The 144,179-nt window shown below is 44.1% G+C and overlaps 1 long non-coding RNA gene across 1 annotated transcript; it reads right to left on the bottom strand.

Annotated features, from left to right (window-relative positions):
* Positions 1–117,387: 117,387 nt before the first annotated feature.
* Positions 117,388–120,582, bottom strand: LOC133804286 (uncharacterized). The gene is made up of 3 exons (XR_009878402.1): positions 120,488–120,582; positions 118,262–118,370; positions 117,388–117,943 (listed from the first exon to the last, which is right to left on the bottom strand). It is a non-coding gene; the product is annotated as an uncharacterized LOC133804286 (long non-coding RNA).
* Positions 120,583–144,179: the final 23,597 nt, after the last annotated feature.

Raw genomic sequence — 144,179 nt, 5'->3', positions numbered from 1 at the left:
ATAGATAAGCCCATATTTTCCAGCATAGACTGGAACAGTAGGTTTACCGAGCTCCCATTATCGACCAGTACTCTCCTAACCCTCCAGTTAGCGAGCTGAACGGCTACGACCAGAGGGTCGTTATGAGGGAACTGGACATGGCTGGCATCTTCTTCAATGAATATGATTGGTTGCCTCTCCAATCGTTGCTGTTTGGGTAGGTGCTGCTCAGGGACGAACTCCACTCCATTATGAGCCTTAAGTTTGTTGACGTATCTCTTCTAGGCACCTCTTCTCGTGCCAGCCGGATGGGGGCCACCAGATATCGTGGAGATCTCTCCTCCTGTCACAGGAGGAGGGACGTGCTGATCTACCCGAGACCCGAGCTCGCTTATCGGAACTTCCAGAGCTGGGTGGCTGGCGGGAACTCTATTCCGCGCATATTGAGCCAAGGGTCCGTCTTTGATGAGAGTTTTGATCTCATCCTTCAGGTGCCTACAATCATCGGTGTTGTGGCCAATGTCGTTGTGGAACCGACAAAACTTGGAAGGGTCTCGCTTACCCTTCTGGTGCTTCAACGGTTCCGGCTTCTTCCAGGCGAGGCGAGCAGAGTTTGCTAGGAAAATGTTCTCCCTAGTGTGTGTGAGCTCGGTATAAGTCGCGTAGGCCGGCTTAAATTTTTCTACGGACTTGTTCTTCTTTGAGTCGTGCTGGCCGCCCTCGCTGCTCCCTTTTCTCTTACCTCCACCAAACTGGTTATTCTGTGTAACGGTTTGCGTCGCTGTCACGACGTCCGTTCCCACTCCAACGGGCTGCTCAGGGGCCTGGCTGGTTCCCGTGGCTGATGCTCGCGCCTCCTCCAGGTTGATCCATCCTTGGGCCCTATTTAGGAATTCGTTTACAGTGCTGACTCCCTTTCTCTGTATCTCTTCCCAAAGTCCGCCTCCGACGAGGATCCCAGTCCTCAAGGCCATGAGCTTGGAGCTGTCGTCTGCGTCCCTGGCTCGAGCAGCGACGTTCGCGAATTTGCTCGGGTAAGCCTTCAGAGGCTCATCGGGTTGCTGCCTTACGTTCGCCAGGGTGTCGGCTTTGACGCGGGCAGCTTGAGAAGCTCAGAATGCTCTCTTGAAGTCGGCAGAGAAGGTTTTCCATGAGCTGATGGATTGCTTTTTACTCTACTTGAACCATTGCCTGGCCGGCCCAGTCAAGGTGGAAGGAAATATTAAACATCTCAGCTCGGGACCGATGTTGTGGGCCATCATCAAGGTGTTGAACATACCAAGATGATCTGACGGGTCCCCTGAATCATACGGAAACCAGGTGGATACGCTGTTGCTACTATGATGGGGGCGAAGAGCTCGAGTTCGTCCCCTGAATCATACGCATCTTTTTCTTTTTTCGACAAGAGCTTCCTTATCAGCTCCTCCATCTGAGCCAGACGCTCAAGGGTTTGGCCCTAACTTCCTTGGTTGTTCCGGGGCTGTTCAACAGCTCCGGTTCCATGGTACGTGTTAGGCGGGTTATTGTCCCTCCTATCTTGAGATAGGTTACATGGGACGTTCCCACTGTCACGTACTTCAGACAGGCCTTCCCCTTGGCGAACGCGACTGCCATTTCCAACTGGGTCTCCTCTCTGAGAGTTTAAACGATCTCGGAGGTCGCCCCTCGAGACGGCCTGAGGGCTTTGAGCCGAGCTCAAACGATGGCGCAGGTCTCCGCCAGACATGTCACTTCGATGACTTCCGGTCCAATAACTTCCATTTGAAAAGCTCGGAGCCCGCCGCTGGGGGTGAGGATCTGGGACTTCTCTGGGCGCCCGACTACGATGGGAAGGTCCAATAGAAGGAGGATTTCTCCTGCTGCTCCCATGAGCCGGAATGTCTTGGACTGGCCGGGGAGGAGATGGATATCTTATTGTTGAAGGAGGATGCCTGACCGGGGACGCGATCCTAGTTCCGTTAGGGCGGATCAAGCTAGAGCGGGGTGCAGGGCGGCTGACCGGGGCAGGCTGTCATCGTGAGCCCTCCCCGAATCTCCTTCGCGAGCTTCCTTGAGCCCTCCTGGGTGCGTTCGAGGGCAGAAGTGAGCTAGGAGTTGAGGTCCGGACCGATCGGCTGAACTGCTGCTCGGCCCTAGGATGTTCCTCAAATGTGTACTCCCGGTGGTGCGACGTGGGAGTAGAATTTGATGTTGGGGGTCTGACCGACCGACTGGGCCTGGACCGGTTACCTCGGCAGGACCTATGAGTCTCGCCATGCCTCTTTCCGACGTTAGCGTCGGTTGTCAGAGGGGGTAATCGGGCCAAAACCTCTTGAATCTGCTGGTTTGCTTTCGCCAGCTGACTCCTCAACTGTGCATTCTCCATTTCTACCGCCGTGTGGAAATCTGGGTTCGGATTGGGCGGCCGGGGAGCTGAACTTCCAATGTCGTCTTGGCCCAGTGGCTGCTTGCCCGGCCGCTGCTGAACCTCAGGGTTCTGATCATCTGACATGGCGGCATGTTGGCCTGCCTCGTTACCATGTCTTGAGCGAGTAACTACCATTGTTGGGTATTTGCGATAGCACTAATCTAATAGCTCTCTATGAAAGCACCAAACTGTTGACGTGGTTCTTTGGCAACAGATAATTATATGAATAAGGAGAGGGATTAATGTTAAATGATGAACCGTAATAGATGAATGATCTCAAAGGAAGATTATAACTCGAATACTTTTTTTAGGTGGTTCAAAGGTTAAAATCCTTCTAGTCCACCAGCCAATATTATTGATATATCTCTGATATTCCTTACAGGGTATTCCTTTACCAATTAGGAACCAACCCTTTGCAACTCCGAGAGACTCCATATTTATAAGGAGAGGGCACCTGGGTGTTGGCAAAGGAGGTCATCCCGTGACCTTCTTACCCTTCATGTCACTTATGTGACATTCATGATTAATTCCTAAAACCTGACAATGAAGTGTGGTCTAATCAATAGGTAAGGGGGATAATGGGCCGCATGGCCCAACCCAGTCGTGGGTGCCTGAACACACACGTTTATGCTACGTGTCCGAGAATTCAGGAATGCAGTAGACACGTGATGTCTAATATGTGCACGTTTACATTGTGTGGTTGACTTTATAAAAGGTCAGAGGTGTCAACTCCAGCTCGTGGTGTCCACACTGCTGACCCGATGCCTTAGTACTCAATAAACCTTTGGTTATCTCGAGCTAAAGAGGTGTGGAGCGTATTAACAGCAGCTCCGGGTAGGTGGCTTCCACGTGGTTGATATAATTACGCCCTTTTCCAGCTCACTAATAACCCGTGGATATTTAGGGCGTACAAGGCTCATGAGGCTTGGGAAATCTTTCTCACATTAGGGGCGCACCTTGGCGCTTAGGCGAGGCCTTTGTCACTCTGGGGCATGATGCATGTGGCTGCGGGAGCATGTCTTGGCGCCTGTGCAGCGAGGCCATTATCCTTTTGGGGTACGCAGCTTGTGGCTGCGAGAGCAGGCCTTGGCACCTTTGCATGTCAAGCCTTGCTATGGGAAGCCCTTATCCCTTCGAGGTATGCACCATGTGGTCGCAGGGGCGTGGTGTCTGGGAAATTTAGGCCTCACATAGTGAGGCCCTTGTGCATATGGGACTTGGGTGCACGTAGATGAGGCCTAGCGAGGCCCTTCTTCCTTCAAGGCAAGTGGCACGTGGCCATGGGGACGTATGCCGTGTCTAGGCACATTAGGCCTAACATGCATTTGGGACTTAGGCGCGCATGGCGGAGGCCAAGCGAGGCCCTTAGTTCCTTGACTACACATAGGCGCGGGTGCCTTGTGCACCTAGCCTTGTATAGAGAGGCCCTTAGTAAAGGGCACCTTGCACTTGGCCTCGCATACGAGGCCTTTTGTTGGGGGTGCCTTGTGCACCCAGCCTCATATGGTGAAGCCCTTGGGCATCGCGAGGCCAAACTTTGCAACTTGATGTGGGATGTTTTAAGGGATAATTTTCTATATTCACAATGGCCCTTGAGTCTATGAGCACACTTTCAAGTGTGTTTGTAGACTCTTTCATATGTTCTCGTGTTATATGTATGGCGCTCATGCTTCGTCTTCCTTGAAGGGGCATGGAAGGCTCACCTTTTGAGTGATATCTTGTGGTGAATGAAGAAACACAACATGCACCTTGGTGGCGTGTCTCTTTGTAGTTTACAAAGAAACACAAAACCATCTAGCTAAGGTGGTGATCCAAGTACAACCTTTAGATTGAATGAGACCAAACCATTTCCAAGCGTGGATCCAAAAGTTGCCAATGCTTTTGATTTCCACCATTCACTTAAAATTTGATCCAACGGCTAGGGAGCGTTGACTCTTCCTGTAAATATCCAAGGTTTGGACTTGTCTCCTCACACTAAAAATTACATAGCCTAGTGGTAATTTTTTGAAGTCACTTCAAAGAGCTCCAAGGTTCCATCTTCCATAGAAGCATTTTATGAGGTAATTTTTGCCCCTTTGATCTTTCTCTCTCTCTCTCTCTCTCTCTCTCTCTCTCTTTAACTATATGTTTTCATTGTAGGGAGTATGAGGTGCTTTCACTTAGGAGGTCATCCTCGCATCTCCAAATGTCCATCTCACGCATATCCAAGGGCCTGTTTCCACACACTCTAGGGCCTTCCCTCATATACCCAAGGTCTCATTCATACGCATCCAGGTATGCTTCCTTTTGCCAATGGTACATGCATTTCTTTCTTATTTTTTATATGAGGGTAGTGTTAGGAGTATGTCCTAAAAGCATGTAAAAGACATTTATTATTTCGATGAATATATAAATACAATGGTCTATTATTGTTATATTTAGATTATTAAATTATTGTTTGAATAATTTTGTAAATATCAGAAAAATTCCATATTCATTATTGAGGATGTGATCTTGTATTACTACGAGAGAATTAAGATCACATGAAAGAATAAAAATAGTAAACAACAACAAATTGAAGTTATGGAATTCTTTAATTGGGGTTGTAAGTACGGTTTGCTGAGTATCATGTTGATACAAATAATCTACATTCGGATTATTGATGTGGTAAGACATCTCGGTAAAGGTGCTTTATATAATATGATTATATATGACATGGACCGATATGAATAAAAGTCTTTATCCAAAAACCATTTAATAATAAAGACTTGTAATTCATATCATAACTGATGATCATTTATAGATCAACCTAAATCCTGAGTGTTCATGAACTCCTGTTCATGTTTATAAAATCTTTTGATTCATTCGTTAAAGTCTCTTCAAGAATAAGGATAATAAATTTTGTTTTGGAGATTTAATATCATGGATGGCTGGGAACATGTATCAACAATACAGAATCTAATCTTTCCTAACGGGTCGTATATTGGTTCCCTTAAGGGTTAATTCTAGAACTGAATGATTTTACCTCTCATACAAAGGTTCCCACCTGTAACGCCCTACTTCCTTAGAGTCGTTACCAAGTGAGTTTTAAGACAAAACAGTGTGCAAAGACTCGCTAACCGACATTTTTTTAAAACGAAAGTGTGACTAATTAAAAGATAAGGCTGTAATCCTAAAAAAAATGCGTTGTTTCATTAAAAACTTCTAGCATTAAACGTTTGGGATCCCAAAATAAGGTTTGAAAACTATTTACATCTTGAAATAAGTTTACAGTTGATCAGTTATAAAAATCATAGATTATTACAGCCATTTCTCGAATAAACCCCCAACCAAAGCAGTCGGGCAGGCCAAACATGTACGCGTCGCTTCACGCTCTCCATACTCATGGCTGGTTGACTCAAATTATGCCCTTACCTGCAACACAGAGCACCCGTGAGCCGAAGCCCAGCAAGAAAACTCATGCAGCACATAACATATGCAAATTATACAGTTAATCATACCAGATAGTCCACAGATAAACAGGTCAACCATTAGACTAAGCAAACACGGCCGTGCCGCCCCCGAAACCTTACCAAAGCCTGGGGTCTCGGTCCTCACCGTAAGGATATCACATTTATCCACTGGGTCCTACCCTGACTATAAGCATCCCAGGTGCTAAGGGTTACTTCCGGCACCACTGCCGTTCTCAGCTCCATTGCCGTTCTCGGCCTTGCCGCTCTCGGCCTTAGCCGTTCATTGCACTATAATCACACATATATTACATTTCGAAATAATCATTCAACATATAATAATTCATTTAAGGTTATACATTAGCACACAATACAATCTAGGGCCATGCCCTGTAATAACACTATGGGCCCATGCCCTATTCTCGGGTGCTACAGTTTTCTTACCTGTATCCCGAGCTTCACAATGCACCAAAGTCACGAGTACGGTCATCTAGCACGAGCCTCTCCAATAGCCTAGTCACAACACACATAAAACATCCTTTAATACTAATCAATTCAAAACCACTTCCCGGGACCAATCCCACACTCTCGGGACTCCTAAATTCCTAAAACAAATCATTGGAAACATCCCCCGAACCCCCGGAGCAAAAGCTCAAAAATGCAAAATTTCAAGTCCTGAAAATGGCCTAGCGCCGCGGCGCTACCCAAGACGGCCGCGGCGCTCAAGAACAGGGCCGCGGCGCTCCTACACGAAACCCAGATTTCTGGGTTTCTCCCTGCATTTTCCCCGAGTTAACACCACTCCAAGTCGTCCCAAGCAGGTACCCAAGCCCCAAAATCAAATCAAAACCCCACATAGACCATCTAACAACTCAGAAACATCATCAAAGAAACCCAAACACACAATCAAATCCCCAAAAATCCACATCTTTGATTTCAACTTCATAAAATAAAATAAACCCAGAACTCAAACTTAAACCATGCTTAAATTCCTCAAACCATAACAGAAACAAGCCTTAAATTACATAGAACCCTTACCTTGAATGAAGAATCCAACCCTAAGCTTCCTTCATCTCCTAAGTCTCCAATTTCAGCTCCTCCACTCATTTCTTCTTCTTCTTGCCCTAGCTTTTCCTCTAGCTTTTCTTCTCTCTATTCTTTAACAAAACCAAAATATGACCAAGCCCCAAACCGTGTACCCCTTATTACCCAGCTGCAACATATCTAATTCCCAGCCAAATGACCATTTTACCCCTTCATCAAAACCCTTTGCTAACTAAACCTCAAGGGCACTCTAGTCCTTTCTCCTATATTGCAATTCTACCATTTCTTTCACCTAAACTTGTTACTCTCAGCAGTAACTAATGGTTACCCAGGTTACTAAATCACCAATAACCATTAGCCGCTAATTCTCTACTTAACCACAAAATTCCCAAAGTACCCCTAGGCTCCTCCCGAGCCGGGTATAAAATCCCGTTGTGACTTTTAAGTTAACTTGCTCTCTAGGACCGTCTCGGCACGTGCATCACAATAAAAACGCCACACTCACGTGGTACAAATCTCATAATACAATTATCACATATATGCCCTCAGCGGGCTAAAATTACCAATTTACCCCTATCACACAAACGGGGTCCCCATGCATATTTATTTTACCTAAACATGCATACTAACCACATAGTCATGCATCTCAAATAATCAAATAGTCATATAACACGATCTAAATCATAACCATGCATTTAACTCATAAAATCACACATAAATCCCATCATGCCCTCCTGGCACGCTAATCAAGGCCCTTAAGCCTTATTAGCGAATTTGGGTCGTTACAACTATCCCCTTCTCATAAAAATTTCGTCCTCGAAATTTATCCAAACACATCAGTCAGTAAACCCGCAACTCTGACCATGATTTCCAAGGTCCACCGCCTTTTCTTTACTTCCCAACAACACTCTTTCAGGCGTAACAATCTTGCCCCACAAGATCTTGTCTAATATCCATACTCTCGTTATCCCCTTGTTTACACCGCAACCCTGCTGAAGCCTCAGGGTCTGCCTAGATTACAATGACCAATTCATTGTCTTATTCCTGATTCTAGAGATACGCAAAAGTCATCACCTCTACCAGGTGGGATCAACTTGTAGGCCCCGCTGGCCTAACCCTTAGTACAACTTCAGGATTTTATGTTGAATCAAGAGTCAGAACTCTCCCTTCTTTCTCTGAACACCATACAAATCTTTCCTTCCGGAACTTTATTTTCCCAAAATTTAACAATTTACAAGTTGTTTATTCTTTCAAATAGGCAGACACTCCTGCCTTAAGAATTCCAACAACCTCTTTGGCTTTCTCTCTGAACCAATGCCAAATCGTAGGATTCACTATCCTTCACCTCTTACCATGCCCTATGTCGTGTTACATTAACAAGACACCAGCAACTGCCACCACGACTAACTCATCAGGGATTACACTTCCCTTAATACCTCAAGTATTCGCCTACTCAGCGCTCAATTCTTTAAGATATCTGATAAACTTTCAGACTACCATTTCACTTGCAATCAACTGATAATCCCAGATTCCCACTCTATTCTTTTCGTTCCCTAGATCCATTCCAAAATTTAAAATACTATAGGGTCTCAATTCATTATCATCGACGTTCTACCCTGAAACCAGTTCACTTGACCCAACTACATTACTCGATCAACAGAGTTAAAACTTTTCATGTCTGGATACCTTACTTAAGGTCTATTGTGGTCTATTCCCACAATACACCACCATATCACCTAACCCCTCAGGGTCCAAAGGAAAACACTAGATTCTGTCACCCGCTCCACCCTCCCGGTACGACGTACCCTAGGAGGTGGAATGATATCCATTCAGAATTCTCATTCATAAACCAAATCTAATTGGATCTTTCATCCAATCCTGGTATCTTAACTTGTACCACCTTGGCAGGGTTCCTCCCTGCTTCAACCAAAGCCAACACTTCAAATTCCATAGTTCAGTGACACTCACCAGCTAACCATTACCTACTAACGCATGCCGAACTCAGGCGTTGCCTTGTCCACTCCATTACAATCTATGGCGTTATTCCCTGACTGACACACGCCTCACAGTTAGGAGTTCCGCCTCCAATTAAATTTCCCCTCGCTCAATCGAGGATTTCAAGCACTGATCATCCGTCTGTTACTTTTCACCGCATCTGGGTCTTAACGTTATCTCTCTTACTAATACCCAATACTCAAGCATCTTATGATATCCATAACTGTCAACTTAACGCTCCCAGTATATCAACCGTGTTCATTCTTTCGTCTCCCGCAAGGTTCGCTCCATCCTCGCGTCAATTTATTCCTGGGCGTGCCCAAATCGTGATACACTCCCCCATTTCCATATCCTTACCATAGATCAGGTCCTTTATGCCATCACTCTATACTTAATCATAACACACACATATTCCAGCATCGACAGATACCAATCAATTCTTACCTTGTCTTCTGAATTTCTTTCTGATTTGACACCACTCATTCCGTCTAACCTCAAGTTTTACTGTTCTCCTCATCTCTGATGTAGTTGTCTCCGGAGATACTTATGCAGTAGATGATGCGCTTATCAATCCTGTTATGCTTTCTATTCTTCAGATATTCATCATTAGCTTCTTTGTGGCTTCAGATCAAATCTCCTCATGCCTGTCCTTTCTTCTTGTAGCTCTATACTGAGTACTCCTAATGACACCCAAACTAATACTCCGTAGAACCTTACCTGTGACTCTGCCTTCTGGGTACAACGGCTTCGTCATAATCATTGTTCACCATTTCCGTCTGGGAGTAATCCACATGCACTGCTCGTGAGCTTGAAGGGGACTTGTCCATACCGTACATGCATTCTCTGCCTAAAGAACTTACATGTGCTGCTGTAGCTTGAACCATTCCAGAATCTTTGTTACCAACTCCTCACACCCTACCCGGTGCAAACTAGACAATTCATGAAATGTCTCTATCCTTGGTTTCCAACTGGTAATAACTAGGTCATAGATCAACTCTTGGAGACATCATCCCATCTTGTATCCAACATTGTACTTTTCGTTCTAACCTGACGATGCTAACAATCCCCGCAGTATAACACTCTGGCTACTCCAGGGTCAAATTCCTTCGATTTCTTCAATAGATTTTTCTGTTAGCCAAAAGCCATCTTTTACAACATTCCTTATACCAATCCTATCTGTAGTCTGACCTTGAAGTATCCCTGAATCTTTCTTTACATACCCACATAATTTTCCACTGGTCAGCTCAGTTTCCACTCGGTCTCATTTACATAATCCAGATGATATCCTCTACAATCCAAGGTTATTTCTTAACTGCTTAGCTCTCTCACTGTGACCCATGCTAAGGCTCCCTTAAGACAAACTCTGTCGTATACTATGCACTTCTTGATCACTTGCATCCCAATCCATCTGCCAGAGTTTCAAATTTCTTCTCAATAAGTGTTACTATCATCAGCCTCTCGAATAACACCTTTGAGGCAACCTCTCTATGTCCATCTCCCTCTCGGAACATTCTCAACACTGAGTTCTTCCACTTCGTTACATGACCAAAGCATAAACCAGTCAGTTAAATACTCATCCTTGACGAATCATCCTCGAACTTTGAATGTATCGATGCATTCTAGTTCTCCTTTCCCTCACCTTGGGAAATCCATCCTAACATATCAAGTCATTCTATGTAGAAGTCATGCCCTTACCTGACCTCCTCTCAGGTGGCATCCTCTCCCTCATGTGCATACCAAATAACCTCCCTGGTTCCTGTCACCATCTTGATAACACCCTTTTCAATCAGGCTTCTTTCCGATCTCAAACTAGGTGCCCAAGCACTGTCTGGGGTCCTTCTACCTCAAAAATTGAGAATCTATCCTTGTTGCATTCTATCAATAAAAGTATCATCTTATCAATCAGACTTTTTCCCCTTTCTGGCCAAACCAGAAGCCACAGAACTATCCGGGGTTCTTTTAACTTGATTATCACGAATCTATCTTTACTAATTCCATCAAAGGAAGCACTGCCATTGCAGCTCTAGCACCCATGCTCTATACATCAACCATCAGTTCCTCGAACAACATGGCCCTCTCCGCCATCCACACACAGACGATAAGTCCTTACATCAGAGCGGCCCAAATACCTTAGACCATTCCAGATCTCATATCCTTAAATGGGACGCCATCAATTCCAGATACATCCATCAGCACAAATTTCTGAAATGAATTACCCAATTCACCAAACCCATTGATTTACACTGTTGTTACCCTATCAGTCCAAACCAACTTATGAGCCCACCAGTCTCCACAGTTCTAACCATGTCTTTATAACCTCTTCTATCAATCACCATCTAGGTTCTTTCCAGCCCAATAAGCCAGTACCTCAGCCCGAGTATCATTTCCAGGCATCTCTATGCCTCAACATTTAACACAACCCTCTAATCGGGATCTCCCATCCTCTTAACCAAGGGTGGAATTAACTCTGCCCATCTATTGATGAATTCCTCGTCAGCCCGAACTCTTCTCAAAACCAGAGGATAACACCCTTTAAGCCTTTCATATAATACCCTTATCTATCCATACCCTCACAGTAAACCAACACTGGTAACCTTACTGTTAAAACATCAAAATCAGCTATTTCCCAGAGAAATCCGCTGTTCTTTTGTTCCATCTCAACTAATAAACTCCGCAGCTTACTCACACACTACTGACCCTCTGCTGCTGCTATCAGGGATATCTGGAGATCTCAACTCCAACTTATATCTAGAATCCCCATTTCAACGCAATATCAGGTCCACAAAACCCTTCTAGGAACAAACAACACGAGTTCATCTGTCAAAACTGACCAAACTCCAGAACTCTGTGGTTCATACCCTGAACCAAACCACAACTAGATCCAAATAACCACAGTTATCATGCACAAACAAAGCATATATAGGCCAAATCCACAATGATATACATTTAGCTACCAGATTTTAACATCGCCAAGTATACCCAGGTCTCAACATGCTTCATACAAGCAAATAAACGGATATTACATACGAATTCAATTTAAACAATTAACCACATAAACTCAATTTGTAAACCATTATGCCAATATTCATCCATATGCATAATAATGTTATTCAGCACGCATCAATCTCAACATGCAATAGTCAAGGGCCCAGCCCCAACAATATCTCCTGCATATGTCAACTCATTTCTCATGCTGCATATAAATAAGCAGGCAAATAGGGCATTCAAACATATGTTCAAACATGTCAATCATTCATACCAACCAACCCTGAGTCGAGTTGTCACTGACAGCGAGAGTACATGTTCGATCGATCTCCAGAACCAATAAACCTTGGCTCGCTCTGATACCAAGTTGTAACGCCCTACTTCCTTCGAGCCATTACCAAGTGAGTTTTAAGACAAAACAGTGTTCAAAGACTCGCTAACTGAGGTTTTTTTAAAACGAAAGTGTGACTAATTAAAAGATATGGCTGTAATCCTAAAAAAAATGCGTTGTTTCATTAAAAACTACTAGCACTAAACGTTTGGGATCCCAAAATAAGGTTTGAAAACTATTTACATCTTGAAATAAGTTTACAGTTGATCAGTTATAAAAATCATAGATTATTACAGCCATTTCTCGAATAAACCTCCAACCAAAGCAGTCGGGCAGGCCAAACATGTACGCGTCGCTTCACGCTCTCCGTACTCATGGCTGGTTGACTCAAATTATGCCCTTACCTGCAACACAGAGAACCCGTGAGCCGAAGCCCAGCAAGAAAACTCATGCAGCACATAACATATGCAAATTATACAGTTAATCATTCCAGATAGTCCACAGATAAACAGGTCAACCATTAGACTAAGCAAACACGGCCGTGCCGCCCCCGAAACCTTACCAAAGCCTGGGGTCTCGGTCCTCACCGTAAGGATATCACATTTATCCACTGGGTCCTACCCTGACTATAAGCATCCCATGTGCTAAGTGTTACTTCTGGCCCCACTGCCGTTCTCGGCACCATTGCCGTTCTCGGCCTTAGCCGTTCATTGCACTATAATCACACATATATTACATTTCGAAATAATCATTCAACATATAATAATTCATTTAAGGTTATACATTAGCACACAATACAATCTAGGGCCATGCCCTGTAATAACACTATGGGCCCATGCCCTATTCTCGGGTGCTACAGTTTTCTTACCTGTATCCCGAGCTTCACAATGCACCAAAGTCACGAGCACGGTCCTCTAGCACGAGCCTCTCCAATAGCCTAGTCACAACACACATAAAACATCCTTTAATACTAATCAATTCAAAACCACTTCCCGGGACCAATCCCACACTCTCGGGACTCCCAAATTCCTAAAACAAATCATTGGAAACATCCCCCGAACCCCCGGAGCAAAAGCTCAAAAATGCAAATTTTCAAATCCTGAAAATGGCCTAGCGCCGCGGCGCTACCCAAGACGGCCGCGGCGCCCAAGAACAGGGCCGCGGCGCTCCTTCTCCCTGCATTTTCCCCGAGTTAACACCACTCCAAGTCATCCCAAGCAGGTACCCAAGCCCCAAAACCAAATCAAAACCCCACATAGACCATCTAACAACTCAGAAACATCATCAAAGAAACCCAAACACACAATCAAATCCCCAAAAATCCACATCTTTGATTTCAACTTCAGAAAATAAAATAAACCCAGAACTCAAACTTAAACCATGCTTAAATTCCTCAAACCATAACAGAAACAAGCCTTAAATTACATAGAACCCTTACCTTGAATGAAGAATCCAACCCTAAGCTTCCTTCATCTCCTAAGTCTCCAATTTCAGCTCCTCCACTCATCTTCTTCTTCTTCTTGCCCTAGCTTTTCCTCTAGCTTTTCTTCTCTCTATTCTTTAACAAAACCAAAATATGACCAAGCCCCAAACCGTGTACCCCTTATTACCCAGCTGCAACATATCTAATTCCCAGCCAAATGACCATTTTACCCCTTCATCAAAACCCTTTGCTAACTAAACCTCAAGGGCACTCTAGTCCTTTCTCCTATATTGCAATTCTATCATTTCTTTCACCTAAACTTGTTACTCTCAGCAGTAACTAATGGTTACCCAGGTTACTAAATCACCAATAACCATTAGCCGCTAATTCTCTACTTAACCACAAAATTCCCAAAGTACCCCTAGGCTCCTCCCGAGCCGGGTATAAAATCCCGTTGTGACTTTTAAGTTAACTTGCTCTCTAGGACCGTCTCGGCACGTGCATCACAATAAAAACGCCACACTCACGTGGTACAAATCACATAATACAATTATCACATATATGCCCTCAGCGGGCTAAAATTACCAATTTACCCCTATCACACAAACGGGGTCCCCATGCATATTTATTTTACCTAAACATGCATACTAACCACATAGTCATGCATCTCAAATAATCAAATAGTCATATAACACGATCTAAATCATAACCATGCATTTAACTCATAAAATCACACATAAATCCCGTCATGCCCTCCTGGCACGCTAATCAAGGCCCTTAAGCCTTATTAGCGAATTTGGGTCGTTACACCACCTATTCTCCACAACAGGCTGAACTGGCACTAGCGCCATAGCCTGCTAAACTGACAACCCAGTGGCCTGAGGAGGGGCCTGCTGCCTCAAGTGTAAAAGTTCTTCCTCTGTTTGATACAGTCTAGCTTCCATTTCGACAAACATCTGTTGCAAATTCTGTGGGGCAGGTGGAGTGTCCTGACCCTGGTTGTCATCCTTGGCCCTACTATCGCAAAGTGTAGATGATTGTTGAGGCATCTCAACAATATGGCTGCAATCAAGGACGCCGATCATCAGGCATGATAACAACATCCAAAACCACCTACCAATTCATATCACCCAACCATAATATCAATCCACAAAGCATAAATAGCATACAACATTCAACGAGCCATGCCCTAGCATCATGCATATGTTAACTCATTCATCATGCTCTATATAAAAATAATCAGGCATACAGGGCATTTAAACACATAATCAAACATAAAATTCAATCTTTACCAACTGTTTACCGAGTTTTTCGGAAACGAATAACTAACAGAATAATAAAAAGATGAGAACTGTAGAAATACTGAAATGTAACTAAACAAACAGTGTTTTTACGTGGTTCAGGCGTTAACAAGCCCTAGTCCACGAGTCGATGTTATTATACTTGGAAAAGATTACAGTAAGATGGTTGGTGCATAAGAACTTCACACGCTCACAATGTTTCTCTCGGGTTCTCTTGAAGAAGATGAAGCTAGAGAAATTTTAGTAGAGTGTTTGCTATATCATTTCTCCGTCCCTCCTCTTGTAAAATGAAGGGGTCTTTATAGCTAGGGTTTTGGATTAGGGTTTTTCTCTACGTACATGAGTTTTAATTACACCAGCCATAAATAGGGATACAATTACTATAGTAGCATGGCTACAAGACTCTATGTGGGTATATTTACGTGAAAGTATGGGGAACACACAAAGTCAGCCGTCTTTTCCAAGTTGTCAGCGGAACAGTAGGCGAAAAGGTACCCTTAGGCGTGCTGGGATGTGTGCGGCTTTGACCTGACGGGCGTGTCAGGCGGGATCCTGTGTCAGGCGGATATCATTCCAAATATGCCTCCTCCAGGACTCGACCGTTTGGCTTTGTTCCGTGCGAGGCACGGAACTGCTTCCGCGGAGACCTCTCGAAGAGCTTCTCCTGGAAGGAGCTTCCCCGATGGATACTCCTTCGGGAGCTCCGGGAGAGTTGACGAGTTTCCGTATGGTGTTTGCTTGGAAGAGTAATCCGGACACCAAGCGGGAGAGGTGAAGCCTTTCTGTATATCCGCGAGCTCTGGTCACCTATCGTGAAGGACATCGATAATTCTGTTTCCCCGAGGCCATCAATCTAAACGCTATCCGGAAATCTGGATAACATTTACCCCCCAAGGTCACGGAGCTTTGAGGGATCCGGGAGCTTGTACAATCGGTTTCTTAGATTAGGCGAGGGGGCACCTTCTGTGTTCCCGGAAGGGTTCCTTTTTCCCGCCTGAGTGTTAGTATGGAAAAGAAGGAGAATTTCTTCTGTTTGAGATCAAGTACTCAAGTGCGGCAAGGACCACGTGTCATTCTGGGAATGGTTCTGCGACCAAGACGTGTGCGTGAGGCGACTGGTTGAGTATGCGTGCGTCAGTCATCTAACTAATGATTTGACGGTTTTTAATGGTACTCCGGGCCCGAGGTGGTGTAATGATGGGAAATAAATACTTTATTCCCATCCGAGGAGTCATAAATAGGATCGTCGCTTCCTCTCCAGCCGTTGGATCTGATGCACACGGAATGGGAAGATCGGGACCGTCCACTTGAGGAATTCGAAACGGCCTCTTCCCTGCTATAAAAACGAGGGAAAGGACCTTTCTTCCTCTTTACGCTTTTAGATTCTCCATCTTTAGGATTTTCAGATTTCCAAACCTTCGAACTCTCAGGCTTCCCAGCTTACGTTCCCCCGAACTTGCCATTTCTTTTGGTAAGTATCTGGAAACTTTTCTTTTTGATTTGGCAGTGGGTTTACTCCGAAGTTCCTGGTTTGAATCGCCGTTCGTCTTTGCAGCTTTTACTTCTCGCGATCGTGCTGTGCAGTGATCCAGTTACTCCCTCAACCTCCAACTACCCGAACATCAGTAAGTATTTCTACTTTGCTCTTTCCTCCCAAACCTTAGGTTGTTGGTAGTTGTTAGAGTAGAGGTTTCTGCCATTATTGCTTATGTGCATTTGTGAATAGGGCTTTGGTAGGCATGTGATTGATTGTGAGTCGATAAGTAGCCTTTTCTGCATGTTTTGGCGATTTGCGTTTGGAAAGTCGTCCCGTGTTTTGCTGTTTTAGGGCATAAGCATGAACGCCTTTAGGGTGTCTTTCTCTGGAAAAACACTTCTTTTGGTGGGCTTAGGCTCGGGGTCTGAGTCTGGTTCCTTGCTGTCCTTCGGGTGGCATGGTGCCAACCCCTCGGTAAGCTCGGTGGGAGCCTCTCCAAGCAGTTTTCGAGGAGGGTCTCCCCGACGCCTTTGATACCACTAGGGTATGACAAGGGTGCTGACTGCTTAGAGTGTTTTCTTCTTTCTTTTCTTTTGTCCAGTGACGAACATCTCGAAGGAACAACTCCTTGCTGCGGGGGAGGCTGATTCTGCCCAAGAGAAAGGCTCTCCTGTCGCGGGTGGAAAGGGGAAAGGAAAAGCGAAAGCGGTCGCGGCTAGCCCACCAACCTCCAATAGTTCCATCTGGGAGATGGACCAAAAACCGAACCTTTTCAGGAATTATGGCATGCTAGAGCTGTATTCCTCTGAGGCAGGCCTGAAGAACATCCCAGGTCTGATGTGGCACCGTCTGTCGGTGCTGGGCGAGTCAGCTAGCCAGAGCCACGAAGGCTTTGGTGCCTGGAGTTGGGCACACATAGTGTGCGGAGCGCACTTGCCCCTAAGGAGTTACTTCGCCAATTTCTGTGTGAAGGCGGGGATTGCCCCCTTCCAGTTAATTCCTCCCAGTTACAAGCTCTTAGCGGGGTGGTTCATCTTTTGCAAGTCCCGGAGGCTGGAAGCTCCTACCCCGGAGGAGGTGCTGTACTTTTATGGGTTGAAGTCTCAGCCTATGAGGGGTCATTCAGACAAGGTGGGGTTTTATAGGCTAGAAAGGTACCCGGATGTGATGTGCCCCACTTGTCATACCGCGAGGGTTCCAGACCTCCGGGAATACTGGTTCCTGACGACTGGCTTCCCGCTGAAGAGGGTGCCAGCTCTATCTTTGGATTTCAAAATCCCTGGTAAGTGTTTCCTCTTTTCCTTTTCAACTTTGTTTCTTTGTGTTTGATTTGCCTTTTGGGAGGATCTCTAACGCTTGTATTTGATTTTTGCAGAAGTCGTTCCGCGGACACCTCGCTGCGCGGAGATGATAAGGAGGTCCAAGTTCTACGAAGGGCTTTCCGAGGAAGAGTTGAGAGTGGAGGGACTTGTGACCTCCGAATCGTTGAGGGAGTATGGGTTACTCGCCTCCTTCCAGAATATTGAGCCAGTAAGTGGTAGGGGGCAGACTCAGGTGTCGGCTGACATCCGGGAGCAGATTGCCCTGGAGCTGTCTAAGGTGATCACCCAAGCCGCTCGGGACGAAAATACTCTATCTCCTAGTTGGGAGGAGAGGTTCCCCGACCCCCAGCCGGAGGGAGAGGAGATCGAGGCTCGCCACGCCGCGGCTTACCCTAACGAAGGGGCTCCGGGGGCTAGTTCCTCCGGGAGAGGTAAGACTAGTTTTCGATTGATCCACACCCCCAGCCTGTCTGAAGTTTCCCAAACCTCTCAGATGGGGTTTGATCCTCGTTTCCTTAGGCTAGATCCGCGTAGGATACCTTTCGACAGGTACTGTGATAGGGTAGATGAGCTCCTCTGGTGTCTGAGTGATGGTAGTCTGCCAGAAGGTGTCATCATGGTTGACCCTTCTTCTCTCAGCATGTTCTTCCCGGACTTCAAGGAGTACGGGAGCTTCCTGGAGCAGGAAGCGATGTTTTGTTTTGCTCGGGGAAGGCCATCCACGTTTCTCGTGCATGGTCGTCCCTTTCAAACTTTTCTTTTTCTTGTTTCTTGTTCCCTGCTGGCGGGCTTGCTTGTACTTTTGTGTTGCTGATTGTCTTGTCTTCCGCTTATCTTCTTTCTCATTTCTTGTTGGTTCGCTAACCTTGCTTTGTACGTTTCTTGCAGAGTATCCCGAAGCCAAGATGTTGGGGAGGGTTACTTTGCTTATTAAGAAGGCTGCCACCAGCCAGGACCCGCCCACGGGGAAAGGACGGAAGACCAAGGCTGGTAGGGGAGGTAAGGCTGCCTCCCCCAAGAAGACAAGTGGCGAGGCGCAAGCGTCCCCGAGGGTAGAGAAGTCCCCTGCTGAAGGGCCTTCCGAGACTATGATGGTCTCGAGTAGCAGTAGCGACGGGGAAGGGCTTGTGTTCCCCGTGAGGACAACTGGGGTGAGCAAGCGTCCCGGAGGAGATGCTGAGGGTGCTAAGAACAAACGCCTTAGACACTCTTCTCCCGGTCGAAGGCAACAACAACAGCAACGACAGCAATCACAACTACAACAACAGCAGCAACAGGAACAAGAGAGACAATCACCAACGCCGCAGCAGCAGCAACAGCAACATCCAAACCAGCAGCAGCAACAAGGGCAATTACTTCTGCTACCGCAGCAGCAAAAGCAACAGACCGGGGCCTTAATATCCCGGCTGCCTCCTCCTCCAGTCCAAAGGGGGTCCACCCTTCCGGGGTCTCCGTCTTCTCAGACAACCAATCTTCCCCTGCCTGGCCTGAAGTTCCACTTTCCGCGGAAGCCGACCAGTTTTCCCGCTGCCCTCCTGGAGGGTGTAAGACGGGCCGATAGTTTTTTGAAGAGGCGGCTAGAGGCGGAGAAGGCCGTTACTCAGGGAAGGGCAGATAACTTGTCTGCCGTGAAGAGGGCTGAGCTGGCCGAGGGGGTGAGGTCTCCTCACCCGGCCGGAGCGGTTCTGGATGGTCCAGCCTTGGAGAAGAGGCTGGTGCCTAGGCTTGGACGTGCATTGGCGCCGTTCGGAGCTGAGATGATGGAGGACATGGCCTTGAGCTTATGCGAGCTCAATTCTGAGAAATGGGCCATCAGTAGCAGCAAGGATCCGCTGTTACTGACACACGCTGTGAAGCAGCAACTGTCCGGGGTAAGCCGTCGGTTGTTATTTTTTTTTTTTTTTATTTTTTTTTTTTTTTGGGATCACCTCTCTTTTGGTCCGGCTTTAGCTCATTCGGTTGTCTTTCCTTGCAGGCCTCTATGATCGCGGAACGCTCGTTCCGGGAGGTTGGTGCAGCTCTGGTTCAGCTGGAGGAGAGCCAGCTGGCTCGCCAGGCCTTGGAGGCGGAGAAACAGAAGCTGACCCAACAGGCCTTGGGGGCTTCGGAGAAGATTGATCAGGCCCGGCGCACGGCTGAAGAAGAGGCGGAGAAGAAATATCTTGCCAAATATCAAGAGTACCGGGCCAAGGCAGAGAATGAGTTTAGACAGCGGTCGGATGGGATTAAGACCGAAAACTCCAAGCTCCGGGAAGAGCTGTCCCAAGCCAAGGTGGAGAAAGATACCCTGGAAGCCCGCTTGCAATCAAAGAACGATCTCCTCCTTAAGCGGCAAGAGGAATATTCCACTCTTCAGAGTAAGCTGCACGACGAGGAGCAACTCCATAAGAGGAGCAGGGATCTCGTGTCTATGCTTCAGTTGGGGCTCGCCGAGAAGGATAAAGAGATCGGGGCTTTGCAATTCACTGCCAGGGGGCATGTGACCGAGAAGCAATCCGTGCTGAACCAAAATAGGGAGCAGCGCAAGGCGATAGATTCTCTTAAGGGGGAGCGGGATGCCTCCAAGGCCGAAATGGAAAAATTGAGGGCCCAACTAACTGCCGCGGAAGCACAGCTGGCAACCTCCGAGGCGGAGCGGTTGAAGGAGAAGGAGGATGCTGAGGTGATACTGAACAGGACTATTAATATATCGCATGTGGTCCTCATGCATCAACTCTGGAAAGTGAACCCGGAGGTGTTAGGCTATCTGGGAGATGATGCCGAAGCCATGAGGGAGAAGCTACTCGTGTGGGATCAGGGCCCAGAGGCGTATGTCCAAACTTATAACATTGACGATCGTGCTGAAGCTCCTGAGGCGGGATATCCCGGAGAGGCGGGGACTTCTGAACCTTCTCATGACCAAATTCCTCCTTCCAATGAGCCGACTCCGCCAGCCTCAGCTGAAACAGATGCCCCCGAAGCTGCGGTCGTGGACGCTGTAGTTACCCCCAATGTTTGAAGGGGTTTTATCTTTACTTATTTTTCATTTTGAGTTTTTCATTGCGGACATTTTTACCATAATCATAGCATTCTCCTTTCTTTTCTGCCGAGTTCTTTATTTATCCTTGCGCTTAGGGTAGACATTTATACGGTAGAAACTGTTGTAGGGGCGTATGGGGTTTTGGTTCCAACGGCCAAAACCTATGCACCTCCCACTTGAAGCTTTAACGGATGATGTCTTGTTCCCATGTAGTTTCTAGGTTACGAAGGTTTCCTGGTTCCAACGGCCAGGCTCCTTTCACCGCACTTTATCTTTCCTGAGGCAAATAGTCAATCCAGGGACTTGTAGTTATACTGTTCGCTGGGATTGCTAAGGTGAGTCGTTCCATTGTTTGGAACGGGAGTTCTTTTGGTGAGCGTCGCTAGACTTAAGGTTAGATCTTTGCGAAGCAAAACTAACTGTTGTTGCGAACCTCATTGTGGCTGACTTCAGGGACCTGGCATGGAGCCCTGCGAGGCAAGGCTTATTGCTGTTGGGGAAATCGCCACGCCCACCAGGTGTGATCCTGGAGCAGGGGCTTTGCGAAGCAAAGCCGGCTGTGAGTGGGGGGATCAAGTATGTCTGCTTCTGGAGCTGAAACTTGCAATGGCCATGGAGCTTGCCATGCATTATTTTGTGAGATCCGGAGTTGGAGCCTGCGAAGCAAGGCTTACAACCGTCGCGGATCTTGCCATCTTTCGCCTCGCAGGACCCGGAGCTGGAGCTTGCGAAGCAACGCTCTACAGCGCTCGCGGATCTTGCCATCTTTCGCCTTGCGGGATCCGGAGCTGGAGCTTGCGAAGCAAAGCTCTACAGCGCTCGCGGATCTTGCCATCTTTCGCCTTGCGGGACCCGGAGCTGGAGCTTGCGAAGCAAAGCTCTACAGCGATCGCGGAGAATTCTGCAAAGGACTTGTCAGGGAGTTGGGGGTGTTTTGGCGTAGCTCTATGAACGTGCCTCGACCCCCAGTCCCGTCCATCGCTGGGCTACACAGGAGATAATACTTATGATACATAATGGCAGGCATTTCCACGGCAATTTTCACATAAGCACATATGACACGTAATGCAAGCATGTTCATGGCAACAAATAAACCTAAGCTCAACAATTTAAACATTTCAAACAATTTAAAAATTTCAAACACAATGCTAGCACATAAGTGGTGTTCTGTGTACGTTTTGTTCAAGGGGCGTATGGTTATGCCTTAGCCATGTATACCCCCCAAGTGAGCGTGGGGTCCGGACGTCTCCGGACCGCGTGGTCACTTGTTAAAACGCAGCTTTGAACGCAGGGATAAAAAGTGCAGTAAAAGCGGAGTGAATCTCTCCGTGTTTCATTGAATTAGCCTGCTAGGCGTGAGTTTTACAACAGGGAGGATTATTTCCACATTTTTCACTTTTGTTATTTTCACCAAGGACTTCCGACTGGATGGTCCGGGGCCTACTGGTAGTAACGGCGGAGGTGCTCCGCGTTCCAGGCGCGCGGGACTTTAGATCCGTCGAGTCTCTTTAAGTGATACGTCCCATGGCCCACTTTTTGTTGGACTTCGTAGGGGCCTTCCCAGTTGGGTCCGAGGACTCCTACTCCCGGGTCCTGCGTAGCAGGAAATACTCTCCGTAGGACAAGATCTCCAACTTCGAATGTACGGCTCTGGACTCTCGTGTTAAAGTGTCGGGCTATCTTGCCTTGGTACATTTTTAGTTGGACCTGCGACTGCTCCCGGAGCTCCTCGATCATGTCCAAGGACTCCTGGAGGAGGGCATGGTTCCGGGTAGGATCGTAGGTGTCTTGCCTGTGAGAGGGGATCATAGCTTCTACTGGGATGACGGCCTCGCAACCGAAGGTCATGGAATAAGGCGTGTGCCCCGTCGAAGTTCTCTCTGTTGTGCGATAAGCCCAAAGTACTCGCGGAAGTTCTTCCGGCCAGTGAGCCTTGCAGGCTTGGAGTTTTTTCTTCAACGTGGTCTTTAATATTTTGTTTACAGCTTCCACTTGTCCATTAGCCTGTGGTCTGGCGACTGCGGAAAAGCTTTTGATAATTCCATGCGAAGCACAGAAGTTCGTGAAGTGTTCACTGTCAAACTGCTTTCCGTTGTCGGACACAATTTTCCGTGGAAGCCCAAAACGACACACTATATTCCTGATGACAAAATCCAGTGCTTTTTTAGATGTGACCGTGTTCATAGGTTCAGCTTCAGCCCATTTGGTGAAGTAGTCTACCGCGACTATGGCGTACTTCACTCCACCCTTTCCAGTGGGGAGGGAACCTACTAGGTCAATGCCCCAAACGGCGAACGGCCAGGGGCTGGTCATTAGGGTAATTTCCGTAGGCGGCGCTCGCGGAACCTTGGCGTACCTCTGGCACTGCTCACACTTCCTGACATAATCCACACAATCCTTCTTCATGGTGGGCCAGAAGTATCCTTGTCGAAGGATTTTTTTGGAGAGGCTCAGCCCGGAGGTATGATCGCCACAGAAGCCTCCGTGAATCTCATGGATGATGGTGCTGACTTCGGTTCCGGCAACACACCTAAGGAAGGGTATGGACAACCCCCGGCGGTAAAGCTTTCCATCCATAACCACGTATCGGGGAGCTTGATACTGGAGCTTCCTTGCGTCCGCTTTATCGGTGGGGAGTTCTCCGGTGGTGAGAAATCTGAGGATGGGTCCTATCCAGGAGTGGGAATGGTCGATGATGGCGTTTATCCTTCGCGTCTCAGTACTGGGGGCTTCTAAGTGCCCGATGGGGACTAAGCCATACTGTTCAATCTCCGGGTCCGTTGCAAGCTTGGCCAGCGTGTCCGCAAGTGAGTTCTGGTCCCGGGGGACCTGGCGGATTTTGTAGCCTTTGAAATGCTGCAGTAGGCCGCGGGAGAGAGACACGTAGGCAGCCATCCTTTCGCCTTTCGTCTGGTATTCCCCGGATATTTGGTTTACCACAAGCAGGGAGTCGCTGTACACTTCGATTTTTTGGGCTCCGACTTCTCTGGCTAGCCGTAACCCAGCTAACATGGCTTCGTGTTCTGCCTCGTTGTTGGATGCTGGGAATGCGAAACGGAGGGCGCTCTGGAGCTGATGCCCTTGGGGAGATATTAGGATAACCCCCGCTCCAGCTCCTTTTTCATTTGAGGCTCCGTCTACGTAGACCTTCCAGGTGGGAAGTTCCGGGACAGGATCTTCTGGGAGGTCATTCATTCCCGAGCACTCCACAATAAAGTCCGCGAGAGCTTGACCTTTTATGGAAACACGCGGTTGGTAGTGGACGTCGAACTGGCTTAGTTCCATGGCCCACTTAAGCAATCTGCCAGAGGACTCGGGCTTCTGCAGGACTTGTCGGAGAGGGTGGTTGGTGAGTACTTTGATGGTGTGCGCCTGGAAATATGGCCTCAGCTTCCGTGAAGCGATCAGCAAGCAGAGGGAGAGTTTCTCGATCATCGAATATCTGGACTCAGCGCCCAATAACCTCTTGCTTACGTAATACACAGGGAGCTGGATACGGCCATCTTCCCGGACGAGAGCGGCACTTACTGCGTGCTCAGTCACAGCTAGGTACAAGAACAACGCCTCTCCTTCGACCGGTTTGGACAAAATGGGGGCTCGGGTTAAATGTTCTTTGAGGTGTTGGAAGGCCGCTTCGCATTCGGGGGTCCACTCGAACTTCTTGTTCCCTCGCAGAACATTGAAGAAAGGGATACACTTGTCGGTGGCCTTGGATACGAAGCGACTGAGAGCAGCTATCCTTCCGGTAACGCTCTGGACATCCTTATGTTTCCGGGGGGAAGGCGTATCTATGAACGCCTTTATTTTTTCAGGGTTGGCTTCCACGCCGCGGGAGCTGACAATAAAACCGAGGAACTTTCCAGACGAGACCCCGAACGTACATTTCTTTGGATTTAGCTTCATCCCGTACTTTCGGATCACGGCGAAAGCTTCCTCAAGGTCGTTACTGTGGTCCCCGGAGGTCTTGGACTTTACCAACATGTCGTCCACGTACACCTCCATGTTCCTCCCCAGTTGGTCCTTGAACATTCTGTTTACCAGACGCTGGTAAGTCGCCCCAGCATTCTTCAAACCGAAAGGCATGACCACGTAACAGTAGACACCCTTATCCGTGAGGAAGCTGGTGTGTTCCTGGTCCGCGACATGCATCTTGATCTGGTTGTATCCGGAGTACGCATCCATGAAGGATAAGAGTTCGTACCCGGAAGTAGCGTCCACCATCTGATCGATTCGCGGGAGAGGGAAACAATCTTTCGGGCAGGCCCTGTTTAGGTCCGTGAAGTCAATGCACATTCTCCAGGACCCATCGGGTTTCGGGACCAGAACTGGGTTGGCCAACCACACGGGATAGTGCGACTCCTGGAGAAAGCCTATGGACATCAATTTGTCCACTTCAGCTTTGACGGCTTCGGCTCTCACTGGGTCCAGCGGCCTCCTCTTTTGGCGAATTGGAGTTGCAGCTGGGTCTATGTTGAGTGCGTGGCACGCAACATTGGGATTAATCCCTGTCATATCAGCGTGGCACCATGCTAGGATATCCTGATTATCCTTCACAGTGGCCACGATCTTATCTCGAACGGCCGACGGCAGGTTTTTCCCCACCTGAATGACCTTGGTGGGTTCTTCCGGATTGAGGATCACCTCTTCGACTTCCTCCATCGGCTCTATTGCTTTCTCGATTCCCACTCTTGGGTCTAGTTCGTCAAAGTATGCCTCCTGAGCATCCCTAGTTCCTGGCAATACTTCCGCCAAAGGAATGGCAGCAAACGTCTCTCGGACCGTGTAGACGGCTCGGACGGAGACGTTATAACAGCTCCGTGCACTTCTCTGGTCTCCTCGGAGGGTGCCAATACGCCCATCGTCGCAGGGAAACTTCAAGCATAAGTGACGTATCGAGGTTATGGCCCCACAATCGATCAGGACCGGTCGGCCTAAGATGGCATTATACGCCGTGGGGCAGTCGACCACCACGAATGTGCTATGCTTGAAGGCACAAGCGTCACTTTCTCCTCTGAGGGTGACCGGAAGTTGAATTTTGCCTAATGGCATGAGTGCGTCCCCATTGAAACCTTGAAGCTGGATGGGGCATGGGGCCAGGTCCGTCTCGGTCAATCCGATCGCGTGGAAGGCCGCTTTGAAGAGGATGTTCACGGAGCTTCCGTTATCGATCAAGATCCGTGAGACCTTCTTATTGGCAATCTGGGCTTCCACTACGAGGGGATCGTTGTGGGGGAAGTGCACATGTCGAGCATCGTCCTCCGTGAAGGTGATGGGAAGATCCATCATTCGGGGACGTTGAGCAGGTGATTGGACCAAAGCGCACATCTCCTCGGCGTGCTCTAACTCCTTCAAGTACCTCTTCTGGGAGTTGCGGGTACTTCCGGCAAGGTGTGGTCCTCCGGAAATGGTGGCGACGTGTCCGTCAACGGGTGGCGGAGCAAGGCCGGGTGGATATGGGTTGCCTGGTCCTGGAGTCAACAAGGCAATGGGCGCCGGAGCGGGTGGAGCAGGAAGTGCTGGGAACTGAGACCCGGGAGCTTGGGGGTGACCGGCTCCAGGTGCGCTAGCAGCCCCCCTCTGTCCCGGGGAATATGCAGCTCCGTGAACCACCCCCTGTCCGGGATAGATTATGGGTATTCTCACCCACTGACCGAGGTGTCCCGCTCTTGCCAGGGACTCGATCTCATCCTTCAGCTGAAGGCACTCATTCGTGGTGTGCCCCACGTCTCCGTGGAACTCACACCTCTTATTGGAGTCTCGCGGACGCCTTCCTCCGTGAGACACTTTCGGGGGCTTCCTGTAGTTGACCATATTACAGGTCGCCCGATAGACATTCTCTCGCGAGTCTATTAAACTGGTATATTCCGTGAACTTGGGCTCATAATCCTTTCGGGGTTTCTTTGAATGGTCTCCCCGGTTGGAGTTTTTTCCGCTTCGTTTGCTCCGCGATTGGCTCAAACTTCGTTCCGGGGCTTCCGCTTACGGCTGCGGCATGCTAGGAGCGATACTACATCCGGTTTGTACCGCTCCATACCCAGAGAAATGTGTTTGACCCGGCGTCTGAACAGACGCGGAAGGCCCATACACACTCGGAGTGAATCGGGCTCCTGGAAGCGTGAGGACTGGTGCGGGAGCTTGCGAGGCAAAGCTCGGCGCAGTCACGGAAGGGGTTGGAGCCGGGGGAACTCCAAAGGCTTGCTGGTAGGCATCCTCAAGGTTGATGATTCCCTGAGCTTTTGACATGAATTCGGACAGGGTTTCTGCCCGTCTCCTTTGCATTTCCCCCCATAGCAGGGAGCCGACAGTAAGGCCCGATTGAAGGGCGATTAGCTTCATGTCATCGCTGACCTTGGTTTTTGCAGCAGCTTCCATCATTCTCTGAATGAAAGCTTTGAGGTTCTCAGTGGGTTGCTGTTTGATGTTGGTTAAGGAACCAACCTCCATGTCGTGGTCGCGGGCAGCAATAAACTGCCTCCTAAACGCGGACTGTAGCTCCTTCCAACTGTGGATTGATCCGGGAGCTAATCTTTTCCACCAGTCCTCCGCAGACTTGGTAAGGGTGAGTGAGAAGCACATGCATTTGGCGTCCTCACTGACGCGCGCCACTTGCATCATTTTATTGTATTTAGCTAGGTGGGTACGCGGGTCTGTCCTCCCATCATATAATTCTATGTGAGGCATTTTGAAGTTATCCGGGAGGGACGCTTCCGCGATCCTCCTAATACATGGTTCCGGGTCTTCCTCCTCAGAATCTGACAGGGCCCCACTTTGCTTCCGGACCAGCTTGGTCAAGGCAGCAATCTGTTCCTCGAGCCTCTTCGTATCACTTTCCGGGAGGTCACGTCCCCGGAGCTTTTCATTAATATGATTTCGGAGGTCATCTCCGCGAGGCCGGGCTTTTTCCCCTTTGGCCTTCTCATACTTGGCCTCCAACCTTCTTCTTAGGTCCACCGTGGACCAGCTATCTTCGGAGTGCGAGTTCGCAGCCCGACCGTCCTGATTGACGGAATCACTGGGGCGGTTGTTCCTTCCCCTAGGCCTGGGTGCCTTAGCACCGGGCCCTTTAGGCACAGAGTGCCCCCTTGGGGCTGAAGGGCGTCTGGGCTTAGGAGCGCCAGAGACCTTCTGCGCGCGGGGGGGGCAGTCGGCCTGGTGATTCACGCCTTTAGGAGGTGCAGGGGCGTCAGCGCGCACAGGCTCTCCCACTTTTTCTTTGCCCTTGTTAGGGGCGGCTTTGGATGGTCCAGCAGCGGCTGGATCCGGCATGGGGGCATCAGCACCACCTCGAACAGAGGTATCCTCGTCCGAGTCGCCTAGATCTCCGAACCTACTTTGGAGGCGTTCCATCATGCGTTGCATTCTTTCGGAGACGCGCTCCTGCTCAGCAAGCTTGGCCTTAGTGGCCACCAGTTCTTCGGCTACTTGGACCAGTTCTGGGTCCTTCTCATAGTAGCAGCCGTCCTTGTAATAACCGTCTTGGACATACTCTTCTTCGTCTTCTAAGTATGTTGTATCTTCGGTACTGACCTGATCCTGGCGGGATGTCGGGTCTTCACCTTGGTAGTCTAAGGGTTCGCTTTGCACCACATCTTCCATCACGGTATCGGGGTTGACCGTAGCATTTTTGTCAACAGCGGATTTTCTCGTAGTCACCATCTCTTTAGCACGAAGTGAATACAAAGAACGTACACAGAAAAAGAGCTGACTAACAACTTCCTACCGCTCTCAATGAAAGCACCAAAATGTTTACCGAGTTTTTCGGAAACGAATAACTAACAGAATAATAAAAAGATGAGAACTGTAGAAATACTGAAATGTAACTAAACAAACAGTGTTTTTACGTGGTTCAGGCGTTAACAAGCCCTAGTCCACGAGTCGATGTTATTATACTTGGAAAAGATTACAGTAAGATGGTTGGTGCATAAGAACTTCACACGCTCACAATGTTTCTCTCGGGTTCTCTTGAAGAAGATGAAGCTAGAGAAATTTTAGTAGAGTGTTTGCTATATCATTTCTCCGTCCCTCCTCTTGTAAAATGAAGGGGTCTTTATAGCTAGGGTTTTGGATTAGGGTTTTTCTCTACGTACATGAGTTTTAATTACACCAGCCATAAATAGGGATACAATTACTATAGTAGCATGGCTACAAGACTCTATGTGGGTATATTTACGTGAAAGTATGGGGAACACACAAAGTCAGCCGTCTTTTCCAAGTTGTCAGCGGAACAGTAGGCGAAAAGGTACCCTTAGGCGTGCTGGGATGTGTGCGGCTTTGACCTGACGGGCGTGTCAGGCGGGATCCTGTGTCAGGCGGATATCATTCCAAATATGCCTCCTCCAGGACTCGACCGTTTGGCTTTGTTCCGTGCGAGGCACGGAACTGCTTCCGCGGAGACCTCTCGAAGAGCTTCTCCTGGAAGGAGCTTCCCCGATGGATACTCCTTCGGGAGCTCCGGGAGAGTTGACGAGTTTCCGTATGGTGTTTGCTTGGAAGAGTAATCCGGACACCAAGCGGGAGAGGTGAAGCCTTTCTGTATATCCGCGAGCTCTGGTCACCTATCGTGAAGGACATCGATAATTCTGTTTCCCCGAGGCCATCAATCTAAACGCTATCCGGAAATCTGGATAACACCAACCAACCCTGAGTTGAGCTTGTCACTGACAGTGAGCATACATGTTCGGTCAATCCCCAGGAACCATAAACCTTGGCTTGCTCTGATACCAAGTTGTAACGCCCTACTGCCTTAGAGCCATTACTAAGTGAGTTTAAAACATGAAATTAACTCGCTAACCGAGGTTTTAGGTTAATAGTGTAGCTAAACTATAATAAAAGTCAAATAATTTGAAAATGTAGTTATTCACTGAAAATTATAAGTGTAACGACCTACTACCTTAGAGCCGTTACTTAGTGAGTTAAAAACAGAAATCGTGCTTTTGACTGACTCTTCGTGGTTTCTAAAACCAAAAGTGTGAATAAACCAGAATCTAAGGCTGTACTCTTTGAAAATGTTTAGTTTCATTGAAAACGTTAAGTATCAAACATCTGGGATCCCAAAATAAGGTTTACAAAATATTTACAACTCAAAAATAGATTTACACCAGGTTAACTATCAAAAGAATGAGTTAATATAGCCATATACAAAATGCCCCCAACCAAAGCAGTCAGGCAGGCCGAACATGTACGCGCCGCCCCCACGCTCTCCATACTCATGGCCGGTTGACTGACTCCTTGCTTTTACCTGCCACACAGAGCACTCGTGAGCCGAAGCCCATCCAGAAAACCCAAATAGTATATAACATATGCATAGTATATAGCTGACATAATCCACTGATAAATAGGAAAACCATCAGACTAAACAAGCACGGCCATGCCACCCCAGAGGCCTTACCAAAGCCTGGGGTCTCGGTCCTCACCGTCAGGATAACTCATGTATCCCTTGGGTCCCATCCTGGCTATAAGCACCCCATGTGCAGAGTGTTACTTCCGGCCCCAAGGCCGTACCCGGCCTTTGCCGCTCTCGGTCTTAGCCGTTCATTTCATTATAATCGCACGCGTAATACATTTCGAAATAATCATTCAAACATATAATAATTCATCCAAGGTCACACATTTGCAAGGAAAACCATCAAGGGCCATGCCCTGCAATAACACTGTGGGCCCATGCCCTAATCCCGGGTGTTACGGTTTTCTTACCTTTAAATTCGATGGCCTTGATCAACCTGACTCCTTGAGCACGATCCTATTCGAGTCCTAGTGCTTACCTAAGCAAAATCCATAAGTCAAAGTCATTACCAAACCTCGAGTCCAAAACCTAGCCTCGGGACCAATCCCGAGCCCTCGGGAAGTCCTAGATCCCCAAAACAAAGTGGTGGAATTGAGCCCCGAACCCTAGGCCAAAATCCCTCATCAAAATCCCAAAAATCCCCTTCTGTGAACAGTGCAGCGCTACAGTGCTCTAAAGAGGGCGCTGTAGCGCTACAAGCAGAACCACCCCATCAGAAACAGGGGCTAGCGCTACAGAGCCCCCTGACTAGCACTGTAGCGCTAGTTGCAGACCAGCCAAACCCAAAAATCGCTTCTTGCGATTTTCTTCTACCATTTCAACCCCAAACTTGCCCAAATCTTTCCCAAGACCAAAAACACACTTATCCACACCTCACACTCATCCCATGCATCCCAAGAACTCAACCCCAAGCTCAAGTAACCCAAAACTCAAAATCTATCATAATGAACCCAAAAACCAGAAATCCACTCAAACAACAAAGATAAGGTCTTAGAAATCATACCGTGGATGGAAATTCGACCTTGAGTTGAACCCTAGACCTCCTTAGCTTGCTCCTTCACAACCTTGACCTGATTTCCCCAAAAATCCCATCCATTTAGCTCAAAAACACAGTTCAAACCAGTCAAGCCCTAAAATAGAAATCCCCAAGAACTTACCTTAAATTTCTGATGTGATCTTGCTAACCCCTTTCCAATCCTCAAGTCTAGCTTAGGATCCTAGATGCTCAGCCTACCCTTGCTCTCCACTAAGCTTGACTCCAAGAAAAATGAAGGAAAATGGTTAGGAGAGCCACAAACCGATTCTTTGGACAAAACCCTTCAGCTTTTCTCTCTTTTTCTTTCTCTTCCTTCTTTCTTTCTTTTTTCAGCCTATAACTCTTTTTCTACAAAATCCACTAAGTATAAAGTCCCCCCTAAACTCATCTCTTACAAGCCTAAAGACCAAAATGCCCTCCCTTAGTAATTCTAAACCTTTATGCCCATAAAGGGACATTTTAGTCATATTACCCAAATTCCCAGTAATTCCTCAAGTGTTCCGAATAATTCCCGCTCGCTACCCAATACCTGATTAATCACCAATTATACATTCCTCATCATCAAGATTAACCTCAGTATATTTTCCAAATTCTCATTTAAACTCCCCAGGCTTAACCCAAGCCGGGTGTAGATTCCCGCTTTGACTTTTCCGCTAACCCGCTCATTCTAGGATCATCTCGAGTCACAGATCGCAGGTATCAACACAGTCATGCCCAAAATGGCCAAATTACAATTATGCTCAATCAGGTCTACATGCATACTAATTCACATAGTCATGCATCACAAATAATCAAATAGTCATATAATGTGCATTAAATCATAATCATGCATTAAACTCATAAAAGTCACACACAAAATTCCATTTTGCCCTCCAGGCACACTACTCAAGGCCCTTAAGCCTTAATAGCGAATTTGGGTCGTTACAATAAGCATTAAACATTTGGGATCCCAAAATACTGTTTTGAAATATTTACAACTCAAAAATATGATTAAAGTCGACTAAACGACAAAATTCAGACCAATACAAACATCTCCCCAAAATACCCCTAGCCGTGGCAGCCAGGCTGGCCAAACATGTACACGTCGCTTCACACTCTCCGTACCCATGGTTGGTTGACCTTCCCCTTGCCCTTACTTGCACCATAGAGCACTTGTGAGCTGAGGCCCAGCAAGAAAACTCCACACAAGCAATTACCATGTGCATATCTATCACTCAACATATATTAAAACTGCCAACAGGCTAAACACATAACAATCATGCCATCCCAAATGTTTTACTAGGGCCTGAGTTCACGGTCTACACCGTGAGGATATCCAAAGTATCGTATAGGGGTATCTCCCTGGCAACTCGCACTCCGCGTGCTTAATGCTTCTCCCCATCCCTTGCCGTAGTCGACCTTGTCGTTCTCGACCTGTGTCGTTCCTGGCCCTCGCCGTTCTCAGTCTCCACCATTCCCAGCCCTTGTCGTTCATTCACAAATATGCACACATAGCATAATTTAACAAATACTTAAACATAATCAATGGAGCTACGCCCTGTATCACAATCACATAGGGTCGTGCCCTGTAATACAAACTATAGGGCCACGCCTTGCTCTATGGGTACAATAGTTTTCTTACCTATGGCCCAAGCTTTTCGAGCATCGATGTCCCAAGAACATTCCCCTAGTCTGAGCCTCGCTGAAAAGCTATTCACAATGCATCAATAATATCCATCCATCAAGTTATATTCCATTAAATAACTTTGGGTTATAATTATAGTCTCCGGGACCTTGAATTCTATCAACCCGGGTGATAAAATCCATCCTGAGCCTTAACTTTTGGATTCCAGAGCCGAAAACCTCCTTGGGGTCCAAAAACCCACTAAGCGTCGCAGCCCCAAGATCCAATGCTGTAACGCCCTACATCCTTAGAGCCGTTACTAAGTGAGTTTTTAAGACGAAACAGTGTGCAATGAACTCGCTAACCGAGGTTTTGAGCAATAGTGTGACTAATTAAAAGTTAAGGCTGTAATCTTTGAAAATGCGTTGGCTCAATAAAAACTTCTAGTATTAGACAATAAGGATCCCAAAATAAGGTTTGAAAACTATTTACATCTTGAAATAAGTTCACAGTTGATCAGTTACAAAATCATAGATTATTACAGCCATTTTCAAATAAACCCCCAACCAAATCAGTCGGGCAGGCCAAACATGTACGCGTCGCTTCACGCTCTCCGTACTCATGGTTGGTTGACTCAGTCTTTGCCCTACCTGCAACACGGAGCACCCGTGAGCCGAAGCCCAGCAAGAAAACTCATGCAGAACATAACATATGCAAATATATATGGTTAATCATATCAGATAATCCACAAATAAACAAGTCAACCATTAGACTAAGCAAACACGGCCATGCCGCCCCAGAGCCTTACCGAAGCCTGGGGTATCGGTTCTCACCGCGAGGATAACTCATGTATCCCTTGGGTCCCACCCTGAATATAGCATAATACATGTATCCACCGGGCCCCGCCCTGACTATAGCATCCCATGTGCTAGGTGTTACTTTCGGCCCACGGCCGCCCCGGCCTACGCCGTACTCGGCCCTTGCCGTTCATTTCATCACAAACACACATATAGTACATTCGAAATGAACATTCACACACATCACGGTTCATTTAAGGTTAAGCATTTACACATAATACAATCCGGGGCCATGCCCTACAATCACACAGTGGGGCCATGCCCTATTATCGGGTGTTACGGTTTTCTTACCTTAATTCCAAATGCTTTAAATAGAAAAATGACGGCCCCCGAGCACGATCCACTTCCCGAGCACTAGCTTAACACCTAGTCACAACCAAGATAATGGATACCAATAAGATTAATCTCAAATGAGTTTCTAAACCAAGTTCTAGTGCCCGGAACGTTGAAATTCACCAAACATTGCAAAAGACTCAACCCCGAGCACCCTAGGTTAAATTCCCAAGCCCAAATTCTCAAAATCCCAAAATTCCTTAAGCGCCGCGGCATGGCCCCCAAACAGAGCCACAAAATTCCCAGAAACAGGACCATGCCGCGGCCCGCCCTCCATCCTCAGCACAACTTAGCCTTCAAGGGCCGCGGCCCTCCAAGAACCATGCCGCGGCCCGACCCTTCGAACCCAGAAAAACCCACCATTTTCAAGCTTAAAACCTCACCTTAAGCCATCCCAAAGCTCCCAAATCAAAACCAATTAATAATCACAACATTAGGATGGTTTAAACAACACAATTCCACCAAAAATCCAACCTAACACTCACCAAGATCCCAATTCCAAATTTCTGAAATTTCAAACCTAAAACTCAAAACCAACCATGGAAATTCTCAATTTCAACCATCAAACTTTAATTTAAACCTTACCTCAGTTGTAGAATCATTTCCCAAAGGATCCCATGACCTATCTTCAAAGTTTCAAGCCTCAAACTCCACCTTGAAGATAAAATCCATAAACATTCACAACCCAACAAAATCTCAGAATTTAACTTGAGAAAAAGAATTAATTGCATACCTTTACCCTGATTTGTTCTTGATTAACTCTTGAGCTAAACCTCCAAATCCCACCATCAATTTTCAGAAATTCAAGCTTGATTTCTCCTAAGATTTCTGTGGATTTCATGAAAGAAAGAGGAAAGAAAGAAGAAGAAGAAGAGAGGGTGGAGGCTGGGTCGGTTTCTCTAAGTCTCCAAATGGTTTATTTGTTTTGTTTTTATAACTTAAGCTGGTTACCTCAAGGTTCGGGGTACCAAGATATCCCCGAGGCAAAAATGGTGAAATCCCCCAGTATGCCCGCATAGACATCCTAACCTCAAATATATCTCCAATTATTTATTTTCATAACCCAATATCAAAAATACTCCTTGACTTGTCCAAAGTCAATCATAATGCCCCGTTGTGACTTTTCCCCGCTATCCAGCTCTAGGATCGCCTCGTGTCGAAAGTTACAAATCACGGATATACCCACATACCACTGTGGTCTCAACAATCATCACATATTAATACAGTTATGCCCAACATGGCCAAAATTACAATTATGCCCTTCTAACACAATCCGGGCCTACATGCATACTAATATACATAGTCATGCATCTCAAATAATCAAATAGTCACATAACACGCTTTAAATCATAAAATCACACATAAATCCCAACATGCCCTCCTGGCACACTAATCAAGGCCCTTAAGCCTTATTAGCGATTTTAGGTCGTTACAACTATCCCCTCCTCCTAAGAATTTCGTCCTCGAAATTTATCCAAACACATCAATCAGTAAACTCGCAACTCTGACCCTGAATCCCAAGGTCCACCGCCCTTACTTTAGTTTCCAACAACTCTCTTCCAGGCGCAACAATCTTGCCCCACAAGATCTTGTCTAACGGCCATACACTCGATAGCCTCTCGTTTACACCGCAACCCTGCTGAAGCCTCAGGGTCTGCCTAGATTACAATGACCAATTCATTGTCTTATTCCTGATTCCAGAGATACCCAAAAGTCATCACCTCTACCAGGTGGGATCAACTTGTAGGCCCCGCTGGCCTAACCCTTAGTACAAGTTCAGAATTTTATGTTGAATCAAGAGTCAGAACTCCCCCTTCTTTCTCTGAACACCTTACAGATCCTCGTCTGTTATTGTGCAGAGATGCAGCTCTTTCCTTCCGGAGCTTTGTTTCCTCATAATTTAACAATTTACCAGCTCTTATGCTTTCAAATAGGCAGACACTCCTGCCTTAAGAGTTCCAACAACCTTTTCGACGCTCTCTCTGAACCAATGCCAAATCGTAGTATTCACTATCCTTCACCTCTTACCATGTCCTATGTCGTGTTACTTTAACAAGACGCCAGCATTTTCCACCACGACCAACTCAACAGGGATTACACTTCCTTTAATACCTCAAGTATTCGCCTACTCAGCGCTTAATTCCTTAAGATATCCGATAAGCTTTCAGACTGCCACTTCACTTGCAATCAACTGACAATTCCAGGTTCCCACTCTGTTCTTTTCGTTCTCTAAATCCATTCCAAAATTTAAAATACTATAGGGTCTCAATTCGATATCATCGATGCTCCATCCTGAAACCAGTTCACTTGACCCAACCACATTAACTCCATCAACTGAGTTAAAACTTTTCATGCCCAAACACCTTACTCAAGGTCTAAAGTGGTCTATTCCCATCATACACTACCACATCACTTAACCCCTCAGGGTCCAAAGGAAAACACTAGATTCCGTCACCCGCTCGACCCTCCCGGTACAACGTACCCTAGGAGGTGGAATGTTATCCATTCAGAATTCTCGTTCATAAACCAAATCTAATTGGATCCTTCATCCATTCCTGGTATCCCAACTTGTACTACCTTAGCAGGGTCCTTCCCTGCTTCATCTCAAGCCAACACTTTGAATTCCATTGATCATTGACACTCACCAGCTAATCATACCTACTAGCGTTACGCCAAACTCAGTCGTCGCCTTGTCCACTCTATTACAGTCTATGGCGCTATCCCCTGACTGACACACGCCTCACAGCTAGGAGTTCCGTCTCCAATTATAACTCCCCTTGCTCAATCGAGGATTTCAAACACTGATCATCTGTCCGTTACTTTTCACCACCTCTGTGTCTTCAACGCTATCTTTCTTACTAATACCCAATACTCAAGCACCTCATGATATGCCTAACTGTCAACTTAACGTTCTAAGTGTATCAACCAGGTTCATACTTTCGTCTCCCGCAAGGTTCGATCCAACCTCGCGCCAGATGCGCCTGGGCGTGCCTAATCCGTGATGCACCCCTACAAGTCCATGTCCTCATCATAGATCAAGTCCTTTATGCCATCACTCTTTACTTAATCAAAACACACGCAAATTCCATCATCGTCCGTAACCAATCAAATCTTACCTTGTCTTCTGAATTTCTTTCTGATTTGACACCACTCAATCCGTCTAACCTCAAGTTTTACTGTTCTCCTCATCTTTGATGTAGAAATCACCGGAGGTGCTTATGCAGTAGATGACGCGCTTACCAGTCTTGTTGTGCTTTCTATTCTTCAGACGTTCTTCATTAGCTTCTTTGTGGCTTCAGATCAAATCTTCTCATACCTGTCCTCTCTTCTTGCAGCTGTAATCTGAGAACTCCTGACGACACCCGACTAACACTCCGTAGAACCTTACCTGAGACTCTGCCTTCTGGGTACTAACGTCTTCAGCATAATAATCAGTTGCTCACCATTTCCGTCTGGGAGTAATCCACATGCACTGCTCGTGAGCTTGAAGGGGACTTGCCCACACCGTTAATGCATTCTCTGTCTAAAGAACTTACCTGTGCCGCTGTAGCTTGAACCATTCCAGAATCTTTGTTACCAACTCCTCACACTCTAGCCGGCGCAACTAGACAGTCCACGAAATGTCTCTATCCTTGGTTTCCAACTGGCAATTACCAGGTCGTAGATCAACTCTTGGGGACATCGTCCCATCTTGTATCCAACATTGTACTTTTCGTCCTAACCCGACGATACTAGTAATCCTCGCAGTATAACACACTAGCTACACCAGGCTCAGATTCCTTCGATTGCTCCAATAGATTTTTTTTTGTCGGCCAAAACCGTCTTCTACAACATCCCTTATACCAATCCTATCTGTAGTCTGACCTTGAAGTATTCCCTAAATCTTTCTTTGCATACCCACATTACTTTCCCACTGGTCAGCTCTGCCTCCTTTACGTACTCCAGATGATATCCTCAACAATCCATCTGCCAGAGTTTCTAATTCCTTCTCAATAAGTATAACTGTCCTCGGCCTCTCAAATGGCACCTTTGAGGCAACTTCTCTATGTCCATCTCCCTCTCGGAACATTCTCAACACCGAGCCCTTCCAGTTCGTTACATGCCCAAAGCATAAGCTCGTCAGTTAAATACTCATCCTTGAGGACTCAACCTCGAACCTCAAATGTATCGATGCATTCCAGATCTCCGTTTCCCGCACCATGGGAAATCCATCCTAACATCTCGATAACTACCTTTTCGATCAGGCTTCTTTCCAATCTCAATCTAGGTGCCCAAGCACTGTTTGGAGTCCTTTCTACCTCAACAATTGAGAATCCAACCTTGCTGCGCTCTAGCAATAAAAGTACCATCTTATCAATCAGACCTTTCCGCCCTTCTTGGCGAATCCAGAGGCCACAACACTATCCGGGGTCCCTTCAACTCGATTATCACAATTCTCTTCACTAATTCCATCAAAGGAAACACTGCCCCTGCGGCTCTAGCACTCATGCTCTAATCATCAACCATCAGTTCCTCTAACAACATGGCTCTCTCTGCCATCCACATACAGACGATAACCTCATACCTCAGCGCAGCCCAAATACCTTAGACTATTCCCGATCTCAATTCCTTAAATGGGTCGCCATCAATTCCGGATACATCCGCCAGTAGAAATTCCCGAAATGAATTATCCAATTCACCGGACCCATTGATTTACACTGTCGTTACCCTCAACAGTCCAAACCAAACTTATTAGTCCACCCGTCTCCACAGTTCAAATCATGTCTTTAAAATCTCTTCTAACCATTCATCATCTAGGTTCTTTCCAACCCACTAAGCCAGTACCTCAGCCCGAGTACCAATTCCAGGCATCCCTCTGCCTCAACATTTAACATAACCCTCTAATCAGGATCTCTCATCCTCTTAACCATGGGTGGAATTAACTCTACTCATCTATTGATAAATTCCTTGTCAACTCGAACCTTCCTCAACACTAGAGGATAACACCCTATACCCCTTTCATATAGTACCCTTATCTGTCCATACCTCACAGTAAACCAACACCGGTAACCTTACTGTTAAAACCTCGAAATTAGCTATTTCCCCAGAGAAATCCGCTGATCACTTATCCCATCTCGACTAACGAACTCCACAGCTTACCCACACACTAGTGACCCTCTGCTGCTGCATCCAGGGATAACTGGAGATCTCCACTCCAACTTATATCTAGAACCCCCTTTTTAACACAATATCAGATCCCCAACCCTTCTAGGGACCAACAATTCGAGTTCATCTGCCAAAGCTGACCAAACTCCTGAACTCTGTGGTTCCTACTCTGAACCAAACCGCATCCAGATCCAAATATCCACAGATGTCATGCACACACAAGCATAATTAAGCCAAATCCACAATGTCACACATTTAGCTACCAGATCTAACATCACTAAGTATATCCAGGTCTCAACATGCTTCATACAAGCAAATAAACGGATATAACTTATGAATTTAATTTAGAAAATTAACCACATACACTCAATATGTAAACCATTATGCCAATATTCATCCATATGCATAATAGTATTATTCAGCATGCATCAATCTCAACATGCAATAATCAAGGGCTCAGCCCAACAGCATCTCCTGCATATGTCAACTCATTTCTCATGCTCCATATACATAAGAAGGCAAACAGGGCAATCAATAATATATTCAAGCATATTAATCATTCATACCAACCAACCCTGAGTCGAGCTTGTCACTGACAGCGAGCGTACATGTTCGGTCGATCTCCAGAACCAATAAACCTTGGCTCGCTCTAATACCAAGTTGTAACGCCCTACATCCTTAGAGCCGTTACTAAGTGAGTTTTTAAGACGAAACAGTGTGCAATGAACTCGCAAACCGAGGTTTTGAGCAATAGTGTGACTAATTAAAAGTTAAGGCTGTAATCTTTGAAAATGCGTTGACTCAATAAAAACTTCTAGTATTAGAAAATTGGGATCCCAAAATAAGGTTTGAAAACTATTTACATCTTGAAATAAGTTCACAGTTGATCAGTTACAAAATCATAGATTATTACAGCCATTTTCAAATAAACCCCCAACCAAAGCAGTCGGGCAGGCCAAATATGTACGCGTCGCTTCACGCTCTCCGTACTCATGGTTGGTTGACTCAGTCTTTGCCCTACCTGCAACACGGAGCACCCGTGAGCCGAAGCCCAGCAAGAAAACTCATGCAGAACATAACATATGCAAATATATATGGTTAATCATATCAGATAATCCACAAATAAACAAGTCAACCATTAGACTAAGCAAACACGGCCATGCCGCCCCAGAGCCTTACCGAAGCCTGGGGTATCGGTTCTCACCGCGAGGATAACTCATGTATCCCTTGGGTCCTACCCTGAATATAGCATAATACATGTATCCACCGGGCCCCGCCCTGACTATAGCATCCCATGTGCTAGGTGTTACTTTCGGCCCACGGCCGCCCCGGCCTACGCCGTACTCGGCCCTTGCCGTTCATTTCATCACAAACACACATATAGTACATTCGAAATGAACATTCACACACATCACGGTTCATTTAAGGTTAAACATTTACACATAATACAATCCGGGGCCATGCCCTACAATCATACAGTGGGGCCATGCCCTATTATCGGGTGTTACGGTTTTCTTACCTTAATTCCAAATGCTTTAAATAGAAAAATGACGGCCCCCGAGCACGATCCACTTCCCGAGCACTAGCTTAACACCTAGTCACAACCAAGATAATGGATACCAATAAGATTACTCTCAAATGAGTTTTTAAACCAAGTTCTAGTTCCCGGAACGTTGAAATTCACCAAACATTGCAAAAGACTCAACCCCGAGCACCCTAGGTTAAATTCCCAAGCCCAAATTCTCAAAATCCCAAAATTCCTTAAGCGCCGCGGCATGGCCCCCAAACAGAGCCACAAAATTCCCAGAAACAGGACCATGCCGCAGCCCGCCCTCCATCCTCAGCACAACTTAGCCTTCAAGGGCCGCGGCCCGACCCTTCGAACCCAGAAAAACCCACCATTTTCAAGCTTAAAACCTCACCTTAAGCCATCCCAAAGCTCCCAAATCCAAACCAATTAATAATCACAACATTAGGATGGTTTAAACAACACAATTCCACCAAAAATCCAACCTAACACTCACCAAGATCCCAATTCCAAATTTCTGAAATTTCAAACCTAAAACTCAAAACCAACCATGGAAATTCTCAATTTCAACCAGCAAACTTTAATTTAAACCTTACCTCAGTTGTAGAATCATTTCCCAAAGGATCCCATGACCTATCTTCAAAGTTTCAAGCCTCAAACTCCACCTTGAAGATCAAAATCCATAAACATTCACAACCCAACAAAATCTCAGAATTTAACTTGAGAAAAAGAATTAATTGCTTACCTTTACCCTGATTTGTTCTTGATTAACTCTTGAGCTAAACCTCCAAATCCCACCATCAATTTTCAGAAATTCAAGCTTGATTTCTCCTAAGATTTCTGTGGATTTCATGAAAGAAAGAGGAAAGAAAGAAGAAGAAGAAGAGAGGGTGGAGGCTGGGTCGGTTTCTCTAAGTCTCCAAATGGTTTATTTGTTTTGTTTTTATAACTTAAGCTGGTTACCTCAAGGTTCGGGGTACCAAGATATCCCCGAGGCAAAAATGGTGAAATCCCCCAGTATGCCCGCATAGACATCCTAACCTCAAATATATCTCCAATTATTTATTTTCATAACCCAATATCAAAAATACTCCTTGACTTGTCCAAAGTCAATCATAATGCCCCGTTGTGACTTTTCCCCGCTATCCAGCTCTAGGATCGCCTCGTGCCGAAAGTTACAAATCACGGATATACCCACATACCACTGTGGTCTCAACAATCATCACATATTAATACAGTTATGCCCAACATGGCCAAAATTACAATTATGCCCTTCTAACACAATCCGGGCCTACATGCATACTAATATACATAGTCATGCATCTCAAATAATCAAATAGTCACATAACACGCTTTAAATCATAAAATCACACATAAATCCCAACATGCCCTCCTGGCACACTAATCAAGGCCCTTAAACCTTATTAGCGATTTTGGGTCGTTACACATGCCGCAGCCCCCCTCAACCAGAGGCTCAGCCTCAAAATTCTGCCCATGCGCACCTCGGCCCAATCCTTGGTGTGCCGCGACCCGCCCTTCTTCCTAGCCTCCCAATTGTTCTAGAGAGCCGCGGCTCAGCAAGAACAATGTCACGGCTCGACCCTTCAAACCTCGTAAAATCCTCCATTTTCACCACAAAAAGCAAGCCAATTTACCCCAAAATCAATCCAACAACCCAACTTAATCACCACAGTAGCTCTACTATAGTCTCAGCAACAAAACCTAACAATAAGCTAGCTTAAAACTTCATCAAATCCCAAACTCAATCTTCAACCTCAAAGACTTAATAAAACTAAAACCCAGCCAATAACTTACAGAATTAAATGGTTAGAATCACAGTTTAAAGCTTACCTTAGCCTATGCTTGAATCCATAAGTTGAAACTAAGCTAATCCCAAAATTTACAGCTCCAATTCCTAGCTTAATCTCCAATGTTTCCCCTTGGTATGGTTTAGAGAAAAAGAGAGAGAGGAAAGTGTTTGGGTCGGTTTCCTAATTTCTGAACATATCCTTATTTTTGTTTACTTAACTTAGGTCTCTAAAGTTACCTCCAAGGCTCGGGGTACCAAAAACGTCCCCGAGGGCAAAATGGTAAATTTCCCTGATAATCCCTCCTAAACGTTCTAACTTCAAATATATCACCAAATATTTATTTTCATAACCCAATAATCCAATAAAATTTCTAATGCTCGAAATATCCCTCGACTCCTCGACTCACCCCGAGTCGGGTATTCGACCCCATTGTGACTTTCTAGCTAAACCGCTCCCTAGGACTGTCTCAGATCGTGCAACACAAATATATCACAATATTCACAATAATCACATGTATTGTATTTATGCCCTCAACGGGCTAAAATTACAAACATGCCTCTAATAACCAAACAGGGCCCACATGCATATTTAATTCACCTAAACATGCATTTCTAATCACATACTCAACAAATTCACCTATTAACATAATAAACCACTTATTGCCCTACGGGCACACTAATAAAGGCTTAAAGCCTTATTAGAGAATTTGGGATGCTACAGTTGTTGTTTTCTGAACCTTTCATAAAGAGGTTCCCATTTGCTTCCAACCTCTGACAGCTGCTCAACTGTTGTTTCCGCTGCAAGTGGTGCCTCGGGTAAAACGTTCCCTGCAGGAACCTATTTTTGTCTCAAGAGTCGGATTTCTTCTTCCTGCCACATAACTCTGACCTGTAAATCAGTAAACAGTTGCTACTAGTTATCAGGAGCTGGCTGAGGAATCTGATTCTGGTCATTTTCCTGACCCTGTCTATCATTTTCGACCCTGATCTTCCTGGCCAACTGATGAATCTATCTGCCTTGGAAGCATAATATCAACTTAAACCTTATTGCAATAGTCAATGAGGTTAGTTAGTGAGTAATAGCAAAACCTCTTGCCGCCTCACGGTCCAAGATCAAGTGAATATTCATCCATGTTTCATAATCATACAGATAAACATGTTGAGACATGATCATAACATTTAACATTTAGCAATTAATCATTATTAGTTAACAATGCAAATAAGCATCTTTCAGCAATATCAGTACTAATAAGCATGTTCTTGCTTTTGATGCAGCAGTCGAGGCCCAACCTTATTATTATGTCACATGTAGAAAGGTAAAGCATTTATATTCTATTTAAGCAGTTAAACACATAACCACATAAATAGTTACCAAACCATGAGTCGAGTTTGTCTTCAGTGGCGAGTGTACATGCCCAGCCAGTCTATAGGAACCCTAAAACCTGGCACACTCTGATACCAAGTTGTAACGCCCTGGTTACTCCAAGATCGTTATTGTGGACTTTAAATAGTGCTTAACTCGCTAAATGAGTCATTTGGCTAAAAACTTGCATCTAGGTGTTATTAATAGGCTAAGGTGAAAAATCTTGATCAAAAGAAATGGATATATTTTATTTAAAACATAAATGATGCATGGGCCCATAAAAGTGTTTACAAAGTTATTTACATACCAAAATGGTCATTACAGTGTAAAAATTACAACCCACCGACCTAAGCGGCAAAAATAGGGTTGACCCCTAATTCCTCTGAGAAGCATCTTGGCCGTGGTGGTCAAGCGGCTGCATATGTACACATCGCCACCTAAGCTCTCCACTAAAGGCTAGTTGAGCTTTTCTTTCCCTTTACCTGCACCACATAACACCTGTTAGCCAAGATTCAGCAAGAAAACTTATTACTACATGTATGTAATATCAATAAATGATTATGGTAATCATTCTGGGGCATGTAGCCCTAATCAGATAGTGAGTCGCACTTTGGGCTCTGCACCCTAATCAGATAAGTGACTATTAAGTAATACTCTGAATAGATGACTAATAAGTCTATCTTTGGATAGATGACTAATAAGTCTATCTCTAGATAGATGACTAATATGTCTATCTCTAGGGCTCTGCACCCTAAGCCATGTGACATTCAGTCACCTGAGCCTTTTGGCTCTAACTCTATGTAACTAGTCTTTCGACTAGACAAGCGCTTTTAGATTTCATCAAACTTAGGGTCGTTCAAGCATTTAATGCTCATGGTGATTAGATCTAATCATTTCGGCATGTGTTAAACACATTAATGTCATTCTTGACTCTTAAGCTAATACCTTACGACCAGTGCTCATATCACCGCTGAACTTGACTGATAAGTCACAGCTTCAAGATCAATACTAAACACCATTGCCATTCTCTGACTAATAAGTCATTTCCCTACATAGATAAGCAAAGATACTATTCATTTATTATGCAATCAATGTTAATATATAAAGCACCCAACATGCCTCATCAATAACCATGCATGTCACACACTGGTTGAAGTTTTCATACCTCTGGTTCGAGCGAGAAATAATAAAAGAACAACCTTTGAGAATGTAACGCCCTACTACCTTAGAGCCGTTACTAAGTGAGTTTAAAACAGAAATTGTGCATTTAATTGACTCAAAGTGGTTTCTAAAACCAAAAGTGTGATTAAACCAGAGTTTAAGGCTGTATTCTTTTAAAATGTTTAACTTCATTGAAAACGTTAGATATAAAACATCTGGGATCCCAAAATAAGGTTTACAAAATGTTTACAACACCAAAATAGATTTACACTTGATCAGCTATCAAAAGAATGGTTAAACACAGCCATATACAAAATGCCCCCAACCAAAGCAGTCGGGCAGGCTGAACATGTACGCGCCGCTCCCATGCTCTCCATACTCATGGCCGGTTGACTGACTCCTTGCTTTTACCTGCCACACGGAGCACCCGTGAGCCGAAGCCCAGCAAGAAAACCCAAATAACACATAACATATGCAGATAATATCACTGGCATAATTCACTGATAAATAGGAATTCATTAATTAAACAAGCACGGCCATGCCGCCCCAGAGGCCTTACCAAAGCTTGGGGGTCTCGGTCATTACCGTAGGATAACTCATGTATCCCTTGGGTCCCACCCTCGCTATAGCATCCCATCTGCTGAGCGTTACTTCCGGCCCCGCTGCCGTACCCGGCCTACGCCGCTCTCGGCCTTAGCCGTTCATTCCATTACAATCATACATATAACACATTCAAAAATAACCATTCAAACATACAATAATTTATCTAAGATTACACATTCGCACCCAACACAATCTAGGGCTGCGCCCCCGCAATCACACAGTGGGCCTATGCCCCATTCTCAGGTGTTACGGTTTTCTTACCTGTATTCCGTGCTTTCCGATGCACCACGATCACGAGCACGGTCCACTAGTACGAGCCTCACGAAATCCTAGTCACAACACACAAAAGACACTTTTAACAACCTTAAATGAGCTTCCAGGCCAAGCTCTAGTACTCGGAACGTTGAAATTCACCAAACATGGTAAAAGACTCAACCCCGAGCACCCTAGGTTAAATTCCCAAGCCTAAAATCTCAAAATCCCAAAATCCCTTAAGCGCCGCGGCATAGGCCACCCATGCCGCGGCATGCCCCCCAAACAGAACCCCCAAAGGCTCCAAAACAGGTAAGGGCCGCGGCATTGCTTGGGCCATGCCGCGGCCCGCCCTTCTCCATCAGCATACCACTTCTTCGAAGGGCCGCGGCTCACCAAGAACCATGCCGCGGCTCGACCCTTCGAACCCAGAAAAACCCACCATTTTACTCTCTAATCCTCACCTTAAACCATCCCAAACTCATATCTCAACCACAAAACTCCATTCCAAACTTTACATGAACAATCTAACACCCTATAAACACTAGAATCAATTCAAAACATCAACACACCCAAGATCCACCCCTATGATTTCAAATTTCAGCAACTAACCCCAAAACCTCACAATGTTTAGCTTAGGCATTTAAATTCCTTAAATCAAAACAAAAATCCATACTTAGATATGTATAAAACCTTTACCTCAAATGAAGAATCCACACAAGTCCTTGATCCCCTCCTAGACTCCCACTTCTCCTTCTCTTCTTCTTCTTCTTCTTGCTTGCCCTAGCCTTTCTCTCCTCTTCTTTTCCTTCTCTTCTAATTTTATCAAGACACTCAAATGCCCAATACTCCAAACCGTGCCCCCCTATATCCCAGCTGCCTTTTGTCTATCACCCTTGCCAAAAGACCATTTTACCCCTTCTTAATAATCCTTCCTAACTAAACCTTCAAGGGCACATAAGTCTTTACACTTCTATTTCAATTCTATCACTTTCCATCTTAAAACTTGTTACCCACCACAGTTACAAATGGTTACCCAAGTTACCCAATAACCAATAACCAACCACTCATTCTCAACTCAACTTATAAGATTCCCAAAGTACCCCTAGGCTCCTCCCGAGCCGGGTACAACATCCCGTTGTGACTTTTAAACTAATTGGCTCACTAGGACCGTCTCGATGCGTGCATCCTGATAAAAACACCACCTCACGTGGCACAATTCACATAGTACAATTATCACAGATATGCCCTAACATGGCCAAATTACAATCATGCTCATTATAAGACAATCAGGTCTACATGCATACTAATTCACATAGTCATGCATCTCAAATAATCAATTAGTCATATAACGTGCATTAAATGATAATCATGCATAAAACTCAATAGAAACACACACCAAATCCCATCATGCCCTCCAGGCACACTACTCCAGGCCCTTAAGCCTTAACACTGAATTTGGGTCGTTACAGAGAACGATTAGTCCTTAAGTTCCTTAGCAGTCACCTAGTCATAATCAAATATGAAATTCCATCAATAAAAATAAATAATAAAAGGTTCATAATCTAAAACCTCGCTCTCAAGGCCTCAAATCTTACTAAAATGATTAGTAGATTAGGTTCCGAACCTTGGGAAATGAAACCCCAAGCCTAAACCCTTGAAAAACTCCTCCCTGGCACAAAAGGAAGGGGCAGGTCGTGACTTGGCCTAGTGAGTCGTGGCGCGCCCCCAAGACATAGAGCAACCTGTCTGAGGTACCATGGACGAGTCGCGACTTGGCCTAGTGAGTCACGGCACCCCTACCTAACAAAGCCCAAGGGAGGCTCTGGTTTGGGTTCAAGTCGCAACTTACATGAACTTTGTCATGACTTGACCCAATGAACCCAACTCCCCTGCCCATTTTCTCAATCCAAACCAGCCAAAATCTTCACCAATTAAATCCCAAAATCACAGCCAAGCATTACCACAACATATTAATCATTCAACCAACAAAACCTAAACTTTAAACCATTCAAAACCACATCAAATAACCACTTCTAAGATCAAAACTCTCAAGCTCAAGAACTAACTCAAAAATAGAGGAAACCAAAAAACTATGGAAGTAATCTTCCCTTAAACACAAGTTTGAATCCCCTCCAATGGCTGATCACTAGCCTAAAACCTCAAGCTTTGATTACCAAACTTAAACCCTCAAGCTCACTTCAAAATTCTGACGTAGAAGAAGAAGAAGAAGAAGAAAGAATCTGGAGAGAGAAAGAGAAGAGTCTCTATTTTGGCTGCTGAAATCTTCTACAACCAGCGACTTAAGTCAACCCTGTAGCGTCCCAAATTTGCTAATAAGGCTTGGGCCTTAATTAGCGTGTCTGGAGGGCAATAAGTGATTTATTATATTAATATGTGAATTTGATGAGTATGTGATTAGAAATGCATGTTTAGGTGAATTAAATATGCATGTGGGCCCCATTTGGTTATTAGGGGCATGCTTGTAATTTTAGCTTGTTGAGGGTATAAATGCAATATTTGCGTATGTTGTGATTGACACCACGTGTGAGTGGTGATATATTTGTGATGCACGATCTGAGACAGTCCTAAGGAGCAGTTTAGCTAGAAAGTCACAACGGGGTCAAATATCCAGCTCGGAATTCATGGAATAATTTAGTAATCATTTAGACATGTCGGGGTTAAACGGGGATTTATAGGAACACTTGAGGATTAGCGGGACACGACAAATGACGGAATTGCCCTTGAGGTTAGTATAGGAATTTTATTAGAGGAAAGGGCAAAGGGGTAATTTTTCCTTAAGGGTGGATAGACTTGGCTGAGGGGAAGTCCTTCATGTTAGTTACTTGGGGCATATACTTGAATTTTTATTTTGAAAGCTCTAGAGGAAAACAGAAGCTAGGAAAAGAAGGAGAAGAAGAGCTGATCTTCTTTGGGGTCAAGGGAGGAATTCAAGGCTTGAGTTTGGGAGGCTAGTAGCTTGGAACTCAGGGGATTAATTCAGAGACTTATTTAGGTTCAAAGGTAAGCATTAAAACCTGAAGATCAAATTGAATTATGCTAAGTTTTGGTTAAATTATAAGTTTGTACATGTGAGCTAAATTGTGAATTACTCTTGGTTATTTGGGTGAGTTTTGGGATTAGTTTCTGCTGGGTATTGTTGTTAGGAACATAATAGAACTGTTGTGCTGATTGAACTATGTTATTGGGCTGGTTTTGAGTTAAATTGGCTGGGTTTTGGTTGTTGAAATGGGGATTTTCTGGGTTCGAAGGGGCCGGGCCGCGGCACTATTCTTGGTGAGTCGCAGCCCTCTAGAGTAGATGGGAGGCCAGGATGAAGGGCGGGCCGCAACACCCCTCTGGTTGGGCCGTGGCACGTGTCTGCTTAGTGGGGAGGCTGAGCCTCTTGTTGAGGCAGGCCGTGGCACAAAGCCAAGGGGCCACGACTCTTAGGGGGTTTTTGGACCTAGAGAAGGTTTTTGACTCGGAAACCCAAAAGTTAAAGCTCGGGATGGATTTTATCACCTGGATTGATAGAATTCAAGGTCTCGGAGACTAGAATTATATCCCAAAGTTATTTAATGGAGTAGAGCTTGATTGATGGATGTTGTTGTAACGTTGTGACTAGGTTTTCAGCGAGGCTCGGATTTGGGGACTGTGCTTAGAATATCGGTGCTCGAGAAGCTTGGGACACAGGTAAGAAAACTGTTGTACCCGTTGAGCAGGGCGTGGCCCTATAGTTTGTATTGCAGGGCACATCCCTATGTGATTGTGTTGCAGGGCGTAGCCCTATTGTTTATATTAGTATTTTTTTAAGTATTTGTTGATTATATGCTATGTATTACATATTTGTGAATGAATGACAAAGGATGAGAATGGCAGGTAGCCGAGTATAGCAAGGGGTCGAGAACAACGTAAAGTACGTGGAATGCAAGGTCGAGTACGGCAAGGGGTTGGGGGCAGAGTTGAGCATGCAGAGTGCAAGCCGCTAGGGTGAGACCCTTCTCGGATGCTAAAGTCATCCTCACGATGTAGACAGCGAACCCAGGGCTTGGTAAAGCACCTAGGACGGCACGGCCACTATTTGTTTAGCGTGTTGGTTGCCTTGTTATATGTTGACTGATAGTTATGCATAACTAAAAGTTAATGAAAGTATGGTTACCAGACAAGATCTTGTGGAACAAGATTGTACTCGCGTATGATTATTATTAATGATTAAGGGTAAAGGCATTGAACCTTGGGAATTATCATCAGGGGTATGAGGTATACAGCCCGATGTGTTCAAGTAAATTTCAAGGATGAAATTATATTAAGGAGGGGTTAGTACAAAGTCTTGCGAAGCAAGACCACCGCCTTGGTAAAATTGCTCTGGAGGAACAACGAGATTGTGGAGGCGACATGGGAACTTGAGACAGAGATGAGGGAGCGGTATCCCGAGTTGTTCAAGTAATTTCGAGGACGAAATTCCCGTAAGGAGGGGATAGTTGTAACGACCCGAATTTGCTAATCGGGCTTAGGGCCTTGATTAGTGTGCCTAGAGGGCAATAAATGATTTATTATGCTTTAATGTGTTAATGGGTGAATTAATGTGGATATATGATAGTGATGCATGTTTAATGAGTTAAATGTGCATGTGGGCCCCGTCTGGATATTAGGGGCATGAATATGATATATGTTGTATATATGTGAAATGTCTGTGCAGCACGATCCAAGACAGTCCTGGGAGCGGTTAGCCAGAGGGTCACAACGGGGTTGAAATTCTGACTCGGGGTGAGTCGAGGGGTAATTTGGGTACTAGGTGTGTTATGGGATTATCGGGACGTGAAAATAAATATTTGGAGATATATTTGAGGATAGAATGTCTAGGCGGGAATATTGGGGAAATTTACCATTTTGCCCTCGGGGACGTTTTGGTACCCCGAGCCTTGAGGTAACCCTTTAGACTTAAGTCAAATAAAACAAAAAGAGGAATTAATTAGAACCTTGTGGGAACCGACTTATACCTTCCCTCTTAGTTGAGATAGCTCTCATCTTCCTCACTCTTTCACTCTCTAATATAAACACAAGGAAAACTAAGGGAATCTACTTGAAGGTCTAGGGGAACTCAGCTGTGATACTATAGGAGCTTGAAGCTTAAGGCTTGAGGATCAACTACAGGATTGAATTCAGCAAGGTAAGCTTTGATTATTGAGATTATGTTGAGAATTGCTACGGGTTTGCTAGAGTGTGCATGCTAGTTAAGTTTGACATGTTCTTGAGTATCTTAGTTGGGTTTTGGAGTAGATTTTGATGGGGTTTTAATGTTGTTATTGAGCTGGAGTATATGTGTTTAATATCTGGGTTAGATAGGTGAGTTTTGGTGAGGATTGGCTTGAAGAAAAGGTGGGAAATTGATGAAGAATTCTGGGTTCGGTGAGGAGCGCCGCGGCCCTAGGAGGGGTGCGCTGCGGCCCGTGTGCGCGCGCGGCCATGGGAGGCAGAGAAGGTTCATGCGCGCCGCGGTGCTTGGTGGGCGCGCCGCGGCCCGTGTGGGGGTCAGTGTGGTGCTAGCCTCTATTTTGAGGCTAGCCGTGGCTCTTGAGGGTGGGACCGCGGCCCTTAGTGCCAGTTTGCATTTTTAAGGGTGTTTAGGCTTGGGAATTCATGGTTAAGGGTCGGGATGGATTTTATCACCCGGATTGATAGAATTCAAGGTTCTGGAGGTTAGGGTTATGGCTCAAAGTTATTCAATAGATTAGAACTTGATGACTTGATATTGGTAATGTGTTGTGAGTAGGGTTTTCGGCGAGGCTCCAGTTAGAGGACTGTGCTCGGGACATCGGTGCTCGGAAAGCTCGGAACTCAGGTAAGAGAACCCTTATTCCCATAGAGCTTGTATGCAGGGCTGAGCCCAATGTGTTTGAATGGACTGATATGCAGTGTAACGCCCTACTACCTTAGAGCCGTTACTAAGTGAGTTTAAAACAGAAATTGTGCATCTAATTGACTCAAGTGGTTTCTAAAACCAAAAGTGTGAATAGACCAGAGTTTAAGGCTGTACTCTTTGAAAATGTTTAGTTTCATTAAAAACGTTAATTATAAAACATCTGGGATCCCAAAATAAGGTTTACAAAATATTTACAACTCAAAATAGATTTACACTTGATCAGCTATCAAAAGAATGGTTAAATACAGCCATATACAAAATGCCCCCAACCAAAGCAGTCGGGCAGGCCGAACATGTACGCGCCGCCCCCACGCTCTCCATACTCATGGCCGGTTGACTGACTCCTTGCTTTTACCTGCCACACGGAGCACCCGTGAGCCGAAGCCCAGCAAGAAAACCCAAATAACACATAACATATGCAAAGTAAATAGCTGGCAATAATTCACTGATACATAGGAAAACCACCATAATAAACAAGTACGGCCATGCCGCTCCCAAGGCCTTACCAAAGCCTGGAGTTTCGGTTCTCACCGCGAGGATAACTCATGTATCCCTTGGGTCCCACCCTGAATATAAGCATCCCATGTGCTGTGTTACTTTCGGCCCACGGCCGCCCCGGCCTATGCCGTACCCGGCCTCTGCCGCTCGTTTCATCATAATAACACATATAGTGCATTCAAAATAAACATTCACACACATCATGGTTCATTTAAGTTTATGTATTTGCACGTAATACAATCCGGGGCCACGCCCTACAATCACACAGTGGGGCCATGCCCTAAACTCGGGTGTTACGGTTTTCTTACCTGTATCCCGTGCTTTCCAAAGTACCACGGTCACGAGCACGGTCCTTTAGCACGAGCCTCTCCGAAATCCTCAAGAGTAGAATCCACCCTAAAAGTTCCCTTGATCTCCTTCTAAGCTTCCCACTTCAGCCCTTTTCTACACCTCTTCTTCTTTCTTCTTCTTTGCCCTAGCCTTTCTCTCCTCTTCTTTTCCTTCTCTTCTAATTTATCAAAGCCACAAGTGACCCAAATGCCCAAACCGTACCCCCCTAAATCCCAGCTGCATAATGTCTATTTGCCTTGCCAAAAGACCAAATTACCCCTCCTTACTAATCCTTCTAAGCTAAACCTTCAAGGGTACTTAAGTCTTAACACTTTCATTTCAATTCTACCACTTCCTATCTTAAAACTTGTTACTCACAGCAGTTACAAATGGTTACCAAATTACCAATACTAATCACTCTTTCTAAACTCAACTTACAAGATTCCCGAAGTACCCCTGGGCTCCTCCCGAGCCGGGTACAACAACCCGTTGTGACTTTTAGACTAACTGGCTCACTAGGACCGTCCCGATGCGTGCATCCTGGTAAAACATCACACTCACATGGCACAATTCACATAGTATAATTATCACAGTTATGCCCTAACATGGCCAAGTTACAATCATGCTCATTTTAAGACAATCAGTTCTACATGCATACTGATTCACATAGTCATGCATCTCAAATAATCCAATAGTCATATAACGTGCAATAAATCATAATGATGCATTAAACTTAATAAAGTCACACACAAAATCCCATCATGCCCTCCAGGCACACTACTCCAGGCCCTTAAGCCTTAACACTGAATTTGGGTCGTTACAACTATCCCCTCCTCATGAGAATTTCGTCCTCGAAATTTACCTGAACAACTCGGGATGCCGCTCCCGCATATCTGATTCCAGTTCCCATGTCGCCTCTTCGACCTTGCTGTTTCTCCACAATACTTTAACCAAGGGGATGGTCTTGCTCCTCAAGACCTTGTCCTTCCTATCAAGGATCTGAATAGGCTTTTCTTCGTATGATAAGTCCCGATCCAACTCCAAGTTCTCATAGCTCAACACATGAGTAGAGTCCGAAACATACTTCCGGAGCATGGACACATGAAACACGTCATGAACTCCTGATAAAGCTGGAGGCATTGCTAACCTATAAGCCACCTCCCCAACTCGTTCTAGAACCTCAAATGGGCCAACAAACCTGGGACTCAGCTTGCCCCGAACGCCAAATCGTTTTACTCCTCTCAGGGGTGAAACCCTGAGGAATACATGATCACCAACCTGAAATTCTACGCTCCTGCGTTTCTGATCTGAATAACTCTTCTGGCGACTCTGGGAGGCGAGCATACGAGCTCTAATTTTCTCAAGTGCCTCATTGGTCCTCTGAACCATCTCAGGACCTAAATACCTTCTCTCACCTGTCTCATCCCAGTGAATCGGTGATCTGCATTTTCTACCATACAACATCTCATACGGAGCCACTCCGATAGTCGCCTGATAACTGTTATTGTACGAAAACTCAATCAGAGGGAGATACTTACTCCAAGATCCCTCAAAATCCAAGACACAAGCTCGTAACATGTCCTCCAGTATTTGAATTGTCCTCTCAGACTGTCCATCCGTCTGAGGATGATAAGCGGTACTAAACCGAAGCTGCGTGCCCATTGCCTTCTGCAGGCTCTTCCAAAACTTGGAAGTGAAAGTGGGGTCTCTGTCGGATACTATTGACCTCGGAGCCCCATGAAGTCGAACGATCTCCTTAACATAAAGCTCTGCATACTGCTCCACAGTATAAGTCGTCTTCACAGGTAAGAAGTGGGCGGACTTGGTATACCTGTCCACAATCACCCATACCGAGTCATGCTGACCCACGGTCTTTGGCAATCCTACCACAAAGTCCATGGCAATATCTTCCCATTTCCACTCGGGAATCCCAAGAGGCTGTAATAATCCTGCTGGCCTCTGGTGTTCCGCCTTAATCTGCTGACAGGTTAGGCATCTAGCCACATAGTCCACCACGTCCCTCTTCATGCCTGACCACCAATACAAAACCTTCAGGTCATGGTACATCTTCGTAGAACCTGGGTGCAAAGAGTAGGGAGTGGTATGAGACTCGTCCAAAATCTCTCGCCGAATGTCTGGATCAATCGGAACACAAATCCGTCCTTTGTACTTCAACAAACCCATCTCAGAAATAGAGAAGTCCTTAGCTGCTCCCGATAGGACGTTCTCTCTACGCTCAACTAACTGGGGGTCCTTTCCCTGTGCTTCCTTAATCCTCTCGAGGAGTGTTGACTGAAGAGTAATGTTGGCTAACCTCCCAACCACTAGCTCTATACCTGCTCTGGTCATCTCTCCTGCTAGTCTGTCAGATATCTGCCTCGAACTATACAACTGTCCTGGGCCCCTTCGGCTCAATGCGTCAGCCACCACATTAGCCTTCCCAGGATGGTATAGGATATCACAATCGTAATCCTTTACCAGCTCAAGCCACCGTCTCTGGCGCATGTTCAAGTCCTTCTGGGTAAAGAAATACTTTAGACTCTTGTGATCAGTGTATATCTCGCACCTCTCTCCATACAGATAGTGTCTCCAAATCTTAAGTGCGAATACCACTGCAGCTAATTCCAGGTCATGCGTGGGATACCTATGCTCGTACTCCTTTAATTGCCTTGATGCGTACGCTATCACTTTCCCAGCCTGCATCAACACGCATCCCAGACCCTGTCTGGAAGCGTCACAGTAGACCACAAACTTCTCATTATCTGTTGGCAGGCTCAGCACTGGTGCAGTAATCAACCGCCGCTTCAGCTCTTTGAAGCTATTCTCGCATCGATCTGTCCACACAAACTTGGTCTTCTTCCTTGTCAATTCTGTCAACGGAGTAGCAATTCTGGAGAACCCCTCTACAAACCGCCGGTAGTAACCTGCTAGTCCAAGGAAACTTCTAACTTCAGGAACATTGCTGGGTCTAGGCCAAACCCTCACTGCTTCCGTCTTACTTGGGTCGACCAGCAACCCATCCTTACTGATAATATGGCCCAAAAATGAAACTTGCGATAACCAGAACTCGCACTTACTAAACTTGGCATACAGCTTATGCCCTCTTAACCGCTGCAACACTAGACGCAGATGATGCTCATGCTCTGTCTCTGTCTGGGAGTATACTAGGATATCATCAATAAACACAATCACAAACTTATCCAAGTAATCCTTAAAAATTCTGTTCATCAAATCCATAAATGCCGCCGGGGCATTGGTTAATCCAAAGGACATAACCAGAAATTCATAATGCCCATACCGAGTCCGAAATGCAGTCTTTGGTATGTCCTCATCTCTGATCCTCAATTGATAGTAGCCTGATCGGAGATCAATCTTCGAAAACACTATACTCCCTTGAAGCTGATCAAATAAATCGTCGATCCTAGGCAATGGATATTTGTTCTTGATGGTCAGCTTATTCAACTCCCTGTAATCGATGCACATCCTGAGCGATCCATCCTTTTTCTTAACAAATAAAACTGGAGCACCCCACGGCGAGAAACTCGGTCTGACAAACCCCAAATCAAGTAGTTCCTGCAGTTGAATCTTCAATTCCTTTAATTCTGCTGGAGCCATTCTGTAAGGTGCTTTGGATACTGGCTCTGCTCCCGGAGCCAACTCAATGACGAACTCGATCTCCCGCTGTGGCGGCAACCCCGGCAGATCTGCTGGAAACAAGTCTGGAAACTCGCAGACGACTCTGGTTTCATTCGGTCCCACTGCCGCCACCTTAGAGGAATCCACTATACTTGCTAGGAATCCTATGCAACCCTCTTGCATCAGGTCTCTAGCCTTTAGTACCGAGATCACAGGTACCCGCGGTCCATCCACCGATCCCACGAACACAAAGGGTGCCTCGCCCTCCGGTTCAAAGGTCACCATTCGTCGCCTACAATCAATTGTTGCTCCATATCGCGTCAACCAATCCATCCCTAGTATTATGTCAAAATCGTCCATATCTAGTTCAATCAGGTCAACAAACAATTCTCTACCATCTACCACTACTGGTAAGGCTCTAACCCACCTCCTAGAGACTACCAGCTCTCCTGTAGGCAATACAGTCTGAAAACCCCTAGCATACAAAATACTAGGTCTACACAGCTGATCAATCACTCTAGCAGAAACAAATGAGTGCGTAGCACCAGAATCAATCAATGCAGTAAACAAGGATCCAGCGCTAAAAATCTGACCTGTGACCACTGATGGGCTGGCCTCTGCCTCAGTCTGAGTCAAGGTGAAGACCCTAGCAGGCGCGAGGCTGTCACCCTGCCTAGGCTCCTCCTTCTTAGCCTGCGGGCAATCTTTCTTCAAGTGGCTGGTGCTTCCACAAACAAAACATGCCCTGATGCCGGTACCCGCTCCAGAGGCGGACCGGCACTCGCCCTGATGCCGTCGCCTGCATCGAGGACACCATGGATAACTCCTCCAGTTGTCATTACCGCCCTGGCGGCCACCCACGGAACCGCGAACCCTCCTGTCGGAACCATAGGGAGTAAATGAGTCTGGTACTCTCCTCTTCTGCTCACTGGGGCCGCTGCCCCGACTAGGCCCAGAAGAAGAAGGCATTACCCTCCTGGTATCACGCCTAGCAGCGCTATCCTTCCAGATCTGATCCTCAGCCCTCTCAGCAGTGAGGGCCTTGTCTACCACTTGCGCATAGGTAGTCTCTGGAGCCATTGTAATACTCACGTCACGGGCGATCATTGCACCTAATCCTCGTACAAATCTGTCCCTTCTGGCCATATCAGTCGGCACAAGCTCTGGCGCAAACTTCGCCAATCTATCAAATACCAAGGCGTACTCAGTGACAGATAACCTGCCCTGAGTCAGACTGTTAAACTCATCCGCCTTCGCCGCTCGAACGGCTACGCTGTAATATTTCTCGTTGAAAAGGCTCTTGAATTCCTCCCAGGTCATAATAGCAGTATCCCTTCGCTGCCCCACCACCTCCCACCATATTCGTGCATCATGTCTAAGCATATAACTGGCACAATCAACCCTATCCCTTCCTTCAACCCTCATGAAGTCCAGGATTACCGACATTGTACTCATCCACTGCTCAGCCTGCAGTGGGTCTGCTCCCCCCTCAAAGGTAGGAGGTTGTTGTTTTCTGAATCTTTCATATAGAGGTTCCAACCTGTTCCCAGTCACAGGTTGAACCGGAGCCGGTACCACACTAGGCGGTGGTGGTATCACAGTGGCCGGTGGAGGAGCTGGTTGCCTGTACTGACTAAGCTCATCCTCTGTTTTCTTCAACCTAGCCTCCATCTCTGCTAAAATCTGTTGCCAGTTCTGAGGAGCAGGTGGAGGGTCCTGCCCCTGGTTATCATCCTCGGCCTGAATGCCGCGGAGTCTCGATGATTGGCGAGGCATTGCAACTAAATGCCTGCAATCAATGACACCGCTCATTAGGCATGATAACAAGGTCCAATTTCCACCTCTCAATCTCAACAACAACCAAGATCAATCGACCAAAGTGCCATACAAATATCATGCAGCATACAACGGGCCTTGCCCTGGCATCATGCATATGTTATTTCAATGATCATGCTCATAATAATTTAGGCAGGCACACAAAGCATTAAACACATATTCATGAATATATCAACCGATCATACCAAACTACCCTGAGTCGAGCTTTTCAATGGCAGCGTGCGTACATGTTCGGTCGATCTCCAGAACCAATAAACCTTGGCTCGCTCTGATACCAAGTTGTAACGCCCTACTACCTTAGAGCCGTTACTAAGTGAGTTTAAAACAGAAATTGTGCATCTAATTGACTCAAGTGGTTTCTAAAACCAAAAGTGTGAATAGACCAGAGTTTAAGGCTGTACTCTTTGAAAATGTTTAGTTTCATTAAAAACGTTAATTATAAAACATCTGGGATCCCAAAATAAGGTTTACAAAATATTTACAACTCAAAATAGATTTACACTTGATCAGCTATCAAAAGAATGGTTAAATACAGCCATATACAAAATGCCCCCAACCAAAGCAGTCGGGCAGGCCGAACATGTACGCGCCGCCCCCACGCTCTCCATACTCATGGCCGGTTGACTGACTCCTTGCTTTTACCTGCCACACGGAGCACCCGTGAGCCGAAGCCCAGCAAGAAAACCCAAATAACACATAACATATGCAAAGTAAATAGCTGGCAATAATTCACTGATACATAGGAAAACCACCATAATAAACAAGTACGGCCATGCCGCTCCCAAGGCCTTACCAAAGCCTGGAGTTTCGGTTCTCACCGCGAGGATAACTCATGTATCCCTTGGGTCCCACCCTGAATATAAGCATCCCATGTGCTGTGTTACTTTCGGCCCACGGCCGCCCCGGCCTATGCCGTACCCGGCCTCTGCCGCTCGTTTCATCATAATAACACATATAGTGCATTCAAAATAAACATTCACACACATCATGGTTCATTTAAGTTTATGTATTTGCACGTAATACAATCCGGGGCCACGCCCTACAATCACACAGTGGGGCCATGCCCTAAACTCGGGTGTTACGGTTTTCTTACCTGTATCCCGTGCTTTCCAAAGTACCACGGTCACGAGCACGGTCCTTTAGCACGAGCCTCTCCGAAATCCTCAAGAGTAGAATCCACCCTAAAAGTTCCCTTGATCTCCTTCTAAGCTTCCCACTTCAGCCCTTTTCTACACCTCTTCTTCTTTCTTCTTCTTTGCCCTAGCCTTTCTCTCCTCTTCTTTTCCTTCTCTTCTAATTTATCAAAGCCACAAGTGACCCAAATGCCCAAACCGTACCCCCCTAAATCCCAGCTGCATAATGTCTATTTGCCTTGCCAAAAGACCAAATTACCCCTCCTTACTAATCCTTCTAAGCTAAACCTTCAAGGGTACTTAAGTCTTAACACTTTCATTTCAATTCTACCACTTCCTATCTTAAAACTTGTTACTCACAGCAGTTACAAATGGTTACCAAATTACCAATACTAATCACTCTTTCTAAACTCAACTTACAAGATTCCCGAAGTACCCCTGGGCTCCTCCCGAGCCGGGTACAACAACCCGTTGTGACTTTTAGACTAACTGGCTCACTAGGACCGTCCCGATGCGTGCATCCTGGTAAAACATCACACTCACATGGCACAATTCACATAGTATAATTATCACAGTTATGCCCTAACATGGCCAAGTTACAATCATGCTCATTTTAAGACAATCAGTTCTACATGCATACTGATTCACATAGTCATGCATCTCAAATAATCCAATAGTCATATAACGTGCAATAAATCATAATGATGCATTAAACTTAATAAAGTCACACACAAAATCCCATCATGCCCTCCAGGCACACTACTCCAGGCCCTTAAGCCTTAACACTGAATTTGGGTCGTTACATGCAGGGCTGAGCCCAGGGCGTTTGAATGGTTTGATATGCAGGGCTGAGCCAAATATGTTAGAACTGCGGGGCATAGCCCTTTATCTGATTAAGCTAGGATTCTATACTTGCTTGTTATGCTGTGTATATTATGATGTGAATGGTCGGCTTGAGCCGGGAATGGTGTAGACCGAGAACGGCGAAGGGCTGGGAACGGCATTGGGCACGTGGAGTGCAAGGCTGGGAACGACAACGGGTCGGGAGCAGCGTTGAGCACGTGGAGTGCGAGTTGCTAGGGTGAGTCCATAAAAGGATACCTGGGATATCCTCACGGCATGGTCCGCGAACCCAGGGCTTAGTAAACGCCTGGGACGGCTAGGCCGTATGTGCTTAGCCATTGGTGGCCTTTTTATATGCTTGATATATGTATTGCATATGTTTTCTTTTTGTGGGTTCTCTTGTTGGGCTTCGGCTCACAGATGCTCTGTGGTGCAGGTAAGGGTAACGAGAGAGAAGATCAACCAACCATGAGTATAGCAGGCGTGGAGCGGCGTGTACATGTTTGGCCAGCCTGGTTCCCATGGCCAGAGGACTTTTGGGAGATGGTTGTAAATAAACTCTGATTTTGTCGTCTAGTCGACTTGGTTTAATTAATATGTTGTAAACATTTCTAAACTGTATTTTCGGATCGAAAGTGTAAACCTTTTATGATTTTCTATGGAAATTACTATTTCTAAGGTTTTTCCTCTGTTTATAGTTTAATTACATAGTTTGATTTAAAACCTCGATTAGTGAGATGAAAGAACGCTTTTAATCTGACTTGGTAACGACTCTAAGGAAGTAGGGCGTTACAACTTAGTATCAGAGCCAGGTTAGGTTATTGGTTCTGGAGATTGACCGAACATGTACACACGCTGTCAGCGACAGGCTTAACTCAGGGTTGGTTTGTAAGATTTGGTAATATGTCTGAATATGTATTTGAATGCCCTGTTGCCTGCCTATTTTATATATAAAGCATGGTGAATGAATTAAAATATGCGTGAGATACTGATAGGGCCTGGTCCTTGATTATTGCATGAAGGGATTGAAGTGTGCTGAATAGTGTTGCTAATGCATGTGGATGAATATTGGGATAAAGGTTTGCATACTGAGTGTGTGTGGTTAACTGCCTAAATTGAATCCATGTGCAATGTTTGTTTATTGGCCTGTAGGATGCATAGTGAAGCATGAGCATACTTAGTTGTGGTATAATTGGGTAGCTAAATGTTTGATATTGTGGATTTGGCTTAATATGCTTTATGTGTGTATGAATATTGTGATTTTTGGACCTGGATGTGGTGTGGTTCGGAGTATGAACCTCAAGGTGGAGAAGTTTAGTCAGCGGTGGCGGATGAACTCAGATGGTTCGCATCCGGGATGGTTAAGTAGACCTGGCATCATAAAACAGGAGAGTTGTAGATGATAGTTGGGGTTGGAAATTTCCATCTACCCTGAAAGTCCGGAGATGTCCGCTAGCATATGAGTAAATGGTATCGGTACAGTATAAGGATACAGACAAATAAGGAATAGTAACTGGAAGGCTTAAGAGGTGTTAACCTCTGGTTGGAGAGGAAAGTTTGGGTTGCCTAGGAATTGTTTAGTGAATGGACAAAGCTAACTTCATTCTTGGTTATATGGAGGTGAAAGGTCATAACTGAAGGATTATGCTAAGTACGTTTGATAGGAGGATACTAGAAAGTGGTGTTCAGGTTGAGATATTGGCGTGATGGGTTAGAGAGAACTCAAATGGGGATTCGATAAAAGAAGTTATAAGAACAAGGAGATTAATGAATCTATGAGCTTGATTTGAAATGATAAGACGATGACAACCTATGTTGGTGAGTGTCAGGAGTTGGATACCTCATTTTGGAGATTTATACAAGTGGTGGTGGTTGGAAATAATGACCCATGTAAGGATTAAATTCTGGAATGGTTCGGGGTGACGGGACCACTCCAGTGTATTAGATCTTCGGTGGTATTTGAGTAGCAGAGAGAGCTACGTTATTTGAGATTTGTGGAATAAGGTAAAGAGCATGAGTGCTACAGGGCAAGGGATGTGAAAGACAGTGCTTCTATTGATTGAACTCAGTAAGGAAAAATTCTCAGTTTTTGAAGTAAAAGGACCCCAGACAGTGCTAGGGTACCTGATTTGTGATTAGGAAGGAGCATTACTGGAAAGATAGGTATCAACATGGTGACAGGAACTAGGGAGGTTATCTGGTATGCACCTGAGGGAGAGGATGCCACCTGAGAGGATGTCGGGTGAGGGCACGACTTCTGAATGAGATAATTCAGTATGTTAGGATGGATTTTCCATAGTGAGGAAACGAGAGACTAGAATGCCTCGTTACACTCGAAGTTCGAGGCTGATTCCTCGACGATTAGTATTTAACTGGGTGTTTTATGTTTCAATCATGTAACGAGCTGGAGGAACTCGATGTTGAGAATGTTCCGAGAGGGAGTTAAATATAGAGAGTTTGCCTCAAGGGTGCTACGTGAGAAGCTGAGAATAAGAGCATTTATTGAGGGAGGAAGAATAAGGAACTTCTGGCAGATGAATTGGGATACAGGTAATTAAGAGGTTTATAGTGAGAACAATAGAGTTCGTCATAAGGAAGTCTCAACATGAGGCAGAGTGAAAGTGGATCTGTTAAGAGACAACCATGGATTATAAGGGATATCATTTCGGGTATTTTAATTAGACTGAATGGAAACTGAGCTAACCAGTGGGGAACTTGTATAGGTATATAAGGAACGATTGGGGTTATTACAAAGTCGGGCTACAGGTAGATTTGGTATCTGAGATGTTGTGGAAGATGGCAATGGCTGACAGAAAGAATTACCTGAAGCAATTAAAGAAATTTGACCTTGGATTAGTCAGAGCATCCTATGGTAAGAATTGTTGGCATCAATGGTTAAGAATGAAAAGTTTGATATTGGGTACAAGATGGGGCAATGTCTCCAGGAGTTGATCTACGACCTGGTTATTACCAACTGGAAATCAAGGAAAGAAGCATTTCAGGAGTTTTTATTTTGTACTGAATAAGGTGTAAGGAATTGGTAACAAAGATTCTAGAATGGTTCAAGCTACAGCAGCACAGGTAAGTTCTTAAGTAGAGAATATTGGAATGGTATGAGCACGTCTCCTTCAAGTTCACGAGCAGTATATATGGACTACCTCCAGACGAAAATGGAGAGCGAATGACTATTATGCTGAAGACGTTAGTACCAAGAAAGCAGGGTCACAGGTAAGGTTCTACGAAGTGTCAGTTTGGGTTCTGCTGGGAGTATTCAGAGTAGAGCTACAAGAAGAAAGGACAGGTATGAGAAGATTTGATCTGAAGTCACGAAAAAGCTAATGAAGAACGTCTGAAGAACAGAAGGTATAACAAGACTGGCAAGCGCGTCATCTATCGCATAAGTATCTCCGCAGAACTACATCAGAGATGGGAAGAACAGTAAAACTTGGGGTTAGACGGAATGAATGGTGTCAAATCAGAATTCAGAAGACAAGGCAAGAGCTGATTGGTATCTGGTGATGCAGGAATATGTGTGTGTTATGGTTAAGTATGGAGGATAGCATAAAGGACCTGATCTATGGTGAGAGTATGAAACCGTGGGGGTGCACCACAAATTGGGCACGGCCAGGCTCAGTTTGGCGCGAGGATGGGTTGAACCTCGCGGGAGGTGAAAGAATGGAACATGGTTGATATACTTGGAATGTTAAGTTGACAGTTATACTTAGCATAAGGTACTTGAGTATTGGGTTGTTAGTAAGAAAGATAATCTTGAGACTAAAACTTAGTGGAACGCAATAGATGGAAGGTTGATATTATAAGTCTTCGATTGTACGAGGAGGAGAATTAGTATGAGGTGGATCTCTTACTTGGAAGGTGTGTGTTAGTTAAAAGAGCGCCACAGGTTACAATGGAATGGACAAGATAATGACTAAAACTGGTATAGTGTTAGTGTGTGGTGATGAACACATATGTTTTCTTTGGATAATGGAATCCAAAGCTTGGGTTTTGTGGAAATAGGGAAGAACCCTACGAGTGTTATACAAGATAAGGTACAACCATCAGATAAATGGGCCAAAGAGAATTTGATGTGGAGATGGGAATTATAAGTGGCTGTTGTTTCACCTTCTAGGGTTTATGGTACTGGGAGGTTTTATGTAACACCCCAAGTTGCTAATAAGGTTTAAGACCTTGTTTAAGCATGCCTGGAGGGCAAGAAGTTAATTGACATGATATTATATGAATTTGATTGAATATGTGATTAGAATGCATGATTAGGGGTAAACTAGTAATTTTAGCCCGTTGAGGGCATAAATGTGATAATTGTATTATGTGATTTGTGCCATGTGAGTGTGGTGTTTTTATTGTGATGCACGCGTCGAAACGGTCCTAGCGAGCTATTTAGTCTAAAAGTCACAACGGGATTTTGTACCCGGCTCGGGAGGAGCCTAGGGGTACTTTAGGAATTTTGTAAGTTGAATTGAGAACTAAAGGTTATAGTTATTGGCAATTGAGTAACCTGTGTAACCGTTTGTAACTGCTTTGAGTAACAAGTGTTAGATGGAAGATGGTAGAATTAAAATAGAAGTGAAAGGGCAAGAGTGCCCTTGAAGGTTTAGTTAGGAAGGATTATTAGGAAGGGGTAAGATGGTCTTTTGGCAAGGGATTTAGGCAATTTTCAGCTGGGTTTTTGGGGTACACGGTTTGGGCATTGAGTCATTTGATGGCTTTGATAAAAATTGAAGAGAAGAAAAACTAGAAGAATGAAAAGCTAGGGCAAGAAGAAGAAAAAGAAGAAGAAAGGTAGAAGGGGCTGAAGTGGGAGTTTAGGAGGAGATCAAGGAAGCTTTTGGGTGAATTCTCCACATGAGGTAAGGATTTTATGCACATTTAAGTTTGGTTTCTATTTTGATTTGAGAAATCTAAAGCATGAGTTAAGCATTTTAAAGTTTTGGTTTGAGTTGTTGAAATTAGAAATCAAAGGGTGGATTTTGGGTGTGATGGTGTTTTGATCTTGATTCTAGTGTCTATAGGTTGTTAGATGGTTCATATGAAGTTTTAAATTGATCTTGGGGTTTAGGTATTTGTTAAGGATGATTTGGGGAGGTTGAAGCTCGGGAAAAACGCAAGAGAAAACCCAGAAATCTGGGTTCGCGAAGGAGCGCCGCGGCCCTGTTCTTGGGCGCCGCGGCGCGAGGATGCTTCAGGATGTGGCCTAGCCGCTGGGCGCCATGGCCCTTGAGGGGAGTGCCGCGGCCCTAGGCCATTTTGGCAGCCAAAAAGTTGGATTTTTATGGCTTTTGCCCGGGGACGCGGGGGATGGTTCCAATGTATTGTTTTAAGGAATTAGAGGTCCCAAGAGTACGGGATTGGTCCCGGGAAGTGGTTTTGGGTTTGGTTAGTATTAAAAGTGTTTTATGTGTGTTGTGACTAGGATTTCGGAAAGGCTCGTGCTAGAGGACCGTGCTTGTGACCTTGGTGCATCAGGAAAGCTCGGGATACATGTGAGAAAACGATAACACCCGAGAACAGGGCATGGGCCCACAGTGTTATTGCAGGGCATGGCCCTAGATTGTATTATGTGCAAATGTATAACCTTAAATGAATTGTTATATGTTTGAAGGATTATTTTGAAATGTACTATATGTATGATTATAATGAAATGAACGGCTAAGGCCGAGAGCGGTGAAGGCCGAGAACGGCCTTGGGGCCGGAAGTAACACTTAGCACATGGAGTGCTTATAGCCAGGGTGGGATCGAATGGATACATGAGTTATCCTTACGGTAAGGACCGAGACCCCAGGCTTTGGTAAGGCCTCTGGGGCGGCATGGAGTGCTTATAGTCTGATGGTTTTCCTATTTATCATTAGATTATATGTCAGCTATATTCTATCCATATGTTATATACTGTATGAGTTTTCTTGCTGGGCTTCGGCTCACGGGTGCTCTGTGTGGCAGGTAAAAGCAAGGAGTCAGTCAACCGGCCATGAGTATGGAGAGCGTGGGGGCGGCGCGTACATGTTCGGCCTGCCCGACTGCTTTGGTTGGGGGCATTTTGTATATGGCTGTATTAACCTATTCTTTTGATAGTTAACCAAGTGTAAATCTATTTTTGAGTTGTAAATACTTTGTAAACCTTATTTTGGGATCCTGAATGTTTGATACTTAACGTTTTCAATGAAACTAAACATTTTCAAAGAGTACAGCCTTAGATTCTGGTTTAGTCACGCTTTTGGTTTTAGAAACCTCGTAGAGTCAGTTAGTTGCACAATTCCCATTTTAAACTCACTTAGTAACGGCTCTAAGGTAGTAGGGCATTACATTTTAGCTGATGGCAGAACCTGAGATACTCGAATATTGAAAAGTAAATGATACGATGATGGATCATAAGAATGGATCACATTAGACTGTAGATAAGGTGTTGGATCAGGGGAGGAGCTGTAACTCAGATGAATGAGATAGCATACCCTGGTTTGTATAAATTGGTAATGAAATAGGGCATTGGTAATGATGAATTGAGACCCTATAGTTTTAAGGTTATGGAAAGGGACCTGAGATCAAAGAAAACAGAGTAGGAATATGGAATTACTGACTGATTGCAGAAAGGATATCAATGAGAGGGCTTAACAATTATGTTAAGGGTTCAAGCATTGAATGTGCAACTTTTAGAATATCAAAAGGGGTGTATTCCTTGATGAGACAGTCACGATATTGGATGCTGGAGTATAGCTAAGGTGACAAGGCATAAGACTTGGTAAGGTAAAAGCAAAGCGTTAAGAGTTAGTGGACACTGTGGTTCAGTAATAATTCAGAGGAAAAGCAAAGAGGATGTTGGAATTCTTAGGGCAGGGGATGTCTGCCTATTTGAAAGTATATAGGAACTTGTAAACTGTTAACTTTGAAGTACGGGGTTCCAGTATGGGAGTTGTATATTCCTCCGAGTTAACTAGCGAGAAAGAGTATGATAGTGAGGAAAGGAAAATGGAGTATGATTTTCGTTTCGACAAGCGTTCTAAAGTCGTATTAAGGATTTGGCCGCGGGCCTATAAGTTGATTTTATCCTGGTAAGGATGATGATTCATAAGTATTTTGACATTGAGAATAATCCACGAAGAGACTTATGTGAACTGAGCAGACACTGCAGTTCGGTAGACTTGATGTATAAGTAAAAGTTAATGAAAGTATGGTTACCAGACAAGATCTTGTGGAACAAGATTGTACTTGCGCATGAGTATTATTAATGATTAAGGATAAAGGCATTGAACCATGGGAATTATCATCAGGGGTATGAGGTATACAGCCTGATGTGTTCAAGTAATTTTCAAGGACGAAATTATATTAAGGAGGGGTTACTACAAAGTCTTGCGAAGTAAGACCACCGCCTTGGTAAAAATGCTCTGGAGGAACAGCGAGATTGTGGAGGCGACATGGGAACTTGAGACAGAGATGAGGGAGCGGTATCCCGAGATGTTCAAGTAATTTCGAGGACGAAATTCCTGTAAGGAGGGGATAGTTGTAACAACCCGAATTTGCTAATCGGGCTTAGGGCCTTGATTAGTGTGCCTGGAGGGCAATAAATGATTTATTATGCTTTAATGTGTTAATGGGTGAATTAATGTGGATATATGATAGTGATGCATGTTTAATGAGTTAAATGTGCATGTGGGCCCCGTCTGGATATTAGGGGCATGAATATGATATATGTTGTATATATGTGAAATGTCTGTGCAGCACGATCCGAGACAGTCCTGGGAGCGGTTAGCCAGAGGGTCACAACGGGGTTGAAATTCCAACTCGGGGTGAGTCGAGGGGTAATTTGGGTACTAGGTGTGTTATGGGATTATCGGGACGTGAAAATAAATATTTGGAGATATATTTGAGGATAGAATGTCTAGGCGGGAATATTGGGGAAATTTACCATTTTGCCCTCGGGGACATTTTGGTACCCCGAGCCTTGAGGTAACCCTTTAGACTTAAGTCAAATAAAACAAAAAGAGGAATTAATTAGAACCTTGTGGGAACCGATTTATACCTTCCCTCTTAGCTGAGATAGCTCTCATCTTCCTCACTCTTTCACTCTCGAAGATAAGCACAAGGAAAACTAAGGGAATCAACTTGAAGGTCTAGGGGAACTCAGTTGTGATACTATAGGAGCTTGAAGCTTAAGGCTTGAGGATTAACTACAGGATTGAATTTAGCAAGGTAAGCTTTGATTATTGAGATTATGTTGAGAATTGCTACTGTTTTGGTAGAGTTTGCATGCTAGTTAAGTTTGACATGTTCTTGAGTATCTTAGTTGGGTTTTAGAGTAGATTTTGATGGGGTTTTAATGTTGTTATTGAGCTGGAGTATATGTGTTTAATATCTGGGTTAGATAGGTGAGTTTTGGTGAGGATTGGCTTGAAGAAAAGGTAGGAAATTGATGAAGAATTTTGGGTTCGGTGAGGAGCGCCGCGGCCCTAGGAGGGGTGCGCCGCGGCCCGTGTGCGGGCGCGGCCATGGGAGGCCGAGAAGTTTCATGCACGCCGCGGCGCTTGGTGGGCGCACCGCGGCCCGTGTGGGGGTCAGTGTGGTGCTTGCCTCTGTTTTGAGGCTTGCTGCGGCTCTTGAGGGTGGGGCCGCAGCCCTTAGTGCCAGTTTGCATTTTTATGGGTGTTTAGGCTTGGGAATTCAATGGTTAAGGGTCGGGATGGATTTTATCACCCGGATTGATAGAATTCAAGGTTACGGAGGTTAGGTTTGTGGCTCGAAGTTATTCATTGGATTAGAACTTGATGATTGGATATTGGTAATGTGTTGTGACTAGGGTTTTCGGCGAGGCTCCAGTTAGAGGGCTGTGCTCGGGACATCGGTGCTCGGAAAGCTCGGAACTCAGGTAAGAGAACCCTTGTTCCCATAGAGCTTGTATGCAGGGCTGAGCCTAATGTGTTTGAATGGACTGATATCCAGGGCTGAGCCCAGTGCATTTGAATGGTTTGATATGCAGGGCTGAGCCCAATATGTTAGAACTGCGGTGCATAGCCCTTTATCTGATTAAGCTAGGATTCTATACTTGCTTGTTATGCTGTGCATATTATGATGTGAATGGTCGGCTTGAGCTGGGAAAGGTGTAGACCGAGAACGGCGAAGGGCCGGGAACGGCATTGGGCACGTTGAGTGCAAGGCCGGGAACGGTAAGGGGCCGGGAGCAGCGTTGAGCACGTGGAGTGCGAGTTGCCAGGGCGAGTCCCTAGAAGGATACCTGGGACATCCTCACGGCGTGGTCCGCGAACCCAGGGCTTGGTAAACGCCTGTGATGGCTAGGCCGTATGTGTTTAGCCATTGGTGGCCTTTTTATATGCTTGATATATGTGTTGCATATGTTATCTGTTTGTGGGTTCTCTTGCTGGGCTTCAGCTCACAGATGCTCTATGGTGCAGGTAAGTGTAACGAGAGAGAAGATCAACCAACCATCAGTATAGCAGGCGTGGAGCGGCGTGTATATGTTTGGCCAGCCTGGCTGCCACGGCCAGAGGAATTTTTGGAGATGCTTGTAAATAAACTCTGATTTTGTCGTCTAGTCGACTTGGTTTAATTAATATGTTGTAAACATTTCTAAACTGTATTTTGGGATCCCAAGTGTAAACCTTTTATGATTTTCTATGGAAATTACTATTTCTAAGGTTTTTCCTCTGTTTATAGTTTAATTACACAGTTTGATTTAAAACCTCGATTAGCGAGATGGAAGCACGTTTTTAAACTCACTTGGTAACAGCTCTAAGGAAGTAGGGCGTTACAAACGTCCTCCAATTTCCGTTATTCCCAATATTCTCAAATAATAATTAAATTATAACCCATTACCCATTCATTCACGGTAATGTACTAAGCATCAAATTACCCCCAGACTTACCCTGAGCCTGGAAATTAATCCATTTATGACCAAACTGCTAATTTACATTATATGATCGTCTCATGCCAAATTGCTCGAACAAATACACATTATAATGTGGTCTCATCCATAAATCATATACATGCACGTAAATATACAGATATGCAATTATCATCATATATTTCACATAGTAATGCATTTAATCACATAATGGCATAATAAATCAATTATGGCCCTCCTGGCCCCCTAATCCAAGCTTAAAGCACATTAGGGAATTTGGGACATTACTATAATGCCCTACTACCTTAGAGTCATTACCATGTGATTTTAAGACGTGTAATTAACTCGCTAATTGAGGTATTGAACCAAAAAGTGTGATTAATTAAATTAAAGACTCATTTATGTAATATTTTAGTATAAATGGTTGGAAATTCATTTAAATCATAAAAGTGTTACATTGGGATCCCAAAATATTTTTTAAAACATATTTACAACTCAAAAGTTACTTTACAATCGCCCTAGGCGACAGGATCAAACATTTACAACAAGTTCCTCAAAATACCCCAACCATGGCGGCTCGGTAGGCCAAACATATACGCACCGCTCTACGCCCTCCAACTCATGCTTGGTTGGTCTCTCCTTTGCCTTACCTGCACCATAAAGCACCTGTGTGTTGAGGTCTAGCAAGAAAACTTTACACCATAGCATATAATAATTTATTTCAACAAATGCATAATTCATTAAACACGACAAACAATCTACAAGTTCCTAGTAAAAATCACAACAGCGACCTATGCCAGTTAGGTTGTGCTACCAGTCACCAAGTTCATGGTCTTAACTAATCGATTGTGTACAGCACCCTTAGAGGGACCTGCTCTGGTGGCTTGCATTCAGCATTCTTAATGTCGATCCTGACCTTGGCCATTCCTGGCCTTTCCTGCTCTAGGCTGTAGTGTCCCAAATTTGCTAATAAGGCTTAGGGCCTTGATTAGTGTGACGGGAGGGCAATAATTGATTTAATTACGTTAATATATGAATTTGATGATTATGTGATTAGAAATGCATGTTTAGGTGAATTCAATTTGCATGTCTGTCCCATTTGGCTATTAGGGGCATATTTGTAATTTTAGCCCATTGAGGGCATAAATGTAATATTTGTCTATATTGTGAGTGATACCATGAGTGAGTGGTGATATATTTGTGATGCACGATCCGAGACGGTCCCAGGGAGCAGTTTAGCTAGAAAGTCACAACGGGGTCGAATACCCAGCTCAGGAGGAGCCTAGGGTTATTTTGGGAACGTAATATGTGTTCAGGATTTATCGAGTAACGGGTAGTAGTTTAGAAATTATTTGGACGTGTTAGGATTAAATGGGGATTTATAAGAACACTCGAGGAATTAGCGGGACATGGCAATTGACGAAACTGCCCTTGATGGCACTTGAGGATTAAGATAGACTGAAGGGGTATTTTAGATTTTTTTGGCTAAGGGATAGGCAGCTGAGATTCTAGGAGGGGTTAGAAGGAACAGAAGGAAGACTCCCTCTCTCTCTCTCTCTCATTTGAGTCTCTCTCCCTCCCTTAGACTTTGGGAAGCTGTGAAATTTGGGAGAAATCAAGCGTAGGAATTTTAAGCTAGTGGTTTGCTGAGCTTGACGAGAATTAAAGATTGTGGCAACTGGAATTTAGCTCAAGCCGAAGCTAACACAGAGGTAAGGGATTAAAGCATGTTTCTGTTTAACATTCTTTGTTTTGTTAGAGTTTTGGGAATTGGAACTTGTGTGATTGAATTTAGGCTTTGATGAGGCTTTCTGTTGGATTTCTGGATTGTTAGAGAGGGTATAGAGTTGGTGGTTGGTCAGTTAGCGAACATCACTCTTCAATCTACGCTCCTTGAAAGGATCAAGGAGGCACAGGGGGAGGATCCATAGTTGAGAGAGCACAAAGAGATTGTCTTAGTCGGAGCGGCTAAAGACTTCTCTCTTTCGGAGATGGGACTACTGAAGTACAAAGGCCAAATTTGTGTTCTGATGGATTCTGGTATCCGGCGAGAGATCTTGGATGAGTCTCATACCACTCCCTATTATTTACATCCGTGTACGATGATGATGTACCAATATTTGAGAACTTTGTATTGGTGGTCGAGGATGAAAAGGGATGTAATGGATTATGTGGCCAATTGTTTGACTTGTCAGCAGGTAAAGGCTAAACATCAGAGGCCAACAAGGTTGTTGCAGCATCTAGGGATTCTGGAGTGGAAATGGGATGATATAAACATGGACTTCGTGGTTGGATTACCAAAGATCATGGGACAACATGATTCAGTGTGGGTGATTGTGGATAGGTATACCATGTCCGCCCACTTTTTGCCTGTTAGGACAACTTATACTGTGGAGCAGTACACTGAATTATATGAAACTACATGGGGCTCTGAGGTCGATAGTATCCGACAGGGACCCCACCTTCACCTCCATATTTTGGGAGAGCCTTCAGAAGGCTATGGGTACACAGTTGCGGTTTAGCACGGCTTATCATCCTCAGACGGATGGACAGTCTGAGAATAGAATTCAGATGCTGGAAGATATGTTACGAGACTGTGTGCTGGATTTCAGGGGATCTTTGAGTAAGTATCTCCCTTTGATTGAGCTTTCATACAACAACAATTATTAAGTGACTATTGGAGTGGCTCTGTATGAGATGTTCTATGGGAGGAAGTGTAGATCACCCATCCATTGGGATGAGACGGGTGAGAGGAGATCTCTAGGTCTTGAGGATGTTTAGAGGACCAATGAGGCAGCTGAGAACATTAGAGCTTGAATGCTCGCCTCCTAGAGTCGGCAAAAGAGTTACTCAGACTTGAGGCGCAGGAGCATAGAGTTTCAAGTCAGTGACTAGGTGTTTCTCAGAGTTTCTCCCTTGAGAAGGGTGAAATGGTTTGGTGTACGAGGCAAGTTGAGCCCTAGGTTTGTTGGCCCCTTTGAAATTCTGGTACGGGTTGGAGAGGTAGCTTACAGATTGGTGATGCCTCCAGCTCTATCAGGGGTTCACAATGTGTTTCATGTATCCATGCTCCGAAAGTATGTGTCAGATTCTACGAATGTGATGAGTTATGAAAACATGGAGCTGGAACAGGATTTATCGTACGAAGAGAAGCCTGTTTAGATTCTCAACCGAAAGGATAAAGTCTTGCGGAGCAAGACCATCGCCTTAGTGAAAGTGTTGTGGAGGAACATCAAAGTGGGAGAGGCGACTTGGGAACTTGAGACAGATATGCGGGATCGATATCCCGAGTTATTCAGGTAATTTCGAGGAAAAAATTTCTGTAAGGAGGGGATAGTTGTAGCGTCCCAAATTTGCTAATAAGGCTTATGGCCTTGATTAGCATGTTGGGAGGGCAATAATTGATTTGATTATGTTAATATATGAATTTGATGATTATGTGATTAGAAATGCATGTTTAGGTGAATTAAATATGCATGTGGGTCCCATTTGGCTAATAGGTGCATATTTGTAATTTTAGCCCATTGAGGGCATAAATGTAATATTTTTGTATATTGTGAGTGATACCACGAGTGAGTGGTGATATATTTGTGATGCACAATCCGAGAAAGTCCTAGGGAGCAGTTTAGCTAGAATGTCACAACGGGGTCGAATACCTAGCTCGGGAGGAGCCTAGGGGTATTTTGGGAATGTAATATGTGTTTGGGATTTATCGAGTAATGGGTAGTATTTTAGTAATTATTTGGACATATCAAGATTAAATGGAGATTTACAGGAACACTCAAGGAATTAGCGGGACTTGGCAATTGACGAAACTACCCTTGGTGGCACTTGAGGATTAAGATAGACTTAAGGGGTATTTTAGACTTTTTGGCTAAGGGATAGGCTTATGTTTAGGAAGCTGAGATTCTAGGAAGGGTTAGAAGGAATAGAAGGAAGACTCTCTCTCTCTCATTCGACTCTCTCACTCCCTCCCTTAGACTTTGAGAAGCTGTGATATTTTGGAGAAATCAATGCCTAGGAATTTGAAGCTAGAGGTTTGCTGAGCTTGGGGAGAATTAAAGTTTGTGGCAACTAGAATTTAGCTCAAGCCGAAGCTAACACAGAGGTAAGGGATTAAAGCATGTTTCTGTTTAACTTTCTTTATTTTGTTAGATTTTTGGGAATTGGAACTTGGGTAATTGAATTTAGGCTATGATGAGGCTTTCTATTTGATTTCTGGATGTTAAAACTAGTTATGTTGTTTGGGTATGAATCCTATGAATAATTCTAGGATCAAGGCTCGAAATTAGTAATTTTCAAGGAGGTTAGCTCGTAAAAATGATTGGGAAATCTGGGTTTAGAGGCTCGAGTCGCGGCCCTGTTCTTCAGGCACAGTAGCCCGTGTCCTGGAGGAGGCTGGAAGGCCTCTGAATCGCTAGGCGCGCCGTAGCTTAGGGTTTGGAGCATCGGAGGCTAGAATTATATTTCGAAGTTATTTACTAGTTTAGAATTTGATGGATGGCTATTATGAATATGTTGTGACTAGGTTCTCAACGAGGCTCGGGTTAGAGGACTGCGCTCGGGATTGCAGTGCTCCGATAGCTTAGGACACAGGTAAGAAAACTGTTGTACCCGTAGAGCAAGGCCTGGCCCTATTGTTTGTATTGCGAGGCGTAGCCCTATTGTTTGTATTGCAGGGAATCGCCCTATTGATTGAATTGTAGGGCGTAGCCTTATTGTTTATGTTTAGTATATGTTTAAATATTTGTTGATATTATGCTATGGGATGCATATTTGTGAGTGAACGACGAAGGCCGGAAACGGCAAAGGCCGGGAACAAAGAAGGCCGAGAATGGCAAGAAGGTGAGTACGGCAAAGGGCTGGGATTGACATTGAGCATGCAGAGTGCAGGCTGTTAGGGTGAGACTCTCCTACGGTGCTGGAGTCATCCCTTCGGTGAAGACCTAGAACCCAGGGTCTGGTAAAGCTCCTGGGACGGCGTTGGTCATTATATGTTTAACCTGTTGGTTATCTTGCCGTATATCGTTGACTGTTGTGCATATGTTATATGTTATATGTGAGTTTTCTTGCTAGGCTTCGACTCTCGGGTGCTCTCACGTTAGGGCAAAGGAAAGGTCAACCAACCATGAGTACGGAGAGCGTGGAACAATGGGTACATGTTCGACCTACCTGGCTGTCACGGCCAGGGTTATTTTTGGGGAGATGTAATGTATTCGTAGATTTTTTGGGTAAGACGACCTTAAATGTATTTTGAGATGTAAAGCACTTTCGAAACAATATTATAGGAACCCAAATGTATAACTCTTGATGTTTTTAATGAATGACCACATTTTTATATTAAAAGCCTTTAAACAACTTTTATTACAGTTTTGCTACAATTTTAACCTAAGAGCGAGCTAATGGCACGTTTTTAACTTACTTAGTAATAGCTCTAAGGAAGTAGGGCGTCACACCAGCCCTTGCCGTTCTCGGCCTTTGCCGCTCCCAGTCTTTTTTGTTCCCGACATTTGTCGATCCTAACCTTTGTCGTTTTTTCACAAACACATGCATGACGTAATAGTTACAAACAATACACATAACACTAAGCACAATATAGCTTCACGGGCACAGACATTTTTCTTACCTGAGTCCTAAGCTGACAACAATTATGCAAGCAAGCATGACTTTTGAGAATGATCCCCTCCCGAGCCCTATTTATAACTGTTGACGCGGTTCTTCGTCAATAGGTAATTAAGAAATGAAGAGGAAGGGATTAGTGCTAAATGTGAACCGAAACAGATGCAAGATCTTAGAAAAGGAAAGAGGTGACACAAGACACATGTGGATGCCGAAAATCCACCAAATAAGAAAAACACACAAAAGAAGTTTCTAGTCCCTTAAAGAAGTAAATAGCTAAGGGGCACCAAGGGCGCCAAGTACGCAATGAAGGCAGAAGGTAATTATAGGCCATCGAAGTGTTAGACACTCGCAGAGCCCTAGGCCTCATGAGGTCATTCCAGGCCTCCAAGCTGCATCACCTTGTTAGACGTGTTTGTCAAGCACACATGGCCCTTATCCGTGCCCCTCGAAGTTAAGGCCCCAGCCTCGCGAACACCACTCCAGCATCACCCCGCGCATGCCAACACCTCATGCGCCTAGCCTTGCCCCGAGGTGTCCCACACAAAGGACCTCACTCCAAGAAGACGTTTCGCACCTAGGATGTATCCCATGTCTCATCAAGGCATGCGCCTCGCGCCCCGCGCGCACCAGGGGCCTCGCGCCCATGCGCCTCGCGCCCCGCGCGCACCAGGGGCCTCGCGCCCGCGCGCATCAGGGGCCTCGCGCCCCACGCGCACCAGGGGCCTCGCGCCCGCGCATGCGCCTCGCGCTCCGCGCGCACCAGGGGCCTCGCGCCCCGCGCGCCCATGCGCCTCGCGCCCCACGCGCACCAGGGGCCTCGCGCCCCGCGCGCCTATGCGCCTCGCGCGCCCATGCGCCTCGCGCCCGCGCGCATCAGGGGCCTCGCGCCCCGCGCGTACCAGGGGCCTCGCGCCCCGCGCGCACCAGGGGCCTCGCGCCCCGCGCGCACCAAGGGCCTCGCGCCCCGCGCGCACCAGGGGTCTCGCGGCCGCGCATGCGCCCCGCGCGCACCAGGGGCCTCGCGCCCCGCGCCCATGCGCCTCGCGCCCCACGCGCACCAGGGGCCTCGCGCCCCGCGCGCCCATGCGCCTCGCGCCCCGCGCGCACCAGGGGCCTCGCGCCCCGCGCGCACCAGGGGCCTCGCGCCCCGCGCGCACCAGGGGCTTGCAATGAGGTATGGCCTTGCCCATGGCCTCTCCCATGGCCTCGACCATGGCCTCGTCCATGGCTTCGCCCATGGCCTCGCCCATGGCCTCGCCCATGGCCTCGCCCATGGCCTCGCCCATGGCCTCTCCCATGGCCTCGCCCATGGCCTCTCCCATGGCCTCTCCCATGGCCTCGCCCATGGCCTCGCCCATGGCCTTGGAGGTGAGAATACTCACAAAGGGCAAGGTACATGCATGAATATGGAATTTGCCTACAAACCTAAAGAAGTCAGAGTACGGATATAGTACCCTTACCAGACAAGTAGTGGGAATGCCAGGAGTGGTTATGCAAGAATAGGAGTTATGGTCCGTACGTCTACGACCATGGGTCAGAGCCGACACCACTACCTCCTGCGCCACTACGCCTGCCACCACGCATTAGACATGGGTACCGACAAGTAGTGGAGACATCCTCCTGACACCTGCTTCTGTACGGGGTGTACGACCGCAACCTCTGAAGCCACTCCCCTGACACAGTACGTATGTACCACTTGGTCCCCTGGACCACTATGTATCTAAGGCCATTAGAGCCTACTATAAAAGGAACCCTAAGACCACCTGAAAAGGGGTTGGAAAATTCATTGTAAGGAGAGGCTATTGAGAAATATACCAGGATTTGCTCCATCATTTATCTGTGTCTACTTTTTCTTAAAGTTTATTCTTAGTTCTTACAAAAACCTCACTCGACTTACCTTTGAGTTTTCCGATCTAATTTCGTTGACGAGATTTCACCGTCAACAACACATTTTTTGAGTGCTTCAAAGGTTAAAATCCTTCTACTCCACTAGTCAATATTATTGCTCTATACTGGATATTTGATTACAGCGCCTTTCTTTACAATAGAGAATCCAACCCTTACTAAGTCCCAGGGTCTCATTTTTTTAGGAGAAGGCACCTGGGAGTTGGTAAGAAGGTCATCCCGTGACCCTCTTATCTATCACATCAACTCTTTGACATTCATGATTAATTCCTAAACCTGACACATAAGTATGGTCAAATCGATAGGTAAGGAGATAATGGGCCGCACGGCCCAACCCAGTCGTGGGTGTCTGAATACGCACGTTCCTGCTGCGTGTCCGGGAAATCAGGGGCATATCAGACACGTGATGTCTGATATATGCACGTTTACCTTGCGTGTTTTGACTTTACAAAGGGTCATAGCCTTCATACTCAGTTCGTACCGCGAGCTGAATACTTAACTCGCCCATAGGCCTTCAGAATTCGGGGTCGAGTCTTGTGCAATCTTAGCGAACCCTTGAGTCTCCTCGAGCTAAGTAGGTACGACCTAATGACAGAAGCTCCGGTCTGTGGGATGTCCACGAGATAATTATAATTAGACCGCAGCTCGGCTCGCTAATCAGCCCGTGGGAAAAACAGGGCGTACATCTGCCCCCCAAGCCCCTGCTCGTGGTATGCCACGTCGGATAAGACCACAGTAGGGGCTTTAAGGCTCCCCCAATATTTTTTAAATAATTTTTATGTAACCTTTGCATGAGGTGCTTTCACCTCGAGAAAATTTGCATTAACGCTTTTAATTGATCTTCTCCTTTTTGCCTTTATGCATTTTGGCTACAATTTCTTGAAAAACTTAGTTTATGCTGATCTTTTTCCATATCTCGAGCTCTTTTGGGAGAACATCGATCCATAGATTTAAACCAACTTCTATCTTTTATGACCCGGTTAAGACCAGGAACTTAATTTGAAAACTTAGTTCGTGTTAACTTTTATCCATATCTCGAGCTCTTGAAGAAGAACAACGATCAATAGATTTAAATCAACTTCTAAGTTTTATGACCCGGTTAAGACCAGGAACTTAATTTGAAAACTTAGTTCGTGTTAACTTCTATCCATATCTCGAGCTCTTGAAGAAGAACAACGATCAATAGATTTAAATCAACTTCTAAGTTTTATGACCCGGTTAAGACCAGGAACTTAATTTGAAAACTTAGTTCGTGTTAACGTTTATCAATATCTCGAGCTCTTGAAGAAGAACAACGTTAAATAAATTTAAATCAACTTCTAAGTTTTATGACCCGATTATGACCAGGAACTTAATTTGAAAACTTAGTTCGCGTTAACTTTTATCCATATCTCGAGCTCTTGAAGAAGAACAACGATCAATCGATTTAAAGCAACTTCTAAGTTTTATGACCCGGTTAAGACCAGGAACTTAATTTGAAAACTTAGTTCGTGTTAACTTTTATCCATATCTCGAGCTCTTGAAGAAGAACAACGATCAATAGATTTAAATCAACTTCTAAGTTTTATGACCCGGTTAAGACCAGGAACTTAATTTGAAAACTTAGCTCGCGTTAACTTTTATCCATATCTCGAGCTCTTGAAGAAGAACAACGATCAATAGATTTAAATCAACTTCTAAGTTTTATGACCCGGTTAAGACCAGGAACTTAATTTGAAAACTTAGTTCGCGTTAACTTTTATCCATATCTCGAGCTCTTGAAGAAGAACAACGATCAATAGATTTAAATCAACTTCTATGTTTTATGACCCGGTTAAGGCGAGGAACTTAATTTGAAAACTTAGTTCGTGTTAACGTTTATCAATATCTCGAGCTCTTGAAGAAGAACAACGTTAAATAGATTTAAATCAACTTCTAAGTTTTATGACCCGGTTATGACCAGGAACTTAATTTGAAAACTTAGTTCGTGTTAACTTTTATCCATATCTCGAGCTCTTGAAGAAGAACAACGATCAATAGATTTAAAGCAACTTCTAAGTTTTATGACCCGGTTAAGACCAGGAACTTAATTTGAAAACTTAGTTTGTGTTAACTTTTATCCATATCTCGAGCTCTTGAAGAAGAACAACGATCAATAGATTTAAATCAACTTCTAAGTTTTATGACCTGGTTAAGACCAGGAACTTAATTTGAAAACTTAGCTCGCGTTAACTTTTATCCATATCTCGAGCTCTTGAAGAAGAACAACGATCAATAGATTTAAATCAACTTCTAAGTTTTATGACCCGGTTAAGACCAGGAACTTAATTTGAAAACTTAGTTCACGTTAACTTTTATCCATATCTCGAGCTCTTGAAGAAGAACAACGATCAATAAATTTAAATCAACTTCTAAGTTTTATGACCCGGTTAAGACGAGGAACTTAATTTGAAAACTTAGTTCGCGTTAACTTTTATCCATATCTCGAGCTCTTGATGAAGAACAACGATCAATAGATTTAAATCAACTTCTATGTTTTATGACCCGGTTAAGACCAGGATAGGACTTAGTTTGCGTTAATCCTTTTCAATATCTCACGTTTTTTAAGAAAAACAACGGTCAATCGGTATGAATCAACTTCTAAGTCATTAAGGAGACCTGGTTATATCCAGGTACCATGTGCCCCCCAAGTAACTGGGAAAGGGTCTTTCGTGGTTACTTTGGATTACACTTGAAAACATGTACAAATATAAACAAAATGTTGATTCTCATTACTTCATACACAAAAAAAGTGGCCTTCCAGGCCTTACAAGTGAATCATTGACAATATTTCTTTAAGTGGATGGCGTTCCAAGTCCGCGGGACCGCCACTCCATCCAGTCGAGCTAGCTTATAGGTTCCCTCCTTAATGATTTCGATGACCTGGTATGGTCCTTCCAAGTTTGGTCCCAAAACTCCGTCTTTGGGATCTTTCCCGGCCAGAAAAACTCTCCTTAGGACCAGGTCGCCAACGCTAAAGGCGCATTTTTTGACTTTGGAATTGAAATAGCGAGTGATCTTTTGCTGATAGTGGGCGAGCTGGAGTTGTGAATCTTCTCGCCTTTCATCAACTAGATCGAGGGAATTGCGCAGGAGCTCGTGGTTTCAATCTTGGTCATAAGACTAGACTCTATGCAAAGGCACCTTAATTTCCACGGGGAGGACTGCCTCACTCCCAAAGGTTAGGGAAAAGGGAGTATGACCGGTAGGAGTCTGATGCAAGGTCCGGTATGCCCATAGGACCTGTGGGAGTTGCTCTGGCCAGACCCCCTTTGCGTCATCCAATCTCTTCTTGAGGCTCGTCTTTAGAGTCTTGTTGACAGCTTCGACCTGACCATTAGCCTGAGGATAGGCCATGGAGGAGAAACTTTTTATGATTCCGTATCTTTCACAAAACTCGGTGAACAGGTCGCTGTGGAACTGGGTGCCGTTGTTGGAAACGATCTTCTTAGGCAGGCCAAACCGACAGATGATGCTTTTAACCACGAAGTCCAGCACCTTTTTGGACGTTATCGTTGCCAAAGGTTCTGCCTCAGCCCACTTAGTGAAGTAGTCGATGGCTACCACGGCATAACGGAACCCGCCCTTTCTAGTGGGGAGGGCACCAACCAAGTCTATTCCCCAAACTGCAAATGGCCATGGGGATGAGGTCATCTTTAGCTCGACTGGAGGAGCTCGGGCAACTACGGAGAATCGCTGGCACTTGTCGCACTTCTTCACGTATGAGATCGAGTCTTTGGACAGAGTTGGCCAGTAATACCCCTGCCTAAGGACTTTTAAGGCCAAGCTCTGCCCCCCAGTGTGGTCTCCGCAAAATCCTTCGTGCACTTCCTGCAAGATGGCCTTTGCTTCGTCTGGAAGAACACACCAGAGGAGAGGTAGGGAATTTCCACGTCGGTACAACACCCCATCGACTACCGCATACCGAGGAGCTTGATACAGGACTCGCCGTGCATCGTTACGTCCCTCAGGCAGCTTGCCTTCGACGAGATATTCAATGATGGGGGTCATCCAGGTCAGCCTGGCATCGATCATCTCGACCTCCATCCTGACATCTTCTACGCTTGGTTTCTCCAAGAATTCAACTGGTACTAGCCCCAATGTCTCCGTTTCCCCAGAGGTGGCGAGCTTGGCAAGAGCATCTGCATTAGCATTCTGCTCCCGAGGTATCTGCTCGATCGAACCTCGTTCAAACGTGGACAGCTCAGATTTCACCTTTCCAGATAGGCGGCCATCTTGGGTCCCCGTCCTTGATATTCGCCCAGAACCTGGTTTACCACGAGCTGGGAGTCACTGAAGCACTGGACGGAGCTCGCCTTCAACTCCTGGGCTATCCTCAGCCCGGCCAGCAAAGCTTCGTATTCGGCCTCGTTGTTGGAGGCTTTGAATCCATATCTCAGTGCCGAGTGGAATCTATGTCCCTCGGGGGATATCAAAATGATTCCAACTCCGGAGCCGCCCTCGTTGGATGAACCATCCACAAAGATCCTCCACAACGATTGGGGTGAGGTGACTCGGGGTGAGTCCTCTACTGGATCCTCCTGGAATCCCGCGCACTCCGCTACGAAATCGGCCAGGGCCTGACTTTTTATAGCAGTTTGCGGAGTGTAAAGAATTTCTAACTGACTGAGTTCGATTGCCCATTTTAATAGACGTCCCAATGCTTCAGGCTTTTGCAAAACCTGCCTTAAAGGTTGATCGGTCATGACGTGAATCGAGTGGGACTGGAAGCCGAGACAAGGCAGAACGCCAATTTCTCCATCAACGGGTATCGGGATTCAGCCCCGAGAAGTCTCTTGCTGATGTAGTAGACTAGCTTCTGAACTTGGCCCTCTTCTCGTACCAGTACGGCACTAGCTGCGTCCTCAGTGACAGCCAGGTAGAGAAAAAGAGGCTCTCCTGCCTTGGGTTTGGATAGCACGGGCGGCTCAGCCAGATGTGCCTTCAGGTCGAGGAATGCGCTTTTGCATTCTACTGTCCATTCGAACTTCTTATTCCCTCGGAGCAGGTTGTAGAATGGCAGGCATTTGTCTGTAGACTTCGAAATAAACCGGTTGAGGGCCGCCACTCTTCCCGTAAGGCCTTGGACATCTTTTCGCGACCTGGGTGAGGGAAGCTCAAGCAATGATCTGATCTTGTCGGGGTTCGCCTCGATTCGTCGGGTATTGACTATGAACCCCAGGAATTTCCCTGACGCGACTCCAAAAGTGCATTTCTGTGGATTGAGCCTCATGCCATATTCCCGTAGGATCTTAAAACATTCTTCCAGGTCAGAAACATGATTATCGGCAGTCTTCGACTTGACTAGCATGTCATCAACGTACACTTCCATGTTTTTTCCGATCTGGTCCGCGAACATTCTATTTACTAGCCTTCGGTAGGTAGCTCCGGAGTTCTTCAGACCGAACGGCATGACCTTGTAACAATAGACGTTCGTCGGGGTCATGAAGCTGGTATGTTCCTGGTCCGCCGGATTCATCGCGATCTGATTGTAGCCTGAGTACGCATCCATAAAGGACATGAGCTCGTGCCCCGCCGTGGCATCCACCAATTGGTCGATCCTGGGCAATGGAAAGCAATCCATGGGGCAAGCTTTATTCAGGTCGGAGAAATCGATGCAGGTCCGCCATTTCCCGTTAGGCTTCGGGACCAGCACGGGGTTGGCAACCCATATTGGAAACTTGGCTTCATGGATAAAGCTGCATTTCTTGAGCCGGGCTACCTCTTCCTTTAGGGCTTCAGCTCGAGTTGTTCCTAAACCCCTTTACTTCTGGGACCTGGCAGGAACACTTTTATCCAGATGAAGTGTGTGCATAATGACACTCGGGCTAATTCCCACCATGTCCTCGTGCGACCATGCGAATACGTCCAAGTTATCCTGCAGAAACGTAGTCAGCTCCGCCTTCCTCTTGCTACAGAGGTTTTTCTCGAGCTTGACCTTCTGACAAGGGTTCTGTGGATCGATACTCACCTCCTCGAGCTCCTCAATAGCCTGGAGCTCAGATCTGTCCTCGCCTATTCGGGGGTCAATGTCCTCACTTAAGACGACATTTTCCCCCTCGGCGCTTTGAGGTTTTTCAATCTCAGGATCTACTAAGGGTTCCTGAGATTCCTCTTCACCTTGAACGACCATCGCCAGCTGCCCGGGTTTAGATTTTCCCTTCATGGAAATGCTGTAGCATTCCCTGGCAGCGAGCTGATCCCCAAGGATAGTGCAGATTCCCGTTGAAGTAGGGAACTTCATCGCGAGGTGGCGAATGGACGTGACGGCCTCGAAGGCTATGAGCGTAGGTCGGCCCAAAATGGCGTTGTAGGCAGCGGAGCAGTCAATGACCATGAACTTGAGGAGTTTGGAGACTGTCCGAGACCCTTCACCTAGGGTGATCACTAACTCGATCGTCCCAATCGCTACTGATCCTTCTCCCGAAAAACCATACAACATCATGGAGGTTGCCTTCAGCTCGGCGACAGTTAAACCCATCTTCTCTAAGGTGGATCAGAATAGGAGGTTCATCGAACTCCCGTTGTCTATCAGTACCCTCCTCACTCTCCGATTGGGAAGCTGGACTGCTACGACCAGAGGATCATTGTGAGGGAACTGGACATGGCCCGCGTCTTCCTCCGAAAAAATGATTGGTTGCCTTTCCAATCGCTGTTGCTTTGACTGACGCTATTCCGGGACGAACTCCTCTCTGTTATGAGCCTTTAGTTCTTTAACGTATCTCTTTTGGGCGCCTCTGCTCATGCCGGCCATGTGCGGACCTCCAGAGATGGTGGATATCTCTCCTCCTACCACAGGAGGAGGAGCATTCTGGTCTACCCGAGACCCGGGCTGACTGAACGGAACTTCCGGAGCAGGTCAGTTGGCTGGAACCCTGTTCCGTGCGTATTGAGCTAAGGGGCCAGCTCGGATGAGAGTCTCGATCTTGTCTTTTAGATGTTTGCAATCATCGGTATTGTGGCCGACGTCATTATGAAAACGGCAAAACTTAGAAGTGTCTCTCTTCCCCTTGTGGTGCTTTAATGGCTGCAGCCTCTTCCAAGGGATTCGAGTAGAGTTGGCTAGGAACATATTCTCCCTAGACTGGGTTAGCTCGGTATAAGTCGCGAAGACGGGCTTAAACTTGTCTATCGATTTGTTCTTCTTTTGGTCGTGCGAACTGTTTTCGCCATTTCCCTTTCTTTTGCCTCCACCGGGCTGGTTGTTCTGTGTGACGTTTTGGGTCGCTACCACGACCTCCGTCCCCACTCCAGCGGGCTGCTCGGGGACTGTAACGCCCTACTACCTTAGAGCCATTACCAAGTGAGTTTAAAAAGAAAACTTTGTGCAATTCGCTCGCTAACCGAGGTTTTTAAAACAAAAGTGTGACTAAGCAAAAGTTGAGGCTGTAATCTTTTGAAAATGGTTTACTTTATTGAAAACTTCAAGTATTTAACATTTGGGATCCCAAAATAAGGTTTGAAAACTATTTACAACTTAAAATAAGTTTACAGTCGATAATTATTAAAATCACAGATTATTACAGCCATTTCTCATATAAACCCCCAATAAAAGCAGTCGGGCAGGCCAAACATGTACGCGTCGCTTCACGCTCTCCGTACTCATGGCTGGTTGACCCAATCTATGCCCTTACCTGCAACACAGAGAACCCGTGAGCCGAAGCCCAGCAAGAAAACTCAAGCAGTTCATAACATATGCAAATTATACAGTTAATCATATCAGACAGTCCACAGATAAACAGGTCAACCATTTGACTTAAGCAACCCGGCCATGCCGCCCCAGAAGCCTTACCAAAGCCTGGGGTCTCGGTCCTAACCGTAAGGATATCACATGTATCCATGGGGTCCCACCCTGACTGCAAGCACTCCACGTGCTATGTGGTACTTTCGGCCCCACTGCCGTTCTAGGCCTTCCGCCGTTCTCGACTCCATTGCCGCTCTCGGCTCCTCGCCGTATCATTCAACTATAATCACAGATAGTCTAACTCAAATAACATTTGAACATATATCAATTCAATCAAGTCTGCACCCTAACATGTAATGCAATATGGGGCCGTGCCCTGCAATCATCTCAGCATGCAATATAGGGCCGAGCCCTGCAATCACATCATGGGCCCATGCCCTGTCTTACGGTTGCTATAGTTTTCTTACCTGTCGATTCGATAGCCTTGATCACCTGACTCCTTGAGCACGATCCTACTCGAGCCCTAGCGCTCACCTATGCAAAAATCCATAAGTCAAAGTCATTACCAAATCTCAAATCCAAAACCTAGCCTCGGGACCGCTCCCGAGCCCCCGGGAAGTCCTAGATCCCCAAAACAAAGTGGTGGAATCGATCCCCGAACCCAAGGTCAACATCCCTTAGCAAAAGCCCAAAAACCCCCTTCTGTGAATAGTGCAGCGCTACAACGCTCTAAAGAGGGCGCTGTAGCGCTACAAGCAGAACCACACCCCCAGAAGCAGGGGCTGGCGCTGTAGCGCTAGTTCCAGCCAGACCAAACCCAAAAATCACATCAGCGATTTTCCTTCAACCATTTCAACCCCAAACTTGTCCAAACCTTTTCCAAACCCACAAACAAACTTATCAACACCTCACACTCATCCCAAGCATCCCAAGAACTCAAAACCCAAGCACATTCAACCCAAATCTCAAAATTCACCATGATCAACCCTAAACCCAGAAATTCAGTCAAACAACAAGGTTAAAGGCTTAGAATTCATACCGTTGATGCAATTTCGACCTTGATTCATTTCCTAGACATCCATAGCTTGCTCTACCTCAAGCTTGCCCATAAATTCCCTAAAATTCCCATTATCTCAGCTCAAAACACAGCTCAAACCAACCAAACCCTTAAAACTGAAAACTCTAAAAAACTTACCTCAAACATTGATGTGTTCTTGCTAATCCTTGACAAATCTTCAAGCCTAGCTTTAAGATCCTTGATGCTCAGCCTATCCTAGCTCTCCACTGAGCTTTGCCCCAAGAAAAATGGAGAGAAATTGTGCAAGGATGCACAAACCAATCCTTTGGAAAAAACCCCTCTGTTTTGTCTCTTTTCTTTCTTTCCTTTTTCTTTCTTTTCTTTCTTTCTCTCCACAGCCAACACACTTTCTCTATAAATCCCACTAAGTGTATAAAGCCTCATAAATCAATCTCTAAAAGCCAATTGACCAAAATGCCCTTCCTATTAACTCTAAACCCTTTTTGTCCAAGTAGGGCCATTTTAGTCATTTTACTCAATTCCCGCTAATCCTCAAGTGTCTCTAATATTTTCCCGCTTGCTTCCCAATACCTGAAAAGTCACCAAATAATATTCCCCATCATCAAAATTAATCTCAATATATTTTCCAAATTCTCATTTAAACTCCCCAGGCTTAACCCAAGCCGGGTATAAATTCCCGCTTTGACTTTTCCGCTAACCCGCTCATTCTAGGATCGTCTCGAGTCACAGATCACAGATACACCCACATACCACTGTGGTCTCAACAATCATCACATATCAATACAGTTATGCCTAAAATGACCAAAATTACAGTTATGCCCTTCTAACACAATCCGGGCCTACATGCATACTAATATACATAGCCATGCATCTCAAATAATCAAATAGTCATATAACACGCTCTAAATCATAACCATGCATTTAACTCATAAAATCACACATAAATCCCAACATGCCCTCCTGGCACACTAATCAAGGCCCTTAAGCCTAATTAGCGATTTTGGGTCGTTACAACTATCCCCTCCTCATAAAAATTTCGTCCTCGAAATTTATCCGAACACATCAGTTAGTGAACCCGCAACTCTGACCATGATTTCCAAGGCCCACCGCCTTACTTTAGTTCCCAACAACACTCTTTCAGGAGTAACAATCTTGCCCTACAAGATCTTGTCTAATAGCCATACTCTCGTTAGCCCCTCGTTTACACCGCAACCCTACTGAAACTTCAGAGTCTGCTTAAATTACAATGATTACCTCGCTGCCTAAATCCCATTTCCAGAGATACTCATAAGTCATCACCCCTACCAGGTGGACTCAACTTGTAGGCCCCGCTGCCTAACCCTTGGTACAACTTCAGAATCTATGCTGAATCACGAGTCAGAACTCTCCCTTCTTTCTCTGAACACCATACAAATCCTTGTCTGTTATTACGTAGAGATAGAAATCTTTCCTTTCGGAACTCCATTTTCCCAAAATTTGACAATTTACAAGTTCCTTTATTCTTTCAGATAGGCAAACATTCCTGCCTTAAGAATTCCAACAACCTCTTTGGCTTTCTTTCAATCTGAACCAATGCCAAATTGTAGTATCCACTATCTTTGACCCCTTACCATGTCCTATGTCGTGTTACTTTAACAAGGCGCCAGCATTTGCCACCACGACTAACTCATCAGGGATTACACTTCCCTTAATATCTCATGTCTTCGCATACTCAATCCTTAATTCTTTAAGATATTTGATAAACTTTCAGACTGCCATTGCACTTGCAATCAACCGATAATCCCAGATTCCCACTCTGTTCTTTTCGTTCTCTAGATCCATTCCAAAATTTAAAATACTATAGGGTCTCCATTCAGTATCATCAACGTTCTACTCTGAAACCAGTTCACCTGAACCAACTACATTAACTCAAACAACCGAGTTAAAACTTTTCATGTCCAACACCTTGCTTAAGGTCTATTGTGGTCTATCCCCACGATACACCACCACATCACCTAACCCCTCAGGGTCCAAAGGAAAACACTAGATTCTGTCACCCGCTCAACCCTCCCGGTACAACGTACCCTAGGAGGTGGAATGATATCCATTCAAAATTCTCATTCAAATACCAAATCTAATTGGATCCTTCATCCATTCCTTGTATCCTAACTTGTACCACCTTAGCAGGGTTCTTCCCTGCTTCAACCAAAGCCGACACTTCGGATTCCATAGTTCAATGACACTCACCAGCTAATCATTACTTACTAACGTTACGCCGAACTCAGTCGTTGCCTTGTCCACTCCGTTACAATCTATGGCGTTGTTCCTTGACTGACACACGCCTCTCAGTTAGGAGTTCCGCCTCCAATTAAATTTTCCCTCGCTCAATCGAGGATTTCAAACACTGATCATCCGTCTGTTACTTTTCACCACATCTAGGTCTCAAGGTTATCTTTCTTACTACTACCCAATACTCAAGTGGTAACGACCCAAATCAGCTAATAAGGCTTAAGGGTCTTGATTATCGTGCCAGGAGGGCATGATGGGATTTATGTGTGATTTTTTTAGAATTAAATGCATGGTTATGATTTAAAGCATGTTATATGACTATCTGTTTATCTGAGATGCATGACTATGTATATTAGTATGCATGTAGGCCCGGATCGTGTTAGAAGGGCATAATTGTAATTTTGGCCATGTTGGGCATAACTGCATTGATATGTGATGATTGTTGAGACCACAGTGGTATGTGGGTGTATCAGTGATTTGTGACTCGAGGCGATCCCAGTGAGCAGGTTAGCGGAAAGTCATTACGGGAATTTATACCCGGCTCGGGGCGAGCCTAGGGGTATGAGTAGGAATTCAGAGAATAGATTGAGATTTATTTTGATGATGGGGGATATTTATTTGGTGGTTTATCAGGTGTTGGAAAGAAACGGGAAAATATTAGAGACACTTGAGGATTAGCGGGAATTGGGTAAAATGACTAAATGGCCCTATTTGGACGAAAGGATTTAGAATTAATAGGGTGGGCATTTTGGTCATTTGGCCTTTTCGGAGATAGATTAAATAAGGCTTTACACTTAGTGGGATTTATAGAGAAGTGTTGGCTGTGGAGAGAAAGAAAAGAAAGAATAAGGAAAGAAAGAAAAGAGAGAAAAACAGAGGGTTTTCCTAATGGGGCGGTTTGTGCATTCTTGCACCATTCCTCTCCATTTTTCTTGGAGCAAAGCTCGGTGGGGAGCTAGTATAGGCTGAGCATCAAGGATCTTAAGGTTATACTTGAAGATTTGGCAAGGATTAGCAAGAACACATCAACTTTTGAGGTAAGTTTTTAGAGATTTCAGTTTAAGGGTTTTAATGGTTTGAGCTGTGTTTTAAGCTGACTTGATGGGAATTTTAGGGAATTTCTGTAACGACCCAATTTCGCTAATAAGGCTTAAGGGCCTTGATTAGCGTGCCAGGAGGGCATGATGGGATTTATGTGTGATTTGATGAGTTAAATGCATGGTTATGATTTAAAGCATGTTATATGACTATTTGTTTATGTGAGATGCACGGCTATGTATATTAGTATGCATGTAGGCCCGGATCGTGTTAGAAGGGCATAACTGTAATTTTGGCCATGTTAGGCATAACTGCATTGATATGTGATGATTGTTGAGACCACAATGGTATGTGGGCGTATCAGTGGTTTGTGACTCGAGGCGATCCCAGCGAGCAGGCTAGCGGAAAGTCTTAGCGAGAATTTATACCCGGCTCGAGGCGAGCCTAGGGGTATGAACAGGAATTCAGAGAATAGATTGAGATTTATTTTGATGATGGGGAATATTTATTTGGTGGTTTATCAAGTGTTGGAAAGCAACGGGAAAATATTAGAGACACTTGAGGATTAGCGGGAATTGGGTAAAATGACTAAAACGGCCCTATTTGGACAAAAGGATTTAGAGTTAATAGGAAGGGCATTTTGGTCATTTGGCTTTTAAAGATAGGTTTTTATGAGGCTTTACACTTAGTGGATTTTGTAGAAAAGAGTATAGGCTGAAAAGAAAGAAAGAAAGAAAGAAAGAGAGAAAAACAGATGGGTTTTTGAAGGGATCGGTTTGGGGTTCTAGCACCTCTTCTCTTCAAATTTCTTGGGGCAAAGCCTAGTGGAGAGCAAGGATAGGCTGAGCATCAAGGATCTTGGGCTAGACTTGAAGATTTGGCAAGAACACATCAATGTTTGAGGTAAGTTTTAGAGTTTTCAGTTTTGGGTTTTGACTGGTTTGGGCTGTGTATCTAAGCTGGATTGATGGGAATCTTAGGGGATTTCTGGGCAAGCTTTGAGGGAGATCAAGCTAAGGAGGCCTAGGGTTGAATCAAGGTCGAAATTTGCAGCAATGGTATGATTTCTAGGACTCTATCTTTGTGGTTTGCATGAATTTCTGGTTTAGGGTTGTTCATGGTAGATTTTGAGATTTGGGTTGAATGTGCTTGGGTTTTGAGTTCTTGGGATGCTTGGGATGAGTGTGAGATGTTTATAAGCTTGATTTTGGGCTTGGAAAAGGTTTGGACAAGTTTGGGATTGAATTGGTTGAAGGAAATCACAGAAATGCGATTTTGGGTTTTCTGGGCTGCAACTAGCCCTACAGCGCTAGTCAGTGGGCGCTGTAGCGCTAGTCCCTGTTTCTGGGGGGTGCATTCTGCTTGTAGCGCTACAGCGTCCTCTTTAGAGCGCTGTAGCGCTGCACTGTTCACAGAGGGGAATTTTTGAGTTTTGATGAGGGATTTTGACCTAGGGTTCGAGGCGTGATTCCGCCACTTTGTTTTGGGGATTTAGGACTTCCCGGGGGCTCGGGATTGGTCCCGAGGCTAGGTATTCGGACTTGGGGTTCGGTGTTGACTTTGACCTATGTTTGTGCCTAGGTGTGCGCTAAGGCTCGAGAGGGATCATGCTCAAGGAGTCAGGTGATTTTAACTATCGAATTGTCAGGTAAGAAAACTATAACACCCGTAGGATGGGGCGTGGGCCCATAGTGTGATTGCGGGGCACGGCCCTATATTGCATGTTGCATGATGAGATGATTGCCGGGCGTGGCCCTATACTGCATTACATGTTAGGGTGCAGATTTAATTGAATTAGCATTTGTTTGAATGTTGCTTGATTTATGCTATGTGTGATTATGATGAAATGAACGGCAAGGGCCGAGTGCGGCGTAGGCCGGGTACGGCCGTGGGGCCGAAAGTAACACACAGCACATGGGATGCTTATATTCAGGGTGGGACCCAAGGGATACATGAGCTATCCTCGCGGTAAGAACCGAAACCCCAGGCTTTGGTAAGGCCTTGGGGGCGGCATGGCCGTACTTGTTTATTATGATGGTTTTCCTATTTATCAGAGAATTATGCCAGTGATATTATTATTTGCATATGTTATGTTCTGCATGAGTTTTCTTGCTGGGCTTCGGCTCACGGGTGCTCTGTGTTGCAGGTAAGGGCAATGGCTGAGTCAACCAACCATGAGTACGGAGAGCGTGAAGCGACGCGTACATGTTTGGCCTGCCCGACTGCTTTGGTTGGGGGTTTATTTGAAAATGGCTGTAATAATCTATGATTTTATGATTTATCAACTGTAAACTTATTTCAAGATGTAAATAGTTTTCAAACCTTATTTTGGGATCCCAAATGTTTAATACTAGCAGTTTTAAATGAAACGACGCATTTTCTAAGATTACAGCCTTAAATTTTAATTAGTCACACTTTTGTCTCAAAACCTCGGTTAGCGAGTTCATTGCACACTGTTTTGTCTTAAAAATCACTTAGTAACGGCTCTAAGGTAGTAGGGCGTTACAACTTGGTATCAGAGCGAGCCAAGGTTTATTGGTTCTGGAGATCGACCGAACATGTACGCTCGCTGTCAGTGACAAGCTCAACTCAGGGTTGCTTGGTATGATTGATTGACATGTCTGAATGTATGTTTGAATGCCCTGTTTGCCTGCTTATTTATATGGAGCATGAGGAATGAGTTGACATATGCATGAGATGCTGTTGGGCTGGGCCCTTGATTATTGCATGTTGAGATTGATGCATGCTGAATAATACTATTATGCATATGGATGAATATTAGCATAATGGTTTGCATATTGAGTGTATGTGGTTAATTTTCTGGATTAAATTCATATGTTATATCTGTATATTGGCTTGTATGAAGCATGATGAGCATGGATGTACTTAGTGGTGATAAATCTGGTAGCTAAATGTATATCATTGTGGATTTGAACTAGTATATGCTTGTGTGTGCATTATACCTGTGGATATTTGGACCTAGTGGTGGTTTGGTTCAGAGTAGGAACCACAGAGTTCAGGAGTTGGTCGGTTTTGGCAGATGAACTCGAGTTGGTGGTTCCTAGAAGGGTTTGGGGACCTGATATTGTGTTGAAAAGGGGGTTTCTAGATGTAAGTTGGAGTTGAGATCTCCAGTTATCCCTGAAAGTAGCAGCAGAGAGTCACTAGTGTGTGAGTAAGCTGCGGAGTTTGTTAGTTGAGATGGGATAGAAGAACAGCGGATTTTCTCTGGGGAATTGCCGATTTAGATGTTTCGACAGTGAGGTTACCAGTGTTGGTTTACTGTGAGGTATGGACAGATAAGGGTACTGTATGATAGGTTTAAAGGGTATTATCCTCGGGTGTTGACGAGAGTACAGGCTGACAAGGAAATTATCAATAGATGGGCAGAGTTAGTTCCACCCTTGGTTAAGAGGATGAGAAATCCCGATTAGAGGGTTGCATTAAATGTTGAGGCAGAGAGATGCCTGGAATTGGTACTCGGGATGAGGTACTGGCTCAATGGGTTGGAAAGAACCTAGACGATGATTGTCAGAAGGGATTATTAAGACATGACTTGAACCGTGGAGACTGGTGGGCTTATAAGTTTGGTTTGGACTGTTGGGGGTAACAACAGTGTAAATCAATGGGTTTGGTTAATCGGGTAATTCATTTCAGGAAGTTATACTGATGGATGTACCGGAAATGGATGGCGACCCATTTAAGGATATGAGATCTGGAATGGTCTAAGGTATTTGGGCTGCTCTGAGATAAGAGTTTATCGTCTGCATGTGGATGGCGGAGAGGGCCATGTTGTTCGAGGAACTGATGATTGATGTATAGAGCATGAGTGCTGGAGCCGCAAGGGCAGTGCTTCCTTGGATGGAGTTAGTAAAGATAGATTTGTGTTAATCAAGTTGAAAGAACCCCGGATAGTGTTGTGGCTTCTGGATTGCCAAGAAAGGGAAAAGTCTGATTGATAAGACGATACTTTTGTTGATAGAACGCAACGAGGTCGGATTCTCAATTTTGAGGAAAAAGGACTCCAGACAGTGCTTGGGCACCTAGATTGAGTTTGGATAGAAGCCTGATCGAAAAGGTGGTTATCGAGATGGCGACAGGAACCAGGAGGTTAATTGGTATGCACATGAGGAAGAGGATGTCACCTCAGCGGAGGTCAGGTGAGGGCATGACTTCTACGTAGAATGACTCGAGATGTTAGGATGGATTTCCCATGGTGCGGGAAATGGAGAACTGGAATGCGTCGATACATTCAGAGTTCGAGGCTAAGTCCTCAAGGAGGAGTATTTAACTGACGAGCTTATGCTTTGGGCATGTAACGAACTGGAAGGGCTCGGCGTTGAGAATGTTCCGAGAGGGAGATGGACATAAAGAGGTTGCCTCAAAGGTGCCATTTGAGAGGCTGAGGACAGTAATACCTATTGAGAAGAAATTTGAAACTCTGGCAGATGGATTGTAGAGGATATCATCTGGAGTACGTAAAGGAGACAGAGCTGACCAGTGGAAGAATTATGTGGGTATGAAAAGGAAGTCTCAGGAGTATTTCGAGGTTAGACTACAGATAGGATTGGTATAAAGTATGTTGTAAAAGACGGTTTTGGCCGACAGAAAGCCTATTGAAACAATCGAAGGAATTTGAGCCTGGTGTACGCAGTGTGTTATACTGCGGGAATTGTTAGCATCGTCAGGTTAGGACGAAAAGTGCAACGTTGGATACAGGGTGGGACGATGTCCCCAAGAGTTTATCTACGACCTGGTTATTACTAGTTGGAAACCAAGGATAAAGACATTTCAGGAATTTGTCTAGTTTGCACCAGGTAAGGTGTGAGGGGTTGGTAACAGAGACTCTAGAATGGTTCAAGCTGCAGCAGCACAGGTAAGTTCTTTAGGCAGAGAATGCATGAACAGTATGGACAAGTCCCCTTCAAGCTCACGAGCAGTGCATGTGGATTACTCCCAGACGGAAATGGTGAGCAAATGATTATGCTGAAGACGTTGTACCCAGAAGACAGAGTCACAGGTAAGGTTCTACGGTGTGTTTGATTGGGTGTTGTCAGGAGTACCACACTAGGCGGTGGTGGTAACCCAGTGGCTGGTGGAGGAGCTGGTTGCCTCAACTGACTAAGCTCTTCCTCTGTTTTCTTCAACCTAGCCTCCATCTCGGCTAAAATCTGCTGCCAGTTCTGAGGAGCAGGTGGAGCGTCCTGCCCCTGGTTGTCATCCTCGGCCTGAATGCCGCGGAGTCTCGATGATTGGCGAGGCATTAGAACTAAATGCCTGCAATCAGTGACACCGCTCATCAGGCATGATAACAAGGTCCAATTTCTCCCTCTCAATCTCGACAACAACCATGATCAATCGACCAAAATGACATACAAATATCATACAGCATACAACGGGCCTTGCCCTGGCATCATGCATATGTTATTTCAATCATCATGCTCCTAATAACTTAAGCAGGCACACAAAGCATTTAATCACATATTCAGATATATTGATCAACCATACCAATCAACCCTGAGTCGAGCTTTTCAATGGCAGCGTGCGTACATGTTTGGTCAATCTCCAGAACCAATAAACCCTGGCTCGCTCTGATACCAAGTTGTAACGCCCTACTACCTTAGAGCCGTTACTTAGTGAGTTTAAAATAGAAATCGTGCTTTTGACTGACTCTAAGTGGTTTCTAAAACCAAAAGTGTGAATAAATCAGAATTTAAGGCTGTACTCTTTAAAAATGTTTAGTTTCATTGAAAACGTTAAGTATCAAACATCTGGGATCCCAAAATAAGGTTTACAAAATATTTACAACTCAAAAATAGATTTACACGAGGTTAACTATCAAAAGAAAGGATTAATACAACCATTTACAAAATGCCCCCAACCAAAGCAGTCGGGCAGGCCGAACATGTACGCGCCACCCCCACGCTCTCCATACTCATGGCCGGTTGACTGATTCCTTGCTTTTACCTGCCACATGGAGCACCCGTGAGCCGAAGCCCAGCAAGAAAACCCAAATAGTACATAACATATGCAAATAATATAGCTGGCATAATTCACTGATAAATAGAAAAACCATCAGATCAAACAAGCACAGCCATGCCGCCCCAGAGGCCTTACCAAAGCTTGGGGTCTCGGTCATCACCGTAGGATAACTCATGTATCCCTTGGGTCCCACCCTGGCTATAGCATCCCATGTGCTGTGCATTACTTCCGGCCCCACTGCCGTACCCGGCCTACGCCGCTCTTGGCCTTAGCCCTTCATTCCATTATAATCACACATATAATACATTCAGAAATAACCATTCAAATATACAATAGTTCATCTAATATTACACATTTGCACACAATACAATCTAGGGCCGTGCCCTGCAATCACACAGTGGGCCCATGCCCTATTCTCGTGTGTTCCGGTTTTCTTACCTTTAGATTCGGTAGCCTTGATCACCTGACTCCTTGAGCACGATCCTACCCGAGCCCTAGTGCTTACCTAAGCAAAATCCACAAGTCAAAGTCATCACCAACCTCAAGTCACAAACCTAGCCTCGGGACTAATCCCGAGCCCCCGGGAAGTCCTAGACCCCCAAAACAAAGTGGCGGAATTGAGCCCCGAACCCTAGGTCAAAATCCCTTCACAAAAGCCCAAAAATCCCCTCTGTGAACAGTGCAGCACTACAGCGCTCAAAAGAGGGCGCTGTAGCGCTAAAAGCAGAACCACCCCACCAGAACAGGGGCTAGCGCTACAGCGCCCCCTGACTAGCGCTAGTTGCAGCCAGACCAAACCCAAAATCGCATTTTGCGATTTTCCTCTCCCATTTCAACTCCAATCTTGCCCAAACCTTTTCCAAACCCAAAAACACACATAACCACACCTCACACTCATCCCAATCATCCCATGAACTCAATCCCAAGCTCAAGCAACCCAAAACTCAAAATCTAACCCAATGAACCCAAAAACCAGAAAATCACTCAAACAACAAAGATAGGGTCTTAGAAATCATACCGTGGGTGGAATTTCGACCTTGAAATGAACCCTAGACCTCCTTAGCTTGCACCTTCACAACCTTGACCTATTTTCCCCAAAAACCCCATCCATTTAGCTCAAAAACACAATCCAAACCAGTCAAGCCCTAAAACAGAAAATCCCCAAGAACTTACCTCAATTTCTGATGTGATCTTGCTAATCTCTTGCCAATCCTCAAGTCTAGCTTAGGATCCTTGATGCTCAGCCTACCCTAGCTCTCCACTGAGCTTGACTCCAAGAAAAAGGAAGGAAAAAGGTTGGGAGAGCCACAAACCGTTCTTGGACAAAAACCCCTTCAGCTTTTCCTCTCTTTTCTTTTCTCTTCTTTCTTTCTTTCTTTTCAGCCTATAACTTTTCTCTACTAAATCCACTAAGTAAAAAGCCCTCCTTTAATTCATCTCTTACAAGCCTAAAGACCAAAATGCCCTCCCTTACTAAGTCTAAACCTTTATGTCCATAAAGGGGCATTTTAGTCATATTACCCAAATTCCCACTAATTCCTCAAGTGTTGCTACTAGTTCCCGCTCGCTACCCAATACCTGATAAATCATCAAATATACCTTCCTCATCATCAAGATTAACCTCAATATATTTCCAAATTCTCATTAAAACTCCCCAGGCTTAACCCAAGCCGGGTATAGATTCCCGCTTTGACTTTTCCGCTAACCCGCTCACTCTAGGACCGTCTCGAGTCATGGATCACCGATATCAACACAAAACATACCCAAAAGGGCCAGATTACAATTATGCTCAATCAGGTCTACATGCATACTAATTCACATAGTCATGCATCACAAATAATCAAATAGTCAAATAACGTGCATTTAACCATAATCATGCATTAAACTCATAAAAGTCACACACAGAATCCCATTATGCCCTCCAGGCACACTACTCAAGGCCCTTAAGCCTTAATAGTGAATTTGGGGTCGTTACAGTGGGCTCCCTGATAGTAACCCCCGTTGGCCTCCTCCGAGGAGGGGATGCAGGAGGTTGCTGCTCGGGAACCCCCTCGGCAGTGGCATCGTCTACCACAGACCCTCTTGTTTCATGGCGAGGAGCCAGGAGGCCAGACCGCCTCAAGTTTTCATCAGTGACCAGGGTCTTGACGCTTTTTGCTGCGTCGATCATCCTGGGCAAATTATTGGACCTCAACACCATGTCTGGTGTTGGGGTCGGACGCAACCATGGGCCTAAAAGACAGATTACAGTTTGAGAAAAATGAAAGAGAACAACTTGATTAAAAGTATCGACCAGTCGAAGACAAGCACTTACCTCCTCGAGCAAAGGCCAGGTTGTTGCTGGTTATGTCCTGTGTAAGGAAGTACTCCTTACTATACTGCCCCACATTCGATATATGCGTGGTGTCACTCAGGAACGTCCGATTGGTTTCCTGGTGGCAGAAGTGAAAGAAACCCATTCCATATTGTTGCGGGTTGGATTTAAGGTCAAAAAGATAGTTGACCTCATGAGGGTGGGTTCTGGCCATTTCTTGAGTTTGTACAGGATATAGAGTGCGGCCAGCATTCTATATCCGTTTGGAGTAATTTGGAAGGGGGCGACACTGAAATAATTGGCCACCCCCTCATAAAAAGGATGAAGAGGGAGGTAAGCTCCCGCCTCTAAATGATACCGAGACCAGGCACTGAATATGCCCCCAGGGAGGTTAGCCCTTTGGTCTGCAGCAGGAATTATAATAGAAACCCCTGTAAGAGGGTATTTCCTAAAGTAGTTAGCAACCATCTGCATGGTTACTGAACTGTTCGGAGTAGTATACCACTCGACATCAGGCAGATTCTGATGCCGAGGGCGGGCCCTAGTTTGGATATTGGGGTCACAGATAGGATTTTCTCGACCACTAGTCGAGGGAGCCCTAGCCTGCGAATCAGGCTAGGCAGGAAGGTTTGGATTGTTTTCAGACTCAGGTCTTTTCTTGCCTACTGATTTTGAACGGGCCATTTGAGGAGAAGGACGGGGTCTAGTAGAGGATCGTGAGAAGGGAATCTCGTGAACTCGGTCGGCCGGTAGTTCTTCACCCTCGAGCAGCTGGGCGAGAAGGTCGTCGTCAATGGGCCGCTCACCTCCCCACAAATCTGGCATCAATGTCTGCAAACAGAAGATTGGGGAGGTGAGGATTGAGAATTTTTAAAAGCTTTTTAGAATAACGCTGGACGAGTATAAAAAGACAAGTTTTTATACAACAGCATTCTAACCAAAAGCTAAAGTGTTCCATACGAATAGTTTGAAAGATGAATTAAAGGGTGAAAGAAAAAAGTTTTTCAAGAAAGCTTTTTCAACTCCCCTTAGGGCGGGAAAAACATATTTTCCAACAAGCCTAAAGTTTGAATTTTTACTTCGATCTTACGTCCTAAAAAGCATGATCCTGACTAATCAAACTAACTCGTAACCTTTTTTGCCTACAAAACACTCTACTCACAAGCATCTCAAACCAGAAGCAGATGGACTCAAACAGTCAACATACAGAAGCATGCACCACAAAAACTTGAAGCGTAAGAATTCGAAAACTTACCAAGAAAATGATCGTGGAGACGGAAAAAAAAGGTCTTCGGAGATCAAGAAACTCTCGGTCTGAGTCTTGGAAATACAGAAGAAACGGTCTCCTGGGACGAGTAAAGCTCTGGTTTTTAGGGTTTCTTGTGAAGATAATGGCGTGCGTAAAAAGAAAAGGAAAATTTCGAAGGCATTATATAAGTTTGTCTGTGGCATTAAAAAGGTGTAATCATCAATTTCCCTTTTTCGAAGTATGGGGAAGCGGAATGGCCGTCGAAATATTTCTGGGGAACCGAAAAGACGTGATTAGACAGAGGTAGGTTACTTTTTCCAAGAACACACGAAGGGTTCTGACACGTAAGGCGGGGTTACCGAAGAGTCGTTCATTCAAAAGTTTATTTATTACTCGTGATAAATAAACTTGGGTGGCAAATGTTATCCAAAAAATTAGCATTGATGACGTGGCAAGTGATCCCTGGACACGTGGCTGACACCTGGAAAAGTTCTGCTAGAGTATCGACCAGAAGACACATTAGAAGCAGTAAGCGGCCTAGTCTTACCTGCGACCAGTCTGGTCGATAGTTCCGCATACAAAGCAACATTTATGAGAAGATCTTTGTAAATCCCAAATTTATCTCACACAATCTCCTGAGTATCTGATGATTCAGGAAAGAATATCTGTAACAATCTTTTGTAATCCCCCTTGATCCTATAAATAGCAAAAGATAGCTCAAGGAAGGGACTTTTGGATTTCGGATAGTAATTCTCCTAGTGATATTGTATTGTTCATCAGAGGTTAGTGAAACTCATTGAACCCTTGTTCTTTGATCACTCCTTTGATTCTATATCAATAACAGTCTGAGTGGACGTAGGTTATTACCAGATCCTGGGGCCGAACCACTATAAAAATATCGTGTTGTTATTCATTTTTGTCATTGTGTTCTTCTCATCATATTCATTCATATCAAGCATATTCTGACTCCGTGTCAGTTGGCCAAATCTTGGGTCAACAATAGTAAACATTTATATTCAATAATTCATCTCAATCAATATGCAATACTCAGGGTTGACGCCCTTAGGTCGCACCCTCTGTTTAATCCACTGACTCCGGCCCGCTTAGGTCGAGTCCAGTGTTTATCTAGCTGACCCCGGCTCACAGTGGCCGAGTTGTGTCCTGTGCGCAAATTATCAGCCTCTTAGGCCATTCATTTTCATATGCCAAATCATTATTTTAGCCATACAATAAACATGTTCAAGTATTGGGAAACTCAGTCTCGTTGCAACCACTCAAGGGTGCAGTTTTCTTACCATTAATTGCGAACAGAGATAATGAAATGGTCCCGAGCACGATCCTTAGCCACGAGCCTTGGTGATAAACCTAGTCACAGTGTCCAATGGATAATTGTTAACTTCCAATCCAAATAAATACTTAGAAGATAGAGACTAGCCTCCGGGACCTCAATTTCTACTAAACCGGGCAGTAGAAATTGTCCCAAGCTCCTAGGTTCAAACCCCTGAGCCTTAACAATTCTAGAAACCATTCTAAGGCTAAAATCCATAGGCGGGTCGCGACCTGGCTTAGTGGGTTGCGACTTACCCCCAAGTCAAAGAGGAAGTACCCAAGCCAAAGGGGAGGTGAGCCGTGACTTGGCTTAGTGGGTCGCAGCGCACCCCCATCTCAAAGAGCACACCTAGGCCAACAGGCCACACGCCGCAGTGCCCTAGGCTAGGTCACAACGTGCCCCCTTTGAGCCCATAAATTCTGGATTTTTCTCATGCTCCTCCCAGCCAACTTTTCGTAGAATTTCCCCAGAATTTCAACTAACAAACCTCCCCATCCACAATCAAGTTAGCTACGAATTTAAGGCTTCTAATCACCCAATTCAAACACAAAATCACAACAATTCATACTAAGATCTATACCTCAACTCAGTAGCAATTCATAATCCAAATAACTAGAATTAAAAGGTGAGGAACAAGAGTTTTACCTGAATTGATGATCCCAACTCCTTAGTAACCTTGACTGTCTTTAACTTAGTTTCCCCTCAGCTTGAACCAATCCAAACCCAGCCTAATCCTTGAATTCTCCTATGTTTTCCAGCCTAAATTCCCAGCTTGAACCCCGTAGCTTTCCTTCTGTTTTTCCCCTACCTTCAAAGCACAATGAGAGAGTGAAACTGTGAGGGCTGAAAGAGAAGGTTTGAGATATTTCCTAAAGCTTCAGCTAGCTTCTAATACTTAAGCATATCTCTAATTTCTAGGCGAAAGGCCTTTTTTCCTTTCTAAGTTTACTAACCTTCAAGTTGTCCCTAGGGGTAAAATGGTCATTTTCCCCCAGTTCCCGCTAATTCCTCAAATGTTCCTAATATTTACCAATCAATCCCGGCATCCAATTAATTACCATTTATTTATTCAATATCAAATAATTCCCAAGATATTTTATAAATTCCCAAAAATACTCCCAGGCTTTCCCCAAGCCGGGTATTAATCCCCGCTGTGACTATTTTGCTAATCCGCTCACTAGGACTGTCTCGAGCCATACACTGCAAATATATCCACATAATAGTGTGGTCTCAAAATTTATCACATAAGTTGACCCTTGATTTGGTCAACGACATGGAGTCAAATAAGCGACAAAGAATAAAAAAAGGAAATCAAGAAAAGAATCAAATGGGAAGAAAGTGACACAAGCAATTTATAGTGGTTCGGCCCCAACTAGATGGTAATGTCCTACATCCACTTAGTGTTCTTATTGATATTGAATCCCAATACTGTGATCAAAGAACTAGGGTTCTTGAGTTTCACAAGCCTTAGAAGAATTACAATTTCTGGTGGATAATCACACTATGCTTTTCTCTCTGAATACAAAGATTAAAAGTGCCAAAGTCAAAAGTCCCTTCCTTGAGCCCTCTCATTCTTATTTATAGGCTCAAGTAGGTCACATGGGCCGATGGGCCTTAATTATCATTAATATCCGTGTATCAAGGTAATAAGAAGAAAATATAATAAATGTAATTATTACAAGGTTGTGCATCTTAAAGGAAGTAAATAGAAGCATGCGACCAGACTGGTCGCGCCTAAATGCAAGATCTGATGAAGCAATAATCATCTGGTTGATAGACGAACAACATCCCTTCACCTTAGAACTACCACGTGTAAGAAATTCTTGCCACGTCATCTGGAGCCATTTTTTGGGTAAACAACATATAATCACATTTATGCCATCATCGAGCCAAAATTACAGATATGCCATTATAAGCTAAAAAGGGTCCACATGCAAATCTAATACTCACAAACATGCATGTCGCATAGTCATATATTCATATTAATCATGCATTAAATCATTAAATCACACATATACCAATTATGCCCTCCTGGCACTCTAATTGAGGCCCTTAAGCCTTATTAGTGATTTGGGTCATTACAACTATCCCCTCCTACTAAGAATTTCATCCTCGAAATTTACTTGAATAACTCGGGATACTGATCCCACATCGCTGACTCAAGCTCCCAGGTCGCTTCCTCGACCCTGCTATTCCTCCACGATACTTTAACTAGAAGAATTGTCTTGTTCCGTAGAACCATGTCTTTTCTATCTAAGACCTGAACCGATCGCTCCTCATAAGAAAAATATGTGTGTAGTTCTAAGTCCTCATACTTCAACACATGAGTCGTATCTGAGACGTACTTCTAAAGCATAGAAATGTGGAATACTTCATGAACTCCCGACAATGACGGTGGCAGTGCCAATCTATAGGCCACCTGTCTGATCCTCTCCAAGATCTCTAAAGGTCTGATAAATCTAGGGTTCAACTTGCCCTTTTTCCCAAATCTTCTCACCCCTCGCAGTGGTGAGACTCGCAGAAACATGTGGTTCCCTTGCCTTTAGTATCAGCGTAGATTTTCTTTTTGCTCTGGGAAGCGAACATTCGAGCTCGAATCTTCTCGATAGCCTCATTAGTTTTCTGTACCATGTCCAGTACCAATTACTTCCTCTCACCCAACTCATCCCAATGAATGGATGAGCTACACCTCCTCCCATATAACATCTCGTATGGACTCCAATCGTTGATTGATAATTATTGTTGTATGAAAACTCAATCAATTGGAGATACTTACTCCAAGACCCTTCAAAGTCTATCACACACGCTCTGAGCATGTCCTCCAATATCTCAATCGTTCTCTCAAACTGTCCATCAGTCTAAGGATGAAAGGTCGTGCTGAACTTCAACTAAGTCCCCATAGCCTTCTGCAATCCACCCCAAAACATGGAGGTAAAGATAGGATCTCGGTCTGATACTATAGACTTGGGAACCCCATGGAGATGTAAAATCTCCCTCACATACAGTTCCGCATACTGATCCACAGTATAAGTCATCTTCATTGACAGAAAGTGAGCTAACTTGGTGTATCTATCAACTATCACCCACACTGAGTCATGCAGCCCCACTGTCCTGGTAAACCTCCAACAAAATCTACCGTAATGTCCTCCTATTTCCACTCAGGAATATCCAAAGGCTATAGCAACCTCGCTGGCTGCTGATGCTCAGCCTTCACCTGCTGACAGGTTAAACACCTGGCCACGTACTCCACCACATCCTTCTTCATCCCAGGCCACCAATACAACATCCGTAAATCCTGATACATCTTCATGATGCATGGGTGGAGAGATTACGTCGTAGTATGGGATTAATCTAGTATCTCTCGTCTAATCCCCATATTAGTCGAGACACATATCTGACCCTTATACCGTAGCAAGCCAATCTCAGAAACAGAATAGTCCTTAGCCACTCTTGCTAAGACCTTCCCTCTAACGTCATGCAACTGTGCATCTACTAACTAACCCTCTTTAATCCGCTCTAGCAGGGTCAACTATAAGGTAATATTGGCCAACCAGCCCACAACCAATTCTATCCTCGCTCTAGACATCTCCTCTACCAATTCTCTCGATATCTGTGCTGCGCTAAACAACTGCTCCGGGCCCCTCCGGCTCAATGCATCTAGCACTACATTGGCTTTCCCTGGGTGGTAAAGGATATCACAATCATAGTCCTTCACCAACTCCAGCCAATGCCTCTGCCTCATGGTCAGATCTTTCTGGGTGAAGAAATACTTCAAACTCTTATGATCAGTGTATATCTAGAACTTCTCTCCATACAGATAATGTCAACCACACCTTTAGTGCAAATACCACCGCTGCCAATTCTCTGAATTTCACCGAGTCATGCAACCCCACTGTCCTGGGCAAACCTCTCACAAAATTCATCGTAATGTCCTCCCATTTCCACTTGAGAATACCCAAAGGCTATAGCAACCCCGCTAGTCACTAATGCTCAGCCTTCACCAACTGACAAGTCAAACACCTGGCCATGTACTCCACCACATCCTTCTTCATCCTAGGCCACAAATACAACATCCGTAAATCCTGATACATCTTCGTGGTGCATGGATGGAGTGAGTACGATGTAGTATGGGATTTATCTAGTCTCTCTCGTCTAACCCCCATATCAGTCGGGACACATATCCGACCCTTATACCGTAGAAAGCCAATCTCAGAAATAGAATAATCCTTAGCCACTCCTGCTAACACCTTCCCTCTAACGTCCTGCAACTGTGCATCTACTAACTAGCCCTCTTTAATCCGCTCTAGCAAGGTCGACTGTAAGGTAGTATTGGCCAACTGGCCCATAACCAATTCTATCCTCGCTCTGGACATCTCCTCTACCAATTCTCTCGATATCTGTGCAGCGCTTAACAACTGTCATGGGCCCCTCCATTGCTCATATCTAGATCCTTCCAGATTGGTTAAGGCTTCCTGTAGTGGATCTGTTGTTTTGTGGCAAGGAAAACGTTTTCCTGAGTGTCCACCAAGTCTGTGTACTCGAAGTACTGAGGGGTGTACTTCTCGTAAGGAGTAATAGTTCTCTTGCACTTTTTGCCCATGCCTTTTCCCCCCGCGTTTTCTCCCATTATGCATTTCACTGGGTGCCGTTGATTTTCCTAGAGCCAACACTGAGCAGTGAATGCAGGCTGAAAAGCATTTTATCTAGTGGAAGCTACTCCAAAACCTGAAGGGACGACACTAAAACCAGCTTGCGAAATTGCTGGGATGTACTGTGGTGCACTCATAACACTAATTTTCATGTGAGTGTATGGAAAGAACTGGTACCCCGAAACTGCCACATTCAGGACTGCTAGGGTGGGGAAGGAAACTGGTCCACGAATGCTCTGATTTTGGCATCTTCCGAGTTAATATACTATTGGGCTCATAGCACAGAACCTAGTCGGATGCCAACTTGTAAGGCCATCAGCAGTTGGCCATTGTTGACCCTCTTGGTCCGGGCTGCATCCTCCATAAAGTACTTGATGTAAGCTTTAAGGGTCTCTAGAGGTCCTTTATATTGGCCAAAACATTGACCTTGAATTTACCTTTCGAGCAGCTATGAATTTTCCTCGAAAGGAGGTGGAGTGTTTTTGATAGAAATAACTTGGTGTTGATTGTTGCTTCTTAAAACACTCGTCTCCTAGTCCCGTTATGGTTAAATGGAGACGCGATGAACCGATATCAATAGGTTGAACTTCGAGAGATTGTAAGTGGCGTCTGCTCCTCCATTGTACGGAGTGATGACTAGCATCTTGAAGCCTCAGGGCAACATGGCTTCTAAAATGTGAGGAGCGTAAGGCTCCCCATCTTCATCTTCTGACTCAGAGTCATGGCCTTGTCTCCAAGAAATTTTACGCATTCTCCTCTTCAAACTCTACAAATTTGCACGGAGAGGGTTTTATTCTTGGTTGGCACTTTGTGTCATGTTTTCTCTCCTCAGAGCATTAAGATTGTTTCGAATGTCTTGTTGCCACTGTTCCTCAGGGTAGTCCTCGAGAGATTCTCTATGCCTCTAAGCATTCAAATCATCTCGTTGGTCAGGTTGTGCACAATGGTGACCACCATCGTCGGGGTATCTCACATGTCTCCTACTCGAAATATAAGTATACATTATTAACCAACATGCTAAGTCCATGTCCTCGATCTACGAAGATGTTTTTACTGTTGGCCCCTTGTCAAAGGTTTCTTTGGGGCTGACAAAGTGCTAGCGGGACACCATCTCAAGTCCCGGCACAACCTGTCGCGGTGCACCAGGGCGGAAGGCCCTGGGCTCTGCGGATGCTAGTAGCCTGGTGGTGTCCTCGGGTACCATCACCCTGTGGATCGCTGGCCCTTCTGAAGACTTGCCTAGGCTTGAGGCCCAACGTGTCCTCTTTCTCTTATGAGAAAGATCCCCTTCAACTTTCCCTTTTCCATGGTCTTAAGGCGCAGGTGGGCCTCCAACTCCAGCGGGGTGCACAGGTGGCACACCATCTGGCAGGTCTTGCACCATCTTAGTGGGGTACTTGGGAGGCACACCCATTCCCATTGGGAGGAAATTTGACCCTTTAGGGCCACCACTTTTGGTGGCTCCTTCGTGTAAAAGGATTGAGAGTAGTCACTCTCATAATAGTCGTCTCCCTACTCGTTGTTGTACTCGGCGTCTTCATCGTACCCATCATCCTGGACCATTTCAAGATTAGTTGGTCGAGGTGGTCGACTGGCTTCTCCTCTCTCACCGACAATGGGAGGAGAGTCATCATCAATTTCATTTCTTCTATTAGTCACCATTTCTAAATCTTTGAAGCTTTTTTCAAACTCTCAATGAAAGCACCAAGATGTTGACTGCCTTTTTCTCTATCAACGAATTCAAACAAGCTCAAAGAAAATGCAAGAAGAGGACATAAGTTTTAAGTGGTTCAGGTTATTAATTAACCCTAACCCACGAGTCTATTGTATTAGGATTTGAGGAAGCTTGAGGGTTTAAAGCATCAATGGAATCCAGGCAAGTCTTGGCAATGCTTTGAATACAAAAAGTTTGGGTCCTTTACAATGTGTGCCCTAGCCCTATTTATAGAGGCTGAGGAGAATAAATTCCCCTAATAGAGATTTATTACAAATATTCCAACTTAAACGGGCCATAAAAGCCAATAAATACACATTCCCATAATTAAGGGGGTGGTCGGCCCATGAGTATAACACGGGGCCCATTTACGAGGTTACAACCCAGAAATTTTTTGGGTAGCACATCTCTGACAATGTCAGGGGATAGTTGCATGTTTTCCAATGTCAGGAACATTATGGGACATGCCGCTGGTCGCCCGTATGGGCTTGACACCACGCCTTCTGTAACAGTAACATGTCAGGCGGCTGCTTGTGGTCCAGGGTCGGTGTGCTTGACACCTGGCACTATGCTCCAGGTCCAGAGAAGGCTTCTTGCAGATCTGGATGACTTGGATGGAAAAGACGAAGGATATCATAATAGTGGTCCTTAGAGCATAGCTTGTTTGACGACAACCTTCTTCGGGGGTGGTGCATGAAGATGCGAAATGACTTACCTTTCGTGGAGCTCTGGATAGCTCACCAGGAATTCCTTTGCGTATGTGGAGCCTAAATACTATCTAATGATTACCACATGTCAAATGGTGAAAGCACAGACAACAGCCTTAAAAGGAATGTTAACTAAAGAGCCATGATCAACCATTGTTTGGGCAACAATCATATTAGAAATTTGTGCTTCCATTACTAATGGATTGTTCCGTGGGAACCTAACGTGATGGGTTTCTTCCTTGATGAATGTAATAGGTTTTCACTCATATCGAGGCATTTTAGGAGTACGTCCCTCAAAGGCCAACACATCTTCACCATGTTCATGGCGTAGCATTTAGGCATACCGCTCTAGGGCCTTTCTGCTATCGCCAGCTAGGTCTATTCCCTTGCGTATCAATTCTAGTTGCCCTGCTACTTGAGCAGGTAACAATGGTTTTGCTGGTGCAACAGGAGTCCCTGGAGTACAAAGGATTTGGTCGACTGGGATTCAAATATTTTGACAAATCAGAAACTCCATTCCCTCTTTGAGTTTATTTCACTCATTAGTGTCATGTCCATAATTGTTATGAAATCTGCAGAACTTGTTAGTGTCCCTCTTACTTATATCCTTCTTGATAGGAGCTCGTTTTCTATAGGGAACTTCATCCTATGTAGCTTGAAAGACTTCTGCCCGTGACTCTAAAAGCATAGATTATGTGGTAAAACAAGGAACATATTCTCATGGCTTTTCATTAGTCTTGGCTTGCTTTTTATCAATTTTGTTACCATAATTAGAATTTTTATTTCTCGTTCCACCATTCTTATTATTCTTATTACCATTACCATTGGTTGTCTTTTTCTGGTTAAAATTTTCACTTCGGTTTTTAGCTAGAGCAGTGGTAGTTCCAGCTTGGTCAGCTTGATCTGCTTTCCGAATAGCTTCTTCTAGTGTAATAAACTCATCTACTTAGTCGAGAAATCATCTGGTTGAGTAGATGGTTTTCCTTCTAAGATCAGTCTAAAGCAGTCCTTTAACTTTTATTCTAGCCATGATGGACATCAACTCTCCTTCATCGCTAACTGTTTTGGAGCAAGCATCTTCTTTCATGAATCAACAAGTTCATTGAGCTCGGCTAGAGTTCGACTAGAAATGAATTGTCAGTAGAAGAGTCTCACAAATTCATCCCAGGAACTAATGGTCCCAGGCTCTAGTTTGAAGAACCATTGTTAAGCAGAGTCAGCAAGGGTGGCAAGAAAAATCCTACATCGAACGTTATCTCGAACACCTTAGTGATGTGCTTCTCTCTCAAAGTTGTTCACATGGGAAACTGGTTCTTCCTTGCAAGTATACATCTTCCAATTTGGCATCTTGAACTTGGGAGCAATTGTAGGTGCATTAATTTAATCAGAGAAAAGAGAGCCTTTCCTTCTCTCTAAATCAATGTCGATAGGGTTTGGAGCTGTTAAGTACCAAACCATCTGTGTTTGAATGGCAGGAGCAACCAGAGGAGCAACTACTAGAATTGCTTGGGGGATTACTGGAGCAACGGGTCCTACATCATTCCACTCGTTGTCTTCCCTAAGCATGTCGAGGACATTCCGTATGTCGTGTCCTCAGTTACCAAGTTTGTTAAAATATTGCTTCCTGTAGGTCACCCTCCAACATTTTGGCTTTCTGCTCGAAAGGAACCACGAGGTGGTCAAGCAGGAGATATAGGTTGCTTGGGATGCCTTGTTGGAACAAACGATCCTACATTCTGCACATTTTTGTGAGGAGGAATCTTCTGAGGCCCAAGTCACCTTGGAGGAACAAAATTTCCACTGTGATTACATCACTATAAATACGATTAGCTGTATGTTGGGGTTTTATGCCCTAATTAAAACCCAATTTCTTTGTAATATCATTTATTATCAATAAAAGAATAGAAATCATTTTTTGACTTGGTCAATCACTTTGCTCGAATGTTTTATTTTCATGATTATTTGTTTAATATAAACTTTTATTAAATCCCAAGTATATAGCTAATCGTATTTATAGTGACGTAATCACAGTGGAATATAAATATGATTATATGTTCAAAATAAGTTAGTCCTAAGATTAATCAGTGCACAGGATTTACACTGACTTGCCAATCTACGATATTGTTGACCCTTGATTTAGTCAACGACATGGAGTCAAATAAACGACAAAGAACAACAAAAAGGGAATCAAGAAAAGAATCAAATGGGAAGAAAGTGACACAAGAAATTTATAGTGGTTTGACCCCGACTAGATAGTAATGACCTACGTCCACATAGTGTTCTTATTGATATTGAATCCCAATACTGTGATCAAAGAACTAGGGTTCTTGAGTTTCACAAGCCTTAGGAGAATTAGTATTTCCGATGGATAATCACACTATGCTTTTCTCTCTAAATACAATGATTAAAAGTGCCAAAATCAAAAGTCCCTTCCTTGAGCCCTCTCATTCTTATTTATAGGCTCAAGGAGGTTACATGGGCCGATGGACCTTAATTATCATTAATATCTGCGTATCAAGGTAATAAGAAGAAAATATAATAAATGTAATTATTACAAGATTGTGCATCTTTAAAGGAATTAAATAGAAGCATGGGACCAGACTAGTCGCACCTAAATGCAAGATCTGATGAAGCAATAATCATCTGGTCGATAGGCAAACAACATTCCTTCACCTGCCACGTGCCAACCACATGTAAGAAATTCTTGCCACGTCATCAAGAGCTATTTTTTTGGGTAAACAAATATGATCTACTTACACATTGCAGTGTTATGTTCTTTCCAGAACATTGGCAAAGTAGATAAGATCGGATGTATTTGTTACATTGGACTGGACCGATATTGACAATTGATAGGATAATCAAACATACCATTATTATCTACTCTAGTCATATCAAATAGTTGACCATAGGTCAATTCAATCTCAATTCTAAGTGGTTAGTATTCTAACTGATTGTATTGTTTGAGTTCTTTGACTTTCTCGTTACCAGCTTACCTTACAGACTAGCCCATACTTACATCTTGGGAACTCGGAAGTATAATTGAGTGGGAGTGTTAATCATAGATATAAACATCTATAGCTCTTGATGAAGAGGTAAAACGATGGTTTCCTTTTAGTTTGGTTCAAGGTGCTAAATGATATAGATCTCATTTCAGTAATTATATTAGTTTACTGAAATATCATATACAAGGAACTAAGTGTTTTTAAGGATAAAATACAATGAGGGGTAAAACATTATTTTAGTCCCATCTCATTGTAGAGCATCTATAGAGGATTGAGTGACAATTATGGTTGTAACAATGGATAATTAATAATGTATCTATATTTGTTATAGAGCGTTCTATGATTTCATGAGTGCAATTCCGAGTCTTTAGTGGAGTCACGAAGAATTAATAAGTTAGTAAATTTATTTGCTAGATTTATGATAACTTATTGGAGCTTGATTTCATAGGTCCATGGTCCCCACTGTACCTTGGATAAAATCATCTAGATAGTCTCAATTAATTGATTTTATTATCAATTAGAATTATCAAAGTTGACCAGGTCAAGTTTGGACAGTTTCATAGAGTTATGTAATTTAGAGAAGAAAAGAGAAATTAGGGCAAATTTATTAATTAAGATAAATTGGTGTAGAAATTATTAAATAAGTTTAAATCAATGTTCAAATTATAAATAATTAATTTGATAAAGTATTTAAATAATTATTTGATTAATTAAATCAATAGAAAATAATACATGCATTGATTTTAAGTCCAACGGGCTTATAATTAAATGGGAAATTTCACGAGCCTAAAGCCATGATAATTTCGACCCAGGACTGATTATTGACTATTATTTTATTGATTTTTTAATTAAATAAATGACCCAATTGAGCCTATAAAAAGAATGCTAAGTGAGAGTTGGAATTATATTTTTTTAATCACAACATTCTGAGAAGATCAGAAGATCAAGTAGGTTTTAGATTCTCTCCACAAACATGAGTCATTCTCTAAGCATCATTATTTATTTCTCTTCTTCTCTCTGTATCTATCTCATGTGTTGAGAATTTCCCACCCTAGTCTAGGTGATTCTAAGGATACTTTGGAAGGTTGTGAAGAAAATTGAAGAACAGTTCAGTTTCTTGGTAATACCATGCGACAGAAAGGATACAAGGGTTAGAGAAAGTGAAGGAAGGACTCTCTCATTCCGCTGCGTATAATATAAGTGTTATTATCATTATTTCATTTTGAATTCAATTTTAGAAACATGTTCTAGGTTTTCTTATATTAATTTGTTTAAAAGAAGATTTACATGAAAATAAACAAGATCTTGTATAAGTTTTCGCAACCACTGTCCTCGGAACTTTTGGTAATCTTTATTTTCATGCATTGACATGTTAAAATTTAATTATTTGATGTGTTGAATAATTGGATGGATTTCATGTTTTTATGAAGCATATTAAATTCGATATGATTATTAGTAATTTTAGGTTATTTTGTTCTGTTTTCTATGCCATTAATTAGAAATTGGTTTTGGTTTGAAAAATTGCAACAACAAAAAAAAATCGAAAAATTTTAGTCTAGCTGCCCACTTCGTCACCTTTGATAGCCAAACCAAACAGCGCGCGCGCCTCCCCTGCAGCCAAGTCAGGTTGAACAGTACCCTCATTCCAATATTTTTTTATTTTTTTTTAAAGAAAATAAAAATTTGAAATTCAAGAAGGGGTTTTAGGAAGGACTCCAAATCCTTGCTAATTACCTAACTTACTCTACTAGTGTAGTGTCTACTCACTGATTTTTTGTAACAAAGCCAAAAATATTAGATCTATTTTATCATTTAAAATTATTTTTTGAAATAAGATATTTTTATTGTTTGATGTTTAAAAATTAGATATTTTCTACAAATATTCAAATTCAAATTTAAAAATAGAATTATGTTATCATATATTAAAGGTATTTTTTAATACTTGATATTTTTTTTTGAAATCTAATAGTTAAAGATATTAATATCTGATTATTCTATCGATTTTAATATTAAAAAGATTTGAAATTTGAAAATTTGTTGACTAGATATTTTTATAGATATTTGAATTTGTTTAATTGTTTAAGATATTTTTTTTTCAAAAAGAGCATATGATATTTGTTTTAAAAATTTATAACTGGTTAAATTTTTAAAAATATCATGTTTTTTCAAACAAATTAATAAAATATTTTTTAATAAATGAGATTTAAATTAACTTTAGTTAATTGTTGATAAATCATATTTAAATTAAATTAATATTTTTTTCAAAATGACCCAAACTAAGTTGATTGTTGATAAATGAAATTTAAATTAACTTTCGTTACTTGTTGATAAATTTCATTTAAATTGACTTATTTATTTTTTGAAAAATTTAATTAATTCGAATTTTGGATAAATTCTAGAAAATTAATTGTGGTATTTTTTTACATAAATTCATAGACTTGCTCATATAGTAACATGATTAGGCTCATCCAATTATAACATGTCTGTTTGCACTATATGTGACATTTTTGCAATTGGACTTAGATGCTTATAGTGGCCCATATGTTTGCTTAATATATAGATTTTTCTAAATAAAACATTCATAAAATGATAGGTTTTATTTAGGCTCATTAGAAAATGTAAAGTTTAAATTCCACTTGTGAAGACTCATTTGCTTTGTATGACTATAGTGAGCCTAATATATTAATAACAATTACTAAAACGAAGGTTTAAATTCCTATCTTTTGGACCTGGTGTGGAAGTTAAGGGGCCTTAATAGTGGGAACGACATACTGGACCCAGCCCTCCTCCATGCAAGCCTAATTGTTAAGGCTCATTTGCCTAAGTTGGACTTAATTGTATAGGTTCATTATATTTGTTAAACCTAAATATTGATTAGCAAAAAATTAATTCTAACTGAATTGAATTTGTTTCAATGTGACACTTTAGAATTAATAGAAAATTATGGGACTTTGGTTTTAAAATTCTAATCTTATAATTTTTGGGAGAACCATAGTCATTAATTTTTTAAAATTAATAATAAAAATGTTATTTTTATAATGAGCTTATTTTAAGAATTATATTCGATCTCCACCGTTGGTTTAACAAAGTCAATAACTTAATGGGGCCTCGAGACGCTTTGATACGCCCCCCTACGCAAGGTTTTCATTAATTATTTTGACATGGTTAAATTTCAAAAGATAGATAATTATAGGTCAAATTCTACTAGAATCACCCCTACGGTGACTACTAGGACTAAATCTATTGATTATCGAAACCGTGGGTCTAGTTCATAAAATAAGAGATTTTGTTTTCTTATTTTGATCGAATAGTAGGTTGTTAATAATGATGTCCATTATTAAATGAGTTTACAACTCTATTTAACTAATGATAATTTTTTACTTTCGCCAACAGGGACAACGATATCATAGAATAGTTGAAAATCTAAAGAAATAGAGATATGATTATTTTGGTTTTTTTTTCCATATCTTACATATTTATGGTATGTGTTGTGTTATTTCTTGAAATTAGAGTGAATAGAAGTTTTATTGAGCAAAAGTGATTGATTTCTATTTTATTGATAATACGTAGTTTTAAGTATGACTATGTCTACTCCTATCCTTTCTCAACTTTCGATGGAGAAACTCACTGGAGAAACCTTATGGAGAAAACTTCCTTAAGTGGAAGCAGAATATCAACACAGTGTTGATTGGTGACAACGCCGAGTTCGTCATGGCTGAGGAATCCCTAGAAAGAGCACTTTCTCCGCATGTTCGTAATGGCACCGTCAATGCTCGGATGGCACCATCTCCACACGTTCGTGATAAACTCAACTATGGTCTGACGCAGCTCATGAATGAGCTTCAGACTTTCGAGTCTATCATGGGGGGACCTAGTAAGGGAAGAAACATGGAGAATACTATTGTTGCTGCTGATCCAGCTAAGGCTGAAGCTAACCAAGCTTTGTCTTCGAAAGTTGGAAACAAGAGGAAAGGTGGACAAAAAGACAACCCCAAGCTTGCAAAGGCTGCAAAGACGAGTGCACAGACACCTAAGGGGAAGAAAAAGAACAAGAAAGCTAAAGATAAATGCTTTCACTGTAAAGAGAAGGGGCATTGGAAACGAGTTTGCCCCAAGTTTCTAGCAGCGAAAAACAAAGGTAATGATTATAGTTCATTTATCTTAGAAACATGTGTTTTAGAGAATGATGAATCCGTTTGGATTATTGATTCTGTATCTCCTAACCATGTTTGTAATTCTTTACAACTTCTTGAATTGTGGGAGGAAATGGACAAAGGTGGCTTAAAGCTTAGAGTTGGGAACGGAGCGTTCGTTGTAGTCCAAGCCAGAGGAAAAGCTCACCTGAAGTTTAGAAATAAATACATACTTTTAAATGATGTATTTTTTATTCCAGATTTTAGTAGAAATTTAATTTCAATTCCCATGTTGCAATTAGAACAATTTGTTATGACTTTCACAAGTTCTAATATATCTATTTCTTTCAATGGATCATAATTGTGTATTGCATGTTTGGAAAATGGGCTTTATATTCTTCAACCTAACGAAGCCCTCACTCTTAACAATGATTTATTCAAAGTAGCTAAACCTAGGACCAATAAACGTCAAAAGATAAAAAACGATAACATGATGTATTTATGGAATTTTAGACTAGGTCACATAGGCTATGATAGAATTCAAAGGCTTACAAAGGACAAGCCTTTCAGGCAATTCACCTTAGGTGAATTACCTGTCTGTGAATCTTGTCTAGAAGACAAACTGACCAAGCGTCCATTCTCTTCAAATGGTGAAAGGGCCAAGGAACCACTTGGACTTGTTCATTCAGATGTTTGTGGACCTTTGAATGTACAAGTCAGTGGTGGTTTTGAGTATTTTGTCATTTTCATTGACGATTACTCTACATACTCATGTCTTTACCTAATGCATAGGAAATCAGAAACATTTTCAAAGTTTCAAGAATTCCTAGCAATGGCTGAGAACCAATTAGGTAAAATGTTAATGATCTTGTTATCTGATAGGGGTGGAGAATATTTGGATATGCAGTTCCAAGATCATTTAACTGAACTTGGGATTTTATCACAACTTACTGCCCAGGGTACTTCACAACAATATGGTGTAGCAAAACGCTGGAATAGAACTTTATTGGAAATGGTTAGATTCATGCTTAGTTAATCAACTCTACCAACTTCATTCTGGGGACATGCAATTGAAACTGCGAACAACATTCTCAATTTCGTGCCATCCAAATAAATCCCCAAAACACCTTTAGAACGTTGGAATGGTCGTGAACCTAGTTTACGCCATTATATAATCTGGGGTGTCCCGCCCACATCCTGAGGAAAAAGGAGGGAAAGCTAGAACTACGAACTGAAGTTTGCATGTTTGTTGGCTATCATAAAGGTACTCGGGGTGGACTTTTCTATAGTCATTTAGAAAAGATAGTGTTTACTTCTACAAATGCTACTTTTCTAGAAAGTGACTATGTCCAAAACTTCAAACCATGCAGCAAAGTAGTTTTAGAGGAGATGGTTAAAGAATTGACTCCAACCAATGTTCCATCATTATCAATGCGAGTTGGTGATGAAATTCCCACTCTTCATGTCGAACCGACGCAAGTCGATTTAAATGAAGAAAGTACCACTATTCTTGAGCAAACAATCACGGAGCCTTGTCGTAGTGGGAGGGTTTCTAGGAACCCAGTTCGCTATGGTTTGGATGGTGAAATCGATATGGTTGTTGGTGACACTAGTGATGATGATCTGTTGTCTTTCAAAAAGGCAATGGCTAGCCCTGAAAAGGAACTATGGCTCGAAGCCATGAAACAAGAAATGGAGTCCATGTACTCAAATTCTGTCTGGGATCTTGTGGAAGCACCTAGTGACTTTAGGGCGATTGGGTGCAAGTGGATCTACAAGAAGAAATGAGGTGTTGATGGAAATATCGAAACTTATAAAGCTCGCTTAGTGGCAAAGGGTTATACCCAAAGAGAAGGTGTGGACTATGAGGAAACTTTTAGTCCGGTAGCCATGCTCAAGTCCATTCGCATCCTCCTATCCATAGCAGCTGCTCTCGACTATGAGATTTGGCAAATGGACTTCAAGATAGCTTTTCTTAATGGAAAATTTGACGAAGTCATTTATATGGATCAGCCAGAAGCATTTAAAGTAGCTGGACAAGAAGGAAAAGTTTGCAAGTTGAATAGGTCCATCTATGGACTTAAGCAAGTTTCTCGTTCCTAGAACCTTAGTGTTTACCAAAAACGGACTACTTGATGACGTGGCAGGATTGATCTACATGTAAGAAACACATGGTAGTTTTGTGTGAGCATATCCTCCTCGACCCTAGACCAGGAGATCATTGGCTTATCAAGTATCATAATCATGGGCGACCAGCACTACAAGAAAAAATGCTTTTAATAACACCGAAAATGTGTTATCAAAACATACGATAACACTTTCTGATGTGTTAAGACCGACTATGTTATCGTAGGTCAGGGTACTTTACATAACACTTTATCAGTGTTATACAGATGTGTTATTGTACTGTCAACGATAACACAATTTCTATGTTATTTTAATATATAGATAAGTGTTTAATTATGTTATTTATAGTCGATTATATAACATTTTTTTGTGTTATACTACACTTTAGTACAACACTTTTTTTTGTGTTATACTACACTTTAGTATAACACATTTTTTGTGTTATACTACACTTTAGTATAACACATTTTTTGTGTTATACTACACTTTAGTATAACACATTTTTTGTGTTATTCTACACTTTAGTATAACAAATTATTTGTGTTATATAATGAAGTTTGCATAACATAATTCTTTGCATAAAAAGTGTTATTGTAATAAGTATTATAACTCAATTTTCGTATTATTATTATATTTAGATATGTTTAAATTCTAATTATATATTTTATTTATATATCACTAATTTATTCTATTATATATATATATTTTTTATATAATTAAAATTAACTTTCTAATATGTACTAGCATCATCAAATGAACTTGATTTTCAAATAACAAAAAGTAAGAACATTCAACATTGTATTAACAATCCACAAATTAGTTTAAAACATTGAACACTGTCATCAACAACAGTGTACATAAATAATGCTCTCTCTTTAACTCCAACCTCTACAACTCACTGAACTCTCTCTTTCTCTCTTCTTTTTCTCTTAGTGCTCTCTAAATCTGTGTACATAAATAATGATGCAAGGTTCACTTATATACGTGCACCAAAATACAAAAGAACCAACCCAAAACAAAACTAAAAAATCAACTTAACTAACTCTGCAGCTGAACCAAAGTAAGTGAACTTGAGGAATCTTGTTAAAACAGTTATGGTCACTAGCAGTTTTAACCACTTTTTGATAGCCTAGATAACCACATTGTGAGACATACACAACAGATATGTTATAGTGATTCTTCTTATTACATGTTGACATAATTCTTTAGTACTAATAGTTTTTGCAACATGAAGTTTCTCAAATTTTCAGAAGCAAATAATGCAATGATAGCCACAACTCGATCATAAGAAAATAATGCAATGATAGCCACAATCAATTACTTAGCATCTGACTCGGTACACCTTTAGCAATGATAGCCTGAACTCGAACGGTTGGCTGCTTTAGTGCAGACATTGAAGAGGCAGCAGCACTGAAAATGAGAAATAAATAATGCATGTTCATTAAAAAGTACTTGTGTAGGAGTTCAAAATACCAATTGGTAATGAATATCAATAAATTTCCTGCCTTACATCTTCTATGAATTTGCATTTCCTTGAGATAAGGAAAAAAGAGCAATCGTCACAGTAATAAGCAAGTTGGAAAATGGAAAATCATTGAAAAGAAAAAAAGAAAGAACATTGAAATATGAATAGATAAAAAGCTGCAGCAGTGGCTTAGATAGAAACAAATTCAGTCATCAAGTAACAAATATATATATATGAAAACACAATTTTCCAACATTTTCTACCTGATTAACTGTAGAATAAGCAGAGAGAAAGTCTAGATACCATTTGCCTTCAAGATCCCATATACATGATCCCTTTGCCTCAGAGAACACAACTGGTATTGGGTGATAGCTGCATTTCAACAGCTAAAAACTCTTAGACAAGTACTGTATTAGCATTTAGAAACTGATGCTCATTAGGTTGCTTTAGCAGAAGAAATTCAATACAAGGAAAACTATACACAAGATAATGTAAGTGCAAACTTCAGAACATCAAAATGACACAAGTTGAAGAACATCAATAGTAAAGTTTCTCTCTCTATTGCTCTCTCTCTCTCAAACAAAGATTTGGCACTTGTACAAATAAAAATTACAAAAAATTATATATTGGTCATCACTTGCCAAAGTGAATATCTTAAACATAAGAGAATTACCTCACTTCATCCAGCAACTGAGTGGTTATTCATTTTATTCTGTTGATAGGAGACACCAAAATTGCTCTAATGCCACAGACAGCCGGCACTACTACCTCCTCACAAAAAATTGTACTACCAAGGTCTCCATCCAACAGGTTAGTATTACTAGCAGAATGAGATCTTTTCACTGTCTCCCTCTGAAAACTAATATCCCCAAATTGGAGGATGGTTGGTTTGGTTCTTTGTTCTTTTGTGTTAATAACATCATTGTCTGCTGAATTTGAGATGAATTTGAATGCCTTCTCTATTGGTTCGGCAATTAGGCTTCCAGCTACCCTATTGGATAGAATGAACAGTAAGATCTGCAAGAATAGTAAAACAAGTCTAATATCATGTTTAAACAAAACAACTCTAATTGCACATATCACTGACATTGAAGATTTCTTTAAAAAAAAAATCATAAAAGCAGATGAAGCCTATTTAAGCTAACCTACTACAAAGCACATGCTTGGGTCCAAAAAAATGCAGAACAACATTAGAAAAACCTTATAAGCAGAGGAAACTAATCACATCTTAGTACCAGAAACAAAATAAGAAAGAAAAAAAATAGAATATAATTTAAACTACATATCTAGACAAACTCTGGAAAATACAAATAGAAAACTAAAAGACATCATCAAAATATCTGTATCTTCAAAGACAATCATTTCCAGGTACTAAAAATTAAATCCATTATAGCCTTTGATTAGAACAAGCTATATAATTATCAAAAAAAAAAAAAAAGTATGGGATCTCTACCAACCTGTACAGTAAAGAGTCAATATTGGTATTAGAACATATACAGCACATTCCTTTTCTAACATGATCCCACTTGGTGTCATCCTCGGCCAAACCACCCTCACCCTCACCCTCACACAACTCTGCTGGAGCAGCCGCGAACGATTTATATGATTATGGTCCTTTCAAATTATATGTTAATCTTAATGGAAAAAAAATCTTATTTCCAAATTAATTATAAGCAAAACTGGATTTAAATTTGTTGGTGTACCTTGTGAACAAGCTGGCCTATTCAGGGCAGCAGAGACTTCTTGCCTTATTGAGCGCTGCAACTCAAGTTGCATGTCCATGCAAGTTTCCATCATTCTTTGCAGGTTATTCATCCTCTGTTGTAGTCTAGCCATGTCAATCCTCATGTCATTGATGATTTCCCACTCCTATATAGGAAAAAAAGATTAGCAACATAAATATCATATGTAAAAGAACCAAAATCCAAGAAGTGTCGAAGAGACATACACATACAATTCCAAATCGTTGATGCATATAAGTTATTTTCTTGAGGTTCTCCATTTCGATTTGAAATATTATCCTCGTTAGATGTATCAGAAAGACTGCTGCTTGCTTGAGCACAAACAGAATTATCCAGTCTGGAGAACCCTTCCCTAATTGAAAGAAAAGGATCCAAAATGTTTTAGCAAAAACCATTCATATCTTATACTATATATTTAGTAAAGAAAAAAGAATAAAAATAAAGTTATTGAGCTCTGAATTAGAAAATACCTCAGACCGAAGACTGTATGCCTTTGCCTCAATAAGCCTAATTCACTTTCAGCCATAAAAGATGAAAATTCTCTATGGATTCTTGTTGAGATCGTGTATTATGGAGATCTTGTTTATTCATTTCTCTCAACCAATGCAACCCCACAGAGCATGGATCAGAAAATCGAGATAATAAATGATAAGGCAGTAGTGATACAACCAGTATGAGTAAATAATTTAAAGATTACAGACCAAAAAGCTACTATGAAAAGTAAATTCTATGGTCCAGTGACACTACCTTCCGATAGGATGAGTGGTACCCTTCTCCATGGCAGCTGCGACTGCAAGAGCTTCTTTCTCACAGTTCAGGATACAGCAGGTAGTCAAATTTGAGTTATTGTTTCTAGCCTGATGTCCATAAATTGGTTGAATTGCTTTGAATGCTAGTTTCCCTAACAGTGCAAATTAGGAAGGAAAAAAAAGAGCTGCATGAATAGGAATTCACAAGTTAACTCGAAAGTTCACCATTAAAAAACAGAAGATAAAAATTTCCCTGACAATGCAAATTAGGAAGGAAAAAAAAGAGCTGCACGAATAGGAATTCACAAGTTAACTCGAATGTCAACCATTAAAAAACAAGAAAAAGAAAGAATATACATGTAACAGATCAAGTATTTGAATATTTTTTATCTTGACACCTTCTAGTTGGAAGACCAACTCAACATTTCTTTAAAGTATATATATGCATGTAATATGTATTATATATGAACAACAAGAAGCAATTTTTTGAAAGTACTGAAAATTAGAGATGTTACAATTTTTTTTAAAAAAAAAAAAAAGTTAAAGCTGAGCTCTGATTGAGACCAACAAATAAAAAAGGACCATTTTAAGGTAAGAGTAGGTGTTTCATAAAATTTTAAATCCCATAATGGGGTATGTCAAGAGAATGTAATAGATAGTATTAGAGTTAATGAGGGCACTGTATAAACTAAATACTACCTAATGTTCCAAAGAATGGCCACTTGAAGAGAAATTGACCAATGAGAGCAATAGCTACAGACAAGACTACGACAACCTTGTTGTATTGCTCACCAAATTGGTTAAGCCACCTTTGAAGCTTTGGTTTATTCAAGCGTGCTTCTTCAGTCAATTGTACTATCTTTCTGAGTGTTGACTCTTTCCACGTTTTTGTAGCCTGAATCAGAAACGATTTTAACAAATTAAAAAACAACAAAAGGATTTTTTTTTAAAATATCACCATCTCATTTCTTTCAGCACCCAAGCACCTTCATCATAAACAAACAGACTACTGGCACCATAATCTTTATAAATTTAATAAAATTGCCAAATCCTCCTATATTCCTATCAAACATCATGCTTCCATTCATTTTCATGAGGTATTGGAAAATCAGTAAATTTCAGTAAAGATTATAGAATAAGACATTGTATAATGAAAAATAATCGGTTTAAGCTATGATTTACAAATCCAATTATCAGAGGAAAACACACACATAAACATTGACACCAATTCTCCCTTCATTGTGTTATATATCTATGAGAAAGTCCATAAACATACCTTCACAATTATCCTACCATCCAAATTTCTTGCTCCACCAGGAATCCTGTCTCCAACTTTAATCTCTAAAGGTTTGACTTCACCCGTCAAGTGTTCGATAGTAATGGTTGCATTGCCTTGAAAAACTTCACAGTCTACAGGCACAGAATAATCACAATAACAACTTCTATTAAGTTGCTTTCATTCCAAGTATCAGTTAATCACAGTTTCAATATAAGATCCCTGTTATCTACTAATTAACATGTTGAGTTAAAAAAAAACGCTTTGTAACTTATAATGGCAAACTAAAAGAAATGATTAAATTAAGTGAAATGAAAAGAACATCGACAGAGCTAGATCATCGCTGAATGAATTCAGAAAGCTACAAATATGTATATATATTTATATACGTATGTGTGTTTGTGTATTTTTCTTTTTCAATAACATCATCCAAAAATCACAATATTGATGAGTAACCACTTGACATCTATTAAAACAAGGGATTAATGTTTTCACACCATAATTCTTAAAGATAGATAAACCCATTCATTTGATAGTCCATCACATTGGCAACATTTTCAGTCTTGAAATTGTTTTCAGACCATCATTCAAGCAGCAAAAAGCCATCCACATGATAGTCCAGGCACATGGATAGATTTTTTAGTGTTAAGAGACAGAGTAGTGCAAGTCAAGAACTCACATTAATGTGAAAAGTTTCAGAACATAACATGCATTTAAAGTTAATTGATCAACAGCTAGACTTTCACTAGGTTTAGAGAATATGAATCCTAAGAAAACAACAATCAATTCTATATTATACTCCTTTCACCTCTGAATTTGAACATTCTAGCTTACTATTAGTTATCCAAAAAATTGGCATAGATGACATGGCGTGTAACAACCCAAATTTAGTGTTAAGGCTTAAGGGCCTGGAGTAGTGTGCCTGGAGGGCATGATGGGATTTGGTGTGTGTTTTTATTGAGTTTTATGCATGATTATCATTTAATGCACGTTATATGACTAATTGATTATTTGAGATGCATGACTATGTGAATTAGTATGCATGTAGGCTTGATTGTCTTAGAATGAGCATGATTGTAATCTGGCCATGATAGGGCATAACTGTGATAATTGTACTATGTGAATGGTGCCATGTGAGGTGGTGTTTTTATCAGGATGCACGCATCGAGACGGTCCTAGTAGTCCAAAAGTCACAACGGGATGTTGTACCCGGCTCGGGAGGAGCCTAGGGGTACTTCAGGAATCTTATAAGTGAGTTGAGAATGAGTGGTTAGTTATTGGTAAGTGGGTAGCCAGGGTAACCAATTGTAACTGCTGTGAGTAACAAGTTTTAGATAGAAAATGGTAGAAATGAAATAAAAGTGAAAGGACTTAGGTGCCCTTGAAGGTTTAGTTAGGAAGGGTTATGAAGAAGGGGTAAAATGGTGTTTTGGCTAGGGTAATAGACATTTTGCAGCTGGGCTTTAGGGGGATACGGTTTGGGCATTTGGGTTCACTTGTGGTTTTGATAAAATTAGAAGAGAAGGGAAAGAAGAGGAGAGAAAGGCTAGGGCAAGAAGAAGAAAGAAGAAGAGGTGTAGAAGGGGCTGAAGTGGGAAGCTTAGGAGGAGATCAAGGAAACTTTTAGGGTGGATTCTACTCTTGAGGTAAGGATCTTATGCTTATTTAAGTTTGTTTTTTGTGTTGATTGAGGAATTTAATGCTTGAGTTAAGATTTTCATGGGTTTTGGTTTGAGTTGCTGAATTTGAGATCAAAGGTGTGGGTCTTGGGTGTGTTGATGTTTTGACCTTGATCATAGTGTTTTTAGGGTGTTAGATTGTTCATATGAGGTTTGGATTTGAGTTTTGGGGCTTAGGTACTGGTTTGGGGCGGTTTGGAGAGGTTGAAGCTCGGGAAAACACGAAGGAAAATCCCAGAATTTCTGGGCTGCGAAGGCGTGCCGCGGCACAGATTTTGCGTGCCGCGGCGGGGAGCTTCTGACTGCTGGGTGCCACGGCACAAGGCCAATTTTCAGGATAGCATTTTTGGCAATTTTAGTTCTTAGCACAGGGGGTTCGGGGGATGTCTCCGGGGTGTTATTTTAAGGTTTTAGAGGTCCCGGGAGTGCGGGATTGGGCCCGGGAAGTGGTTTTGGCTTGGTTAGTATTTAAAGTGTTTGATGTGTGTGTTGTGACTAGGATTTGGGAGACGCTCGTGCTAGTGGACCGTGCTCGTGACCGTGGTGCATCGGAAAGCTCGAGATACAGGTAAGAAAACCGTAACACCCGAGAATAGGGCATGGCCCCCACTGTGTGATTGCAGGGCATGGCCCGAAATTGTATTATGTGCAAATGTTTAATCTTAAATGAATCATGATGTGTGTGAATGATTATTTCGAATGTGCTATATGTGTGATTACAATGTAATGAACGGCATGGGCCGAGAGCGGCATAGGCTGGGTACGGCCGTGGGGCCGAAAGTTACACTCAGCACATGGGATGCTTATAGTTAGGGTGGGACCCAAGGGATACATGAGTTATCCTCGCGGTGAGAACCGAAACCCCAGGCTTTGGTAAGGCCTCTCGGGCGGCATGGCCGTACTTGTTTATTATGATGGTTTTCCTATTATCAGTGAATTATGCCAGCTTTATGATTTGCATATGTTATGTACTATTTGGGTTTTCTTGCTGGGCTTCGGCTCACGAGTGCTCCGTGTGGCAGGTAAAAGCAAGGAGTCAGTCAACCGGCCATGAGTATGGAGAGCGTGGGGGCGGCGCGTACATGTTCGGCCTGCCCGACTGCTTTGGTTTGGGGCATTTTGTATATGGCTGTATTAGATCATTCTTTTGATAACTAATCAAGTGTAAATCTATTTTTTGAGTTGTAAATATTTTGTAAACCTTATTTTGGGATCCCAGATGTTTATACTTAACGTTTTCAATGAAGTTAAACATTTTAAAAGAGTACAGTCTCAAATTCTAATTTATCCACACTTTTGGTTTTAGAAACCACTTAGAGTCATTGAAAAGCACGATTTCTATTTTAAACTCACTAAGTAACGGCTCTAAGGTAGTAGGGCGTTACAACTTGGTATCAGAGCGAGCCAAGGTTTATTGGTTCTGGAGATTGACCGAACATGTACGCACGATGCCATTGAAAAGCTCGACTCAGGGTGGTTTGGTATGGTCGATTGATATATTCATGAATATGTGTTTAATGCTTTGTGTGCCTGCCTAAATTATTATGAGCATGATGATTGAAATAACATATGCATGATGCCAGGGCAAGGCCCGTTGTATGCTGCATGATAATTGTATGTCATTTTGGTCGATTGATCTTGGTTGTTGTTGAGATTGAGAGGTGGAAATTGGACCTTGTTATCATGCCTAATGAGCGGTGTCACTGATTGCAGGCATTTAGCTGCAATGCCTCGCCAATCATGGAGACTCCGCGGCATTCAGGCCGAGGATGATAACCAGGGGCAGGACCATCCACCTGCTCCTCAAAACTGGCAACAGATTTTAGTAGAGATGGAGGCTAGGTTGAAGAAAACAGACGAAGAGCTTAGTCAGTTGAGGCAACCAGCTCCTCCACCAGCCACTGTGATACCACCACCGCCTAGTGTGGTACTGGCTCCGGTTCAACCTATGACTGGGAACAGGTTGGAACCTCTATATGAAAGATTCAGAAAACAGCAACCTCCTACCTTTGAGGGGGGAGCAGACCCGCTGCAGGCTGAACAGTGGATGAGTACAATGTCAGTAATCCTGGACTTCATGAGGGTTGAAGGAAGGGATAGGGTTGATTGTGCCAGTTATATGCTTAGAAATGATGCACGAATATGGTGGGAGGTAGTAGGGCAACGAAGGGATACTGCAATTATGACCTGGGAGGAATTCAAGAGCATTTTCAACGAGAAATACTACAGCGTAGCCGTTCGAGCGGCGAAGGCGGATGAGTTCAACAGCCTGACTCAGGGGAGGTTATCTGTCACCGAGTATGCCCTGGTATTTGATAGATTGGCGAAGTTTGCGCCAGAGCTAGTGCCGACTGATACGGCCAAAGGGACAGGTTTGTACGGGGATTAGGTGTAATGATCGCCCGTGACGTGAGTATTACAATGGCTCCAGAGACTACCTATGCGCAAGCGGTAGACAAGGCCCTCACTGCTGAGAGGGCTGAGGATCAGATCTGGAAGGATAACGCTGCTAGGCGTGATACCAGGAGGGTAGTGCCTTCTTCTTCTAGGCCTAGTCGGTGCAGCGGCCCCAGTGAGCAGAAGAGGAGAGTACCAGACTCATTTACTCCCTATGGTTCTGCCAGGAGGGTTCGCGGTTCTGTGGGTGGCCGCCAGGGCGATAATGACAACTAGAGGGGTTATCCATTGTGTCCTCGATGCAGGCGACGGCATCAGGGCGAGTGTCGGTCCGTCTCTGGAGCGAGTGCCGGCATCAGGGCATGTTTTGTTTGTGGAAGCACCAGTCACTTGAAGAAAGATTGCCCGCAGGCCAGGAAGGAGGAACCAAGTCAGGGTGACAGCCTCGCCCCTGCTAGGGTTTTCACCTTGACTCAGAGTGAGGCTGAGGCCAGTCCATCACTGGTCACAGGTCAGATTTTTAGCGCTGGATCCTTGTTTACTGCATTGATTGATTTTGGTGCTACGCACTCATTTGTTGCTGCTAGGGTGATTGATCAGCTTTGTAGACCTAGTATTTTGTATGCTAGGGCTTTTCAGACTATATTGCCTACAGGAGAGCTGGTAGTCTCTAGGAGGTGGGTTAGGGCCTTACCAGTAGTAGTAGACGGTAAAGAATTGTTTGTTGACCTGATTGAACTAGAGATGGATGATTTTGATATAATACTAGGGATGGATTGGTTGACGCGGTATGGAGCAACCATTGATTGTAGGCGACGAATGGTGACCCTTGAACCGGAGGGCGAGGCACCCTTTGTGTTCGTGGGAACGGTGGATGGACCGCGGGTACCTCTGATCTCGGCACTAAAGGCTAGAGACCTGTTGCAGGAGGGTTGCATAGGATTCCTAGCGAGTATAGTAGATTCCTCCAAGGTGGCGACAGCGGGACTGAATGAAACCAGAGTGGTCTGTGAGTTTCCAGACTTGTTTCCAGCAGATCTACCGGGGTTGCCGCCGCAGCGGGAGATTGAGTTCGTCATAGAATTGGCTCTGGGAGCAGAGCCAGTATCCAAGGCACCTTACAGAATGGCTCCAGCTGAATTAAAGGAATTGAAGATTCAGCTGCAGGAACTACTTGATTTGGGGTTTGTCAGACCGAGTTTCTCGCCATGCGGTGCTCCAGTTTTATTTGTTAAGAAAAAGGATGGATCGCTCAGGATGTGCATCGATTACAGAGAGTTGAATAAGTTGACCATCAAGAACAAGTATCCATTGCCTAGGATCGACGATTTATTTGATCAGCTTCAGGGGAGTACAGTATTTTTTAAGATTGATCTCCGATCAGGCTACTATCAGTTGAGGATCAGAGATGAGGATATACCAAAGACTGCATTTCGGACACGGTGTGGGCATTATGAATTTTTGGTTATGTCCTTTGGGTTAACCAATGCCCCGGCGGCATTTATGGATTTGATGAACAGAATTTTCAAGGATTATCTGGATAAGTTCGTGATTGTGTTTATTGATGATATCCTAGTATACTCCCAGTCAGAGTCAGAGCATGAGCATCATCTGCGCCTGGTGTTGCAGCGGTTAAGAGAGCATAAGTTATATGCTAAGTTTAGCAAATGCGAGTTCTGGTTATCGCAAGTTTCATTTCTAGGCCATATTATCAGTAAGGATGGGTTACTGGTCGACCCAAGCAAGACGGAAGCAGTAAGAGATTGGCCTAGACCCAGCAATGTTCCTGAAGTTAGAAGTTTCCTTGGACTAGCAGGTTACTACAGGCGATTTGTAGAGGGGTTCTCCAGGATTGCTACTCCATTGACGGAATTGACAAGGAAGAAGACCAAGTATGTGTGGACAGATCGATGTGAGAACAGCTTTAAAGAGTTGAAGCGGCAGTTGATTACTGCACCAGTGCTGAGCCTGCCAACAGATAATGAGAAGTTTGTGGTCTACTGTGACGCTTCTAGACAGGGTCTGGGATGCGTGTTGATGCAGGCTGGGAAAGTGATAGCGTACGCATCAAGGCAATTAAAGGAGTACGAGTAGAGATATCCCACGCATGACCTGGAGTTAGCTGCGGTGGTATTCGCACTTAAGGTTTGGAGACACTATTTGTATGGAGAAAGGTGCGAGATATACACTGATCACAAAAGTCTAAAGTATTTCTTTACCCAGAAGGACTTGAACATGCGCCAGAGACGGTGGCTAGAGCTGGTAAAGGATTACGATTGTGGTATCCTGTACCATCCTGGGAAGGCTAATGTAGTGGCTGATGCATTGAGCCGGAGGGGCCCAGGACAGCTGTATGGTTCGAGGCAGATATCTGACAGATTAGCTGGAGAGATGACCAGAGCAGGTATAGAGCTTGTGGTTGGTAGGTTAGCCAACATTACTCTTCAGTCAACGCTCCTTGAGAGGATTAAGGAAGCACAGGGAAGGGACCCCCAGTTAGTTGAACGTAGAGAGAATGTCCTAACTGGAGCAGCTAAGGACTTCTCTATTTCTGAGATGGGTTTGTTGAAGTACAAAGGACGGATTTGTATCCGATTGATCCAGACATTCGGCGAGAGATTCTGGACGAGTCTCATACCACTCCCTACTCTTTGCACCCAGGTTCTACGAAGATGTACCATGACCTGAAGGTTTTGTATTGGTGGTCAGGCATGAAGAGGGACGTGGTGGACTATGTGGCTAGATGCTTAACCTGTCAGCAGATTAAGGCGGAACATCAGAGGCCAGCAGGATTATTACAGCCTCTAGGGATTCCCGAGTGGAAATGGGAAGATATTGCCATGGACTTTGTGGTTGGATTGCCAAAGACCGTGGGTCAGCATGACTCGGTATGGGTGATTGTGGATAGGTATACGAAGTCTGCCCACTTCTTACCTGTGAAGACAACTTATACTGTGGAACAGTATGCAGAGCTTTATGTAAAAGAGATTGTTCGACTTCATGGGGCTCCGAGGTCGATAGTATCCGACAGAGACCCCACTTTCACTTCCAAGTTTTGGAAGAGCCTGCAGAAGGCTATGGGCACGCAGCTCCGGTTTAGTACCGCTTATCATCCTCAGATGGATGGACAGTCTGAGAGGACAATTCAGATACTGGAGGACATGTTACGAGCTTGTGTGTTGGATTTTGAGGGATCTCGGAGTAGGTATCTCCCTCTGATTGAGTTCTCGTACAACAATAGTTATCAGGCGACTATCGGAGTGGCTCCGTATGAGATGCTGTATGGAAGAAAGTGCAGATCGCCGATTCACTGGGATGAGGCAGGTGAGAGAAGGTATTTAGGTCCTGAGATGGTTCAGAGGACCAATGAGGCACTTGAGAAGATTAGAGCTCGTATGCTCGCATCCCAAAGTCGCCAGAAGAGTTATTCAGATCAGAAACGCAGAAGCGTGGAATTTCAGGTTGGTGATCATGTATTCCTCAGGGTTTCACCCCTGAGAGGAGTAAAACGATTTTGCGTTCGGGGCAAGCTGAGTCCCAGGTTTGTTGGTCCATTTGAGGTTCTAGAACGAATTGGGGAGGTGGCTTACAGGTTAGCAATGCCTCCAGCTCTATCAGGGGTTCATGACGTGTTTCATGTATCCATGCTCCGGAAGTATGTATCGGACACTACTCATGTGTTGAGCTATGAGAATTTGGAGTTGGATCGGGACTTATCATATGAAGAAAAGCCTGTTCAGATCCTCGATAGGAAGGACAAGGTCTTGAGGAGCAAGACCATCGCCTTGGTTAAAGTATTGTGGAGGAACAGCAAGGTCGAAGAGGCGACATGGCAACTGGAATCAAATATGCGGGAGCGGTATCCAGAGTTGTTCAGGTAAATTTCGAGGACGAAATTCTCATGAGGAGGGGATAGTTGTAACAACCCAAATTCAGTGTTAAGGCTTAAGGGCCTCGAGTAGTGTGCCTGGAGGGCATGATGGGATTTGGTGTGTGTTTTTATTGAGTTTTATGCATGATTATCATTTAATGCACGTTATATGACTAATTGATTATTTGAGATGCATGACTATGTGAATTAGTATGCATGTAGGCCTGATTGTCTTAGAATGAGCATGATTGTAATCTGGCCATGATAGGGCATAACTGTGATAATTGTACTATGTGAATGGTGCCATGTGAGGTGGTGTTTTTATTAGGATGCACGCATCGAGTGGTTAGTTGTACCCGGCTCGGGAGGAGCCTAGGGGTACTTCGGGAATCTTATAAGTGAGTTGAGAATGAGTGGTTAGTTATTGGTAATTGGGTAGCCGGGGTAACCAATTGTAACTGCTGTGAGTAACAAGTTTTAGATAGAAAATGGTAGAAATGAAATAAAAGTGAAAGGACTTAGGTGCCCTTGAAGGTTTAGTTAGGAAGGGTTATGAAGAAGGGATAAAATGGTGTTTTGGCTAGGGTAATAGACATTTTGCAGCTGGGCTTTAGGGGGATATGGTTTGGGCATTTGGGTTCACTTGTGGTTTTGATAAAATTAGAAGAGAAGGGAAAGAAGAGGAGAGAAAGGCTAGGGCAAGAAGAAGAAAGAAGAAGAGGTGTAGAAGGGGCTGAAGTGGGAAGCTTAGGAGGAGATCAAGGAAACTATTAGGGTGGATTCTACTCTTGAGGTAAGGATCTTATGCTTATTTAAGTTTGTTTTCTGTGTTGATTGAGGAATTTAATGCTTGAGTTAAGATTTTCATGGGTTTTGGTTTGAGTTGCTGAATTTGAGATCAAAGGTGTGGGTCTTGGGTGTGTTGATGTTTTGACCTTGATCATAGTGTTTGTAGGGTGTTAGATTGTTCATATGAGGTTTGGATTTGAGTTTTGGGGCTTAGGTACTGGTTTGGGGCGGTTTGGAGAGGTTGAAGCTCGGGAAAACACGAAGGAAAATCCCAGAATTTCTGGGCTGCGAAGGCGTGCCGCGGCACAGATTTTGCGTGCCGTGGCGGGGAGCTTCTGACTGCTGGGTGCCGTGGCACAAGAAAGTTGTGTCGCGGCACAAGGCCAATTTTCAGGATAGCATTTTTGGCAATTTTAGTTCTTAGCACCGGGGGTTCGGGGATGTCTCCGGCGTGTTATTTTAAGGTTTTAGAGGTCCCGGGAGTGCGGGATTGGGCCCGGGAAGTGGTTTTGGCTTGGTTAGTATTTAAAGTGTTTGATGTGTGTGTTGTGACTAGGATTTGGGAGAGGCTCGTGCTAGTGGACCGTGCTCGTGACCGTGGTGCATCGGAAAGCTCGGGATACAGGTAAGAAAACCGTAACACCCGAGAATAGGGCATGGCCCCCACTGTGTGATTGCAGGGCATGGCCCGAGATTGTATTATGTGCAAATGTTTAATCTTAAATGAATCATGATGTGTGTGAATGATTATTTCGAATGTGCTATATGTGTGATTACAATGTAATGAACGGCATGGGCCGAGAGCGGCATAGGCCGGGTACGGCCGTGGGGCCGAAAGTAACACTCAGCACATGGGATGCTTATTGTCAGGGTGGGACCCAAGGGATACATGAGTTATCCTCGCGGTGAGAACCGAAACCCCAGGCTTTGGTAAGGCCTCTGGGGCGGCATGGCCGTACTTGTTTATTATGATGGTTTTCCTATTATCAGTGAATTATGCCAGCTTTATGATTTGCATATGTTATGTACTATTTGGGTTTTCTTGCTGGGCTTCGGCTCACGGGTGCTCCGTGTGGTAGGTAAAAGCAAGGAGTCAGTCAACCGGCCATGAGTATGGAGAGCGTGGGGGCGGCGCGTACATGTTCGGCCTGCCCGACTGCTTTGGTTGGGGGCATTTTGTATATGGCTGTATTAGATCATTCTTTTGATAACTGATCAAGTGTAAATCTATTTTTTGAGTTGTAAATATTTTGTAAACCTTATTTTGGGATCCCAGATGTTTATACTTAACGTTTTCAATGAAGTTAAACATTTTAAAAGAGTACAGCCTCAAATTCTAATTTATCCACACTTTTGGTTTTAGAAACCACTTAGAGTCATTGAAAAGCACGATTTCTATTTTAAACTCACTAACTAACGGCTCTAAGGTAGTAGGGCATTACATGGCGAGTGATCCCTGGACACGTGGCTGACATCTGGAGGAACTCTGCTAGTGTATCGACCAGAAGGTACATTATAAGCAGGAGGCGGCCCAGTCTCACCTACGACCAGTCTGGTCGATGGTTCCGCATGCAATGTAATATTACTATAAAGATCTTTGTAAATCCTGAATTTAACTCACACAATCTCATGGGTATCCGATTATTCAGGAAAGAATATCTGTAACAATCTTGTGTAATCCCCCTTGAGCCTATAAATAAAGAATGATAGCTCAAGGAAGGGACTTTTGGCTTTCGAATTACTTAAGACTAGTGTAATTCTATTTGAAATAGGGTATTGTTCTTCAGAGGTTGGTGAAACTCATTGAACCCTTGTTCTTTGATCACTCCTTTGATTCTCATATCAATAACAATCTAAGTGGACGTAGGTCATTACCAGATCCTGGGGCCGAACCACTATAAAATATCTTGTTCTTATTATTTTTGTCATTCGATTCTTTTCAACGCATTCATTCACATCAAGCATATTCTGACTCCGAGTTAGTTGACCAAAATCTGGGTCAACATTCTGGTGCTTTCATTGAGAGCTTGATTTATCATTGTTGAGAAAATCAATGGCGAAAACTGCAAGGAAAACTGGACAGGCGGCCGCCGCTGCACTATCAAACCCGCCACCTCCTCCTCCTCCCACAAGCGTGGCTGAGGATGAGCCACATTTAGATTTTGAGGAGGAAGAAATGGATGATGCAACGCTGAAAAGTACTCTGGGAGCGCTGCAAGAAGAGATGGCTAATCTGAGAGCCAGTCAAGAGACAGCTGCCGAGGTTATGGCACGGCAGCAGCAGGAGATTGAACGGCAGCGCGCGGAGTTAAGAGAAAGGCAGGCGTAGATGGACCACCACCAGAGTGAAGCCATGGCAGCCCTCGAGGCAGCCTTGCAACTGGCTAGGAATCAGGCCGCACCTGTCTCGCAGCCTGTCCAACCTGCAAATGGGCCACCTCAAAGGGGTCCTAATCCTAGCCCACCAATCCAGGCCTCGAGTCCACAAAGGCCCGAGTAGCCTCAGGTGCCCCATGACGATGTCCCGCTGTACCCTGAGGCACAACCTCCATCCCAAGCTGGTCGGGGCAATCCCCCGCAACAGAGGTAGAATAGGGCCGAGCATCAGCCTCGTAGTCCTAGACGCCGTAGGGGTGATGAGCCAAACCTACCGAATAGAGGTCAGTATCCTCCTGGTAACAGGAGGAACTCAGAGTTAGGCTCTGCGGTCCTGGGTCCCCCACGGCATAATAATGCCTGGGAACATAACGACCAAAGCAGGCCACCCTCTAACGTTCGGGACGTTTCAGCCAGGGATGGAAATCGAGGGAACAGTCGGTCCCACAATAGCCAATCGAGGTTCAGAGATGGCCAAGGATATAATGAGGCCGACTCAGGCAAGGGAAACGTTGGCCGAAGGAATGAAGAAAGAGGAAGAGGCGGGAGCCAGGTACCTCAAGATGACCAACCCAATAGACGGGATGCTAGGGGGTAGCCCAGGCAAAATAATGTCTTCAATCGGCTCAGGGGTAGCGAGCAACGGAGAAGAGACGAGGATTTGCGAGACGTACTCAACGATCATCGCGAGCAACATGACGAGAACACCCCCCCAGCAACAGAGGCCACGGCGATTCCTGCCGCTGTACATGCCCAGATAGATGCCCTCCACCAGGTAGTGCAATAGCTGGTCGAGGGAAGGACATCTTATATCGACCACGATAGGAGGAAAGGCACTCCTTTCATACAGAGGATAGCTAATGAAGAAACTCCAAGCAAATTCAAAATGCCTACACTTCCAAACTGTGATGGGTACGGAGACCCAGTGTCTCATGTCAATAAGTTTGGAATACAAATGGACATTCAGAAAGTGTCCGAAGACACTCGGTGTAGGATCTTCCCTGCAACACTTTTTTAAGTTCCCACCTGCAAGCATAGTTCCTGGGAAATGTTCGTAAGGGAGTTTTACAGACAGTTCTATGCAGGTCGTGTGCATCCGACCAAGGCAAACCAACTGGTTGAAATTCGCCAGCAGGATGGAGAATCAGTGAAGGACTACATCCAGCGCTTTATGCGAGTAGCAGCTGGAGCAAAAACAGTGGGAGACGAAGGCAAAATGATGGCCATAACCGTAGGGGTTAGGCGTCGCTCCCCCCTCTAGAAAAGCTTCCGAAAGGAAGGAGTTAGAACTACCCAAGAATTCTTGGATCAGGTTGATCGTTACATCAAGCTCGAAGATGCCATTGCTGACGATGGAAAGCCTTCCCGCAAGGATTAGAAAGCAGCCAAGCCCGCCAAAGCCGCCAATGGGTCCAAACCTAATGGCAACGGCAAGGGCAACGGGAACGGCAACGGCAATGGCAAGAATGGTGGAAAACGGCCGCACAATGAGCCTTCCACCTCCGACAATAAACGAGCCAAGGGTAACCGTTATGAACCTCGGTTCACTAACTACACTGCCCTCGTTGAGTCTCGGGGAGAGGTTTATCAGGCCATAAGTTCTAGTGTGCCTTATAAAAAACCTGGCCCCATTCGAAAGGATATTTCGAAGAGAGACACTACAAAGTTCTTGTCGTTACCATAACGACTACGGACATGACACCAACGAATGCAACCAGGTGAAGGACGAAATCGAGTTCCTTATTAGGCAAGGACACTTGACAAGATACGTATGGGCCTCGGGAAATTCCCAACAAGAAGCTCCGGGTAGCAACGAGCAGGCACCCACGCGCCAACGCTCGCCGCCGTTACGGCCTGCCCCTGTGACTGGCACATTATTGACCATTTGTGGAGGCTTGCACCCCGCGGGAAATAGCGGAAAGGCCAGGGAACGATATGCTCAGACCCTACGCCACGACCAGGACATCGAGATGATGACTGTGGAGGACCGCACGCCAAAAAAGGCTCGATCAGAAGAGGGCGAAATAACCTTCTCTGATGGCGATGTCCAACACGTTCGATTCCCACATACCGATCCACTGGTCATGGATATCCAGATGGCTAACATGATGGTAAAGAGAGTGCTAGTCGATACGGGAAGTTCGGTGAATATCCTATATAAGTCTTTGCTGGAACGTATGAAGTTGTCCATTAAGGACCTGGAGCCCTGCAACCAAACGATATACGGCTTCTCTAGAGAAGGACTCGCCCCCGCCGGGTTGATCAAACTACCAGTGACGACAGGTACAACGCATGCTACAAGAACATTACTCGCCACTTTTATAGTGGTCGATTGTCCTTCGGCGTACAATGCCGTCATTGGAAGGCCTATACTAGTTGATCTACGGGCTGTCATCTCTATGTGGCACTTAGCCATGAAGTTCCCAACGGACGCAGGAGTAAGACGCGTGTTGGGAAACCAGAGGGAAGCCAGGGAGTGCTACAACGCCTCAGTAACGAAGGCGAAAAAAGGAACGTCAAAGAGCACTACCTCAGATAGGTTGCAGATGGCGGTTGATACACAAACCCAATCCGGTGATGAAGTCACCAAATAGGTTGTTGTCCAAAGTGAGGATAGAGACTTAGATCCTCGCTTTGGGGATTTTGAAGAAAACGTTGGACCCGTCGAGGACCTGGAAGAGCTCCAACTCGACAAAAAAGACCCGACCAGAGTTGTAAAGGTCGAGAAAAACCTAGAGCCCACCACGAAGCACGCACTGGTGGAATTTTTACGGTAGAACCAGGAGGGTTTTGCCTGGTCACACAAAGACATGGCTGGGATAGACCCTGCAGTTATCAGCCATGTCCTGAATATAGACAAGACTTTTTCGGCCGTACAACAAAAGAGAAGGCGGCTCGATAAGGATAGATCGAGAGCCTTAAAGGAAGAAGTTGAAAGACTAAAGGAGAATGGGTTCATCAGGGTGGCATTTTATCCATCGTGGGTCTCCAATCCGGTGCTGGTTCCCAAGCCTAACGGCAAATGGCGAACTTGCGTGGATTTTACAGACCTCAATAAAGCCTGCCCGAAAGATTGCTTCCCACTCCCAAGAATCAACCAGCTGGTCGATGCGACTGCAGGGCACGAGATCCTCTCGTTCATGGATGCATATTCGGGCTACAACCAGATTAGCATGCAACCCGCCGACGAGGATCACACCAGCTTTCGGACCGATACGGGCTTATACTGTTACATAGTAATGCCCTTCGGACTGAAAAACGCAGGTGCGACTTACCAACGGCTAGTCAACCACATGTTTAAAGAGCTAATCGGAGAAAACATGGAGGTATACTTGGTGTAACGACCCAAAATCGCTAATAAGGCTTAAGGGCCTTGATTACCGTGCCAGGAGGGCATGATGGGATTTATGTGTGACTTTGATGAGTTAAATGCAAGATTATGATTTAAAGCATGTTATATGACTATTTGACTAATTGAGATGCATGACTATGTGTATTAGTATACATGTGGACCCTGATTGTGTTAGAAGGGCATAATTGTAATTTTGGCCATGTTAGGCATAACTGTATTGATATGTGATGATTGTTGAGACCACATTGAGATGTGGATGTATCTGTAATTTGTGACTCGAGACGATCCCAGTGAGCAGACTAGCGGAAAGTCGAGGCGGAGATTTATACCCGGCTCGGGGCGAGCCTGGGGGTATAAATAGGAAGTTAATGAGTATATTGGGGTTTATCTTGATATCGAGGAATATTATTTGGTGACTTTTCAGGTATTGGGAAGCAAGCGGGAAAATATTAGAGACACTTGAGGATTAGCGGGAATTGGGTAAAATGACTAAAATGGCCCTACTTGGACAAAAAGGGATTAGAACTAATAGGGAGGGCATTTTGGTCAATTGGCTTTTTTAAAGATAGATTATTTGAGGCTTTTTATAGTGAGTGGGATTGTTAGAGAGTGTGAGAAATCTGAAGGAAAAAGGAAGAAAAGAAAAGAGAGAAAACAGAGGGTTTTTCTAAAGGATCGGTTTGTGCATTCTTGCACCATTTTTCTTGGGGGAAAGCTTAGTGGAGAGCTAGGATAGGCTGAGCATCAAGGATCTTAAGGTTATACTTGAAGATTTGGCAAGGATTAGCAAGAACACATCAACTTTTGAGGTAAGTTTTTAGAGATTTCAGTTTTAAGGGTTTGGCTAGTTTGAGCTGTGTTTTGAACTGAGTTGATGGGAACTTTAGGGAATTTCTGGGCAAGCTTTGAGGAGGAGCAAGCTATGAAGGTCTAGGAGATGAATCAAGGTCGAAATTGCATCAACGGTATGAATTCTAAGCCTTTAACTTTGTTGTTTGACTGAATTTCTGAGTTTAGGGTTGATCATGGTGAATTTTGAGATTTGGGTTGAATGTGTTTGGGTTTTGAGGATTTGGGATGCTTGGGATGAGTGGAGAGTGTTTATAAGCTTGATTTTGAGTTTGGTAAAGATTTGGGGAAGTTTGGGTTGAGATTGGCTCAAAGAAATCGCAGAAAAAGAAGTTGGGGTTTGACTGGCTGCAACTAGCGCTACAGCGCTAGTTAGTGGGCGCTGTAGCGCTAGGCCCTGTTCTGGGGGGTGTGGTTCTGCTTGTAGCGCTACAGCGCCCTCTTTAGAGTGCTGTAGCGCTGCACTGTTCATAGAAAGGGATTTTTGGGCTTTTGTTGAGGGATTTTGACCTAGGGTTCGGGGTTCGATTCCATCACTTTGTTTTGGGGATCTAAGACTTCCCGGGGGCTCGGGATTGGTCCCGAGGCTAGGTTTTCGGACTTGGGGTTCGGTGTTGACATTGACCTATGACTGTGTTTAGGTGTGCGCTAAGGCTCGAGTGGGATCGTACTCAAGGAGTCAAGTGTTGTAAGCTATCGAATTGAAAGGTAAGAAAACTATAACACCCGTAGGATAGGGCATGGGCCCCTAGTGTGATTGCGGGGCACGACCCTATATTGCATTACATGTTAGGGTGCAGACTTGATTGAATTGATATATGTTCAAATGATATTTGAGTTAGACTATCTGTGATTTTAGTCGAATGATACGACGAGGAGCCGAGAACGGCAATGGAGCCGAGAACGGCGAAAGGCCGGGAACGACAGAGGGGCCGGAAGTACCACATAGCACGTGGAGTGCTGGTAGTCAGGGTGGGACCCCATGGATACATGTGATATCCTTACGGTGAAGACCGAGACCCCAGGCTTTGGTAGGGCTTCTGGGGCGGCATGGTCGGGTTGCTTAAGTCAAATGGTTGTCCTGTTTATCTGTGGACTATCTGATATGATTAAATGTATAATTTGCATATGTTATGTACTGCTTGAGTTTTCTTGCTGGGCTTCGGCTCACGGGTTCTCTGTGTTGTAGGTAAGGGCATAGATTGAGTCAACCAGCCATGAGTACGGAGAGCGTGAAGCGACGCGTACATGTTCGGCCTGTCCAACTGCTTTGGTTGGGGGTTTATTCGAGAAATGGCTGTAATAATCTATGATTTTTATAACTAATCAACTGTAAACTGATGTTAAGATGTAAATAGTTTTCAAACCTTATTTTGGGATCCAAAATGTTTAATACCAGAAGTTCTAATGAAACAACGCATTTTTAACGATTACAGCCTTAAACTTTTTATTAGTCACACTTTCGTTTTAAAAACCTCGGTTAGTGAGTTCTTTGCACACTGTTTTGTCTTAAAACTCACTTGGTAACGGCTCTAAGGAAGTAGGGCGTTACACGTGGACGACATGCTGGTAAAGTCTAAAAAGGCAGAAGGACATGTAAAGGATTTACAAGAGTGCTTTGATGTTTTGAACAAATACCAGATGAAGTTAAATCCCCTCAAATGTTCCTTCGGAGTTGGATCGGGGAAATTCTTAGGGTTCACTGTAAATTCAAGGGGAATCGAGGCCAACCCCGACAAGATAAAAGCCCTGATCGACATGAAGTCGCCAGAAAGGATCAAGGATGTACAAAGTTTAACCGAGAGAATCGCAGCCCTAAGTAGATTTATTTCAAAATCAATAGACAAGTACGTCCCTTTTTTCAATCTACTTAGGGGAAATAAGAAGTTTGAATGGACAGGAGACTGCGAGCAAGCATTCCAGGCCTTGAAAGCTCATATGGCACAGCCTCCCATCTTATGAAAGCCAATAGAAGGAGAAACTTTGTTTATTTACCTGGCGATTACAGAAGTTCCTGCGAGCGCGGTGCTAGTACGAGAAGAAGAAGGCGTACAGAAAGTGGTCTACTATGTAAGCATAAGGCTGATCGGAGCAGAACTGAAATATCCACCAATCGAGAGGTTAGCATATTGCTTAATCCTAGCCTCTAGGAAGCTGCGCCCTTACTTCCAAGCTCATCCTATCACGGTTTTAACTGACCAGCCCCTGCAGCATGTCCTCCAAAAACCAGAGGCGGCTGGGCGATTATTAAAATGGGCAGTCGAACTAGGGCAGTTCGATATAACTTATTCACCACGAGCAGCAGTAAAGGGACAAGTATTGGCTGATCTTATCGCAGAGTTTACAGAACTTCCAGACAGCGAGCAATGCGAATCGCCTAGTGCGCCTGAGCCTCAAGAGAAAGCTCCTTCGTGGAAGTTATTCACGGATGGGTCATCCAACGAATCCTACGCAGGAGCGGGAGTGATATTGATAATGCTTGAAGGGCATCGATTTCACTGGGCCATCAGGTTCGACTTCACCGCGTCAAATAATGAAGCCGAATACGAAGCGCTCCTCGCTGGATTGAGAATGGCGAAAGATATGAGCGTAAAAGCGCTTGATATTTACAGTGACTCACAGCTGGTCGTGAACCAGGTTCTAGGAGAATATCAAGCGCAAGGCTTAAAAATGGTGGCCTACTTGAATAAAACAAAGGACCTGCTAGCCCAGTTCACAGAGTACACCCTCCAGCAAATACCGCGAGATCAGAATTCAAACGCAGACGCCTTAGCCAAACTTGCGAGCGCAAAAGATGCTGACACTTTGAACATTGTGCCAGTGGAAAGACTGAGTAGACCAAGCATACAAACGGCTTAGACGAATATGGAGATTCGAATGGAGGATACATGGATGGCACCTTACTTGGAATATTTGACGAACGGTGTGCTACCGGCATATAGAAACAAAGCCAGAACTATACAAAGGCGTGCCGCTAGGTACATACTGGTCGATGGTGTTATGTACCGAAGAGGATATTCAATGCCACTACTCAGATGCGTTACACCAGAAAAAGCTAAGGAACTCATGAAAGAGGTGCATGAAGGCTTCTGCGGGGATCACACTGGGGGGCAGAGTTTGGCGAAGAAGATTCTAAGGCAAGGTTACTTTTAGCCAACTATGAACGAGGATTCGATGGAGTTTGTACAAAGATGCGATAAATGTCAAAGGTTTTCCAAGATTCCACGAGCAGCTCCAAATGAGTTGAAACAAATGCAAAGTCCGTGGCCTTTTGCGGTGTGGGGAATAGATTTGATTGGGTCCCTACCAACGGGAAAAGGTGGAGTAAAGTACGCAGTCATGGAAGTCGATTACTTCACTAAATGGGCCAAAGCTGAACCACTCGCCACCAAAACGACCAAGAAAGTTCTTGACTTTGTCATCAAGAACATTGTTTGCCGCTATGGTTTGCCCCGAAAGATAGTTTCAGACAACGGAACCCAGTTCGACAGCGACTTATTCACCGACTTCTGCGAAAGGCATGGAATTATTAAAGCTTTTCTTCAGTTGCGCATCCCCAGGAAAATGGGCAGGTCGAAGCCGTGAATAAAACTCTTAAAGATACCCTGAAGAAGAGGCTTGAAGATGCTAAAGGAGCATGGCCGGAGCAGCTGCCTGAAGTCCTTTGGTCGTATAGAACATCTCACCGAACAGCGACAGGACATACCCCATTTTCCCTAGCTTACGGATATGAGGCTATGTTACCTGTCGAGTTAGATCCCCCCTCACATCGACGTATAACATACGACCAGGACCAAAACAGCCAACTGATGATGGAGTCCCTAGACTCAATTGACGAGATACGGGAGAAGGCCCAGCTCCGAGTTGCTGCGTACCAGCAAAAAGTCGCCCGGTACTTTAACTCCAAAGTTAAAGAAAGAAAATTCATCATCGGTGACTTTGTGCTACGACAAGTTTTCTTAAATACCCGCGACCCCAATGCTGGAGTACTCGGACCTAATTGGGAAGGACCTTACCAGATTGAAGAAGTCCTTCATCCGGGCACCTACAAACTTGCACGCTTAAACGGCGATCTCGTTCCACGATATTGGAATGGAGAACACCGGTGCAAGTATTATCAGTGAACAGTCCTTTTTAAAGAACTGGCTTGTATTAAATTTTACTTTTTTACAAGTTTTGCAAAGAGGGTTAGCCACGTTGTATGGCTAATCGCTCGTATATGTAAGATTCTATTATAGAATCACTTGTAAAGACATGTTTAGTCCATTTTTAATATGAGATTATAAGGGACTGTGCGCAGCCAGTCATTCTTGCCAACCTTTGTGAATTTATATTTACAAGTATTTGTTCATTACGTGTGTTGTTTTGCTGTATTACAAGTATTACTTTTTCACCCGAGAAGAAATGTTCGAACAGGTCATGGTCAAGGCAAGTGACCAAGGACCTAAAGCTCCTCGATCACTTGGGGGGCATATAAGGCACATCGATAGCAAATCGTACCATGAGGTATGTAAACACATGAACAAAATGAGTGAAAGCATGCTAAGGTACTTAGAGTATTTTTCAAAATTTATATTTTGTTAAATCAAGCCAAAGTACTATGCTAAGTTCGGTCATACGGACAAATGTTATAATAAATGAAAATGTTATAGCATCATGATGCAATCTTTTACACCGCAAGCATCACTGCCTGGATGTAACTGTTCAAATAAAAAGAAAAGTTTGCTGCCCATGCAGGAAATTCGAAAAAGGTATTGTCTTTACATCACTACCCGTGGGTCGTGTAATCAAAAGAAAGAAAAAATAATAATAAAAGCTCAAGAGGCATTAGGAGCAGGAGGGTCTTTATCAGCGTTCTGGTTGGCAGCATCCTCGGCAACTCCTTCTTCCTCTGCACCAGCAATGCTTGGAGAAGCAGGGATCCTTGCTCTTGCCTCCTCTTCAGCCAGTGGAGCAGTGCAGTGAGCCGTCTCAGTAGTCCTAACAACTTCAGAAAGATAGCCGAAGTTGGCGCCGTGATTATTTTTCCAGAAGTTGTAAAAACACCAGAGCGTCACGTTCTTATACCTTTCCAGATTCTTGGAGTTGTCAAGCTTCAGCTGCTCCACTTGGCTCTCAAAGGTGGTGATGGCCTCGTTCTTGGACTTGAGCTCCACGCCCTGTCTCTTGCATTCTCGAAATTGGACTCGGCTGGACTCCTGATACTCCTCCCTCTACTTCCTTATAGCTGCCTTCGAAACTTCAGCCTCCGATAGCTTTGTCACCACGGCATCCCTCTGCTGAACGATCGCCTCCAACTCCTTTGCATGCCTGGCCTCTACAGCCAAAAGTTCCTCGACCGCTTTCACCTGGTACCTCTCGATAGCCTTTGCCCGAGCCTGTTCGATGGTGGCCTGGGTGCGGGTATGAGCAGCAGTTGCAGACAGCAAAGCCTGAGGACAGAAGATAAAGTTAGAACCTGTTGCAAAGAATAAAAGAGTAAGGCCAAATAGATAAGAAACACTTATGCTGGCTATTTTGTTCAGGGTCCTGTTCAGAATTTGGTCGACCCCCATACTCTCTGCCTCAACCATTGCATCCTTGACGCGGTCGTTCTTCACAATGTGTGCAAGGCGGTCTTTGGCAGCTCGTAAGGCGCGACTCGAGAGTTTTGCCCCAAGAGTTTCTTCCCGCTTGTTTTATTCCCTGCTGGGTGTAGCCGGAGGGTTCATCGAAGCAAGAGGAGTCTCTTTCTCAGCAGGAGCCGAAGGATGAGCAGAAGTTTGCCATGTTGCAACGTCCTTAGAAGGATCTTCTATTCGACTCTTTTTGGCGGATCCCTGGCTTGTTTCGCCGTTGTGTCTCCTTGACGACTTTCGCCGGAGCTGAGGAACTTCCTCTTCCTCCTCAGCCTGGTATAGGTCGAAGACGTTGGGAGTGGCCATATCTGCATACAAGTAGACACACGCAAAAGGTAAAGATAAAGGCAGATGAAAACTCTTTATCAAACGTAAAAGAAGGTCACAAAGTTAATACCTGAGCTACAACTATTGGTCGCTATACTATTGACTCTATTAGTCACACACTCACTATCTGGCACGAAGAAGTCTGGCCCTAGATTTGGAGTATATGTAAAGTTGCCCTCCCCGTCAAACAAGTGACAGGGAATTGGCAAGCTATTTAAAAGCAAAATTACTATACCATTTTCATCGGAGGATTCCCCGAAGTCCACAATCGGCTATTTGGCCTTTTGTTTCCCCTTGCCTTGGGGAGCAGAAGGCCCTTCTACAGAAGGATTGCCCGTGGGTTCCCTGATTGTAACCCCCGTTGGCCTCCCTCATGGAGGAGACGCAGGAGGTTGCTGCTCGGGAACCCCCTCGGCAGTGGCATCGGCTACCACGGGTCCTCTTGTTTCATGGTGAGGCGCCAGGAGGCCAGCTAGCCTCAGATTATCATCAGTGACCAGGGACTTGACGCTTTTTTCTGCGTCCGTCATCCTGGCCAGTGCATTGGACCTCAACACCATGTCTGGTGTTGGGGTCGGACGTAACCATGGGCCTAAAAGACAAAACGCACATTAAGGAAAATGAAGGGAAATTCGCTGATAAAAAATACTGACCAGTAAAAGCAGCACTTACCTCCTCGAGCGAAGGCCAAGTTGTTGCTGGTTATGTCCGGAGTAAGGAAGTACTCCTTGCTGTACTACCCCATGTTGGATATGTGTGTGGTGGCACTCAGGAACGTCCGGTTTGTCTCTTGGTGACAAAGATGGAAGAAGCCCGTCCCATACTGTTGAGGGTTGGACTTGAGATCAAAAAGATAATTGATCTCATGGGGGGTAGGTTCTGGCCATTTTTTAAGTTTGTATAGGATATAGAGTGCGGCCAGCATTCTATATCCATTTGTAGTAATCTGGAAGGGGGCGACATCAAAATAATTAGCCACCCCCTGATAAAAAGGATGTAGCAGGAGCACAGCCCCCGCCTCTATGTGGTACCGAGACCAAGAATTGTATACACCCCCGGGGAGGTTAGCCCTTTGGTCTGCGGCAGGCATTTTGAGAGTGACCCCTATGAGACGATACTTCCTAAGATAGTTAGCAAGCATCCTGGGAGTTACAAG

This window comes from Humulus lupulus, chromosome X (genome assembly GCF_963169125.1).
Source record: "Humulus lupulus chromosome X, drHumLupu1.1, whole genome shotgun sequence".
In the NCBI taxonomy this organism is placed as follows: Eukaryota; Viridiplantae; Streptophyta; class Magnoliopsida; order Rosales; family Cannabaceae; genus Humulus; species Humulus lupulus.
This window is presented reverse-complemented; position numbering and strand designations above follow the sequence as displayed.